Genomic DNA, 144,179 nt, shown 5'->3' on the forward strand with positions numbered 1-144,179 from the left:
TGTAGTGTAGTGTTAGGTGTTAGTGTAACTTAGGTTAGGTTTTATTTTACAGGTACTTTTGTATTTATTTTAGCTAGGTAGTTATTAAATAGTTAATAACTATTTAATAACTATTCTACCTAGTTAAAATAAATATAAACTAATGGCTAGATTTAGAGTTTGGCGTTAGCTGTCAAAACCAGCGTTAGAGGCTCCTAACGCTGGTTTTGGGCTACCGCTGGTATTTAGAGTCAGTCAGGAAAGGGTCTAACGCTCACTTTCCAGCCACGACTTTTCCATACCGCAGATCCCCCTACTCCATTTGCGTATCCTATCTTTTCAATGGGATCTTTCTAACGCCGGTATTTAGAGTCTTGGCTGAAGTGAGCATTAGAAATCTACCGACAAAACTCCAGCCACAGAAAAAAGTCTGGAGTTAAGAGCTTTCTGGGCTAACGCCGGTTCATAAAGCTCTTAACTACTGTGCTCTAAAGTACACTAACACCCATAAACTTCCATCAGCCAATCAGAATTTTCCTACCTTAATTCCGATTGGCTGATAGAATCCTATCAGCCAATCGGAATTCGAGGGACGCCATCTTGGATGACGTCCCTTAAAGGAGCCTTCATTCGTCGGTAGTCCGTCGGGGAAGAAGGATGTTCCGCGTCGGCGGAATGAAGATGGATCCTGAAGAAGAAGATTGAAGACCCCGCTTGGAAGATGACATCGCCCGGATGGAAGACTTCTTCTGCGCCGACTGGAGGATCACTTCATCGGATGGAAGACTTCTTCAGCGCCCCTTGGAGGATCACTTCTGCCGCTCCGGATGTCCTCTTCGGTTCCATCGGTGGCTCGGCTGAGTGAAGACAACTCAAGGTAGGATGATCTTCAGGGGGGTAGTGTTAGGTTTTTTAAGGGGGGTTTGGGTTAGATTAGGGGTATGTGGGTGGTGGGTTTTAATGTTGTGGGGGGTTGTATTTTTCTTTTACAGGCAAAAGAGCAGTTTTCTTTGGGGCATGCCCCACAAAAGGCCCTTTTAAGGGATGGTAAGGTAAAAGAGCTTTGAACTTTTTTAATTTAGAATAGGGTAGGGCATTTTTTTATTTTGGGGGGCTTTGTTATTTTATTAGGGGGCTTAGATTAGGTGTAGTGTTAGGTTTAATTGTAACTTAGGTTAGGATTTATTTTACAGGTAATTTTGTATTTCTTTTAGCTAGGTAGTTATTAAATAGTTAATAACTATTTAATAACTATTCTAACTAGCTAAAATAAATACAAAGTTACCTGTAAAATATAAATCCTAAAATAGCTACAATGTAATTATTAATTACATTGTAGCTATCTTAGGGTTTATTTTATAGGTAAGTATTTAGTTTTAAATAGGAATAATCTAGTTAAGTATAGTGTAGTGTTAGGTGTAATTGTAACTTAGGTTAGTTTTTATTTTACAGGTAAATTTCTCTTTATTTTAGCTAGGTAGCTATTAAATAGTTAATAACTATTTAATAGCTATTGTACCTAGTTAAAATAAATTGAAAGTTGCCTGTAAAATAAAAATAAATCCTAAGATAGCTACAACATAATTATTATTTATATTGTGGCTATATTAGGGTTTATTTTACAGGTAAGTATTTAGCTTTAAATTGGAATAATTTATTTAATAAGAGTTAATTTATTTTGTTAGATTTAAATTATATTTAACTTAGGGGGTGTTAGGGTTAGACTTAGCTTTAGGGGGTTAATAAATTTAATAGAGTAGCGGTGAGGTCCGGTCGGCAGATTAGGGGTTAATACTTGAAGTTAGGTGTCAGTGATGTTAGGGAGGGCAGATTAGGGGTTAATACTATATATTATAGGGTTAGTGAGGCGGATTAGGGGTTAATAACTTTATTATAGTAGCGGTGAGGTCCGGTCGACAGACTAGGGGTTAATAAGTGTAGGTAGTTGGCGGCGACGTTAGAGGTTAAAAAAAATATGCAGGGGTCAGCGATAGCGGGGGCAGCAGATTAGGGGTTAATAAGTGTAAGGTTAGGGGTGTTTAGATTCGGGGTACATGTTAGGGTGTTAGGTGCAGACTTAGGGAGTGTTTCCCCATAGGAAACAATGGGGCTGCGTTAGGAGCTGAACGCTGCTTTTTTGCAGGTGTTAGGTTTTTTTTTCAGCTCAAAATGCCCCATTGTTTTCTATGGGGGAATCGTGCATGAGCACGTTTTTTAAGATGGCTGCGTCCGTAAGCACCGCTGGTTTTGAGAGTTGCAGTGACGGTAAATATGCTGTACGCTCCCTTTTTGGAGCCTAACGCAGCCCTTCTGTGAACTCTAAATACCAGCGGTATTTAAAAGGTGCGGGGGAAAAAAAGCCAGCGTTAGCTAAGCGGGTCGTTACCGACAAAACTCTAAATCTAGCCGTAAGCTTTTAAACAAAAATAACCCCTAAGCTAGATACAATGTAACTATTAGTTATATTGTAGCTAGCTTAGGGTTTATTTTTTAGGTAAGTATTTAGTTTTAAATAGGAATTATTTAGGTAATAATATTAATTTTTATTTATATTTATTGTTATAATATTTAAGTTAGGGGGTGTTAGGGTTAGACTTAGGTTTAGGGGTTAATACATTTAGTATAGTGGCGGCGACGTTGGTGGCGGCAGATTAGGGGTTAACAAATGTAGGTAGGTGGCGGAGATGTTAGGGACGGCAGATTAGGGGTTAATAATATTTAACTAATGTTTGCAAGGCGGGAGTGTGGCGGTTTAGGGGTAAATATGTTTATTATAGTGGCGGCGATGTCCGGAGCAGTAGATTAGGGGTTAAAAAAATATAATGTAGGTGGCAACGATATCGGGGGTGGCAGATTAGGGGTTAATAAGTGTAAGATTAGGGGTGTTTAGACTCGGGGTTCATGTTAGGGTGTTAGGTTTAAACATAACTTTTATTTCCCCATAGGAATCAATGGGGCTGCATTACTGAGTTTTACTCTGCTTTTTTGCAGGCTCTCCCCGTTGATTTGCTATGGGGAAATCGTGCACAAGCACGTACGACCAGCTCACCGCTGACTTAAGCAGCACTGGTATTGAAGTGCAGTAAGGAGCACAATTTTGCTCAACGCTCACTTCTTGCCTTTTAACGCTGGGTTTGTAAAAACCCATAATAACAGCGCTGTAGGCAAGTGAGCGGTGAGAATATACTGCTCGTTAGCACTGCACAGCTCCTAACGCAAAACTCGTAATCTGGCCGATGGTTTTTAATAAATACAGTATATGGAAGGGAGTTATTTAAAATAGCATTACATTGTGAAGTTGCACAACCCTGACATCACATAACTTACATTTTATGTTATTTAAAGGGAAAATAAACCCAATTTTTTTCTTTCATGATTGAGATAGAGCATGTGATTTTAAACAAATATCTAATTTACTTCTATTATAATTTTTTTTTGTAGTTCTCTTGGTATCTTTGTTGAAAATCAAGGACATAAGCTTAGGAGCCGGTGTTCTAAAATTTGTCTTGACGCATAAGAGTGCAGGTGATGCGGCATCAGCTGTTAGAGGTGTGTGGCACTTACTGCGCATGTGCAAGTGGCCCGACCTCTCAAAATCAGCTGTTTCAGAAGCAGCAAAGGGTCGATGAGTTATTTAGACATTAGCCTTTATTGCGCATGCGCTCACGACACACTCTGCGCATGCGCATGGCATCAGAGGGTCCAGGATTTATATAGGCGAGTTGCCTTCAGTGTGCATGTGCGCGGTGACCTACAATGGGGGGGGGAGACATACAATTTGAAATAATATTAAAAAATATGTGAATCCCAAATTATCAACATTTAAAGTATAGGGCGAATTCCATTAAAAAACATCATGTACAGTGTCATGTGTCCCCACAAAATCTAATGGTTGTCTAGTGTCTACAAAAAGTGATCAGGCCTAAGGTTTATGGAATGAACCATTTACAGATTTAAATAAATGTATGTATTTGCAAAATGATTTAACTAAACAGAAACCTAGGGGAGCTATGTACAATGCCATTTCTAGATATTAAAGGGACAGTCTCCTGCACAATTGTTAATGTTTAAAAAGATAAATAATCCCTTTATTACTCATTCCCCAGTTTTGGTTATATAATTATACTTTTTACCTCTGTGATTACCTTGAAGCTAAGCCTCTGTAGACTGCCCCCTTGTTAGAAATGGGGTCTCCAGTTGGCAGTCGGTTTGCACCCTAGCCAAGTAGGGACCCTCACTCTAGTTAGGATAAGGGAGATACCCGCTCAGATAACCCCTGCTCACCCCCTTGGTAGCTTGGCACGAGCAGCAGGCTTATCTCAGAAGCAATGTGTAAAGCATTTGCACATAACACACAGTAACACAGTGAAAACACTACAAAAGGGCACCACACCAGTTTTAGAAAAAGATAGCCAATATTTAAGTATTTAAAACAAGACCAAATACGATAAAAATCCAGCATACAGTAATAAAAATATGAATGCTGCAAGATGTATTCAAAAACACAGTTCCTTGTAGTCGATAGCTCCACCTGGGGCTATCATGGCATCATGATACACAAAACCAATAGTTCAGGCCGGCTGCAGTGTCGTGGGCCAGCTACGGTGTCGGGAAGACCCGCAAACAGTACCTTTGATTTGCAGGGCGTTGTGATCCTTGTGGTGAGCTCTGGAGAGTGGCGTCGCTTCCGGAGTCGGTGCAGGAGTCGTCGGGTCCTTGGTGTTCACACGCGTTACGGATCGAACTCCGGGCTGATGACGTCAGCCTATATATATCTAATCACAGGGCTACATGACACACACAGATTACAGCACAATATACAGTACCACAACCTATATATATATATATCTAATCACAGGACTACATGACACACACACACACACACAGATTACATCACATTATACAGTACCACAGCCTATATATATCTAATCACAGGACTACATGACACACACAGATTACAGCACATTATACAGTACCACAGCCTATATATATCTAATCACAGGGCTACATGACACACACAGATTACAGCACATTATACAGTACCACAGCCTATATATATCTAATCACAGGACTACATGACACACAAACACACACAGATTACAGCATATTATACCGTACCACAGCCTATATATATCTAATCACAGGGCTACATGACACACACACAGATTACAGCACATTATACAGTACCACAACCTATATATATCTAATCACATGGCTACATGACACACACAGATTACAGCACATTATACAGTACCACAGCCTATATATATCTAATCACAGGACTACATGACACACACAGATTACAGCACATTATACAGTACCACAGCCTATATATATCTAATCACAGGGCTACATGACACACAGAGATTACAGCACATTATACAGTACCACAGCCTATATATATATATCTAATCACAGGACTACATGACACACACACACAGATTACAGCACATTATACAGTACCACAGCCTATATATATATCTAATCACAGGACTACATGACACACACACACATATTACAGCACATTATACAGTACCACAGCCTATATATATATATATATCTAATCACAGGGCTACATGACACACACACAGATTACAGCACATTATACAGTACCACAGCCTATATATATCTAATCACAGGGCTACATGACACACACTGATTACAGCACATTATACAGTACCACAGCCTATATATATCTAATCACAGGACTACATGACACACACTGATTACAGCACATTATACAGTACCACAGCCTATATATATGTAATCACAGGGCTACATGACACACACTGATTACAGCACATTATACAGTACCACAGCCTATATATATATAATCACAGGGCTACATGACACACACACAGATTATAGCACATTATACAGTACCACAGCCTATATATATCTAATCACAGGGCTACATGACACACACACAGATTACAGCACATTATACAGTACCACAGCCTATATATATCTAATCACAGGACTACATGACACACACACATTATAGCACATTATACAGTACCACAGCCTATATATATCTAATCACAGGGCTACATGACACACACACAGATTACAGCACATTATACAGTACCACAGCCTATATATATCTAATCACAGGGCTACATGACACACACACATTACAGCACATTATACAGTACCACAGCCTATATATATCTAATCACAGGGCTACATGACACACACAGATTACAGCACAATATACAGTACCACAACCTATATATATATCTAATCACAGGACTACATGACACACACACACACACACAGATTACAGCACATTATACAGTACCACAGCCTATATATATCTAATCACAGGACTACATGACACACACAGATTACAGCACATTATACAGTACCACAGCCTATATATATCTAATCACAGGACTACATGACACTCACACAGATTACAGCACATTATACAGTACCACAGCCTATATATATCTAATCACAGGACTACATGACACACACAGATTACAGCACATTATACAGTAACACAGCCTATATATATCTAATCACAGGGCTACATGACACACACAGATTACAGCACATTATACAGTACCACAGCCTATATATATATCTAATCACAGGGTTACATGACACACACACACACAGATTACAGCACATTATACAGTACCACAGCCTATATATATCTAATCACAGGACTACATGACACACACAGATTACAGCACATTATACAGTACCACAGCCTATATATATCTAATCACAGGACTACATGACACTCACACAGATTACAGCACATTATACAGTACCACAGCCTATATATATCTAATCACAGGACTACATGACACACACAGATTACAGCACATTATACAGTAACACAGCCTATATATATCTAATCACAGGGCTACATGACACACACAGATTACAGCACATTATACAGTACCACAGCCTATATATATCTAATCACAGGGCTACATGACACACACAGATTACAGCACATAATACAGTACCACAGCCTATATATATCTAATCACAGGGCTACATGACACACACACAGATTACAGCACATTATACAGTACCACAGCCTATATATATCTAATCACAGGGCTACATGGCACACACAGATTACAGCACATTATACAGTAACACAGCCTATATATATCTAATCACAGGACTACATGACACACACACGGATTACAGCACATTATACAGTACCACAGCCTATATATATCTAATCACAGGGCTACATGACACACACAGATTACAGCACATTATACAGTAACACAGCCTATATATATATCTAATCACAGGACTACATGACACACACAGATTACAGCTCATTATACAGCACCACAGCCTATATATATCTACTCACAGGACTACATGACACACACACAGATTACAGCACATTATACAGTACCACAGCCTATATATATCTAATCACAGGACTACATGACACACACACAGATTACAGCACATTATACAGTACCACAGCCTATATATATCTAATCACAGGACTACATGATACACACACAGATTACAGCACATTATACAGTACCACAGCCTATATATATCTAATCACAGGGCTACATGACACACACACAGATTACAGCACATTATACAGTACCACAGCCTATATATATCTAATCACATGGCTACATGACACAAAAATACAGATTACAGCACATTATACAGTAACACAGCCTATATATATCAAATCACAGGGCTACATGACACACACACAGATTACAGCACATAATACAGTACCACAGCCTATATATATCTAATCACAGGGCTACATGACACACACAGATTACAGCACATTATACAGTACCACAGCCTATATATATCTAATCACAGGACTACATGACACACACACAGATTACAGCAGATTATACAGTACCACAGCCTATATATATCTAATCACAGGGCTACATGACACACAGAGATTACAGCACATTATACAGTATCACAGCCTATATATATCTAATCGCAGGGCTATATGACACACACACAGATTACAACACATTATACAGTACCACAGCCTATATATATCTAATCACAGGGCTACATGATATACACACACAGATTACAACACATTATACAGTACCACAGCCTATATATATCTAATCACAGGGCTACATGATATACACACACAGATTACAACACATTATACAGTACCACAGCCTATATATATCTAATCACAGGGCTACATGACACACACACACAGATTACAGCACATTATACAATACCACAGACTATATATATCTAATCACAGGGCTACATGACACACACAGATTACAGCACATTATACAGTACCACAGCCTATATATATCTAATCACAGGGTTACATGACACACACAGATTACAGCACATTATACAGTACCACATCCTATATATATCTAGTCACAGGGCTACATGACACACACACAGATTACAGTACATTATACAGTACCACAGCCTATATATATCTAGTCACAGGGCTACATGACACACACACAGATTACAGCACATTATACAGTACCACAGCCTATATATATCTAATCACAGGGTTACATGACACACAGAGATTACAGCACATTATACAGTACCACAGTCTATATATATCTAATCACAGGGCTACATGACACACACACAGATTACAGCACATTATACAGTACCACAGCCTATATATATCTAATCACAGGACTACATGACACACACACAGAGATTACAGCACATTATACAGTACCACAGCCTATATATATCTAATCACAGGGCTACATGACACACACACAGATTACAGTACATTATACAGTACCACAGCCTATATATATCTAGTCACAGGGCTACATGACACACACACAGATTACAGCACATTATACAGTACCACAGCCCATATATATCTAATCACAGGGTTACATGACACACAGAGATTACAGCACATTATACAGTACCACAGTCTATATATATCTAATCACAGGGCTACATGACACACACAGATTACAGCACATTATACAGTACCACAACCTATATATATCTAATCACAGGACTACATGACACACACACACACACACACAGATTACAGCACATTATACAGTACCACAGCCTATATATATCTAATCACAGGACTACATGACACACACAGATTACAGCACATTATACAGTACCACAGCCTATGTATATCTAATCACAGGGCTACATGACACACACAGATTACAGCACATTATACAGTACCACAGCCTATATATATCTAATCACAGGGCTACATGACACACACACACAGATTACAGCACATTATACAGTACCACAGCCTATATATATCTAATCACAGGGCTACATGACACACACACAGATTACAGCACATTATACAGTATCACAGCCTATATATATCTAATCACAGGGCTACATGACACACACAGATTACAGCACATTATACAGTACCACAGCCTATATATATATCTAATCACAGGGTTACATGACACACACACACACAGATTACAGCACATTATACAGTACCACAGCCTATATATATATCTAATCACAGGGCTACATGACACACACACAGATTACAGCACATTATACAGTACCACAGCCTATATATATCTAATCACAGGACTACATGACACACACAGATTACAGCACATTATACAGTACCACAGCCTATATATATCTAATCACAGGACTACATGACACTCACACAGATTACAGCACATTATACAGTACCACAGCCTATATATATCTAATCACAGGACTACATGACACACACAGATTACAGCACATTATACAGTAACACAGCCTATATATATCTAATCACAGGGCTACATGACACACACAGATTACAGCACATTATACAGTACCACAGCCTATATATATCTAATCACAGGGCTACATGACACACACAGATTACAGCACATAATACAGTACCACAGCCTATATATATCTAATCACAGGGCTACATGACACACACACAGATTACAGCACATTATACAGTACCACAGCCTATATATATCTAATCACAGGGCTACATGACACACACAGATTACAGCACATTATACAGTAACACAGCCTATATATATCTAATCACAGGACTACATGACACACACACGGATTACAGCACATTATACAGTACCACAGCCTATATATATCTAATCACAGGGCTACATGACACACACAGATTACAGCACATTATACAGTAACACAGCCTATATATATCTAATCACAGGACTACATGACACACACAGATTACAGCTCATTATACAGCACCACAGCCTATATATATCTACTCACAGGACTACATGACACACACACAGATTACAGCACATTATACAATACCACAGCCTATATATATCTAATCACAGGACTACATGATACACACACAGATTACAGCACATTATACAGTACCACAGCCTATATATATCTAATCACAGGGCTACATGACACACACACAGATTACAGCACATTATACAGTACCACAGCCTATATATATCTAATCACATGGCTACATGACACAAAAATACAGATTACAGCACATTATACAGTAACACAGCCTATATATATCTAATCACAGGGCTACATGACACACACACAGATTACAGCACATAATACAGTACCACAGCCTATATATATCTAATCACAGGGCTACATGACACACACAGATTACAGCACATTATACAGTACCACTGCCTATATATATCTAATCACAGGACTACATGACACACACACAGATTACAGCAGATTATACAGTACCACAGCCTATATATATCTAATCACAGGGCTACATGACACACAGAGATTACAGCACATTATACAGTACCACAGCCTATACATATCTAATCGCAGGGCTATATGACACACACACAGATTACAACACATTATACAGTACCACAGCCTATATATATCTAATCACAGGGCTACATGATATACACACACAGATTACAACACATTATACAGTACCACAGCCTATATATATCTAATCACAGGGCTACATGATATACACACACAGATTACAACACATTATACAGTACCACAGCCTATATATATATCTAATCACAGGGCTACATGACACACACACACAGATTACAGCACATTATACAATACCACAGACTATATATATCTAATCACAGGGCTACATGACACACACAGATTACAGCACATTATACAGTACCACAGCCTATATATATCTAATCACAGGGTTACATGACACACACAGATTACAGCACATTATACAGTACCACAGCCTATATATCTAATCACAGGGTTACATGACACACACAGATTACAGCACATTATACAGTACCACATCCTATATATATCTAGTCACAGGGCTACATGACACACACACAGATTACAGTACATTATACAGTACCACAGCCTATATATATCTAGTCACAGGGCTACATGACACACACACAGATTACAGCACATTATACAGTACCACAGCCTATATATATCTAATCACAGGGTTACATGACACACAGAGATTACAGCACATTATACAGTACCACAGTCTATATATATCTAATCACAGGGCTACATGACACACAAACAGATTACAGCACATTATACAGTACCACAGCCTATATATATCTAATCACAGGACTACATGACACACACACAGAGATTACAGCACATTATACAGTACTACAGCCTATATATATCTAATCACAGGGCTACATGACACACACACACATTACAGTACATTATACAGTACCACAGCCTATATATATCTAGTCACAGGGCTACATGACACACACACAGATTACAGCACATTATACAGTACCACAGCCTATATATATCTAATCACAGGGTTACATGACACACAGAGATTACAGCACATTATACAGTACCACAGTCTATATATATCTAATCACAGGGCTACATGACACACACAGATTACAGCACATTATACAGTACCACAACCTATATATATCTAATCACAGGACTACATGACACACACACACACACACACACAGATTACAGCACATTATACAGTACCACAGCCTATATATATCTAATCACAGGACTACATGACACACACAGATTACAGCACATTATACAGTACCACAGCCTATATATATCTAATCACAGGGCTACATGACACACACAGATTACAGCACATTATACAGTACCACAGCCTATATATATCTAATCACAGGGCTACATGACACACACACACAGATTACAGCACATTATACAGTACCACAGCCTATATATATCTAATCACAGGGCTACATGACACACACACAGATTACAGCACATTATACAGTATCACAGCCTATATATCTAATCACAGGGTTACATGACACACACAGATTACAGCACATTATACAGTACCACAGCCTATATATCTAATCACAGGACTACATGACACACACACAGATTACAGCACATTATACAGTACCACAGCCTATATATATCTAATCACAGGGCTACATGACACACACAGATTACAGCACATTATACTGTACCACAGCCTATATATATCTAGTCACAGGGCTACATGACACACACAGAGATTACAGCACATTATATAGATTTATTAAATACACTCACCGTGCTACTGCAGCCTGCACAGGAAATTACTTTTCTTTTTCACTGAAACAACAGCAGGACTACAATTCCCAGAATACATGCAGTGACAGTCATGTGTCAGGAAGCAGCTAATCAGAGAAAAGAGGTTGTATTGTCCTATTTCAATTATCTTTATTTATAGTTTTTCCCTCATATTTATACTACAGACTGAACATGTTATAGTTGACCGGGTAAAACAGAGCAGATTTACGGCTAGATTACGAGTTTTGCGTTAGGCTGAAAAAGCAGCGTTAACAGGTCCTAACGCTGCTTTCTTACTACCGCTTAGGGTTGCCACCTGTCCCTTAAAATACAGAACACTTATAAGTTACACATGCTGCAGGGTGTGCAGGGAGGAATATAAATAGTGCTGTCCAGAAACACAATACATGTTACACCCTGCACACCCTGCAGCATGTGTAACTCATAAGTGTCCAGGAAAACATGGCTGAGGTGGCAACCCTACTACCGCTGCTATTACGAGTCTTGCAGGTTTAGGGGTACCACACACTTCTTTGGCCTTACCGCAAAACGACTTACATAAACCTTGTAAAGTCTTTTTTCTATGGGACTTCCATAGCGCTGATATTACGAGCCTGTCCTGGGAGACCAAAAAGTGAGCGGTTCATGACCCTCTACCTCCAAGATCCCTAACACATTTTAAAGTCAGTAGTTAAGAGTTTTATGCTACAAAGCTGTAGCATAAAACTCATAACTAAAGTGCTAAAAAAGTACACTAACACCCATAAACTACCTATTAACCCCTAAAATAAAATTTTTAACCCCTAATCTGCCACTCTGGACATCGCCTCCACTATAATAAACATATTAACCCCTAATCTGCCGCCCCTAACATTGCCGCCACCTACATTATACATATTAACAACCAAATCTGCCGCCCCGGACATCGCCGCCACCTAAATTATACTTATTAACCCCTAATCTGCTGCCCCCAACATTGCCGACACCTACATTATTTTTATTAACCCCTAATCTGCAGCCCCCAATGTCGCCGCAACTATTCTAAATTTATTAACCCCTAAACCTAAGCCTAGCCCTAACCCTAACACCCCCTAACTTAAATATAATTTAAATAAATCTAAATAAAATTACTATCATTAACTAAATTATTCCTATTTAAAACAAATACCTACCTATAAAATAAACCATAAGCTAGCTACATTATAACTAATAGTTACATTGTATCTATCTTAGGGTTTATTTTTATTTTACAGGCAAGTTTGTATTTATTTTAACTAGGTAGAATAGTTATTAAATAGTTATTAACTATTTAATAACTACCTAGCTAAAATAAATACAAAAGTACCTGTAAAATAAAACCTAACCTAAGTTACACTAACACCTAACACTACACTACAATTAAATAAATTAACTAAATTAAATACAATTAACTAAACTAAATTACAGAAAATAAAAAACAAATTACAGATCTTAAAACTAATTACACCTAATTTATTAGTGCCCCAAAATAAAAAAAAAAACCCTAGCCTAAACTATCAATAGCCCTTAAAAGGGCTTTTTGCGGGGTATCACCCCAAAGTAATCAGCTCTTTTACCTGTAAAAAAAAAATACAAACACCCCCAACAGTAGAACCCACCACCCACACAACAAACCCCCCAAATAAAAAGCTAACTAAAAAAACCTAAGCTCCCCATTGTCCCTTAGATTCCAATTGGCTGATAGAATTCTATCAGCTATTCGGAAATTAAGGTAGAATAAATCCTATTGGCTGATGCAATCATCCAATAGGATTGAGCTCGCATTCTATTGGCTGATTGGAACAGCCAACAGAATGCAAGCTCAATCCTATTGGCTTATTGGATCAGCCAATAGGATTGAACTTCAATCCTATTGGCTGATTGCATCAGCCAATAGGATTTTTTCTACCTTAATTACGATTGGCTGATAGAATTCTATCAGCCAATCGGAATCTAAGGGACACCATCTTGGATGACGTCATTTAAAGGAACCGTCATTCAGTAAGAAGACTCCGGATGAAGAGGATGTCTTGAAGATGGAGCCGCTCCGCGTCGGATGGATGAAGATAGAAGATGCCGTCTGGATGAAGACTTCTGCACGTCTGGAGGACCACTTCGCCCGGCTTGGATGAAGACTTCTCCCGGTTTCTTTGAGGACTTCGGCCCGGTTGGATGAAGATTTCTGCCGATTCCTTGAGGATGGATGTCCGATCTTCAGAACAGTAAGTCGATCTTCAGTGGGTTAGTGTTAGGTTTTTTTAAGGGTGTATTGGTGGGTTTTATTTTTAGGTTAGGGCTTTGGGCCGTAAAAGAGCTAACTGCCCTTTTAAGGGAAATGCCCTTTTCAGGGCAATGGGGAGCTTAGGTTTGTTTAGTTAGTATTTTATTTGGGGGATTTGTTGTGTGGGTGGTGGGTTTTACTATTGGGGAGTGTTTGTATTTTCTTTTACAGGTAAAAGAGCTTATTACTTTGGGGCAAAGGCTTTTTTTTATTTTGATAGGGCTATTAGATTAGGTGCAATTAGTTTAAAGATCTGTAATTTGTTTATTATTTTCGTAATTTAGTGTTGTTTTTTTGTGATTTAGCTCATTTAATTTAATTTAATTTATTTAATTGTATTTAATTTAGTTAATTTATTTATTGTAGTGTAGTGTTAGGTGTTAGTGTAACTTAGGTTAGGTTTTATTTTACAGGTACTTTTGTATTTATTTTAGCTAGGTAGTTATTAAATAGTTAATAACTATTTAATAACTATTCTACCTAGTTAAAATAAATATAAACTAATGGCTAGATTTAGAGTTTGGCGTTAGCTGTCAAAACCAGCGTTAGAGGCTCCTAACGCTGGTTTTGGGCTACCGCTGGTATTTAGAGTCAGTCAGGAAAGGGTCTAACGCTCACTTTCCAGCCACGACTTTTCCATACCGCAGATCCCCCTACTCCATTTGCGTATCCTATCTTTTCAATGGGATCTTTCTAACGCCGGTATTTAGAGTCTTGGCTGAAGTGAGCATTAGAAATCTACCGACAAAACTCCAGCCACAGAAAAAAGTCTGGAGTTAAGAGCTTTCTGGGCTAACGCCGGTTCATAAAGCTCTTAACTACTGTGCTCTAAAGTACACTAACACCCATAAACTTCCATCAGCCAATCAGAATTTTCCTACCTTAATTCCGATTGGCTGATAGAATCCTATCAGCCAATCGGAATTCGAGGGACGCCATCTTGGATGACGTCCCTTAAAGGAGCCTTCATTCGTCGGTAGTCCGTCGGGGAAGAAGGATGTTCCGCGTCGGCGGAATGAAGATGGATCCTGAAGAAGAAGATTGAAGACCCCGCTTGGAAGATGACATCGCCCGGATGGAAGACTTCTTCTGCGCCGACTGGAGGATCACTTCATCGGATGGAAGACTTCTTCAGCGCCCCTTGGAGGATCACTTCTGCCGCTCCGGATGTCCTCTTCGGTTCCATCGGTGGCTCGGCTGAGTGAAGACAACTCAAGGTAGGATGATCTTCAGGGGGGTAGTGTTAGGTTTTTTAAGGGGGGTTTGGGTTAGATTAGGGGTATGTGGGTGGTGGGTTTTAATGTTGTGGGGGGTTGTATTTTTCTTTTACAGGCAAAAGAGCAGTTTTCTTTGGGGCATGCCCCACAAAAGGCCCTTTTAAGGGATGGTAAGGTAAAAGAGCTTTGAACTTTTTTAATTTAGAATAGGGTAGGGCATTTTTTTATTTTGGGGGGCTTTGTTATTTTATTAGGGGGCTTAGATTAGGTGTAGTGTTAGGTTTAATTGTAACTTAGGTTAGGATTTATTTTACAGGTAATTTTGTATTTCTTTTAGCTAGGTAGTTATTAAATAGTTAATAACTATTTAATAACTATTCTAACTAGCTAAAATAAATACAAAGTTACCTGTAAAATATAAATCCTAAAATAGCTACAATGTAATTATTAATTACATTGTAGCTATCTTAGGGTTTATTTTATAGGTAAGTATTTAGTTTTAAATAGGAATAATCTAGTTAAGTATAGTGTAGTGTTAGGTGTAATTGTAACTTAGGTTAGTTTTTATTTTACAGGTAAATTTCTCTTTATTTTAGCTAGGTAGCTATTAAATAGTTAATAACTATTTAATAGCTATTGTACCTAGTTAAAATAAATTGAAAGTTGCCTGTAAAATAAAAATAAATCCTAAGATAGCTACAACATAATTATTATTTATATTGTGGCTATATTAGGGTTTATTTTACAGGTAAGTATTTAGCTTTAAATTGGAATAATTTATTTAATAAGAGTTAATTTATTTTGTTAGATTTAAATTATATTTAACTTAGGGGGTGTTAGGGTTAGACTTAGCTTTAGGGGGTTAATAAATTTAATAGAGTAGCGGTGAGGTCCGGTCGGCAGATTAGGGGTTAATACTTGAAGTTAGGTGTCAGTGATGTTAGGGAGGGCAGATTAGGGGTTAATACTATATATTATAGGGTTAGTGAGGCGGATTAGGGGTTAATAACTTTATTATAGTAGCGGTGAGGTCCGGTCGACAGACTAGGGGTTAATAAGTGTAGGTAGTTGGCGGCGACGTTAGAGGTTAAAAAAAATATGCAGGGGTCAGCGATAGCGGGGGCAGCAGATTAGGGGTTAATAAGTGTAAGGTTAGGGGTGTTTAGATTCGGGGTACATGTTAGGGTGTTAGGTGCAGACTTAGGGAGTGTTTCCCCATAGGAAACAATGGGGCTGCGTTAGGAGCTGAACGCTGCTTTTTTGCAGGTGTTAGGTTTTTTTTTCAGCTCAAAATGCCCCATTGTTTTCTATGGGGGAATCGTGCATGAGCACGTTTTTTAAGATGGCTGCGTCCGTAAGCACCGCTGGTTTTGAGAGTTGCAGTGACGGTAAATATGCTGTACGCTCCCTTTTTGGAGCCTAACGCAGCCCTTCTGTGAACTCTAAATACCAGCGGTATTTAAAAGGTGCGGGGGAAAAAAAGCCAGCGTTAGCTAAGCGGGTCGTTACCGACAAAACTCTAAATCTAGCCGTAAGCTTTTAAACAAAAATAACCCCTAAGCTAGATACAATGTAACTATTAGTTATATTGTAGCTAGCTTAGGGTTTATTTTTTAGGTAAGTATTTAGTTTTAAATAGGAATTATTTAGGTAATAATATTAATTTTTATTTATATTTATTGTTATAATATTTAAGTTAGGGGGTGTTAGGGTTAGACTTAGGTTTAGGGGTTAATACATTTAGTATAGTGGCGGCGACGTTGGTGGCGGCAGATTAGGGGTTAACAAATGTAGGTAGGTGGCGGAGATGTTAGGGACGGCAGATTAGGGGTTAATAATATTTAACTAATGTTTGCAAGGCGGGAGTGTGGCGGTTTAGGGGTAAATATGTTTATTATAGTGGCGGCGATGTCCGGAGCAGTAGATTAGGGGTTAAAAAAATATAATGTAGGTGGCAACGATATCGGGGGTGGCAGATTAGGGGTTAATAAGTGTAAGATTAGGGGTGTTTAGACTCGGGGTTCATGTTAGGGTGTTAGGTTTAAACATAACTTTTATTTCCCCATAGGAATCAATGGGGCTGCATTACTGAGTTTTACTCTGCTTTTTTGCAGGCTCTCCCCGTTGATTTGCTATGGGGAAATCGTGCACAAGCACGTACGACCAGCTCACCGCTGACTTAAGCAGCACTGGTATTGAAGTGCAGTAAGGAGCACAATTTTGCTCAACGCTCACTTCTTGCCTTTTAACGCTGGGTTTGTAAAAACCCATAATAACAGCGCTGTAGGCAAGTGAGCGGTGAGAATATACTGCTCGTTAGCACTGCACAGCTCCTAACGCAAAACTCGTAATCTGGCCGATGGTTTTTAATAAATACAGTATATGGAAGGGAGTTATTTAAAATAGCATTACATTGTGAAGTTGCACAACCCTGACATCACATAACTTACATTTTATGTTATTTAAAGGGAAAATAAACCCAATTTTTTTCTTTCATGATTGAGATAGAGCATGTGATTTTAAACAAATATCTAATTTACTTCTATTATAATTTTTTTTTGTAGTTCTCTTGGTATCTTTGTTGAAAATCAAGGACATAAGCTTAGGAGCCGGTGTTCTAAAATTTGTCTTGACGCATAAGAGTGCAGGTGATGCGGCATCAGCTGTTAGAGGTGTGTGGCACTTACTGCGCATGTGCAAGTGGCCCGACCTCTCAAAATCAGCTGTTTCAGAAGCAGCAAAGGGTCGATGAGTTATTTAGACATTAGCCTTTATTGCGCATGCGCTCACGACACACTCTGCGCATGCGCATGGCATCAGAGGGTCCAGGATTTATATAGGCGAGTTGCCTTCAGTGTGCATGTGCGCGGTGACCTACAATGGGGGGGGGAGACATACAATTTGAAATAATATTAAAAAATATGTGAATCCCAAATTATCAACATTTAAAGTATAGGGCGAATTCCATTAAAAAACATCATGTACAGTGTCATGTGTCCCCACAAAATCTAATGGTTGTCTAGTGTCTACAAAAAGTGATCAGGCCTAAGGTTTATGGAATGAACCATTTACAGATTTAAATAAATGTATGTATTTGCAAAATGATTTAACTAAACAGAAACCTAGGGGAGCTATGTACAATGCCATTTCTAGATATTAAAGGGACAGTCTCCTGCACAATTGTTAATGTTTAAAAAGATAAATAATCCCTTTATTACTCATTCCCCAGTTTTGGTTATATAATTATACTTTTTACCTCTGTGATTACCTTGAAGCTAAGCCTCTGTAGACTGCCCCCTTGTTAGAAATGGGGTCTCCAGTTGGCAGTCGGTTTGCACCCTAGCCAAGTAGGGACCCTCACTCTAGTTAGGATAAGGGAGATACCCGCTCAGATAACCCCTGCTCACCCCCTTGGTAGCTTGGCACGAGCAGCAGGCTTATCTCAGAAGCAATGTGTAAAGCATTTGCACATAACACACAGTAACACAGTGAAAACACTACAAAAGGGCACCACACCAGTTTTAGAAAAAGATAGCCAATATTTAAGTATTTAAAACAAGACCAAATACGATAAAAATCCAGCATACAGTAATAAAAATATGAATGCTGCAAGATGTATTCAAAAACACAGTTCCTTGTAGTCGATAGCTCCACCTGGGGCTATCATGGCATCATGATACACAAAACCAATAGTTCAGGCCGGCTGCAGTGTCGTGGGCCAGCTACGGTGTCGGGAAGACCCGCAAACAGTACCTTTGATTTGCAGGGCGTTGTGATCCTTGTGGTGAGCTCTGGAGAGTGGCGTCGCTTCCGGAGTCGGTGCAGGAGTCGTCGGGTCCTTGGTGTTCACACGCGTTACGGATCGAACTCCGGGCTGATGACGTCAGGTGCGCCGGTGTCGGGGCTGTGGTGCGAAGCGGGATGATGCGACGTACGGTGCCCAAAGGTTGCGGTGCAGGCAGTGCCTCGGTGACGTCGTTCCAGAGGCGTCGGTGAGACCAAGGCTGCGGTGTGAAGCGGGGCGGTGCGACGTGCGGTGTCCACAGGTCACGGTGCAGACTGGGAACCCTGGTGACGACACTGGAGTCGATGGTGCTGGCGTCGGGGGGCCGGGGCTTCGGTGTGGGACGGTGCTTCGTGTACCTCACGAGCAGTGTCGACAGGCCACAGTGCAGGCAGCGGTGCCGGTGTCAGCAGGAGCGGCGTCGTCGGGGATGCCCAGGCTGCGTTGTAAGCAGGCAATGCCGGAGTGCGGGGGCCACAGGTCGCTGTGCGAGCAGCGGCTCTGTGAAGTCATCCGATGACGGCGTCAGTGAGACCAGGGTCGTGGTGCGAAGCGGGGCAGTGCGACTCGGTGCAGCGTTGACAAGTCACAGTGCAGGCCAGCGGCGTTGTAGTGATTTCTCCTCTTGAACAGCACAAAACACAGTTCCCAGTGCTGCAGGTTGAGGAAACTGAAGTCTTTGGTGTCCCTGAGACTTCCAACAGGAGGCAAGCTCTACTCCAAGCCCTTGGAGAACTTTCTCAAGCAGGACACACGACAAGTCATGGTGCAGGCCAGCGGTGTCGTAGTGATTTCTCCTCTTGAACAGCACAAAACACAGTTCCCAGTGCTGCAGGTTGAGGAAACTGAAGTCTTTGGTGTCCCTGAGACTTCCAACAGGAGGCAAGCTCTACTCCAAGCCCCTGGAGAACTTTCTCAAGCAGGACACACAGCAAAGTTTACCCTTTGCACTCTTTTCAGGCAGAAGCAGCAACTGCAGGCCAGTCCAGCAAAGCAACACAGCAAAGGGACAGTACTCCTCCTCCAGCTCTTCAGCTCTTCTCCTTGCAGAGGTTCCTCGTGAGTCCAGCAAGATCCTAGAAAGATTCCAGAAAGATTCTAGAATCTGTAGTTTTGAGTGCTCTTCAAGGCCTCAGACACACACCAGGGGGTTGGAGTCTGCATTGTGTGAGGGCAGGCACAGTCCTTTCAGGTGTGAATGACCACTCCTCCCCTCCCTCCTAGCAGAGATGGCTCATCAGGAAATGCGGGCTACACCCCAGCTCCCTGTGTGTCCCTGTCTAGTGAGAGGTGCAAACAGCCCAACTGTCAAACTGACCCAGACAGGGAATTCACAAACAAGGCAGAGTCACAGAATGGTTTAAGCAAGAAAATGCTCACTTTCTAAAAGTGGCATTTTCGAACACACACTCTTAAAACCAACTTTACTAAAAGATGTATTTTTAAATTGTGAGCTCAGGGACCCCAAACTCCACCTGTCCATCTGCTCTCAAAGGGAATCTACGCTTTAATCATTTATAAAGGTAGCCCCATGTTAACCTATGAGAGAGATAGGTCTTGCAACCGTGAAAACCGAATTTGGCAGTATTTCACTGTTAGGACATATAAACCATATTACTATATGTCCTACCTTAACCATACACTGCACCCTGCCCATGGGGCTACCTAGGGGTATCTTGCATGTAAGAAAGGGGAAGGTTTAGGCCTGGCAAGTGGGTACACTTGCCAAGTCGAATTGGCAGTTGAAAACTGCACACACAGACACCGTGGTGGCAGGTCTGAGACATGATTACAGGGCTACTTATGTGGGTGGCACAACCAGTGCTGCAGGCCCACTAGTAGCATTTGATTTACAGGCCCTGGGCACCTCTAGTGCACTTTACTAGGGACTTACCAGTAAATCAAATATGCCAATCATGGATAAACCAATCAACAATACAATTTACCTAGGGGGTACTTGCACTTTAGCACTGATTAGCAGTGGTAAAGTGCATAGAGACAATAAACCAGCAAAAACAGAGTCTAAAACCAAGAGGTCAGAAGGCAAAAAGAGACACGCCAAAAAGCTGCCAGGTCTAACACCCCTTATCTTAGTTCTTTGGACAGACTTGCATTTTAAAATTCAGTGCTTACTCATAAATAACTCCACAGGAGTGAGCACATTGTTATCTATATACCACACATGAACTAGCAGTGTCTAACTGAAAAACTGTCAAAATGCACTGAGATAAGAGGCACCTTTAAAGGCTTAGAAATTAGCATATGAGCATATCTAGGTTTGGCTTTAAACAAAGAATACCAAGAAAACAAAGCAAATTTGATGATAAAAGTAAATTAGTAAGTTGTTTAAAATGTTCTGCCCTATCTGAATCACAAGAGTATTAAATCCAACACTATAGGAGAATGTTTTCCTATCAGAGATTTTCTTACTTGTAGCTCCTCATTTGTGATATACATCTTGACTTGCAAATGTGGGTTACAATATTTAGGTCATATCACCTGTAAAGTGCACACTAGGTTGAGTGAGCACTTACAGAATATTAAAAACAACTCGCTTAAACACAGCGTATCCAGACACTGTGCTTATGAATACAATGGAGACACCTGTAGTTTCCAAATTACCCCACTAGAAAGTATTCCAGCCTCACACAAATATAATAGATTTATCAAACTTAGACAGAGGGAGACTTATTCCCCCCCCCCCCGGTCTTAATGAGGTCATTTTCTTTCATGTAATTGGCAAGAGTCCATGAGCTAGTGACGTATGGGATATACATTCCTACCAGGAGGGGCAAAGTTTCCCAAACCTCAAAATGCCTATAAATACACCCCCCACCACACCCACCAATTCAGTTGGTGAAGTAAGTTTGTGCTAGATTTCTACGTTGATATGCGCTTCGCAGCATGCTGAAGCCCGGTTTTCCTCTCAGAGTGCAGTGAATGACAGAGGGATGTGAGGGAGTATTGCCTATTGAATGCTATGGTCATCCTATCGGGGATCTATTTCATAGGTTCTCTGTTCTCGGTCGTAGAGATTCTTCTCCTACCTCCCTTTTCAGATCGACGATATACTCTAATATACCATTACCTCTACTGATTCTCGTTTCAGTACTGGTTTGGCTATCTACTATATGTATATGAGTGTCTTATTTTATTTATGACACTCTCAGCTATGGTTTGGCACTTTATATGTAAAGTTCAAAATATATGTTTTATACTTTGCCATGATTCAGGTTAATCAATATATTTCCTTCTTACAGACTGTCAGTTTCATTTTTGGGAAATGCATATGAATACATTTTTTTCTTATCTGAAAATTTTTCAAAATTGACTTTTCTTTCTAAATTTCGGGCTGTTAGGCTCACGGGTGCAAAAAATGCTAGAATTTATTGCGTCATTTTTGGCGCAAGACTTTTTTGGCAAGAGAATTACGTTTGTTGACGTTAATGAGGTCATTTCCAGCATCGTAGTTGACGCCGAGAGTTTTCACGTAGTTGCGTCATCTATGACGCTCGTGTTTGTTGCAGACGTTTTTGGCGCCAAAAAATTTGTCAATTGTGGGCGTCATACTTGGCGCCAGTTTTTTTTTACATTATTTAAGTCTTTGTTTCTTTTGGCTTATGGTTTCCAGAGGCTTATTCTGTTTGCATTTTTTCCCATTCCTGAAACTGTCATTTAAGGAATTTGATAATTTTGCTTTATATGTTGTTTTTTCTATTACATATTGCAAGATGTCGCAATCTGACCCTGTATCAGAATCTACTTCTGGAATGCTGCTACCTGATGTCGGTTCTACCAAAGCTAAGTGCATTTGTTGTAAACTTGTGGTAACTGTTCCTCCGGCTGTAGTTTGTGTTAGTTGTCATGATAAACTTTCAAAAGCAGACAATATTTCAATTAGTAGTAGTCCATTACCTGTTGTTGTTCCTTCAACATCTAATGTTCAGGATATTCCTGTTAATGTAAGAGAATGTGTTTCTAATTCTATTCAGAAGGCCCTGTCTGTTATACCACCTTCTAATAAACGTAAAAGGTCTTTTAAAACTTCTCATAAATTAGATGAATTTTTAAATGACCGCCAACATTCTGATTTATCTATCTCTGATGAGGATCTATCTGGTTCAGAAGATTCTGCCTCAGATATTGACACTGACAAATCTTCATATTTATTTAAGATGGAGTTTATTAGTTATTTACTAAAAGAGGTGTTGATTGCATTAGATATGGAGGAGTCTAGTCCTCTTGATATTAAAACCAGTAAACATTTAAATTTGGTTTTTAAACCTCATGTAGTTATTCCAGAGGTTTTTCCAGTTCCTGATGCTATTTCAGATGTAATTTCTAGGGAATGGAATAGTTTGAGTTCTTCATTTACTCCTTCTTTAAGGTTTAAGAGACTGTACCCTTTGCCGGATGATAGATTGGAGTTTTTGGAAAAAATCTCAGATGTTGATGGGGCTATCTCTACTCTTGCTAAACGTACTACTATTCCTACAGCAGATAGTACTTCTTTTAAAGATCCTTTAGATAGGAAGCTTGAATCTTTTCTAAGGAAGGCTTATTTATGTTCAGGTAATCTTCTTAGGCCTGCTATTTCTTTGGCTGATGTTGCTGCAGCTTCAGCTTTTTGGTTAGAGGCTTTAGCGCAACAAGTACTAGATCATAATGTGTATAGCATTGTTAAGCTTCTTCAACATGCTAATAATTTAATTTGTGATGCCATTTTTTATATCATTAGAATTGATGTCAGGTATATGTCTTTAGCTATTTTAGCTAGAAGAGCTTTATGGCTTAAATCTTGGAATGCAGATATGACTATCTCTTTCTTTCCAAGGTAATAAATTATTTGGTTCTCAGTTGGATTCTATAATTTCAACTGTCACTGGGGGGAAGGGAGCTTTTTTGCCTCAGGATAAAAAATCTAAGGGTAAATTTAGGGCTGCTAACCGTTTTCATTCCTTTCGTCAGAATAAGGAACCTAAAGGAACGGTTTCCAATTGGAAGCCTTCTCCAGTCTGGAATAAATCCAAGCCTTTTAGAAAATCAAAACCAGCCCCCAAGTCCGCATGAAGGTGCGGTCCTCATTCCAGCACAGCTGGTAGGGGGCAGATTACGATTTTTCAAAGATGTTTGGATCAATTCAATTCAAAATCATTGGATTCAGAACATTGTTTCTCAAGGGTACAGAATAGGTTTCAAGGTAAGACCGCCTGTGAGAAGGTTCTTTCTCTCACGCATTCCAGTGAACCCAGTAAAGGCTCAGGCTTTCCTGAAATGTGTTTCAGACCTGGAGTCATCTGGGGTAATTGTGCCAGTTCCATATCTGGAACGGGGTCTGGGGTTTTATTCAAATCTGTTCATTGTCCCAAAGAAAGAGAATTCTTTCAGACCAGTTCTGGATCTAAAAATTTTTAATCCTTATGTAAGAATACCAACTTTCAAAATGGTGACTATAAGGACTATTTTGCCTATTGTTCTGCAAGGGCATTATATGTCCACAATAGACTTACAGGATACTTATCTTCATATTCCAATTCATCCAGATCACTATCAGTTCCTGAGATTCTCTTTTCTAGACAAGCATTACCAATTTGTTGCTCTTCCTTTTGGCCTAGCAACAGCTCCAAGGATCTTCTCAAAGGTTCTCGGTGCCCTTCTCTCTGTAATCAGAGAGCGGGGTATTGCGGTGTTTCCTTATTTGGACAATATCTTGGTACTTGCTCAGTCTTTACATTCTGCAGAATCTCACACGAATCAACTTGTGTTGTTTCTTCAAAAACATGGTTGGAGGATAAATTTACCAAAAAAGTTCCTTGATTCCTTAGACAAGGGTAACCTTTTTGGATTCCAAATAGATTCAGTATCCATGACTTTGTCTCTAACAGACAAAAGACGTCTGAAATTGGTTTCAGCTTGTCGGAACCTTCAGTCTCAATCATTCCCTTCAGTAGCTATGTGCATGGAAGTTTTAGGTCTCATGACTGCAGCATCGGACGCGATCCCCTTTGCTCGTTTTCACATGAGACCTCTTCAGCTTTGTATTCTGAACCTTTGGTGCAGGGATTATACAAAGATATCACAATTGATATCCTTAAATCCCAATACTCGACTATCTCTGACTTGGTGGTTAAATCACCACCGTTTAGTTCAAGGGGCCTCTTTTCTTCGTCCAACCTGGACTGTGATTCCAACAGATGCGAGTCTTTCAGGTTGGGGAGCTGTCTGGGGATCTCTGACAGTGCAGGGGGTTTGGAAATCTCAAGAGGCGAGATTACCAATCAATATTTTGGAACTCCGTGCGATTTTCAGAGCTCTTCAGTTCTGGCCTCTTCTGAGGAGAGAATCGTTTATTTGTTTTCAGACAGACAATGTCACAACCGTGGCGTATGTCAATCATCAAGGTGGGACTCACAGTCCTCAGGCTATGAAAGAAGTATCTCGGATACTTGCATGGGCGGAATCCAGCTCCTGTCTAATCTCTGCGGTTCATATCCAAGGTATAGACAATTGGGAAGCGGATTATCTCAGTCGCCAGACTTTACATCCGGGAGAATGGTCTCTTCACCCAGATGTGTTTCTTCAGATTGTTCAGATATGGGGGCTTCCAGAAATAGATCTGATAGCTTCTCATCTAAACAGGAAACTTCCCAGGTATCTGTCCAGATCCAGGGATCCTCAGGCGGAAGCAGTGGATGCGTTGTCAACCTGCTTATATCTTTCCGCCTCTAGTTCTTCTTCCAATAGTGATTTCCAAAATCATAATGGAACATTTGTTTGTACTGCTGGTGGCTCCAGCATGGCCACAAAGGTTTTGGTATGCAGATCTTGTTTGGATGTCCAGTTGCCAACCTTGGCCACTTCCGTTAAGGTCAGACCTTCTATCTCAAGCTCCGTTTTTCCATCAGGATCTCAAATCATTAAATTTGAAGGTATGGAGATTGAACGCTTAGTGCTTAGTCATAGAGGCTTCTCTGACTCAGTGATCAATACTATGCTGCAGGCTCGTAAATCTGTGTCTAGAAAGATTTATTACCGGGTTTGGAAGACTTACTTTTCATGGTGTTCCTCTCATATGTTCTCTTGGCATTCTTTTAGAATACCAGGTCCTGCGTGGCCACGCAGGCGCTATCAGAATCACCGATGCTCTCTCCTGTTTGATTTTGGCAATCAGTCGAGGGAGCAGAGGAAACGGTGGAAACACATAAGCCAGGTCGAAGAACCAAGGCGCTGCTAGAGCATCTATCAGCGTCGCTTCTGGGTCCCTGGACCTGGATCCGTAACAAGGAAGCTTGGCGTTCTGTCGAGACGCCATGAGATCCAACTCTGGTTTGCCCCAATGATGAATCAATTGAGTAAACACCTCCGGATGGAGTTCCCACTCCCCCGGATGAAAAGTCTGACGACTTAGAAAATCCGCCTCCCAGTTCTCCACGCCTGGGATATGGATTGCTGACAGATGGCAAGAGTGAGTTTCTGCCCAGCGAATTATTTTTGAGACTTCTAACATCGCTAGGGAACTCCTGGTTCCCCCTTAATGGTTGATGTAAGCCACAGTCGTGATGTTGTCCGACTGAAATCTGATGAACCTCAGTGTTGCTAACTGAGGCCAAGCCAGAAGAGCATTGAATATTGCTCTTAACTCCAGAATATTTATCGGAAGGAGTTTCTCCTCCTGAGTCCACGATCCCTGTGCCTTCAGGGAGTTCCAGACTGCACCCCAACCTAGAAGGCTGGCATCTGTTGTTACTATTGTCCAATCTGGCCTGCAAAAGGTCATACCCTTGGACAGATGGACCCGAGACAACCACCAGAGAAGAGAATCTCTGGTCTCTTGATCCAGATTTAGCAGAGGGGACAAATCTGTGTAATCCCCATTCCACTGACTTAGCATGCATAATTGCAGCGGTCTGAGATGCAGGCGCGCAAATGGCACTATGTCCATTGCCGCTACCATTAAGCCGATTACTTCCATACACTGAGCCACCGAAGGGCGCGGAATGGAATGAAGAACACGGCAAGCTTTTAGAAGCTTTGATAACCTGGACTCCGTCAGGTAAATTTTCATCTTTACAGAATCTATAAGAGTCCCTAAGAAGGAGACTCTTGTGAGTGGGGATAGAGAACTCTTTTCCTCGTTCACTTTCCACCCGTGCGACCTCAGAAATGCCAGAACTATCTCTGTATGAGACTTGGCAATTTGAAAGCTTGACGCCTGTATCAGGATGTCGTCTAGATACGGAGCCACCGCTATGCCTCGCGGTCTTAGAACCGCCAGAAGTGAGCCCAGAACCTTTGTAAAGATTCTCGGGGCTGTAGCCAACCCGAAGGGAAGAGCTACAAATTGGTAATGCCTGTCTAGAAAGGCAAACCTTAGGAACCGATGATGATCTTTGTGAATCGGTATGTGAAGGTAGGCATCCTTTAAGTCCACTGTGGTCATGTACTGACCCTCTTTGATCATGGGTAGCATGGTCCGAATAGTTTCCATTTTGAAAGATGGAACTCTGAGGAATTTGTTTAAGATCTTTAGATCCAAAATTGGTCTGAAGGTTCCCTCTTTTTTGGGAACCACAAACAGATTTGAATAAAAACCCTGTCCTTGTTCCGTCCGCGGAACAGGATGGATCACTCCCAGTACTAGGAGGTCTTGCACACAGCGTAGGAATGCCTCTTTCTTTATCTGATTTGCAGATAACCTTGAAAGGTGAAATCTCCCTTGTGGAGGGGAAGCTTTGAAATCCAGCAGATATCCCTGAGATATGATCTCCAACGCCCAGGGATCCTGAACATCTCTTGCCCACGCCTGGCGAAGAGAGAAAGTCTGCCCCATACTAGATCCGTTGCCGGATAGGGGGCCGTTCCTTCATGCTGTCTTAGAGGCAGCAGCAGGCTTTCTGGCCTGCTTGCCTTTGTTCCAGGACTGGTTAGGTTTCCAGGCCTGCTTAGATTGAGCAAAAGTTCCTTCTTGTTTTGAAGCAGAGGAAGTTGATGCTGCACCTGCCTTGAAATTTCAAAAGGCACGAAAATTAGACTGTTTGGCCCTTGATTTGGCCATGTCCTGAGGAAGGGTATGACCCTTTCCTCTAGTAATATCAGCAATAATCTCTTTCAAACCAGGCCCGAATAAGGTCTGCCCCTTGAAAGGAATGTTAAGTAATTTAGACTTTGAAGTCACGTCAGCTGACCAGGATTTAAGCCATAGCGCCCTACGCGACTGGATGGCGAATCCAGAATTCTTAGCCGTTAGTTTAGTCAAATGAACAATGGCATCAGAAACAAATGAGTTAGCTAGCTTAAGTGTTCTAAGCTTGTCAATGATTTCAGTCAATGGAGCTGTATGAATGGCCTCTTCCAGGGCCTCAAACCAGAACGCCGCCGCAGCAGTGACAGGCGCAATGCATGCAAGGGGCTGTAAAATAAAACCTTGTTGAATAAACATTTTCTTAAGGTAACAATCCAATTTTTTATCCATTGGATCTGAAAAAGCACAACTGTCCTCAACCGGGATAGTGGTACGCTTTGCTAAAGTAGAAACTGCTCCCTCCACCTTAGGGACCGTCTGCCATAAGTCCCGTGTAGTGGCGTCTATTGGAAACATTTTTCTAAATATAGGAGGGGGGAAAACGGCACAACGGGTCTATCCCACTCCTTATTAATAATTTCTGTAAACCTTTTAGGTATTGGAAAAACATCAGTACACACCGGCACTGCATAGTATTTATCCAGTCTACACAATTTCTCTGGCACTACAATTGTGTCACAGTTATTCAGAGCAGCTAACACCTCCCTAAGTAACACATGGAGGTTCTCAAGCTTAAATTTAAAATTAGAAAAGATCTGAATCAGGTTTCCCCGAGTCAGAGATGTCACCCACAGACTGAAGCTCTCCGTCCTCAGCTTCTGCATATTGTGACGCAGTATCAGGCATGGGCCTTACAGCATCTACGCGCTCTGTATTTCGTCTAACCCCAGAGCTATCGCGCTTGCCCCTAAATTCAGGCAATCTAGCTAATACCGCTGACAGGGTATTATCCATGATCGCGGCCATGTCCTGCAAAGTAATCGCTATGGGCCTCCTTGATGTACTTGGCGCCATATTAGCGTAAGTCCCTTGAGCGGGAGGCAAAGGGTCCGACACGTGGGGAGAGTTAGTCGGCATAACTTCCCCCTCGTCAGAATCCTCTGGTGACAATTCTTTTATAGATAAAGACTGATCTTTACTGTTTAAGGTGAAATCAATACAATTAGTACACATTCTCCTATGGGGCTCCACCATGGCTTTTAAACATAATGAACAAGTAGTTTCCTCTATGTCAGACATGTTTGTACAGACTAGCAATGAGACTAGCAAGCTTGGAAAACACTTTAAATCAAGTTAACAAGCAATATAAAAAACGTTACTGTGCCTTTAAGAAAAACAAATTTTGTCAAAATTTGAAATAACTGAAAAAATGCAGTTAAACTAACGAAATTTTTACAGTGTATGAAACAAGTTAGCAGAGCATTGCACCCACTTGCAAATGGATGATTAACCCCTTAACACCAAAAACGGATTAACATATGAAAAAAACTTTTTTTTTTGTTTTGTTCCCCCTCTGAAGTTACCTAACTCCTCAGACATATGTGAAAACGGCAGTGGATCTTAGTTTCTTCTGCTAAGATCATAGCATGCTGCCTGAGATAAAATAGTACAACTCCGGTACCATTTAAAAACAATAAACTTTTGATTGAAGTAAAAATTAACTATCTATCACCACTTTCCTCTTACTACCTCCATCTTTGTTGAGGGTTGCAAGAGAATGACTGGGTATGGCAGTTAGGGGAGGAGCTATGTAGCAGCTCTGCTGTGGCTGATCCTCTTGCAACTTCCTGTTTTGAAGGAGAATATCCCACAAGTAATGGATGATCCGTGGACTGGATACACTTAACAAGAGAAAACATAATTTATGCTTACCTGATACATTTATTTCTCTTGTAGTGTATCCAGTCCACGGATCATCCATTACTTATGGGATATTCTCCTTCCTAACAGGAAGTTGCAAGAGGATCACCCACAGCAGAGCTGCTATATAGCTCCTCCCCTCACTGCCATATCCAGTCATTCGACGGAAACAAGACGAGAAAGGAGAAACCATAGGGTGCAGTGGTGACTGTAGTTTAATTAAAATTTAGACCTGCCTTAAAAGGACAGAGCGGGCAGTGGACTGGATACACTACAAGAGAAATAAATTTATCAGGTAAGCATAAATTATGTTTTCTCTTGTTAAGTGTATCCAGTCCACGGATCATACATTACTTATGGGATACCAATACCAAAGCTAAAGTACACGGATGATGGGAGGGACAAGGCAGGATTAAACGGAAGGAACCACGCCTGAAGAACCTTTCTCCCAAAAACAGCCTCCGAAGAAGCAAAAGTATCAAATTTGTAAAATTTTGAAAAGGTGTGAAGCGAAGACCAAGTCGCAGCCTTGCAAATCTGTTCAACAGAGGCCTCATTTTTAAAGGCCCAGGTGGAAGCCACAGCTCTAGTAGAATGAGCTGTAATCCTTTCAGAGGGCTGCTGTCCAGCAGCCTCATAGGCTAAGCGAATTATGCTCCGAAGCCAAAAGGAAAGAGAGGTTGCCGAAGCTTTTTGACCTCTCCTCTGTCCAGAGTAAACAACAAACAGGGAAGATGTTTGGCGAAAATCTTTAGTAGCTTGTAAGTAAAACTTCAAGGCACGGACTACGTCCAGATTATGTAAAAGACGTTCCTTCTTTGAAGAAGGATTAGGACACAATGATGGAACAACAATCTCTTGATTGATATTCTTGTTAGAAACCACCTTAGGTAAAAACCCAGGTTTGGTACGCAGAGCTACCTTATCTGCATGAAAAATCAGATAAGGAGAATCACATTGTAAGGCAGATAGCTCAGAGACTCTTCGAGCCGAGTAAATAGCCATCAAAAACAGAACTTTCCAAGATAAAAGTTTAATATCAATGGAATGAAGGGGTTCAAACGGAACTCCTTGAAGAACTTTAAGAACCAAGTTTAAGCTCCACGGGGGAGCAACAGTTTTAAACACAGGCTTAATTCTAACCAAAGCCTGACAAAATGCCTGGACGTCTGGAACCTCTGCCAGATGCTTGTGCAAAAGAATAGACAGAGCAGAAATCTGTCCTTTTAAAGAACTAGCTGATAATCCTTTGTCCAAACCCTCTTGGAGAAAGGACAATATCCTAGGAATCCTAACCTTACTCCATGAGTAATTCTTGGATTCACACCAATAAAGATATTTACGCCATATCTTATGGTAGATTTTCCTGGTGACAGGCTTTCGTGCCTGTATTAAGGTATCAATGACTGACTCGGAGAAGCCACGCCTTGATAGAATCAAGCGTTCAATCTCCATGCAGTCAGTCTCAGAGAAATTAGATTTGGATGATTGAAAGGACCTTGTATTAGAAGGTCCTGCCTCAGAGGCAGAGTCCATGGTGGAAAAGATGACATGTCCACTAGGTCTGCATACCAGGTCCTGCGTGGCCACGCAGGCGCTATCAGAATCACCGATGCTCTCTCCTGCTTGATTTTGGCAATCAGTCGAGGGAGCAGAGGAAACGGTGGAAACACATAAGCCAGGTTGAAGAACCAAGGAGCTGCTAGAGCATCTATCAGCGTCGCTCCCGGGTCCCTGGACCTGGATCCGTAACAAGGAAGCTTGGCGTTCTGGCGAGACGCCATGAGATCCAGTTCTGGTTTGCCCCAACGATGGATCAGTTGAGCAAACACCTCCGGATGGAGTTCCCACTCCCCCGGATGAAAAGTCTGACGACTTAGAAAATCCGCCTCCCAGTTCTCTACGCCTGGGATGTGGATTGCTGACAGGTGGCAAGAGTGAGATTCTGCCCAGCGAATTATCTTTGAGACTTCTAACATCGCTAGGGAACTCCTGGTTCCCCCTTGATGGTTGATGTAAGCCACAGTCGTGATGTTGTCCGACTGAAATCTGATGAACCTCAGGGTTGCTAACTGAGGCCAAGCTAGAAGAGCATTGAATATTGCTCTTAACTCCAGAATATTTATTGGGAGGAGTTTCTCCTCCTGAGTCCATGATCCCTGAGCCTTCAGGGAGTTCCAGACTGTGCCCCAACCTAGAAGGTTGGCATCTGTTGTTACAATCGTCCAATCTGGCCTGCGAAAGGTCATACCCTTAGACTATGTCCATTGCCGCTACCATTAAGCCGATTACTTCCATGCACTGAGCCACTGACGGACGTGGAATGGAATGAAGGACACGGCAAGCATTTAGAAGTTTTGATAACCTGGACTCCGTCAGGTAAATTTTCATCTCTACAGAATCTATGAGTCCCTAGGAAGGTGACTCTTGTGAGTGGGGATAGAGAACTCTTTTCCACGTTCACTTTCCACCCATGCGACCTCAGAAATGCCAGAACTATCTCTGTATGAGACTTGGCAATTTGAAAGCTTGACGCCTGTATCAGGATGTCGTCTAGATACGGAGCCACCGCTATGCCTCACGGTCTTAGAACCGCCAGAAGTGAGCCCAGAACCTTTGTAAAAATTCTCGGGGCTGTGGCCAACCCAAAGGGAAGAGCTACAAATTGGTAATGCCTGTCTAGAAAGGCAAACCTTAGGAACCGATGATGATCTTTGTGAATCGGTATGTGAAGGTAGGCATCCTTTAAGTCCACTGTGGCCATGTACTGACCCTCTTGGATCATGGGTAGGATGGTCCGAATAGTTTCCATTTTGAATGATGGAACTCTGAGGAATTTGTTTAAGATCTTTAGATCCAAGATTGGTATGAAGGTTCCCTCTTTCTTGGGAACCACAAACAGATTTGAATAAAACCCCTGTCCCTGTTCCGTCCGCGGAACAGGATGGATCACTCCCATTACTAGGAGGTCTTGCACACAGCTTAGGAATGCCTCTTTCTTTATCTGGTTTGCTGATAACCCTGAAAGATGAAATCTCCCTTGTGGAGAAGCTTTGAAGTCCAGAAGATATCCCTGAGATATGATCTCCAACGCCCAGGGATCCTGAACATCTCTTGCCCACGCCTGGGCGAAGAGAGAAAGTCTGCCCCCCACTAGATCCGTTTCCGGATAGGGGGCCGTTCCTTCATGCTGTCTTGGGGGCAGCAGCAGGTTTTCTGGCCTGCTTGCCCTTGTTCCAGGCCTGGTTAGGTTTCCAGGCCTGTCTGGAATGAGCAACAGTTCCCTCCTGTTTTGAAGCAGAGGAAGTTGATGCTGCTCCTGCCTTGAAATTTCGAAAGGCACAAAAATTAGACTGTTTGGCCTTTGATTTGGCCCTGTCCTGAGGAAGGGTATGACCCTTGCCTCCAGTAATGTCAGCAATAATTTCCTTCAAGCCAGGCCCGAATAAGGTCTGCCCCTTGAAAGGAATGTTGAGTAACTTAGACTTTGAAGTCACGTCAGCTGACCATGATTTAAGCCATAGCGCCCTACGCGCCTGGATGGCGAATCCGGAATTCTTAGCCGTTAGTTTAGTCAAATGAACAATGGCATCAGAAACAAATGAGTTAGCTAGCTTAAGCGTTCTAAGCTTGTCAATAATTTCCTCCAATGGAGCTGTATGGATGGCCTCTTCCAGGGCCTCAAACCAGAATGCCGCCACAGCAGTGACAGGCGCAATGCATGCAAGGGGCTGCCAAATAAAACCTTGTTGAATAAACATTTTATTAAGGTAACCCTCCAATTTTTTATCCATTGGATCTGAAAAAGCACAACTGTCCTCAACCGGGATAGTGGTATGCTTTGCTAAAGTAGAAACTGCTCCCTCCACCTTAGGGACCGTCTGCCATAAGTCCCGTGTAGTGGCGTCTATTGGAAACATTTTTCTAAATATAGGAGGTGGGGAAAAGGGCACACCGGGTCTATCCCAATCCTTGCTAATAATTTCTGTAAGCCTTTTAGGTATAGGAAAAACGTCAGTACACACCGGCACCGCATAGTATCTATCCAGCCTACACAATTTCTCTGGAATTGCAACTGTCTTACAGTCATTCAGAGCAGCTAATACCTCCCCAAGCAATACACAGAGGTTCTCAAGCTTAAATTTAAAATTAGAAATCTCTGAATCAGGTTTCCCCGAGTCAGAGATGTCACCCACAGAATGAAGCTCTCCGTCCTCATGTTCTGCATACTGTGACGCAGTATCAGACATGGCTCTTACAGCATTTGCACGCTCTGTATCTCTCCTAACCCCAGAGCTATCGCGCTTGCCTCTTAATTCAGGCAATCTAGATAATACCTCTGACAGGGTATTATTCATGATTGCAGCCATGTCCTGCAAGGTAATCGCTATGGGCGTCCCTGATGTAATTGGCGCCATATTAGCGTTCGTCCCCTGAGCGGGAGGCGAAGGGTCTGACATGTGGGGAGAGTTAGTCGGCATAACTTCCCCCTCGACAGAACCCTCTGGTGATAATTATTTTATAGATAAAGACTGATCTTTACTGTTTAAGGTGAAATCAATACATTTAGTACACATTCTCCTATGGGGCTCCACCATGGCTTTCAAACATAATGAACAAGTAGGTTCCTCTGTATCAGACATGTTTAAACAGACTAGCAATGAGACTAGCAAGCTTGGAAAACACTTAAAAAAAGTTTACAAGCAATATAAAAAACGTTACTGTGCCTTTAAGAAACACAAATTTTGTCCAAATTTGAAATAACAGTGAAAAAAGGCAGTTACACTAATGACATTTTTACAGTGTATGTAACAAGCTAGCAGAGCATTGCACCCACTTGCAAATGGATGATTAACCCCTTAATACCAAAAACGGAATAACAAATGACAAAAACGTTTTTTAAACAGTCACAACAACTGCCACAGCTCTACTGTGGCTTTTTACCTCTCTCAATACGACTTTTGAAGCCTTTTGAGCCCTTCAGAGAAGTCCTGGAACATGCAGGAAGAAGCTGGATGTCTGTGTCTATAATTTTTGCTGCGCAAAAAAGCGCTAAAATAGGCCCCTCCCACTCATATTACAACAGTGGAAAGCCTCAATGAACTGTTTCTAGGCAAAATTCAAGCCAGCCATGTGGAAAAAACTAGGCCCCAATAAGTTTTATCACCAAACATATATAAAAAACGATTAAACATGCCAGCAAACGTTTTAAAATACACTTTTATAAGAGTATGTATCTCTATTAATAAGCCTGATACCAGTCGCTATCACTGCATTTAAGGCTTTACTTACATTACTTCAGTATCAGCAGCATTTTCTAGCAAATTCCATCCCTAGAAAAATATTTTAACTGCACATACCTTATTGCAGGAAAACCTGCACGCTATTCCCCCTCTGAAGTTACCTCACTCCTCAGAATATGTGAGAACAGCAAAGGATCTTAGTTACTTCTGCTAAGATCATAGAAAACGCAGGCAGATTCTTCTTCCAAATACTGCCTGAGATAAACAGTACACTCCGGTACCATATAAAAATAACAAACTTTTGATTGAAGAAATAAACAAAGTATAAAGCACCACAGTCCTCTTACGACGTCCATCTTAGTTGAGAGTTGCAAGAGAATGACTGGATATGGCAGTGAGGGGAGGAGCTATATAGCAGCTCTGCTGTGGGTGATCCTCTTGCAACTTCCTGTTGGGAAGGAGAATATCCCATAAGTAATGGATGATCCGTGGACTGGATACACTTAACAAGAGAAAAGTATGTTAATTTCCTTCAAGCCAAATTGATCCTTCTCCTTTCCTTTTTATCACCTGCCCATTGTATAGTCTACTGTATTTATTATTAATTGTTGTTGGTTTATTCAAGTCAGATTAAAATTATAATTAAATAGATATTTTACACTAGATTTTTCTTTGCATAAATGTTTTGTAGATGATACATTTATATAGACCATCTGGGTGTGTTTTTATAACAATGTATAGTTTTGCTTATTTTTTAATAACATTGTGCTGATTTTCAGACTCCAAACCAAGACTCACAGTGTCAGATGTATACATGCGTTTACAGACTCCTGCTGGCTCCAGTTTATGTTATCTGTCTTTTCATATCAGGAGGAGGGTTTGCTCTTCTTGTTTTCCCAGCCTCTTTCACTGGGTGTCCCATTCTAACCTAATCAACAGTGCTAAACTGGTAACTTCTAAGTACATTTTTAAAAGGTTTTATACTTGATTTCTACATCAGCATCTGTACATATTCTTTTTTTATAGTAGTGTCTATTACATGATGTTATATGGAAATTGGTGTATACTGTCCATTTAACAGAAACAAATAATCTGTTATGACATGTTTATTTATGAAATTATACAATGACAAATATTTAATCTTTTTTAGATGCTTAGGTTAAAAAACATTTGTCACATTTCATATTTACTGTTTTATATTTACATTGTACCTCTTTTGCAGCTTTCGATAAAGTTTATTTAGAAAAATAACATTCCTGTTGTTTACTATTGCAAGTGATTAACTTACCCACAACAATTGCTTCCATGCTAAAGCATGTTAAATGATTTGGATGTAATTCTGTACGTGTCTATTTCTCTATAAAAGATATACATAGAGCCTAGTGCTACAGGTGTATACAATTCATATAGTTATAGACAGTATCACAAGAAAATAAGTGACCCATTATTTGAAACAAAAAAATCCACTCTTTCTAGTTTATATATCTGTAGTAAAACAGGAATATAAGGTCCCAATCCAATTCATAAAAACCTGGGGCCTAATGTTGAAGATTATGTTTATTTTTATGGTGAATATTTGCATTTTATAGAATAAGATCCCCTATTTAAAGGGGCGTAAAGGTTAAAATTAAAATGTGCACATCTAAATTTCAGTTTAGTAGAAACACTTTTGATATGCACTTGGATTATAAAAAATGCTTTGAGTAAAACGTATTGCTGTTTCAAGGGCATATGTATATATGATGTTCATGCCTGATTTTACCTCAGTATGTATGCAAAGATAGATTATGAGAAACATTTCTGTGTAAAATATTTCTTACATTAAAGGTTTTACCCCTATGTAAACCTATTGTTGAGTTTAACAGAAATGCTTTTGTAAAACATTTTTTTTAAAAACCTTTTTTTACATAAATATTTTGACATCTGAGTATTGGAATGTTTTAAATGACCTTCCTTTTGTGCAAACCTCACATTCTATTTATGCAAAAGTTGTCTCCCCTGTATGACTTTTTTGATGTTTAATGAGATATGCCTTGTGTTTAAAACTTTTATTACATTCGTTACAAGCAAATGGTTTCTCTCCTGTGTGGATTCGTTCATGCGCTGTGAGATTATTCTTTTGTGTAAAACATTTTCCACACTCTGTACACACAAAAGGTTTCTCCCCTGTATGAATCAGTTGATGTTTTATGAGAACGGATTTGTATGTAAAACATTTTCCACACTCTGCACAAGTAAATGGTTTTACCCCTGTATGGATTCTTTCATGAGATATGAGTTGACTCTTTAGTGTGAAACACTTTGAACACTCTGTACATTTGTATAGTTTCTCCCCTGTATGAATCATTTGATGTTTTTGGAGGCCTGACTTTTGTGTAAAACATTTCTCACACTCTGTACATGTGTATGGCTTCTTCCTCGTGTGAACTCTTTCATGAGTTGTAAGACTGCTCTCCTGTGTAAAACATTTACCACACCAAGTACATATAAAAGGTTTTTCCCCTGTATGAATCCTTTGGTGTTTTATAAGGTTTGACTTGCATGCAAAGCTTTTTTCACACTCTGTGCAAGTGAATGGTTTTATGCCTGTGTGACTTTTTTCGTGTTTTATTACATATGATTTATGTGCAAAACTTTTTCCACAATCTCTACATTTAAAAGGTTTCTCTCCTGTATGAACTTTTTGGTGTCTGATGAGATCAGACTTCTGAGAAAATCTTTTCCTACATTCCATACAAGCAAATAGTTTTTCCCCGGTATGAATCCTATGGTGCTTTAGGAGATCAGATTTGCAAGTAAAGCTTTTCCCGCACTGTGTACATGTGAATGGTTTCTCTCCTGTGTGAAATTTTTGGTGTTTCAGAAGAACAGACTTAAATGTAAAGCATTTTCCGCATTGTGTGCATGTAAATGGTTTCTCCCCTGTGTGGATTCTTTGGTGTCTCAGAAAACCAGATTTGTATGTAAAACATTTTCCACATTCTATACATATAAATGGTTTTGTGTGAATAGTTTGTTGTAACTGACTAATTTTCTTTTGTTTCAACCATTTTGAATGCTCAGAAAATGAAAAAGATATATCCTCCATATGAGTCCTTTGATGAGATACATTTTGATATCTTCCTTTTTGTTTTAGTGCTTTTTTATGCTCTTTGCATATTGTGTGTTGTCCAAGATCTGTTATTTCACTGTTATCTTCAAATGTCCATTGAAACATATCCAATATTTGAGAATTAGTCCTTGGTACATTTGGGCTGTGTGGTGGCATTCTGATGCTTGCAGTTGGTTCTTGTTGATATGCATGATTAAAGTTACTCTCTAAAAAAAAAAAAACGAACATAAAAGTGTTTCAATATGTGAATAGGTATACAATATTCCAAAAACTCTAGTAAACGCAGATGAATTAATTTTACTTGTGTGTGTGTGTGTGTGTGTGTATATATATATATATACACACACACACACGTCTAAATATGTGCAAAGATACAACATAATTTATAACATGTTTTAAATAGAAATACTTAAAATTAGGGTTGCACCAATACCGATACTAGTATCGGTATTGGTGCCGATACCAAGTATTTGCATTAATACTTGTACTCGTGCAAATGCACCGATACTTAAACCGATAACTCCAATTCCTACCCATACGCCATCTTGTGGTGCTTTTCAAACTGCATATTCCCATTTCATTTTAAGCTGGAGTGGAGACTTAAAGGGGCATAATAATCATATGCTATATCACTTGAAACTGATGCAGTATAACTGTAAAAAGCTGACAGGAAAATATCACCTCTATGTAAAAAAGGAAGATATTTTACCTCACAATCTCCTCAGCTCAGCAGAGTAAGTTCTGTGTAAAAAGTTATACTTCAGCTACTGCTCAGCTGTAGGTAAAAAAAAATGAAGAAATGAACAGCAGCCAATCAGCATCAGCAGTGCTGAGGTCATGAACTCTTTTACTGTGATCTCATGAGATTTGACTTAACCCTCATGAGATTTCATTATAAACTTCCTTACACTGAATAGGGAAATAACATGAGAGTGCACGAGGCTCATCCCTTCGGCTGTCCCGGGACAGACATACTGATATGCTGCTTAGAAATCCTTTACAATGGGATGTGGCTACTGAGGAACTTTTGAGGTAAAATATCTCTCTTTTTTACATAGAGCTGTTCAGGTGATATTTTCTAGTCAGCTTTTTTACAGCTATGCTGCATCACTTTCAAGTGTTTAAACATTTGGGTATTATGGCCCTTTAACTAAAAATTGTTCACTTCTGTTCTGCCAATACAAATTGCTGTTATTTGTATTATTGTACGTCAGAGCAGTACTCCAAAAGCTGCTACTTTACAGCTGGAAGCCTACCTGGGAGAGGGCACTGTACCTCATTCAGACAAACCCCTGAAGTACTGGGCAGTTAATAAACTGAGATTTAGCGCTGCGGAATCTGTTGGCGCTCTACAAATACCTGATAATAATAATAATAATGGCCCAAAAATATCTTTCTGTCCCATGCAGTAGTGTGAAAAGTGAAAGACTGTTCAGCTTAGCATCAAAGTCCTTACTGATAGCAGAAACAGACTTATAGCTGAACATAGAGAGATGCTTCTGTTCCATAATATGAACTTGCCACTAACTTTTGAAAATGTATTCTAATTGCTAGATTCCCTGTTATGCTGCTAGCTCTCATCTTGCACAATTATGCTCAAAACATACTGTACTCTGAGGAACATCCTTAACCAGGGCTGGACTGGGAATAAAAAGCAGCCCTGGAAAAATATGAAGACCAGCCCTATTTTCTGTTGAGTCAGTAGAATGCAAATGCCCTATTTTTCTCAAAGGGGATTACTGGGATACTCCTTCCCCAATATTATTTTCAGAATTAAATTATATTACTTTGTATTAAGTACAAATGTCAGATTGATGAGTTATATAGGCACCCTACAACCCAATTGCATCCAGTTATTACCCCTTTAAACTGTAGTTTTCCAGCCCCTGCTGCTGAAGCTATTTATTGTTATTATTAATATATGTTATTGTAATATTTGTATTTATAAACATGTTCTGTGAACTTTGTGACAACAAGCACATAAAACTGTTTTATTATTTCAAAATGTCTTTTGAGATACAATTCATAATTATAAAGAAACGATCTTAACTCATTAGTCTGTATTGTGCTTAGTAAACTATTATGACATTAAAAAAGTATCGGTAATTGGTATCGGTGAGTATTTGAAAAAAAGCATCAGTAATTGTACTCTGTCTTTTATTTAATGGTAGTTAGGATTTTTTTTAAAAAATTTTAGTGGTATATTAATTTTGGTTAAGTTATGGGGTGTTAGGTTAGGGGGTTTAGAAGATAGTTTATTACTTTTCGTTGTGGGGGGATGGCGGTTTAGGGGTTAATAGTTTATTTAGATACTTTGCGATGTGGGAGTAGCAGTTTAGGGTTTATTAGGCTAGGGCTTATAGTAGGGTGTTAGGGTGTTTTCACTTTTTTTCTCCATTGATTTCTATGGGGAATGCGAAAATGCAATGTAGTTTGCGCGAGAAGGGCGTTTTGTTTTATTTTTTTTGTCTCCATTGATTTCTATAGGGGAATACATGCACGCGAAAACACAAGTTCGGATTTTTGGAACCTGTACAGTGGGGCAAAAAAGTATTTAGTCAGCCACCAATTGTGCAAGTTCTCCCACTTAAGAAGATGAGAGAGGCCTGTAATTTTCATCATAGGTATACCTCAACTATGAGAGACAAAATGTGGAAACAAATACAGACAATCACATTGTCTGATTTGGAAAGAATTTATTTGCAAATTATGGTGGAAAATAAGTATTTGGTCAATATCAAAAGTTCATCTCAATACTTTGTTATATATTCTTTGTTGGCAATGACAGAGGTCAAACGTTTTCTGTAAGTCTTCACAAGGTTGTCACACACTGTTGCTGGTATGTTGGCCCATTCCTGCATGCAGATCTCCTCTAGAGCAGTGATATTTTGGGGCTGTCGCTGGGCAACACAGACTTTCAACTCCCTCCAAAGGTTTTCTATGGGGTTGAGATCTGGAGACTGGCTAGGCCAGTCCAGGACCTTGAAATGCTTCTTACGAAGCCACTCCTTCGTTGCCCAGGCAGTGTGTTTGGGATCATTATCATGCTGAAAGACCCAGCCACATTTCATCTTCAATGCCCTTGGTGATGGAAGGAGGTTTACACTCAAAATCTCACGATACATGGCCCCATTCATTCTTTCATGTACACGGATCAGTTGTCCTGTTCCCTTTGCAGAGAAACAGCCCCAAAGCATGATGTTGCCCCCCCATGCTTCACAGTAGGTATGGTGTTCTTTGGTTGCAACTCAGCATTCTCTCTCCTCCAAACACGACGAGTTGTGTTTCTACCAAACAGTTCTACTTTGGTTTCATCTGACCATATGACATTCTCCCAATCCACTTCTGGATAATCCAAATGCTCTCTAGCATACTTCAGACGGGCCCGGACATGTACTGGCTTAAGCAGGGGGACACGTCTTGCACTGCAGGATCTGAGTCCCTGGCAGCGTAGTGTGTTACTGATGGTAGCATTTGTTACGTTGGTCCCAGCTCTCTACAGGTCATTCACTAGGTCCCCCGTGTGGTTCTGGGATGTTTGCTCACCGTTCTTGTGATCATTTTGACCCCACGGGGTGAGATCTTGTGTGGAGCCCCAGATTGAGGGAGATTATCAGTGGTCTTGTATGTCTTCCATTTTCTAATTATTGCTCCCACAGTTGATTTCTTCACACCAAGCTGCTTGCCTATTGCAGATTCAGTCTTCCCAGCCTGGTGCAGGTCTACAATTTTGTTTCTGGTGTCCTTCGACAACTCTTTGGTCTTCACCATAGTGGAGTTTGGAGTGTGACTGTTTGAGGTTGTGGATAGGTGTCTTTTATACTGATAACAAGTTCAAACAGGTGCTATTAATACAGGTAATGAGTGGAGGACAGAGGAGCCTCTTAAAGAAGAAGATACAGGTCTGTGAGAGCCAGAAATCTTGCTTGTTTGTAGGTGACCAAATACTTATTTTCCACCATAATATGCAAATAAATTATTTCCAAATCAGACAATGTGATTGTCTGGATTTGTTTCCACATTTTGTCTCTCATAGTTGAGGTATACCTATGATGAAAATTTCAGGCCTCTCTCATCTTCTTAAGTGGGAGAACTTGCACAATTGGTGGCTGACTTAATACTTTTTTGCCCCACTGTAATAGGAGCGCAACCCGACAAGCGCAAAAAGCTTAACGCTAGCAGCGATTTCTCATTCGCGAAAAAAAGTTTTACTGTGCCACTTGTAATCTAGCTATATATATATATATATATATATATATATATATATATTATAAACTTAAAATACAAATAAAGAATTACTGCACCAATGGGATATAGACCAGGGTAACAGAGCAACAGAGGAAACTTCCAAGACCACCCAAGCTATTCCTGCTACAAAAACTATGAGTCCCAACCGGGGCTTGTATGAAGTCCAAACTCTATTGCTTATACCCCGCCTCCTTTAGTGACCCTCTGTTACCGATAGTCTCTCCTTCTCCGATGTACGTTTCACCAAACTGCTGTTGATCTTCTCAAGAATCCTCTTTAGCTCTGAGAGGGAGGAGGCATGTTCCATTGGAATATAGCAGCTGAAAAACTAACACTGCATATACTAGAAGTAGTATGCACTAATGCACATTAGTTATCCAGCTTCTATCTTCCAACGAACATGCCTCCTCCCCCTCTCTCTCTCCCTCCCCGTAGTTTGCAATGAGAAATAACAATCGTTCACAGAGGTGTGCATTCCTGGAGCTGTGCACTCAATAGTGCAGATGTATTTATAATGCAGAAAAGGTGTGAGTGCTTTTATTAGAATGCCTTCACAAACTGAATGTTTTTTTTATATGAGGCACATAAGATAAATGTAATACTATATACATCTAATGCAGCACTCGCTCAGCTCCACAGTGAGCGAGCGTTCTGATAATCCTCCAACTTGATTAATAAAAGTATATGCCATGTGCATCACGTGACTGCTGTGCCCATATAGCAATATGGCGACATATATAGCTTTACCAAGTGCTGGATAAGCAGTCTGATTGAAGACATTCTTCTTGAACTGTTTGGGGTAAACTGACCCTCAAGAATAGAGATTCATGCGTAGTTTGTTATTATTAGTCAGTATAAGTTAGTTTAAAGGATTTTTTGAAGGTGTTATAGGTCCCTTTAATATTCTGCAATTTTTTTAAAAGACTGTTACAGTGTTGCATGTGTGTGTTTGTATAGGCTGTTTTTGTGCATATATGTGTGTTTGTAGAGGTCGCTTCTGTGCGTATATATGTGTTAATTTATAGGCCATTTCTGTGCATATATACAGTATATATATATATATATATACAGTATATATATATATATATATATATATATATATATATATATACTGTATATGTGTGAGTTTATAGGCTGTTTCTGTGTTTATATGTATGTATGTGTATAAGCCATTTATCTCCATATATGGATGTGTGTGTTTAAGCATGTGCATATATGTATGTGTGCATATTCTGCTTTTGTGCATATATGTGTATCTGCATATAATTGTGGTTGTATGTAGTATAGAGGCGCAGGTGTTTTCTTATTCGATGTTCCAGAATTGCCTGAGAATGAAAGGGCTTTATTTCTATTTGTGTAGATAAACACCACATAATTGATGCAGTATACTTACTCTGAAAAAGTTCAGAGTCCGGCTTCCTCTTATGAGATAATCTGTGTGATATGTTGAGATTAAGGATTTCCCAAATCCAATGTGGCTGTGAATATAGAATAACGTACTCAAAATACGGTGTGATACTGATATAAATTGTGCAGTATACTTACTCCAATAAAATCGGAATCCGGCTCCTTGTGCAGCGCTCCCGCTGATATGATAGAAAAAATCCAAAGGTCAGCAAACAAAATTCGTATAATATACAAATTTATTTTAAAACATGTCACTATGGACAGATAGATAAAAGCTCATAGTAAAAAGCTCTACGCGTTTCAACGATATTACGTCTTTCTCAAGAGCAGTAAAATAATAATCATTATTTTACTGCTCTTGAGAAAGACGTAATATCGTTGAAACGCGTAGAGCTTTTTACTATGAGCTTTTATCTATCTGTCCATAGTGACATGTTTTAAAATAAATTTGTATTTTATACAAATTTTGTTTGCTGACCTTTGGATTTTTTCTATCATATCAGCGGGAGCGCTGCACAAGGAGCCGGATTCCGATTTTATCGGAGTAAGTATGCTGCATATTTTATATCAGTATCACACCGTATTTTGAGTACGTTATTCTATACTAGTCCTAAAGCCCGTGTACACGGGCCAATTTTTTAGGTACCGAGGTTCCAACCCTTGCTCCCTCTCTCTCCCCCCTCTCTTTTGCGCTCTCTCTCTCTCCCCCCCTTTCTTTTGAGTTCTCTCTCTCCCCCCTCTTTTGCTCTCTCTCTCTCCCCTTTTTTGCTCTCTCTCTCCCATCTTGTGCTCTCTCTCCCACCTCTTTTGCTCTCTCTCCCCTCTTTTGCTCGCTCTCTCTCTCCCCCCCCTCATCTGCTCTCTCTCGCCTTCTTTTGCTCTCTCTCTCCCCTATTTTGCTCTCTCTCCCCCTCTTTTTTGCGCTCTCTCCCCCTCTCTTTTGTGCTTTCTCCCCCTTGTGCTCTCTCCCCCTCTTTTTTGCGCTCTCTCCCCCTCTCTTTTGCGCTCTCTCCCCCTCTCTTTTGTGCTCTCTCCCCCTCTCTTTTGTGCTCTCTCTATCCCTCTTTTGCTCTCTCTCTCCGTCTTTTGCACTCTGTCTCCCCCTTCTCTTTTGTGCTCTCTCCTCCCTCTTTTGCGCTCTCTTTTAAACTCTCTCCCCTCTCTTTTGCGCACTCTCTCCCCCCTCTCTTTTGAGCTCTCTCTCTCCCCCTCTCTTGCGCTCTTTCCCCCTCTCTTTTGCGCTCTCTCTCTCTCCCTCTTTTGCGCTCTCTCTCCCACCTCTCTTTTAAGCTCTCTCTCCCCCCTCTCTTTTGAGCTCTCTCTCTCCCCCCTCTCTTTTGAGCTCTCTTTCCCCCCTCTCTCTCCCCCTCTTTCTCTCCCACTCTCTTGCGCTCTCTCTCCCTCTTTTGCTCTTCCCCCCTCTTCTGCTCGCTTTCTTTCTTTCCTTCCGCCGGCCACGCCCCCATCACGGCACGCCCGACGCCGGTCACGCCCCCACCAGGCAGCTTCCGCAGTGCGCACTACTCTGCAGCTGAAGGCCAGGTGTGTTTGTCCGCGCGCAATCTCTACTGCGCATGACGGCGTCAGACAAACACACTTGGCCTTTTATAATATAGGATTCACAGCCACATTGGATTTGGGAAATCCTTAATCTCAACATATCACACAGATTATCTCATAAGAGGAAGCCGGACTCTGAACTTTTTCAGAGTAAGTATACTGCATCAATTATGTGGTGTTGATCTACACACATAGAAATAAAGCCCTTTCATTCTCAGGCAATTCTGGAACATCGAATAAGTAAACACCTGCGCCTCTATACTACATACAACCACAATTTTAAGCAGTCTCATTTTGGGAGAGACTGATAGAAGGCAGCGGTACACACAGAGGGGAGTTTATTTTACCATTTGTACATAGATATTGTTTGGTAACATCTAGCATATTATGTATAATTGTTTTTGTATTAAAATTGTATCTGCATATAAGCCATTTCTGTGTGTATATGTGTATAGGCCGCTTCTGTGCATATATGCTTGTGTGTATAGGAAGCTTCTGTACATATGTGTGTGTGTATAGGCTGCTTCTGTGCATATGTGTGTGTATAGGCAGCTTCTGTGCATATATGTGTATGTGCATATAAACTATTTCGGTGTGTATATGTGTGTGTGTGTATAGGCCGTTTTTGTGCATTTGTGTATGTGTATAGACCGCTTATGTGCATATATGTTTGTGTGTATAGGAATCTTCTGTGCATATATGTGTATGTATAGGCCGCTTCTGTGCGTATATGTGTATGTATAGGTAGCTTCTGTGCATATATGTTTGTGTGTGTAGGAATCTTCTGTGCATATATGTGTATGTATAGGTAGCTTCTGTGCATATATGTTTGTGTGTGTAGGAATCTTCTGTGCATATATGTGTATGTATAGGTAGCTTCTGTGCATATATGTTTGTGTGTGTAGGAATCTTCTGTGCATATATGTGTATGTATAGGTAGCTTCTGTGCATATATGTTTGTGTGTGTAGGAATCTTCTGTGCATATATGTGTATGTATAGGCCACTTCTGTGCGTATATGTGTTTAGGCAGCTTCTCTGCATATGTGTGTGTGTGTGTGTATAGGAATCTTCTGTGCATATATGTGTATGTATAGGTAGCTTCTGTGCATATATGTTTGTGTGTATAGGAATCTTCTGTGCATATATGTGTATGTATAGGTAGCTTCTGTGCGTATATGTGTATGTATAGGTAGCTTCTGTGCATATATGTTTGTGTGTGTAGGAATCTTCTGTGCATATATGTGTATGTATAGGTAGCTTCTGTGCATATATGTTTGTGTGTGTAGGAATCTTCTGTGCATATATGTGTATGTATAGGTAGCTTCTGTGCATATATGTTTGTGTGTGTAGGAATCTTCTGTGCATATATGTGTATGTATAGGCCACTTCTGTGCGTATATGTGTTTAGGCAGCTTCTCTGCATATGTGTGTGTGTGTGTGTGTATAGGAATCTTCTGTGCATATATGTGTATGTATAGGTAGCTTCTGTGCATATATGTTTGTGTGTGTAGGAATCTTCTGTGCATATATGTGTATGTATAGGCCACTTCTGTGCGTATATGTGTTTAGGCAGCTTCTATGCATATGTGTGTGTGTGTATAGGCCGCTTCTGTGCATATATATTTGTGTGTGTAGGAATCTTCTGTGCATATATGTGTATGTATAGGCCACTTCTGTGCGTATATGTGTTTAGGCAGCTTCTCTGCATATGTGTGTGTGTGTGTGTGTGTATAGGCCGCTTCTGTGCATATATGTGTATGTATAGGTAGCTTCTGTGCATATATGTTTGTGTGTGTAGGAATCTTCTGTGCATATATGTGTATGTATAGGTAGCTTCTGTGCATATATGTTTGTGTGTGTAGGAATCTTCTGTGCATATATGTGTATGTATAGGCCACTTCTGTGCGTATATGTGTTTAGGCAGCTTCTCTGCATATGTGTGTGTGTGTGTGTATAGGAATCTTCTGTGCATATATTTGTATGTATAGGTAGCTTCTGTGCATATATGTTTGTGTGTGTAGGAATCTTCTGTGCATATATGTGTATGTATAGGCCACTTCTGTGCGTATATGTGTTTAGGCAGCTTCTCTGCATATGTGTGTGTGTGTGTATAGGCCGCTTCTGTGCATATATGTTTGTGTGTGTAGGAATCTTCTGTGCATATATGTGTATGTATAGGCCACTTCTGTGCGTATATGTGTTTAGGCAGCTTCTCTGCATATGTGTGTGTGTGTGTGTGTATAGGAATCTTCTGTGCATATATGTGTATGTATAGGTAGCTTCTGTACATATATGTCTGTGTGTGTAGGAATCTTCTGTGCATATATGTGTATGTATAGGCCACTTCTGTGCGTATATGTGTTTAGGCAGCTTCTCTGCATATGTGTGTGTGTATAGGCCGCTTCTGTGCATATATGTGTATGTATAGGTAGCTTCTGTGCATATATGTTTGTGTGTGTAGGAATCTTCTGTGCATATATGTGTATGCATAGGCCACTTCTGTGCATATATGTTTGTGTGTGTAGGAATCTTCTGTGCATATATGTGTATGTATAGGTAGCTTCTGTGCATATATGTTTGTGTGTGTAGGAATCTTCTGTGCATATATGTGTATGTATAGGCCACTTCTGTGCGTATATGTGTTTAGGCAGCTTCTCTGCATATGTGTGTGTGTGTGTGTATAGGAATCTTATGTGCATATATGTGTATGTATAGGTAGCTTCTGTGCATATATGTTTGTGTGTGTAGGAATCTCCTGTGCATATATGTGTATGTATAGGCCACTTCTGTGCGTATATGTGTTTAGGCAGCTTCTCTGCATATGTGTGTGTGTGTGTATAGGCCGCTTCTGTGCATATATGTGTGTGTATAGGCCGCTTCTGTGCATATATGTGTATGTATAGGTAGCTTCTGTGCATATATGTTTGTGTGTGTAGGAATCTTCTGTGCATATATGTGTATGTATAGGCCACTTCTGTGCATATATGTTTGTGTGTGTAGGAATCTTCTGTGCATATATGTGTATGTATAGGTAGCTTCTGTGCATATATGTTTGTGTGTGTAGGAATCTTCTGTGCATATATGTGTATGTATAGGTAGCTTCTGTGCATATATGTTTGTGTGTGTAGGAATCTTCTGTGCATATATGTGTATGTATAGGCCACTTCTGTGCATATATGTTTGTGTGTGTAGGAATCTTCTGTGCATATATGTGTATGTATAGGTAGCTTCTGTGCATATATGTTTGTGTGTGTAGGAATCTTCTGTGCATATATGTGTATGTATAGGTAGCTTCTGTGCATATATGTGTATGTATAGGTAGCTTCTGTGCATATATGTTTGTGTGTGTAGGAATCTTCTGTGCATATATGTGTATGTATAGGTAGCTTCTGTGCATATATGTTTGTGTGTGTAGGAATCTTCTGTGCATATATGTGTATGTATAGGTAGCTTCTGTGCATATATGTTTGTGTGTGTAGGAATCTTCTGTGCATATATGTGTATGTATAGGCCACTTCTGTGCGTATATGTGTTTAGGCAGCTTCTCTGCATATGTGTGTGTGTGTGTGTATAGGAATCGTATGTGCATATATGTGTATGTATAGGTAGCTTCTGTGCATATATGTTTGTGTGTGTAGGAATCTTCTGTGCATATATGTGTATGTATAGGCCACTTCTGTGCGTATATGTGTTTAGGCAGCTTCTCTGCATATGTGTGTGTGTATAGGCCGCTTCTGTGCATATATGTGTATGTATAGGTAGCTTCTGTGCATATATGTTTGTGTGTGTAGGAATCTTCTGTGCATATATGTGTATGTATAGGCCACTTCTGTGCATATATGTTTGTGTGTGTAGGAATCTTCTGTGCATATATGTGTATGTATAGGTAGCTTCTGTGCATATATGTTTGTGTGTGTAGGAATCTTCTGTGCATATATGTGTATGTATAGGTAGCTTCTGTGCATATATGTTTGTGTGTGTAGGAATCTTCTGTGCATATATGTGTATGTATAGGTAGCTTCTGTGCATATATGTTTGTGTGTGTAGGAATCTTCTGTGCATATATGTGTATGTATAGGCCACTTCTGTGCATATATGTTTGTGTGTGTAGAAATCTTCTGTACATATATGTGTATGTATAGGTAGCTTCTGTGCATATATGTTTGTGTGTGTGTAGGAATCTTCTGTGCATATATGTGTATGTATAGGCCGCTTCTGTGCATATGTTTGTGTGTGTAGGAATCTTCTGTGCATATATGTGTATGTATAGGTAGCTTCTGTGCATATATGTTTGTGTGTGTAGGAATCTTCTGTGCATATATGTGTATGTATAGGTAGCTTCTGTGCATATATGTTTGTGTGTGTAGGAATCTTCTGTGCATATATGTGCATGTATAGGTAGCTTCTGTGCATATATGTTTGTGTGTGTAGGAATCTTCTGTGCATATATGTGTATGTATAGGTAGCTTCTGTGCATATATGTTTGTGTGTGTAGGAATCTTCTGTGCATATATGTGTATGTATGGGCCGCTTCTGTGCATATATGTGTATGTATAGGTAGCTTCTGTGCATATATGTTTGTGTGTGTAGGAATCTTCTGTATATATATGTGTATGTATAGGTAGCTTCTGTGCATATATGTTTGTGTGTGTAGGAATCTTCTGTACATATATGTGTATGTATAGGTAGCTTCTGTGCATATATGTTTGTGTGTGTAGGAATCTTCTGTACATATATGTGTATGTATAGGTAGCTTCTGTGCATATATGTTTGTGTGTGTAGGAATCTTCTGTGCATATATGTGTATGTATAGGCCACTTCTGTGCATATATGTTTGTGTGTGTAGGAATCTTCTGTGCATATATGTGTATGTATAGGTAGCTTCTGTGCATATATGTTTGTGTGTGTAGGAATCTTCTGTGCATATATGTGTATGTATAGGCCACTTCTGTGCGTATATGTTTGTGTGTATAGGTAGCTTCTGTGCATATGTGTGTGTGTATAGGCAGCTTCTGTGCATATATGTGTATGTATAGGTAGCTTCTGTGCATATATGTTTGTGTGTGTAGGAATTTTCCGTGCATATATGTGTATGTATAGGTAGCTTCTGTGCATATGTGTGTGTGTATAGGCAGCTTCTGTGCATATATGTGTATGTATAGGTAGCTTCTGTGCATATATGTTTGTGTGTATAGGCAGCTTCTGTGCATATGTGTGTATGTATAGGTAGCTTCTGTGCATATATGTTTGTGTGTATAGGCAGCTTCTGTGCATGTAGGTGTATATGTATGTGATAGACCGCTTCTGGGTGCATATGTGAGTGTGTAGGCCATTTCTATGCATGTGTGTGTGTGTGCACGTATAGGCCGCTTCTGTGCGTATATGTATATGTGTATAGGCAGCTTCTGAGTGTATGTATATAGTTCACTTCTGTATATACAGGGAGTGCAGAATTATTAGGCAAGTTGTATTTTTGAGGATTAATTTTATTATTGAACAACAACCATGTTCTCAATGAACCCAAAAAACTCATTAATATCAAAGCTGAATAGTTTTGGAAGTAGTTTTTAGTTTGTTTTTAGTTATAGCTATTTTAGGGGGATATCTGTGTGTGCAGGTGACTATTACTGTGCATAATTATTAGGCAACTTAACAAAAAACAAATATATACCCATTTCAATTATTTATTTTTACCAGTGAAACCAATATAACATCTCAACATTCACAAATATACATTTCTGACATTCAAAAACAAAACAAAAACAAATCAGTGACCAATATAGCCACCTTTCTTTGCAAGGACACTCAAAAGCCTGCCATCCATGGATTCTGTCAGTGTTTTGATCTGTTCACCATCAACATTGCGTGCAGCAGCAACCACAGCCTCCCAGACACTGTTCAGAGAGGTGTACTGTTTTCCCTCCTTGTAAATCTCACATTTGATGATGGACCACAGGTTCTCAATGGGGTTCAGATCAGGTGAACAAGAAGGCCATGTCATTAGATTTTCTTCTTTTATACCCTTTCTTGCCAGCCACGCTGTGGAGTACTTGGACACGTGTGATGGAGCATTGTCCTGCATGAAAATCATGTTTTTCTTGAAGGATGCAGACTTCTTCCTGTACCACTGCTTGAAGAAGGTGTCTTCCAGAAACTGGCAGTAGGACTGGGAGTTGAGCTTGACTCCATCCTCAACCCAAAAAGGCCCCACAAGCTCATCTTTGATGATACCAGCCGAAACCAGTACTCCACCTCCACCTTGCTGGCGTCTGAGTCGGACTGGAGCTCTCTGCCCTTTACCAATCCAGCCACGGGCCCATCCATCTGGCCCATCAAGACTCACTCTCATTTCATCAGTCCATAAAACCTTAGAAAAATCAGTCTTGAGATATTTCTTGGCCCAGTCTTGACGTTTCAGCTTGTGTGTCTTGTTCAGTGGTGGTCGTCTTTCAGCCTTTCTTACCTTGGCCATCTCTCTGAGTATTGCACACCTTGTGCTTTTGGGCACTCCAGTTATGTTGCAGATCTGAAATATGGCCAAACTGGTGGCAAGTGGCATCTTGGCAGCTGCACGCTTGACTTTTCTCAGTTCATGGGCAGTTATTTTGCGCCTTGGTTTTTCCACACGCTTCTTGCGACCCTGTTGACTATTTTGAATGAAACGCTTGATTGTTCGATGATCACGCTTCAGAAGCTTTGCAATTTTAAGAGTGCTGCATCCCTCTGCAAGATATCTCACTATTTTTTACTTTTCTGAGCCTGTCAAGTCCTTCTTTTGACCCATTTTGCCAAAGGAAAGGAAGTTGCCTAATAATTATGCACACCTGATATAGGGTGTTGATGTCATTAGACCACACCCCTTCTCATTACAGAGATGCACATCACCTAATATGCTTAATTGGTAGTAGGCTTTCGAGCCTATACAGCTTGGAGTAAGACAACATGCATAAAGAGGATGATGTGGTCAAAATACTCATTTGCCTAATAATTCTGCACCCCCTGTATGTGTCTGTATAGGCAGCTTCTGAGTGTATGTATATAGTTCACTTCTGTACATATGTGTCTGTATAGGCAGCTTCTGAGTGTATGTATATAGTTCACTTCTGTACATATGTGTGTGTGTATAGGCAGCTTCTGAGTGTATGTATATAGTTCACTTCTGTACATATGTGTCTGTATAGGCAGCTTCTGAGTGTATGTATATAGTTCACTTCTGTACATATGTGTGTGTGTATAGGCAGCTTCTGAGTGTATGTATATAGTTCACTTCTGTACATATGTGTGTGTGTATAGGCAGCTTCTGAGTGTATGTATATAGTTCACTTCTGTACATATGTGTGTGTGTATAGGCAGCTTTGGGGCATATGTGTGTATAGGCCGATTCTCTGCATATATTTATGTAGGCCGCTTCTGTACATATCTATGTGTATAGGCCGCTTCTGTGCATATCTGTGTGTATAGGCTGCTTCAGTGCATATAGGCTGCTTTTGTATATATATATGTGTATATAGGCTGCTTCTGTATATATATAGGTGTGTATATAGGCTGCTTCTGTATATATATAGGTGTGTATATAGGCTGCTTCTGTATATATATATATATATATATATATATATATATATATATGTGTGTGTGTGTGTGTGTGTGTGTGTGTGTGTATATAGGCTGCTTCTGTATATATATATATATATATATATATATATGTGTGTGTGTGTGTGTGTGTGTGTGTATAGGCAGCTTCAGTGCATATAGGCTGCTTCTGTGCATATCCCGTATGTTTATGTAAAAACTGCTTCTTGGTATTTATGCGTGTGCATGTCAGAGTGTGCATTTATTATTTTATTTCAAAATTTAATATAATTTTTTTAGACTCATGTTCCAGTCTTGAATAAGTCAGTGTTTTCTTGTCACACTTGCAGAGGTGTAAACAGAGTAAAACAGAAAAATAGCAGGTTGAACTTTTGCACCTTTTGGATGATGGGTTGGAACAAGGAATTCTAGATAAGGATACTTTTGACTATCTAGATGTGAAACATCCGGTTATACCGGTCTTCCACCATCTCCCAAAGATGCACAAGACACTGGTAAATGTCACAGGCCTCCCCATCGTAAGTGGAATTGGTTCTCTCTTTGAGCATACATCGCAGTGGTTGGATGCAGTTTTGCATCCATTGATAGAGGTTTTACCCAGTTATTTAAAGGATACTAAGCAGATGTTAAACTTGATGGATAATATATCCTGAGATTCCTCATATGCTTGGATGACTGTAGACGTTACTGCTTTGTATTCGTCTGAAAAAGTACTCATCTTTGACACAAGAATTCCAGAAATTTTTGATAAGGGTTACCGATTTCTTATTGAGCCATAACTATTTTGAATTTTGGGGGGGCTAAGTTTGCCCCCTCCTATGATAACCTATACTGTATATAGGTTGGTGGGACCTGTCCTACATCTTTGGAGATACAAACCCCTATAGAAAACATATAATGTTTTTTAGGCACTTTACTAATGATCTTATTTTTGTTTGGCAGGGAAAGTATTGATTCCCTTTTTGCCTACATTAGCAACAACTACTTGGGTTTAAAGTTTACACATGAGACATACAATACTAATATCAACTTTTTGGATATAACACTTACTGGCAATTCTGATAGGCAAGTTGAAACCAATATATATAGAAAACCCATTTCGGGCAATTCTATCTTGCATGCGAATAGTTGCCATCCAAGGCATGTACTGTATGCCATAGCGAAAGGGCAATTGATAAGAGTAAAAATAAACTGTTCTAATGTAGGTACATATATGAGACAAAAACAGGATATCAAACATTTAAAAGAAAAGGGATATCAAAGAAACGTATCCAATGGATAGGATATCTCTTCTTTCAGACAAACATAGGGTGAAGTCTAAGGAATTTAGCGAAGGAGGGGTAACTTTTGTCACAGATTTCAGCTCTGATTACAACCAAATATGTAATATTGTGAAATTACTGGTTGCTGATGATAGACTAATGGGCTGTGTGGAAAAAGGATTGAGATGCTCCTACCAGAGAAATAAATCTTTGGTTAACTATTTTTCCCCCACAGTCCTTAATAAGCCCCTGGATACATCAAGTTCTTGTCTTACAAGTAAGGGAATGTATAGGTGTGGTAGTACTAGGTGTAGGGCGTGTGACTATATAGTCATTTCTGACTCCTTTTAATCAACTGTCACGTGTCAGAGTTTTAGTATTAACTATTGCTTAAATTGTACCTCTAGCTATGTTATATACTTGATAACTTGAGAACAGTGCAAGGTTCAATATGTGGGCCTTATGATACGTGACATTAGATTGAGAATAAGGGAGCACCTTTCAACCATAAATGTTGGCAAGTCCTCCACTCCCTTGGTGCAGCATTTTGTACAGAAACATAATCAAGACCTGAAAAGTTTTAGATGGCAGGCTATTAACAAGGTTCTGCACCCTAAACGTGGAAAAGGATAGACAAAAACTCTTACAGAAAATGGAGCTACTGTGGATCTTGAAACTATCCACTAGGGTGCTGTCACGAATACCTCAGGATTTAGCTGCTAAGGGGTTAATTCTCTTTAGCCTGTGAGCTAAAAAAGATTTGTTTTTTCAAGAAGAACTGTGTGTTTGTGTTTTCTTTGATGTGCCAGAACCCCTCATAAATAGTTTCTAAGACCCCTTTCCCCAAATGTTATTGTGTGTGCATTGAGTCATAAAGCCAGTCAATCTGTCAGCTCCAGAGATACAACACAGTGCCTCAGTCCCAGAAACTGATAAGGTCAATAAAAGGACATTGGTACAATGTAGAGATGTGTTTAAGACATATGATGGCATTAAATGAAGGGAAGTATGACAACCCTGTCATATCTGGTATCAAACCGTTTCTCACAATGTAAGGAAGAGATTGCCTGTCAGTCTATATGAAAATTGATGTATCTAGCAGAAATTATATTGTGTTCTCTAAAGTCAGCCAAAGGTACTTAAAGTTTATTGACTGTTGTAAAATATAGGGGGTTTCCCGGGCCAGCCCCTGCTGAGTGAGTGAGGTCAGGCAACCTGATCTATGGAAAAAAGGTATAAGGGTCTTGTGTTTTAACACTGAAATTGTTCATTCTATATGGGAGGCTGCTACAGCGTGAGTGACCATCTTCTCTTGCCCATCTCCCTGGTGCAGCCTTATAAGCTAGGAAAGTATTAGGTCTGTTATTTTCTTCATTTTATTTTAACCTGTTTGCTGTGTGTAATTTTATTTGTAACAACTTTTTTTATTAATAATGCAGTGTGCATAATATTTTTGGCATAATAAATAATTCATTTATTAAGCTTTGGACTTTGTCTAATAATTGAACCATGTTACTGAAAGAGACTGGAATATTAGAACTGTATATTTTAGGTTATTTTCTGCTAAATTGTATTCTAAGAGGTAATGTGTAAATCTGTGGTTTCCTTAAGATTTCCCATATCATATAATCTTAAGTGGTGGCAGCTAGATATTATAGTTAGTTTAGTGTGTGGGTTTCATTAAAGGGCAGTTTGGGGCATTTCTTTCATGTCTAGTACAGACTGGAGAGTGTTGTTAACCCTTGCACCCACTGAACTAAATCACAAGCTTGCCTGGTGTGGCTAGATTGTGACATATTAGTGAGAGTAGAAGGGGTCTGATAACCCTTTCTGTGCAAAATAAGTGACTGGCGCAGGGTTGGATAACCCTGGTCGTCACAAATTGGTGGGCAGCGATGTAGATAATTTTTGTTATTAGATTTTAGTGCTTGTGGATTTGCTAGTGTGAAAATCCCAGTACTAAAAAGAAATTGTAACTCACAATTTCCAAAGGCTAAAACTCAGTGCATTATATAGTCACTCATTGCAAACAGTCCCCTTCCCTATTCTCTGCTTTTCTTTTCTATTTTATTTTTACTATGGAGTTATATCAGCAACAAATGAAGGAAATGTTGGCACTGTTATGCCAGGAGCGAGATATCCCATTCCGTGGAAAGAACAAAGATGGACTAATACAACTTCTTATCGAATATGATAATAGCCAGGCAACACCAGTTGAAGTCTCAGGAGAGGTGTCTGCAGCTGGGTGCAGCGATTCATCAGGATCTCAGGATTCATTGGACTGTTATTTGCGAACGGCTCTGAAACATATGGGCTCAGTGGATACAAGTTTGCGCATGGAGGTGATTGCCAAATTTTATGAGAGACAGGCTGCTGAAAGACAGACTGAGAGAGAGTATCAGCTACAGCTTGTACGGTTGGAGAGAGGGATGGTCTCACCTGTTGTTAGTGAACCTAGAGACCCACCTGTTCCCAGAGTGCGTGCAGAGAATTTTCCCACTCTGGAGAAAGATGGCGATGTGGATGTATTCCTGTGTAGCTTTGAGAAAGTTTGCAGACAGTTCCAGCTGCCAAGGGAGCAGTGGTCCAAGTACCTTACCCCTGGCCTGAAAGGTCCTGCACTGGAGGCTTTTGATCAGGACTATGATTCCATCAAAGCTGCACTGCAGAGGAGGTATAATCTTACTCCTGAGGTGTACAGGAAGAAATTCCGTTCTCTGTAGAAAGGTTCATCAGAAAGCTATACTGCAGCTGTTGGAAACCTGATGACAGCCTTTAAACAGTGGGTCAGAGGGCTAAAGGTTGCCACTATAGAGGAGCTGGAAGATCTGATAGTGAAGGAGCAATTTATGCAGCTGTGCCCAGCAGAAGTTCAAGAATGGGTTTTGGATCGTAAACCCATAACAGCATTGGAAGCTGGTGAGCTGGCTGATTTTTACACAGATCTTAAATACCTTTGAATTCCTTAAATTGTAAAAGGAACAAGTATAGAAACAACTATAACTTATAAATACCCATAGTAACAAAGTAGATAATTATGTACACAAGCTAAGATATATACATCACCTCATGAGCCCATGACAAGAGATCAATGGTTAGACTATCCAAAAAGTTAGCTCCAAAAAAGGAGGGTTTCTATAGAGGCTATATATACCTAGGGTAGTTTGCTTTCACAAACGGCCATATGAATGGGTATATAGTTACCTAAATGAATAGGCCTGTGGATATATAGATGAAATGAATAAATGAAAAAATAAATACACAAATAAACGTTTCCCCATTCATAAGCCTATGGTCAAAGCATTACTTCCCAAAAAGATATTAATTCCTATAAATGAGCCTGTGACAAGAGGATTAAATCCCAAAAATTATTTTACCTTTAGGAATGAGCCTATGACAAGTGGACAGGGTCCCGGGTATTGAAATCCTTTTAGATTCTTACAGCTACAGGGGGCAAACTTCCGTTAAATAGTCCTATGCCAAAGATTAGGTTTCAAGATTGTGTTAGTTAATATAAGAGAGCCTATGACTAGAGGAAAGAATCTCAGGTTCTATGAACATATCTTGAAACTTCCAGGAGGCTGGAAGGGGGATCTACATACACTAAGACCAATAATTAATGAAATCGTACTCCGAATTCAGGCCCCAAGGTCTTTTTGTTTGGAGCCTTATTTAGGTAACTATATACCCATTCATATGGCCGTTTGTGAAAGCAAACTACCCTAGGTATATATAGCCTCTATAGAAACCCTCCTTTTTTGGAGCTAAATTTTTGGATAGTCTAACCATTGATCTCTTGTCATGGGCTCATGAGGTGATAGACTTTTTGGGCCCATTCTTAACGATGTATATATCTTAGCTTGTGTACATAATTATCCACTTTGTTACCATGGGTATTTATAAGTCATAGTTGTTTCTATACTTGTTCCTTTTACAATTTAAGGAATTCAAAGGTATTTAAGATCTGCACAGTTAGAACTATCTTGTAACACTGGAAGTATATATATAGTAATAATTTTCTCTTAAACATGAGTAATTTTCCTTTTCTGGTTTTGAAGCTTAAGTAATAAGGAAAGACTATGAACTTACTATATTCTTATAGTTTGAATTCACATTGTATATCTGAGGTTAATACAAGTATAACATTGTCAGTATATGTATCTTTAAATTTCAATTAAGGAACCGACCAATCGCAACAGAGCACTGGGTATTTCAAGCAGTGTGTAAGTTGATGTTTTATGGACTATGAGTATGGCTCTCCTAGCCGAAACGCGTTAGTCTTGTTTTGGGGGTCACCCCACACTCTTTTTTGTACACATTTTAATGTTTATTAATAATAAAGTTTAGTTTTTTATATATTCAATTTTTTGGTGCTTGGCGTTTTTTCAGATTTTTTTTTTTGCAGCAAGCCAGCACCTACCTGCATAGCCCACCGGAGTTACCCTAAATGGGAGACAGTCCAGAGGAGCAGTAATTGTGTTTTTTTTTTCCCATTGGGATTGCCTACACACTATACCTGATCGGGCTGATAGAAGCCTTTCTACGCTAAGGGGATATTACTTTAAAACTTTGCAGATCGTTTGGAGTTGTATCCAGTGGAGCCGCATATTCTCCATTTCAAAGTTTTGCTGTTGCGGTCTATGGGTTTTTTCTACTCGATACCCGTAAGCACAGAGCAGGAGTGACACGCAGGATACGTCACTTTCACCCTAACCAATTGGAAACAAGGCAGGAGTGACACGCAGGATACGTCACTTTACCTGAACCTATCGGAATGAAGGTTGATACAGGACACGTGGTTTCCTGCACTTGAGGGACGCTCGGCTGGCAAGAAGCTCGATCCGCAAACGGTGGACAGGCTGGAGCCTGGGAGAGCATAACACTTGGAGCCGGTGAGATTTTATAACGTCATATTAGAATCTCAAGTTGCAGTATTATCTTTAGACGTTTGTGAATACGAAAAAGTGCCCTTACGTAAACCTTCATGTACTAAGCTGAGTTTTAAACTTTGGGACTGTCAATATCCTGCAACTGTGTGGGTATACTTGAGGAAAAGGACGCAACTTTACAAATACGTTTATATTTTTATGCATATCCCTGTATAGATTATACCTTATAAGGTTTCAAATTACCAAAGGACAAGCTCATCAGGTATTATTACTACCAAGTGTGTAAGGCTGAATGGAAGCATACATAATATTTTGGGCTGCATTGTGAAATGGACATTTAAGTACAGTCAGTATCTTTTAATGATTCAATATTCTCCTGAGGGTAGTATTAAGTTTATTTATACGGTTAACCCATAGTGGGGCAACAGTCTGTGGTCCAGTTGGGACTCTTTTCCTTTTATTCTTGATTTTTACACAGCCAACAGGTCACCAGGGAATGGGAGAAAATCCTTTGCTAAGGGGGGGTCCACCTGGAAAGGAGCTGCTGCATGACCCCCCTTTACAAAACCTGCTGTGCCTTTGTCTAGTGTGTCTGCTCCCTCTGGGAAAGGAGGGGCGGGTGCTGCACCTGGGCATGGAGATACCTGCAAGAGTTTTGCTTGTCAAAAAATGGGTCACATCAGCACTAACTGCACTGCACTAAACCTTCAGCATCAGCAGGAGGAGGCCGCTCCTCAGGATTATCATCTTCTGTTTGTAACCCGGCCAGAGGAAAGTACCAATGAGAACTTACAACCTGTGACTGTTGGTGATAAGGTAACATTGGGGCTTCAGGACACGGGTGCAGAAGTGACTATTGTGTGTCCAGAGCTAGTGAGCTCGGAGGACATTATCCCTGGAAAGACTCTAGCAGTAAAAGGGATTGGGGGAGTACAGCCTGCAGTGCCTATCTACATTGGGGAGCAGGAAGAGGGTTAAGAGATGTGGGAGTGTCAAATAATATTCCTACAAATGTATTGCTTGGTACTGATTTGGGTAGATTATTGTCACAGTATATACCTGATCATGATACTTGTGACCTAGGTAAACAAGATAGAGGTCCTAATGTACAAGAGACCATGTGTAACTATGCCCAGATATGTACTGAAGGGTAGGGGGGCAGGGTGTGTGTGTGATGCAGCCTTTACCTGAACCAGACATGTCTCTAGTGCCCTGTGAAAATGTGGGAGTATGCACTGACAGAGAGAGAGAGAGAGAGAGAGAGAGAGAGAGAGAGAGAGAGAGAGAGAGAGAGAGCTGAATGAGAATGACAGTCTGTTGGTGTGTGAACCAATCATCCCTCAGTACCAGAAGTGTGTGGAAGTAGTGCCAGAAGGGGAGTGCCCCTCTGAATCAGTGGTGACCCGACAGCAGTCTGCCCAGATTAGGGAGCAGGGGGTGCTTCAGCCCGAGGACCCAGGGGAGAACACTGATAAGGAAGGTGGGGGGCCTCAAACCGCACAGCAACTAATCATTGGTCAGAGTCAAGATTTTCAGCAGGCCCAGGGGACCGATCCCACACTAGAGGAGATCAGGGACCTAGCTAGGCAGCTGCCTGCTGACTCTGATAAAGAGAGAGTGAACTGGGATAAAGGGAGGTTGTACCGGGAGTCCATTACAGTGGAGGGACAGGATCCCTGGCTAGCTGAGAGACAGTTAGTGGTACCTAAACAGTTTAGAGCGCAACTGTTGAGAGTGGCCCATGAAATTCCTATGGCAGGACATCTAGGGGTACAGAGAACCAAAGCCCGGTTATCCCATCACTTTTATTGGCCGGGGATGGGTACTGATGTTGCTAATTATTGTCGCTCCTGTCCTGCATGTCAGAAAGTGGGGAAACCTGGAGAGGTGGGTCGTGCCCCTTTAATTCCCCTTCCCATAGTGACTAAGCCATTTGAGAGGGTGGCTGTGGATATAGTAGGGCCCCTAGCTATCCCAAGCAGTTCAGGGAAAATATTCATTCTGACAGTAGTGGATTATGCGACTCGCTACCCAGAGGCGGTGGCCCTGTCCTCTTTCAGGGCTGATAAAGTGGCTGATGCTTTATTGGGTATCTTTTCAAGGGTAGGTTTCACTACGGAAATGCTAACTGATCAGGGCACCCAATTTATGTCTAGCCTTATGCAGAGTCTATGTAAAAAAGTGCAGGTAGAACACCTAGTGACTAGTCCATACCACCCCCAGACCAATGGCTTGTGTGAAACGTTTAATGGGACCCTGAAGCAGATGCTCAAAACCTTTGTGGAGTCACAGGGAAAGGACTGGGAGCATTACCTGCCGCACCTCCTTTATGCTTATAGAGAGGTGCCCCAGGAATCCACTTGTTTCTCCCCCTTTGAACTCCTATATGGATGCAGAGTGCGTGGCCCCCTTGATCTGATCAGGGAGAAGTGGGAAGGAAAATTGGGTGCTCAAGAGACTTCGGTCGTAGACTATGTAATAAGGTTCAGGGACAGAATGCATAGCCTAGTGGGAGAGGTACAGGAAAACCTAAAGGCTGCCCAGTCTAAGCAGATGCAGTGGTATGACTGGAATGCCAGAGAGAGAGTGTATGATGTGGGACAGAAAGTGCTTGTTTTAATACTCACGAGACAGAACAAACTACAGGCTGCCTGGGAGGGTCCGTTCACTATCCTAAAGAGAATGAATTATGTGAACTAAGTGGTGTCTCTGGATGAGGAAGGTAAAAGGCAAATAATCTATCATGTAAATATGATAAAAGCCTATTATGACAGAAAACCCACCGTGTTAACTGTGTAGTTTGCCTGGAGAAGAGCATGAGACTGATCCCCTTGTTGATTTACTGGCCCCCACCAGAAAAAACAACACCCTAGAAGCCGCCCAGATTAGTGCCCACTTAACTGGGGATAAGCGGCATCAGCTGTCTGAGGTGCTTAGGCCTTACTACAGCGTGTTCACAGGGAAGCCTGGTAGGACACACTTAGTCACACATCATGTAGATACTGGGAATCACCATCCCCTCAGACAAACAGCGTACAAAGTATCCTTGCAGGTCAGTGCTGACATAAAAATGGAGATAGAGGAGTTGCTGGAGCTGGGAGTGATTTGAAGGTACCACAGGCCTTGGGCCTCCCCAGTAGTACTAGTCCCCAATGGACAAAACCACTAGGTTCTGTGTAGATTACCGAAAGCTAAATTTAGTGACTGAATTTGATGCCTATCCTATGCCTCGCATAGATGAGCTACTGGACAGGCTAGCAGGGGCCAAGTTTCTTAGTATCATGGCTTGAACGGAGGGGTGGCTTGGAGAGAAAGTGCAATTTTGGTCTTGTTCCTGACTCCTCTGTGGAGGTTTGCTGTGCCGAGTTTCCATCCACCCCATTGGCTCCTCTGCTGGGTCGACTCTGACGCTGTCTGCCGAGTGACGTCTGCTGTAGCGTATCGAGCTTGCGCTTGTCTGACGGGCAACTTTTGGTTCCGTCCTGCTTGTCTGGGTACACGGTTGTACCGCCGCTCTTGTGAGTAACACTCTGTGGGGGGGGGGTCCGCTGCTACTGCTCTCCTATGTTGTCTAAGACGATACTTTTCCCATGAGGCGCCTCTTCTATCTGTCTTCCACAGGATCCCGACTTTAAGCAGGGGATACTGGCAGATCCCTATGACTCCAGAAGCACAAGAGAGGTCTGCCTTTATCACTCCTTTTGGGTCATATGAATTCCAAGTGAAGCCCTTTGGGATGAAAAATGCCCCTGCCACCTTCCAATGGCTAGTTAACCACTTGTTGGAGGGGCTAGAGGGGCAAGCTGTTGCATACCTGGATGATATTGCAGTGTTCAGCGATACCTGGGAGGAACACCTCACACATTTAGCCAGCGTACTGTACCGAATAACCACTGTGTCAGAGTATTTCAGTTATGCTGCTTTTCCTTTAAGGTGTACTAACCAATCACAGGTACACACTCCCTTTATCACATCCCCAAGCTTTGCTTAGTAATTTGTAAAACTCCCTGAGAGACATACTTGTTCCTGAGCTAACTACCAATTTAACTTTGCTTTAAACACATCATGTAGATACTGGGAATCACCATCCCCTCAGACAAACAGCGTACAAAGTATCCTTGCAGGTCAGTGCTGACATAAAAATGGAGATAGAGGAGTTGCTGGAGCTGGGAGTGATTTGAAGGTACCACAGGCCTTGGGCCTCCCCAGTAGTACTAGTCCCCAATGGACAAAACCACTAGGTTCTGTGTAGATTACCGAAAGCTAAATTTAGTGACTGAATTTGATGCCTATCCTATGCCTCGCATAGATGAGCTACTGGACAGGCTAGCAGGGGCCAAGTTTCTTAGTATCATGGCTTGAACGGAGGGGTGGCTTGGAGAGAAAGTGCAATTTTGGTCTTGTTCCTGACTCCTCTGTGGAGGTTTGCTGTGCCGAGTTTCCATCCACCCCATTGGCTCCTCTGCTGGGTCGACTCTGACGCTGTCTGCCGAGTGACGTCTGCTGTAGCGTATCGAGCTTGCGCTTGTCTGACGGGCAACTTTTGGTTCCGTCCTGCTTGTCTGGGTACACGGTTGTACCGCCGCTCTTGTGAGTAACACTCTGTGGGGGGGGGGGTCCGCTGCTACTGCTCTCCTATGTTGTCTAAGACGATACTTTTCCCATGAGGCGCCTCTTCTATCTGTCTTCCACAGGATCCCGACTTTAAGCAGGGGATACTGGCAGATCCCTATGACTCCAGAAGCACAAGAGAGGTCTGCCTTTATCACTCCTTTTGGGTCATATGAATTCCAAGTGAAGCCCTTTGGGATGAAAAATGCCCCTGCCACCTTCCAATGGCTAGTTAACCACTTGTTGGAGGGGCTAGAGGGGCAAGCTGTTGCATACCTGGATGATATTGCAGTGTTCAGCGATACCTGGGAGGAACACCTCACACATTTAGCCAGCGTACTGTACCGAATAACCACTGTGTCAGAGTATTTCAGTTATGCTGCTTTTCCTTTAAGGTGTACTAACCAATCACAGGTACACACTCCCTTTATCACATCCCCAAGCTTTGCTTAGTAATTTGTAAAACTCCCTGAGAGACATACTTGTTCCTGAGCTAACTACCAATTTAACTTTGCTTTAAACAACCTAAGGATTTCAAAGTACTATTCAACTATTTCTATCTGTGTGAGCAAACCTAATCTAATCCTTTCAGAGTGTTTAATTTTATTTCAGACTGATTCAGCCTTTCTGTCTCATCTCTCCCTGAACCGGATGCCTGCAGTTTTCACAGACTTCAAGCTGCACTCAGCTAATCAGACTGCAGCCTGTTCCACATTTTCACAGACTGATTTACCTAACTAAGGAGTGTAATATCCAATCTCATCAAAGGTAACTTTCAAACCTTGTTCCATAATTGTTTCAGCTTTAATATTGTCAGAAATCCTTCTGAGCTCCGGATAAGTGATTGTGGTGACATCACACGCCAAACACCGCGCCTCTCTCCCTCAACACAGGATCTCATCTCTGCATGTCAGCTGCAACTTCAACTGAAGGGAGACAAGCATATCTGATCCGGTTAGTTAACTAAAGTATAAGATTTCTATGTCTAAAGACTGTATGACTACTACTTGCATTTATTCCTAAACTGCAAAGTACCTTGCAAACTTACTAATTTCCTGTGCTGTTTGTATCTGACTGTTAGCTAAACAGTTCAGAATCCTACCAATATTAAAAGGCTTAATTTACACCAAATCAACCTGATGTCACTTCACATAGTGTTCACTTTCTGATTTGGTGTTACAAAACACAATTTTATTGTCTTTAAATTTAACAGTTACTCAAGTTAATACTGTTAATGTTACATATTACTAAGCCTGAAAAAGAAAAGTAAGCTGGTTACAGTTATGGATCCAGCTGAATTACCCCAGGTTGTTTATAATTTGAGTCAGAAAATCGACCAGATGGGGCAAGCTATTAGAGACTTACAAGTGGAGAATAAAGTGTTAAAGGATATGTTCAAGGACAATAGAGAACAAAGATTTCCTACACCTGAACCACAAGTGAGTTTGCCGGAAGAATTTTCTGGTGACAGAAGGAATTACAGACAGTTTAAAAATGCATGTTATCTATTGTACAACCTAAAGCCTCTCACTTATCCCACTGATAGAGTGAAGGTTCTTACCACTGTATCATATTTAAGAGCAGAGCCTAGGAAATGGGCTGATCAATTATTTGAAACCAATTCACCTATCTTAAATTCATTAACAGATTTTTTAATGTATTGGATGAATTGTATACAGATACAGATGTACAACTAACAGCTGAACATAAAATGAGACAACTAAAGCAAGGGAAGAAGCCTATTGAAGATTACACTGCAGAATTCAAGTTGCATGCTTCTGATTCCTCTTGGAGTATGATTTCTCTCAGAAATCAGTACAGGTTAGGGTTATCCGAAAGTATAAAGGATGAACTCTCTCGTATAGAAATGCCCAATACTTTAGAAGCTATGATTAAGGTAGCCACACAGATAGACAGAAGACTGAGAGAAAGAAAGGCAGAAAGAATGCAGACAGAAACAACACCATAATCTCATGCATCTTCTTATTCTCCAACTACTACTATCAGTTCAGAAACCAGTACTCCTATGGAAATTGGAGTGATTAAAGGGCCGCTTACCCCAGAGGAGAGGATGAGAAGAAGATCTAATGTACTGTGCCAGCTCTAACCATACCGTTTCTGAATGCCCAGTTCTTCGCAAGAACAAGAAGAGTAAGTTAATCATGTTACATCATTCACACTATAGTAACAGTTCAACAGCTTACTGTAACCTCTCTCTCTTACTACAGTGGGACCTTAGAAGATTGGAGACAACTGCCATCATTGATTCGGGCGCCTTTGGCAATTTCATTGATGCTACTATAGTAACAAAAAATAAAATTCCAACTGTTTTGAAAAAGATACCGGTGTCCCTCAAAGTTATTGATGGTTCTACACTAACAGAAGGTCCAGTCACACACCACACTGTCCCACTACTTGTACTTACACCCGAAGGACATACAGAATACATCACCTTTGATGTCATACCTTCTCCTCATTTTCCAGTTATTTTAGGGGCTCATTGGTTACAACTTCATAATCCCACAATAGATTGGTCTACATTTAAGTTATCTTTACACTCTGCATATTGTAAGAATACTTGTTATCCTCAACAATCTATCATGCTAACTTCTACTGAAGAATTTGACATCCCAAAAGTTTATAATGAGTTTGCAGATGTCTTTAGCAAAACGGAAGCTGAATCCTTACCTCCCCATAGGGTATACGATTGCCCTATAGAACTAATACCAGGTTCTACCCTACCAGTTGGCCATTTATACCCTTTAAGTCAAGCCAAACTCGATTATTTAAAACAATACCTACAAGATAACCTTAAAAAAGGTTTCATTCGACCATCTTCATCCCCAACAGCAGCAGGTATGTTCTTTGTGACAAATAAGGATTCTAGTTTGAGACCAATAATTGATTACAGAGAGCTAAATAAACGAACCGTTAAAAACCGATATCCGTTACCATTAATTCCGGAACTAATTGAAAGACTTACCAATGCCAAGATTTTCACAAAGCTTGACCTGCGCGGCGCTTACAATTTAATTCGCATTAGAGAAGGTGATGAATGGCTCACTGCTTTCCGAACCAGGTATGGTCTGTATGAATATTTAGTGATGCCATTCGGCCTTTGTAATGCGCCCGCAGCCTTCCAACATTTCATTAACGACATTTTTCGTGACTTACTGGATATATGCATAGTCGTTTACCTAGACGACATTCTCATTTACTCCAACAATATGACAGATCACATCAAACATGTACGTTGGGTGCTTGCCAGATTAAAAGTACATAAATTATATGCTAAATTGGAAAAATGTTCATTCCACAAATCAACAATTTCATTTTTAGGTTATACAATTTCCTCCTCAGGAATTCAGATGCAAACCGAAAAGGTAGATTCCGTTAGAGACTGGCCAGTACCAACCAATAAAAAAGAACTACAGAGATTCTTAGGCTTCACTAATTACTATCGCAAATTTATTAGAGATTTTTCTGGGATAGTAAAACCACTCATGCAACTCACCGGCTCCACAGTACCATTCCATTGGACCCAGAAACATACTGAAATATTTCAACAATTAAAAAATCGATTCATCTCAGCACCAATCTTAAGATTTCCAAACGTAAATTTACAATATGTTTTGGAGGTAGACTCATCAGACTACGCAATCGGTGCCATTCTATCACAACGTACTTCAGAAAGCTCCCCACTTCATCCTGTATCCTTTTTCTCCAAGATTATGTCTCCTGCTGAAAAGAACTATACCATCGGTGATAAAGAACTACTAGCTATTAGGAGGGCACTAGAATTTTGGAGACATCTCTTGGAGGGAGCCCAGCATCCCATATTAATTTATACGGATCACAAGAACTTACAATACCTCCAAAATAACAAAACACTGTCCTCACGTCAGGTGCGATGGAGTTTATACTTTTCTAGATTTGACTTTCACATCATTTACAGACCTGCTAACAAAAATGGAAAGGCTGATGCCCTCTCAAGACAACTTCTAAAGATCGAAGACTCTCCAACTCCAACTGCTATTATACCAGCAGAAAAATTCATTAGTTTCACTTCAGATCTCTTAACAGAAATAAGAAATTCCTCAGCTCCAGTTGAACAAGTTCATAACAAAAACATCAAGCAAAAAGATGGTGTTTACTACTATAATGATCGAATATTCTTACCAACTGACTTACGTTTAAAGATTCTAAATGAACATCATGACACTCCTTTAGCAGGACATCCAGGGGTAAATAGGACTCTGGAACTAATTTCCAGGAATTACTGGTGGCCTCAGATGAAGGATACAATCAAGGAATACATTAAAAGTTGTGTAATATGTCAGATCTCAAAAAATGACCGGTCAACACCTTATGGACTGCTTATGTCCCTCCCAGTTTCGAATTCTCCATGGCAGCAGATTGGTATAGATTTTATTGTAGAGTTACCACCTTCCAATAACCAGAATACCATCATGGTTGTTATCGATACATTCACCAAAATGGCACATTTTTTACCATATCACAAAATTCCATCATCATCTGAAACTGCTACTCTCTTCTTGAATCATATCCTAAAATTACATGGGGTACCTTCCGTAATTATTTCTGATAGAGGGTCTAGGTTTACGTCCCGTTTCTGGAAAGAGCTATGCAAAGCCTTAAATATTCAACACCATTATACAACATCATATCACCCTCAAGCGAATGGACAGACTGAGAGAGTGAATCAGTGGCTCGATGAATACCTCCGCTGTTTCTGTTCATGTCAACAACAAGATTGGACGAAATACTTACCATATGCAGAATTTGCATATAACAACTTAACAAGCACCTCTACAAAAATGATCCCGTTCTATGCAAATTATGGGTACCATCCCAGCTTCACTTCTTTATCTTCAACACCAGCAGACTCACCTATGGTGGATGAACTAAAGAACACCCTATTAGAAAACTTCCGTATCATCAAAGAAAATATTGGAAAGGCGCAAAACTCCCAGACATTTTACTATGACTTGAGACATAGGAAACCACCAGAATATAAAATAGGTGATCAAGTATGGTTGTCGACAAAGAATCTGAAGTTTCATCTGCCAAGTAAAAAGTTCACTCAGAAATATTGTGGTCCTTTCCTTATCACTAAAGTGGTAAATGTCAATGCTGTCACGTTACAGCTTCCGACAACCATGAAGATCCACCTCACTTTCCATGTTTCTTTGTTGAAACCCTACCATCCCACAAGGTCTTCTGTTCCCCCATTACCCACGACGTTGGTACCGTCTGAAAGTGATGTCTTTGAAGTTGAAAGGATCTTGGATTCCCGAATGTCTAGTGGGGTTCTCCAATATCTAATTAGATGGAAAAACTTCACAGAGGAGGAGGATAGTTGGGAACCATCTAGCAATCTTTCTGCACCTAGATTGGTATCCCTTTTCCACCGTCGCAACCCAGACCGTCCTCAACCTCAAGCTGAGGATCAGCTTGCTTGAGGAGGGGGTCCTGTCAGAGTATTTCAGTTATGCTGCTTTTCCTTTAAGGTGTACTAACCAATCAGAGGTACACACTCCCTTTATCACACCTGCTCACACCCCCAAGCTTTGCTTAGTAATTTGTAAAACTCCCTGAGAGACATACTTGTTCCTGAGCTAACTACCAATTTAACTTTGCTTTAAACAACCTAAGGATTTCAAAGTACTATTCAACTATTTCTATCTGTGTGAGCCAACCTAATCTAATCCTTTCAGAGTGTTTAATTTTATTTCAGACTGATTCAGCCTTTCTGTCTCATCTCTCCCTGAACCGGATGCCTGCAGTTTTCACAGACTTCCAGCTGCACTCAGCTAATCAGACTGCAGCCTGTTCCACATTTTCACAGACTGATTTACCTAACTAAGGAGTGTAATATCCAATCTCATCAAAGGTAACTTTCAAACCTTGTTCCATAATTGTTTCAGCTTTAATATTGTCAGAAATCCTTCTGAGCTCCGGATAAGTGATTGTGGTGACATCACACGCCAAACACCGCGCCTCTCTCCCTCAACACAGGATCTCATCTCTGCATGTCAGCTGCAGCTTCAACTGAAGGGAGACAAGCATATCTGATCCGGTTAGTTAACTAAAGTATAAGATTTCTATGTCTAAAGACTGTATGACTACTACTTGCATTTATTCCTAAACTGCAAAGTACCTTGCAAACTTACTAATTTCCTGTGCTGTTTGTATCTGACTGTTAGCTAAACAGTTCAGAATCCTACCAATATTAAAAGGCTTAATTTACACCAAATCAACCTGGTGTCACTTCACATAGTGTTCACTTTCTGATTTGGTGTCACAAAACACAATTTTATTCTCTTTAAAATTAACAGTTACTCAAGTTAATACTGTTAATGTTACACACTGCTGGGCTAACTATAAAACCAGATAAGTGCCAGCTGGGCATGGGGGAGGTCCAGTACTTGGGTCACCTGGTGGGAGGAGGGGTACTGTGCCCCGAGCCAAGTAAAACTGAAGCCATAATGGCCTGGCCCATCCCTAAGACAAAGAAACAGGTTATGTCCTTCCTGAGTACCACAGGGTACTATAGAAAGTTTGTACCACACTACAGTACCATAGCCAAACCCCTAACAGACCTTACAAAAAAAAGCCTACCTCAAACAGTCAAATGGACCTCTGAGTGTGACAGAGCTTTTAATTCATTGAAAATTGCCCTTACGGACTCCCCTGTACTACAGGCCCCTGATTTCCACAGGAGATTCATAGTGCAAACGGATGCTTATAACTATGGGCTAGGGGCTGTGCTGAGTCAGGTGGATAAGAAAGGTGAGGAGCACCCCATTGTGTACCTCAGCAGGAAACTACTTCCAAGAGAAGTGGCATATGCCACTGTGGAAAAAGAGTGCCTTGCTATAGTTTGGACCTTACAAAAGCTACAGCCTTATCTGTATGGACGCCAGTTTACAGTGATAACTGACCACAACCCCCTTACACTGGTTACATAGGGTAGCTGGCTCAAATGGTAAACTCCTCCGGTGGAGCCTAGCTCTACAACAACATGAGTTTACCATACAACATAAAAAGGGCAGTATGCATGGTAACGCTGATGGTCTTTCACGCCAGAAGGAGTGTCCTCTTTGATGCACAGCTGGAGTGGCTTGTGGCCACCCCCTTTTGCATCTCTTATTGATGGAGGTGTCAGGAATACCTCAGGATTTAGCTGCTAAGGTGTTAATTCTCTTTAGCCTGTGAGCTAAAAAAGATTTGTTTTTCAAGAACTGTGTGTTTGTGTTTTCTTTGATGTGCCAGAACCCCTCATAAATAGTTTCTAAGACCCCTTTCCCCAAATGTTATTGTGTATGCATTGAGTCATAAAGCCAGTCAATCTGTCAGCTCCAGAGATACAACACAGTGCCTCAATCCCAGAAACTGATAAGGTCAATAAAAGGACATTGGTACAATGTAGAGATGTGTTTAAGACATATTATGGCATTAAATGAAGGGAAGTATGACAACCCTGTCATATCTGGTATCAAACCGTTTCTCACAATGTAAGGAAGAGATTGCCTGTCAGTCTATATGTAAATGGATGTATTTAGCAGAAATTATATTGTGTTCTCTAATGTCAGCCAAAGGTACTTAAAGTTTATTGACTGTTGTAAAATATAGGGGGTTTCCCGGGCCAGCCCCTGCTGAGTGAGTGAGGACAGGCAACCTGATCTATGAAAAAAAGGTATAAAGGTCTTGTGTTTTAACACTGAAATTGTTCATTCTACATGGGAGGCTGCTACAGCGTGAGTGACCATCTTCTCTTGCCCATCTCCCTGGTGCAGCCTTATAAGCTTGGAAAGTATTAGGTCTGTTATTTTCTTCATTTTATTTTAACCTGTTTGCAGTGTGTAATTTTACTTGTAACAACTTTTTTTTATTAATAATGCATTGTGCATAATATTTTTGGCAAAATAAATAATTCATTTATTAAGCTTTGGCCTTTATCTAATAATTGAACCACGTTACTGAAAGAGACTGGAATATTAGAACTGTATATTTTAGGTTATTTTCTACTAAACTGTATTCTAAGAGTTAATATGTTTCCTTAAGATTTCCCAATATCATATAATCTTAAGTGGTGACAGCTAGATATTATAGTTAATTTAGTGTGGGTGGCATTAAAGGGGAGTTTTGGGCATTTCTTTTACGTCTAGTACAGACTGGAGAGTGTTGTTAACCCTTGCACCCACTGAACTAAATCACAAGCTTGCCTGGTGTGGCTAGATTGTGACATATTAGTGAGAGTAGAAGGGGTCTGATAACCCTTTCTGTGCCAAATAAGTGACTGGCGCAGGGTTGGATAACCCTGGTCGTCACAGGTGCCATCAGGCTTGAACTCTGAGTATGACCTGATTAATTATTGGGAGTAAACAAAGAGGGTACCTGACACCTGTTTTTACAAAATATATGTTTCTTTCCTATGATATGGAGAGTCCACAACGTAATTCCAATTACTAGTGGGATATTCAATTCATGGCCAGCAGGAGGAGGCAAAGAGAACCCCAGCAAAGCTGTTAAGTGTAACTGCCTTACCCATAACCCCCAGTCATTCTCTTTGCCTCTTTGTCAATTTGAGGTTGTGCGAAGTTAGTGTCTGAATCTTGTTGCCATTTCTTCTGCTCGCAGAGTGTCTGAGCTTTCAGCTCTGCAGTATGATTCTCCCTACCTTATTTTTCATGCTGATAAGGCGGTCCTTCATACTAAATTGGGGTTTCTCCCCAAGGTGGTCTCTGCATACTTTATCCAAATTCTACAAATGTGATACTTTTGCCTCTGCAAAGGCTTCATTTGGGAGAAAGGTTCTTCAAGTGGTGGTGCCTTCTGTTTAGGTCCTCCTGCCTTTTTTTCCCTCCCTGTTCATTTCGTGTCCTCTAGCTTGGGTATTGGTTCCCACTAGTAACTGGAATGACGTTGTGGACTCTCCATGTCATAGGAAAGGGAACAAAATGTATGTTTATCTGATAAATTTCTTTCTTTCCGGACATGGAGAGTCCACGACCCCACCCTATTTTAATTATATTCTGCAGTTTCTTTGTGTAAACTTAAGGCCCCTTTTTACCCTTGTGTTTCTGTCTTTTCCATTTCCTTCGGCTGAATGACTGGGGGTTATCGGTAAGGCAGCTACACTTAACAGCTTTGCTGGGGTGCTCTTTGCCTCCTCCTGCTGGTCAGGAGTTGAATATCCCACTAGTAATTGGAATGACTTTGTGGACTCTCCATGTTCGGAAAGAAATAAATTTATCAGGTAAGCATAAATTTTGTTTTTTTCATAGGTTTTTCATGTAAAATTCTTCAGCTTCTGCAACAGTTCTAGCAACTGGATGGCCCAGGATGATAGATATTGTATTGATGAGTATATCTACAAACTACTCCTTACTATTGATTCATAATATGAACAGATTAGGTGTGATTAAGGTCTTATTCACATGTCCTTATATGGATGAATGTCATAGTACCACTACTGAGCTTTGGTGGTACTATTAATCTATATTATTGTTGATCTAATTAGTCCATACTAAATTGTATCTAAGGGTTAATAAGTATTTGATTATGCATTTGTATAGTCCCTGTTTGTAGAATCACCCATAGAGCAAAATTCTTGAACGGATGTACGATCAGAATTTTCACTGTTATGATTTGTCATCTCAATACCAGAAATATTATTGATAAGTGTAAGGGAGCTTTGTGCTACTATAGAATCTTTTGCCAAAGTAAAGGCAATAATGTTAACAAAACTTTTCCAACATAAAGGGTTAATTCCTAATGGAGTAGTGTCCTCTTTTAACCTATGGGTGCTTAGTACACCCTTTTTTAACTGACATGGGCAATACGTTTTATACAGTTATGAATACGGCGCTGAGTCGAAATGCGTATACTGTGCTTTTCGTTGGTCTGTGCATCTGACCATGAACTTGTCAATAGATTTTAAACAGTTTGCGGATTAAAAGTTATGTTTTACTCACCGCTGTTTCCAGTACCTTTTTGAGTTTGATATGTAAAAACTGCTTCTTGGTATATATGCATGTGCATGTCAGAGTGTGCATTTATTTTATTTCAAAATGTAATATAATGTGTTTTAGACTCATGCTCCAGTCTTGTATAAATAAGTGTTTTCTTGTCCCACTAGCAGAGGTTTAGACAGAGTAAAGCAGAGGCAGATGTCCTGATCAGCCAGTAAGGATCAGCGGGACGTACAAAATCAATACTGCATGCATGATACAAAACTCGTGTGTGCGACTTCCTGTTAAAATGTTTAGACTTTTCCTATTTGCTCTACAGCAGGACAGCATAAGTGTTTTGTAATTACAAATATTTTTAAATTAACTGTTTCCTGTACATATACCAATAGAAAAAAAACAGCAATATGTTACCTTAACAGTGGTAAAATTGACCTGAGCCTACAATATTCTACACAGTGATTGGTTAACTCACAGCACAAGTTCATTCATAACTCTCCCTAATTGACCACAAAAATCAGGACCATGAACATAGTTTCCATTAGGCTTTTATCTCTGAACTGCTCTTGATTTGAAAAACATTGTAAAACGTACCAACAAAATGACAGTGTTATTTCTTTTGCAAGGCAATGGCTGCGTATTTGCTGACATGTGCTATAAGTGTAATGTCCCTTCAGAGGTCACAAAACAAAGCTAAACAATACTCACCATCATCAGTAAATGTATCTATTTTAGTCTTTATGATGGTCACATGATCCTCTGTGTCCAGATCTTCTTTCTCTTTCTTCACCTCTGATGACTCTGGAAAACGCTCTGTAGAATGATAAGCAATAGGAAATATATTATATACAGAGGGCAACAGACCCCTATAGTATAAGTGCAGTAGCCAGGAGGGTGTTTAATTCCAATCTTTATAACAATGACCCTACAGTACTGCTTACTGAACTAGATCCTTCAAGGGAAACCTGAGGATATTGAGACATTGACTGTGGGAAACAATTTGAGCTGGAGAGTAAATTCAAAACTAAACTTTCATGCTTAAGAGCAATAATTTTCAATTTGCATCTATTATCTAATGTGCTTTGTTCTATTGGTATCCTTTGTAGAAAAACATACCTAGGTAGACTTAAGAGCAAATTGGAATTGTTAAAAAAGAAAATTTATGCTTACCTGATAAATGTATTTCTTTTTTGACACAATGAGTCCACGGATCATCTTAATTACTAATGGGATTTTCACCTCCTGGTCAGCTGGTAACCCTCTCGGGAGGCTGCTGTCCAGCAGTCTCATATGCAAAACGTATGATACTCTTCAGCCAAAAAGAAAGAGAAGTATCCGTAGCTTTCTGTCCCTTACGTTTTCCTGAGAAAATCACAAACAAAGAAGAAGACTGACGAAAGTCCTTGGTCGCCTGCAGATAAAACTTTAAAGCACGGACCACGTCCAAATTGTGCAGAAGTCGTTCTTTCTGAGAAGAAGGATTAGGACACAAAGAAGGAACAACAATCTCCTGATTAATGTTCCAATCAGAAACAACCTTAGGAAGAAATCCTAACAGAGATCCCAGAACCTTTGTGAAAATTCTGGGAGCTGTTGCAAGACTGAAAGGAAGAGCTACAAACTGGAAGTGTTTGTCCAGAAAGGCAAACCTTAGGAACTTGTGATGATCCCTGTGGATGGGAACATGTAGGTATGCATCCTTTAAATCCACTGTTGTCATACATTGACCCTCTTGGATCAAGGGAAGAATGGAACGAATAGTTTCGATCTTGAAGGATGGTACCCTGAGAAATTGGTTTACTCTTGAGGTCTAAAATTGGTCTGAAGGTTTCCTCCTTTTTGGGAATCACGAACAGATTGGAATAAAATCCCAAACACTGTTCCTGTACTGGAACGGGAACAATCACTCCCAGGGCGGAGAGGTCTCCTACACAGTGTAAGAACGCCTCTCTCTTTGTCTGGTCTGCAGATAATCTTGAAAGAAGAAACCTGCCTCTGGGAGGAAAACTTTTGAACTCCAGTTTGTATCCCTGAGACACTATTTCTATTGCCCAGGGATCCTGAACATCCCAAACCCAAGCTTGAACGAAGAAGGAAAGTCTGCCCCCTACCAGATCCGGTCCCGGATTGGGGGCATGTCCTTCATGCTGTCTTGGATTCACTAGCAGGCTTCTTGGATTGCTTTCCTTTTTTTCAGAAAAAATCTTTTACCTAAAATTCAAAGTCCTCTCAATACATGAGGGACAGAAAGGGATTGGTGGTTCCACATTAGCTTCAAAACATAAGGAGCAAGTGACATCTTGCAAGTCCCATTGGTCCATACTAGGTCACAATTGAGAAATTATCAAATAAAACCTCAAATTAGTAGTAAAAATTTGTAAGTGATAAAAAAGTTACTGTCACTTTAAATTTAAACGTTTAACTTTTTTACTGTGCAAGCAAAAAACGTACTTTCTAGCATATAGGACCGAATAAAATGACACCCTACACCTCAGCTGAGGTGCCTACCTGACTGCAAGAACCAGAGGACTTCCCTTTTACTATCTGGCACAAAGAAGAACTTGTTCCGACTTAAAACATGCCCTTCTAGGGAGAGACTGGAACCTTCTGCCTATGTTGTCCCCTGTTTGATCGTAATACAGGAGCGCAATGTAAAAGGCACGAAAACGGAAGGCCCCGCACATCGTGGGCGTTGAAAATAAACAACCATGTCTCCCAGCCGTTAATGTGTGAAACCACCATAGCCAACTGCCACCCAGTGCCTGCTTAACATCTTTATGTTCAATGCTGCCCAAAAAGTTAAATGCTGCCCAAAACATAATAAAGAGTACTATCTTTGTGTCACCCATATTATGAATAAACAATAGTGAAGTGCTCCCACCCTTTTCTGAGCGTCCATTTCAGTGTTAGCCCCAGAAAAAGAAAAAGAAGCACTTACCTTTAAGTCTGCCTGACAGCAAGGCAGAACCCCAGGCCTGAGAGGTCCTCTACCCCACATGGGCCTGAGAAAGAAAGAAATTCCTGAATAAATATCTCTCAGGTATTCTGAATTAGGACAGCAACCTATATATGGGAGGCGCAGTGAGAATTATGTCCCACAAGTTCCAATTGCTCTAAAGCCACTAATGCTCTACTGAAGAGACTGATATGGACTACGGCTACACCCTAGAACAAAGCAGTACAATCTTGCACTACTTTAAAAATAATAAACTCTTGAATGAAGAATCTATACTAACACATCACTTTACCACTTCCTATCACTAACGTAGGCAAAGAGAATGACTGGGGTGGGAGGGAAGGGAGGAGCTATTTAACAGCTCTGCTGTGGTGCTCTTTGCGCCTCCTGCTGACAAGGAGGTGAATATCCCATTAGTAATTAAGATGATTCGTGGACTCATCTTGTCATAAAAAAGAAATGCTCTGCTCTGTCTGACATGGACACATTTGGGATTGCATGTCCCTTTTAACTTTAATTTACCTGATGCTCTGAGATTTCGGATAGAAGAGGACCTTAAGAAAAACTCAACTCGCCCTCAAGAAAAAAGTGCAACAGTAAAGAATCAGGGACAAAACACACAGAACAAAACAGCATCAGAGTCAATTAGATCAATCAGTTCTCACCATCGGCTGCTGATGTAACGTTTTCAGTCATTAAGGGGTCTGAACAATCCTCATCTGATTCTTCTATCTTCACCTCAAAAATCTCTATAGAAACCAATGGAAACCAGTCAATAAGGAATGAGTTTAATGTGCAGATACATACTAATGATACACAATGCAGAAATCCCATTAGAGCATTGTCCGCCATTTTCTTCAATGCAGATTAATATTAAAGGGATCGTAAACTCCATATTAATAGATTATAGGAATAATCTTGTTCGATTACATTAAATTTACACACCAAATTTAATTTAATACAATATATGACGAATAACTTACAAATCTTGTAATTATAAGTCAGTCTTATGTGTTCTATCTCCAGCCCCCTGTGACGTCATATCCATTGTTTATATATTTCGATCAATCAGCAAGCCTGTCACGAGATAGGTTTACTTCTATGCAATCCGCTTTGCGCATGCACAGTATCGCATTCTACCAATACGCCCATCCAATCAGGAGCGTTTTAATCCGGTGACAATTTTGCGCGTGCATGTTGTGTGGAACGCATGCATTAATTGTCACTTTCCACACAGCACGCAAAAGTAAACAGTGATATCTAATAAATAAATATGCAATTTGTATTTACTAATAAATTAAATAGTTATAAACTTACTGATATTTCAGAATTGTCAACGAATGCTCATTTTATAAGGGACCTAAATCTCCTATTTCTCACTCACATGAAATTTTTCATTCACACTGAACCAATTAAACATTGAATCTCGTGACTCAATGGTTACTTGGTATGCGTCATTCTCACCAATGCGCATGTGTTAAAAATATCAGTGTCGGGAGCGAGCAAATTCTCTGACGTGCAGAGAGGGTGGAAACAAGATAAGCGTCCAGTTTATTCAGGGAAACAAATAAGAGGGGTGGAGCGATGTGGCGCTACAACGGTTTGTGAATATGTATACATTTTAATAAAAGTGCATATAAAACACTTTAAATGTTAATGCGGTTTAATAGATATTGTATTATGTCAGGGTATCTGTGAGTAACATTAAATAAACTACAGATGTATCATAGATATCTAATATTTCATTTTGTAGCTAAAAATCCAATTTGATATGAGATGGTATTGGCTGGGTGAAACAACCCCCATTCTTCTTGCTCTGAAACATTAGGTCATTAGGTCAGGCAATATACTTCAAAGAGATGGTCATCTATATGGCTGTGTATTGCAAATCTTAGATCAAACATAAGATACCTTTTTCCTGATTACAATACATCAGCAAAAAACAAAAGGTTTAGCTTTTGAAGCTCACAGCCCTGTAGGGGGTAACAAACAGAAATTCTGAGAATACAGTAATTAGCACAGACTCAAAGAAGCATTCATTTTTGGAGAGAAAATACATAGGCTTTGGGCCCAGTATACTCTTTGCCATCTTGGGGACACTTTCTTGAACAAAGAGATTAAAAAATTGGGATCTGTTACTTTTGCACATTGTGAGTGCACCCTCCATAGATGACCCACAAGAAAATTTGGAAGCTGAAATATTGATCTGATTATTTGTATAAAGAAATACATTCATTGTTGCCATAGTCAGATTGAAGCTGATAAATTTAAAAGGGCACTTTGTATTTTAGCTTGCATTCATAATCCTGTGTAGTTTAAAACTAGTCTTTTGTTTGCCAAGTAATTTATAATTGCAGCCATATAAATATATTTTAGAATTTGTCTTAATTGTAGATAATTAAGAATTTATTTCAGCTGAGATAAATTGGCATAGAGTTATTTGCACAAATAATATATATGATTTCCAATGTTTTAAATTAGAGTTATATAGGATAAATTGTAGGCTAAGTAGTTTAGTTGTACTGGTCTGAAAGTTAGTGGCCCATACTTTGGTATTTCATTGTGGTGATGTAATGCAATTCAATTGTGAATAAGGTTAATTCTAAAGGTACATTTGGTTTGCTTTGTAAAGAATATTGTAACAGTTTAAGCTTGTATAGTTTGATTCATATCTGGTTTTCTATAAATATAATTCAATGTGTTTATAAATGTAACTAATATAAAGAATTTAGGAATTTATATTAATTGTAATTGTTTCGTATATGCATTTTATTGGGTGTTTGTTTTAAAGAATAATTATTAAATATATTGTATTATAACCCGGTCATATACTGACAATTAAATAATCAAAATCTGTCAGTTACCAATAACAGAGTTTACCATCACTTTAAAATGATGCTGTAGTACAGGATTAGATATTTTAATTCCTTAGAGCAGGGGTGCCCAATAGCAAGATCAGGATCTACCAGTAGATCCCAAAGGCACTGCTGGTAGATCGTGGCCTATGTGATCAAAAAAATGTGGTCAAGTTACGTGATCTTAACACTGGGGCGTGAGTAGAGTATGGTTGGTAGGGATACCACTTTATCTACCGCAGTGTGTGAAGGGGCAGGTCATTAAACAGTCTGATGGTCGGACACAAAAAGTGCTACAGGATTGGATCTTGAGGGACATCGATTTCAACCAATCAATGTAGATGATTTTTGAACGACAACACAATTGGCCTATCAAAAGCATGGTTGAGTGAGTATAGTATAGTGAGTATTTTAGGGTTAGGAGGGTAAGTGTCAATATATAGAAAAAGGGGGGGTGGTGGAGCCAACCACCATACTGGCCGGTCGCACCTAGCTAGAGCTCTGAGTTCTAGTTAGCCAAAAAGCAAAATATATTAGACAAATTCCCTTAGCATTAAGTTATTTTTCCTTATTTGTGATCCCATATCCTCAGCAGGGACACAGAAACACCGATTGGAAGGCTCTGTACGACGCCGGAGGGAGTCACAGAGTTACTAGCACCGCTTCTGCTGCCGGAAGATTTAACCTGTCCCTGGCCGCCTTTCGTAAGACCTATGCCCGCAATCCTAACAGCATAGTAGCCAGCAACCCACTGTGCAGCATAGCCGCGATAGCAGGAGCTCCAGACCCAGCGGCACTGGAAGTTTGAAAGACCCTCCATATCTGACTTTGGAAGAGCTGTGCTGCAGCGGAACTCCCCGCACCTATTCACACTTCACGGCAGCGGAACCGGACTGGAGCACTAAATCAGGGAAGCCTACTGCCTGCTCCGGAGCCTGCTCTCCCTCAACACTTTGGGAAACCGCCAGAGATACTGCACAACTCGCGAACCCATAGCGGAGCAGCTCCCACGTGGAGCCCAGCAGATCATCTCCCCGTAAGTAATTGCAGCCTGGTCTGCAGGGGATTACACTGCTTAGCCAAAATTATACTACCCGCAAACACTCCAGCTTAAGGGCACCCGGAGACTGACAGAGACTTACCTAAACGGCATTAATTTACTGGCTGGGCGCCATTTAATGCCGATACTCTTTCCCCATATAGTGGCGCGAAAACGCCATCTTTAATTTCTAGCCACATCAGCACAGCTGCCTGTCAGTGCGGCCTTCCTCACAGTTACATACAGAGCGCCAGAAGAAGTCGCAGCACAGGCATTTTTAAGGGCTATATTCAGTGTGGGTACTTTTCTGCTAAAACAGGAACAACTGTAATCAGCTTGCCAGCCACTTATTAACCTGTCGCTAGCCACGTGAAACTTAAACTCTACACAGGGGCCTGCAAACTTACTGCGCAGCAATCACTTTCTGCTTCTCCACCACCAACAGCTCCCTTTGAGAGGACAGTGACTTTATAGGGAGATAAGCAGTTAACCCCCAATAACTCAAAGGCCCCTAGACCTACACCGCAATCATACCCTTAGGCTCTAGGTGGAAACAATCTGCATACCTAACAATCACAGCACTTGTTCTGTCACAAAGTAGGACTGTGTTACACCATCTGCAGCAGTTTAGGAGCCGCAATATATCTTGCCCTTATGTCATAGCTGGAGTGCACTCTCCTGTCCCCTTTCCTGCTGCATTTTGATGCAGTAGGTCATATCCCTCACCCCTTTTCCGGCCTGGCCCAGAGGTGGCAATTTCCCTAGGGAGAGTGCCCTAAATCTACTCCAAACACATCCAGACTCTCCCACGCCAGTGACATTTTCATCTTTTCTAGGATACACATCTGCTTAAAATGGCATAAGCACGTCTAGGCCATTCAAGCCTGTCTACCACACAGTGACCCTTCTTTGTCTTTGAGCGGGGCCGCCCTGCCATACCTGACCTCTAACCTCTCAAGGTCCCCTTCTGCAAAGGACCCAGCTTATTTCCCTCCCACCATGTCACAATCAGCCAGGGGGAAAAAAAAACAAACAACCTTTCTTACCTAAAAAAACTGTGATGGATCACTTTGGGCCCCCTGGAGGGCTTTCACAAGGTGATATAGAACCCCCAGACTCCCCTGGGTCTGACACCTCGGATCTCACACTGGCGGCTATCCAGAACATCCAACAAGCCTCATCCGAGGCAGTTACTCCCTCATTCATCATGGATTCACTTAAGTCCCTACTGGACAAGCATCATGCTTCATTCACTGCCCAAATGGCGGCCTCTACCGCTGAGCTCAAGAAAGAGATCTCTTCAACAAATGAAAGAATTGACACTTTGGAAAGAAAGCAGGAGGATGCCGCTGTGGAGCATTCTAACCTGCTTTCTTACACACAACGCCTTGCAGACTACCTAGATGTTGTCGATGATAAGATAGCGGACTTGGAAGATAGATCTCGGAGGAACAACCTCAGGATCCAAGGTATCCCCGAGTCTGTCTCTGCTGGCGATTTACAGCCGTACCTAAAAGAACTGTTTCTTGTGCTAGCACCCCCCGCCACGGAGGCTGAAGCCCTGATGGACCGTGCACACCGGTCTCTTAAGCCCAAAGGTCTCCCAGATGACCAACCCAGAGACACAATTGTCCGGCTACACTACTTCACTTACAAAGAGAGAATCCAAAGAGCCCATTTTCAGAAACCCTCCCTCCCAGATAAATTTAAAAAGCTACAAATTTTTCCAGACCTTTCTGCAAGGACTTTACAGAAGAGAAAAACTTTCACAGAAGTTACATCCATTCTAAGGAAAAACGAGATCAGGTATAGGTGGGGCTACCCCATAAAGCTACTCATCTTCCGGAACAATCAGATGTTTACCATACAGACCCCTAACAGAGGGTACGAACTACTCAAGCTGTGGAATCTATACCCATCACAAAAGGATAAACCACATACTAGCCAAACCCAGTTGAGAGTCACAGCTGCAGAATGGGGGGGGCCCCTCCGCCCCTGAGGACCAACGGAACAAAACAGATGTCTCCAGGGTGGGAGACTGGACTACCCCTACAACACGAAGGTTTGGCCTTCAGAAGCACCGTGAGGGCCAGGAATGGCCGATCCTCACGCAGAGACATAGATCTGGATCACCAGTTTCCTAGGGAGTGCATCACAAACTCTAAGATGTAGTTTACTCTTTCTGGACACTGGTTATGTGAAATTACTTTCTTTTTTCCTCTTTTAGCATATACTGACAACAGGTGGTCCCGCACCATTTGGACTCTTGTAGCTGGCATGCTGATCTTGATGACCTTTGGACGATAAGTATCTTTTACTTGTTCTGCTCTTTTACAATATACAGTACTCATATCATGGTGAACATTGTTTATATTTCTGTGCAGAGATTTTATCGTTTGCTAAACAGTCATCATTGTTTTGTCTCTGGGATATTTAGGTTTCATCCCTACCACAATTTACAGTCAAGCATCCATAGACCTCACACACAACACTTACTGCCTCCAACCAGGGTTACACTAATCTATAGGCACCATGTGCTCAGCGAGGGCCCGGCTGCAGCACACTCCCTGCACACATCCTCACCGTGACTTAGACAGATACATTAGAAAAGTAACCCCTACGCATACAACACTTGAAGAATCCCTACAGCACACCCGCTCATATAGAGTTCCGATCACTTAATTGTTAACAGAACACTTCACCCCATACATCAGAGTACTCTACCACAGCTCTACAATCTCAGCTGCCCATTACAAACTCACAGTAGCAAGACTAGCGGACCACACACCTAGAATAGATCATTAGTTGAACTCACTGCCTACACCAAGACACCATAGTCTCGACTCCTCAACTTATTCTGTAAGGTCTACACCGAGATGCATACCCGACTATCTGTTATAGTATTGTAGTTATAAATTGTTTGTTGTTCTGGTTGCTGTTTTATGTATTGAATTGCTGTTTTCTTGTAAGTAAATTGAAAGTTCTCTATTGTCACTGTCATATAACTCCAATTGACACGCCACCTCTCCATTGGACAGGCTATTAGGCCGTTATCCTATCTTTTCCCCTCCCACCACTCTTTAACAATCCACTGATAAACTGTGGCGCGGCTGGCAACCCCCACTACCTGACCAGCTGTTAACAGTACACTATTTCATAGTTTTCAACAACCTCCCCCCCCACAAACCCAAGCCCCCTTCATCCCTCCACTTAAATGTGCTTCCCCTATTAGGGAAGACGATTAACGCGGTTTCTCTTGACCATACCGCAATATCTATTTGCCAATTTATCTGTACTAATATATATTTGACTGAACGTAATATCTTTTTGTACTCTATCAGAAGTTTAAGAACAACCAATCTTCCCTGTCTTTTTACTTTTTACACTTCTCTTTCACTTCCTTCTCCTACTAGCCTCTTAGCGCTTCCTCCTTTTTTCCCTGTCCTTTCTTTTTTTTTTTTTTTTTTTTCTTCTCCTTCTCTCTTCCCCCTCTTCTTCTGCTTTCTCACTCCCCACCTCTCCTTAACATTACTTCAACATGTCCCTTATTTGTACCTCACTTAACACTAGAGGGCTCAATACCCCTAACAAGAGAAGTAGACTAGTTAGTTATTTAACTCGCGCCAAAACCAAAATAGCCTTTCTCCAGGAGACCCATTGGGCAGATGGAACCCCTATACCCTTTCGATGTAAACAATACCCGATAGTGGAGACAGCCTCATACCTGGGGAAATCGAGAGGTGTAGCTATTCTGATACATAAATCCGTTCTCTTTGAGAAAGTAGAAACCTTCAAGGACCCAAAGGGTAGATTCCTGATACTGACCTGCAGGATAGATGATACTCCATACACTCTTGCCAATTACTATGGCCCAAATTCTGGACAAATTAGAGCCTTTAGGAAGTTTTTAAGATTGCTGGCCTCTCATAAAACTCAAAATTTACTACTAGCTGGTGATTTCAACATGCTGCTAGATACAACATTAGATAGACGCTCTCCTAAGCTTAAACCCTGTGACAAACAAGCCTCTAGGACTGCAAAACATTTCAACAATCTCTTGGCCCAACATAATCTGTTCGACATCTGGCGTTCCCACCATCCTTCCTCAAGAGACTACTCCTTTTATTCTAAAGTACACAATACCTACACCAGGATCGATTACTTTTTCTGTGAACCGAGACTTTTAGACTCGGTCCAATCGGTACTTATGCCTGAGTGTACATGGTCTGACCACTCCTCGGTCCAGCTTACTCTAAAAAATCCCAATAGCACATCCTTTAGATCCTCCTGGACGCTTCCGGAACACCTCCTTTCTAGTCCAGATCAGGTTGCACTGATCCGGAAAGAGATTTCCGAGTTTCTAAGTATAAACGATAATGGCGCAGTTAACGACTTCTGTCTGTGGGGCACCCTCAAGGCCTTTCTTAGAGGGGTATTCATTAAATTGAATGCAGAGCATAAGAAACGGTTGGGTAGTTCGCTCGCCCAACTCCATGTCTCCCTGAGAAACCTGAACACATTACATGTAGCATCTTTAGACCCGCAAATTCTCACCCAAATTGAAACCATTAAGACAAAAATTGCAGCCCTAGAATTAAAAAGGCAACAGACTCAGGTTCAGAAATTCAAACAAACATTTTATGCCAAAGGAAACAAAGCAGACAGGCTATTGGCCAACAAACTTAAGCAAAAGACTGCAGAAGCCCGCATCCCATATATCAAAACACCCCAGGGCAATGTTCGGCTCCCAGCAGACATAGGGAAAGCCTTTGCTTCTTATTACTCTGCATTATATAACCTGGCGAGCTCCCCTACCCAACGTGTCCCGACTTCACAGCATATTCAGGACTTCCTAGACACCATCTCTTTGCCGACCTTGACGGCAGATCAGAGAGATCTGCTTGATGCTTCATTCAGTATCAAAGAAGTCCTACATGCCATCAACTCCCTAAAATCCCACAAAGCCCCAGGTCTTGATGGTTTTGGAGCTCTGTTCTATAAAATGTTCAGACTCCAGCTATCTCCACTTCTTACTAGAATCTGCTCCCTGGCCAGACAGTCCGGCACCCTACCAACTGAGCTTTTAGAGGCGACCATAGTGACCATCACGAAACCGGGTAAAACCCCTAACGTATGCGAACACTTCCGCCCCATTTCACTGATCAATGTTGACGTGAAGTTGATGGCGAAACTTTTGTCCTTTAGATTAAATAAAGTTCTCTCATCACTGTTGGACGGTGATCAAGTAGGCTTTACCCCAGGTCGGGAAGGACCAGACAACACTCGCCGGATCCTCAATATATACTTCGAAGCCAAGCAGCGTAATCTTTCCTGCACGACCCTAGCCTTAGATGCCGAAAAGGCTTTTGATAGGGTCAACTGGACATACCTATTTGAGGTCCTCGATCAGTTTGGCTTCCCTCCGGGATTTTGCTCTAGTGTTAGAGCTTTGTACTCAGCCCCCTCGGCCTCGGTTAGAGGCCTGGGATTTCGTTCCCCGACCTTCCCGATCACCAATGGGACGCGCCAAGGCTGTCCCCTCTCTCCGCTACTCTTCGCTCTAGTCATGGAGCCGCTAGCTGAGGCGATCAGAGGTAGTCCTGATATCCGGGGAGTGGAACTAGAGAGTACCCTGCAAAAAACCGCCTTATTCGCGGATGACCTAACCATATTTCTTAGCGATCCTCTCCATTCCCTCCCTGCCCTTTTCAAGTTGCTGGATAGGTTTGGACAGATTAGCTACTACAAGCTTAACATCAACAAGACGGAGGCATATTCCATTAACGTGTCAGATACTGATCTTACAGAACTCCAACAACGGTACCCATTTAATTGGTCCCAGCAGAGGATCAAGCATCTTGGAGTCTATCTCTCCTGGAACATCTCCACTATAATAGAGTCTAATTTCAATCCTCTCCTCCAGCAGTTCCAATCTTGTACTGACAGGTGGAGTGTCCCATGTATCTCCTGGCTGGGACGTATTGCTGCATTCAAGATGCTCCTGCTTCCCAAGCTCACATACCTGTTCCGTTCACTCCCTATCCCTGTTCCTAAATGTTTGATTGGCAAATTTCAACAAATTTGCAATAAGTATATATGGAAAAATAAGCACCCTAGGGTCGCTACTAGAATAGTGAAAAAGGGTGTGTGTACAAGCGCTAAGGTAATCCCCAAGCTGTATCCAAACAGAGATCCTAACCAACCTCCAAAAAATATGCACAAGTAGTAAGAAGTGAATACAGCGCCAACAAGAGGCCAAGGGATAAATATACTCACAGAGAGATAAAAGAAGATTATTTAATGAACCATGTTAAAAAGCATCAGTAATAAAAGACTATATATAAAAAATGTAAAAAGCACATATAAATAAAATTACAAATACAGGAATATCTTACAGAAGCGGCTCAAAGGGCCAAAGCTGATAATTACAATAAAAACAGAGGTAATAACAGGTGATCAGTGTGAGTGGTACACCAGAATAAGAGTGTATACTGATAAAACAGAATTAGCCTAAGTACAACTGTAGCAAGTGCATCAAGCAAAAAACTAATAAACAATAATACAAACAATAGTGTTCAAAATTAGTGTTACAAAAATAGTGTTCCAAAAAATAGAAAAATGCACTGCAGTGCAAAAAAAGGGGGGTAGCAAAATAATTGTATAGATACAATCAAATAGTGAGTGAGTGCAAATGGATATAAAAATGCTAGCTACTTAATCCAGTGAGGTTAAGATATAATTAAATAAAATACACAATATGCAATAACATAAAAAATAAAATACACAATATGCAATAACATAAAAAATAAAAAATAAAATATAAAATATAATCCAAAAAAGTGTTCAAAAAGTTGATCAACAAATGTTAGTGAAGAACAAAAATAAGTCAATCAAAACTAAAAAATGGAAAAAATGGGTGATGAAAAGCAAGGTGAAAGTGAGGAAATTGATTCCTTCCAATGTTAGTTACTTTAACAGATCCAAATTCCTGAGTGTGGTTGCTGAAGTAGCTGAATGGATCCTAGCACCTGTCAGCTGCTCCTATGGTATCCTAAAAAGTGTCCCTGTAAAAAAAAGAAATTCACAACATAGTGTATCCAATATGAGAATGAAGTAAAGATTAAAGTAATGCTTACCAATATGTCAACGCGTTTCTGCCCTCAAAAAAGGGCCTTTCTCAAGACTTAGTCTTTTATTACTGATGCTTTTTAACATGGTTCATTAAATAATCTTCTTTTATCTCTCTGTGAGTATATTTATCCCATGGCCTCTTGTTGGCGCTGTATTCACTTCTTACTACTTGTCGCTACTAGAATACTCCAGCAACCACTCTTGTGCGGGAGCGCGGGCGCCCCTAACATAACGTATTACCATGAAGCTTCAAGGCTTTCTCAAGTCCTAGCATGGAAGATCACAGACAGCAAAAACAAATGGCAAATACTAGAACAAGCAATGCTCCCTAGTCCTCTTACCCTACAAGACCTCATTTGGTTACCCAAGCATGTCAGGTCGCTTTACAAAATCCAGAATACAATAATCTCACATGCCCTCCGAATATGGGATAGATTACGCTCGCTTCCTCAGATAGCCCCACATCCTTCTCCTGTACACTCCCTAACGGGCCTACTAGCGGCCCTTAGAGACTCCCACCCCCATCTGTGGCAGGAGCATGGAATCCACTGCATAGCAGATCTGTTTTTCAACGGCCAATTCATCACGACCACACAATTTACCAATAATTATAATCCACCCCAACTTCTTCTATTTGAGTTCTGGAGGCTTAGAAGCCTATTAAAATCCTGGGGATTTTTAAATCAACCTCCCAGAGCACCCACTATGTGGGAAAAAAGATGGATCAGCAGCGTGAGGATTCCTAGGTCGCTATCGGTTTCCTACAAAGATCTGATGAACTCCCCCCTTTTCTACAGGTCAGCTTACACATTGGCCTGGGAAAAGGCTTTTCACTTCCGAATGGAACAGGACGAATGGGCCCGAGCGGTGGCCCTAACCAAACAAGCACTTCACTGTGTTACACTACTAGAGTTATATCTTAAAATCTGTACACAGTGGCATCTCACCCCGCTTAGGTTATACAAAATTTCTCAGACTAACTCTCCACTATGCTGGAGGCAGTGTGGGATGGTGGGTTCGCCGGCCCATATTTGGTGGGAATGTCCGAAATTGACTACCTTCTGGCAAGCTATCTCACACAAATGTAGAAACCTAATTCCCCACTTACACAACTTCCCGCAAACAGCCTTATTGCACTTAAACTTAGACACAGCCACACCCCCAGAAGCCTTACTCTCCGTTTATATACTTATCTCAGCCAAACTAGCTATAGCGAGATTATGGAGACAGCAAACACCACCTACATGGGGAGAAGTAGTCAAAACCATGTCCTATCTGGAGATAATGGAGGGTCCAATCTTTACTCAACGTAATAAAGTCTTTTTGCATTCGGAAATCTGGGCAAAGTGGAAGCTCCTGAACTGACTCTACTGCAGGGCAGCTAATGGGAACAGTAGCTGTAGGCCCCATACATCAACTAACTCCTCCTCCTTCCCCCCTCCCCTACCCACCCATTTCCTCATCACCCTCCCTCCCTCCTTTTTTTTTTTTTTTTTTTTTCTTCCTCTTTCCTTTTCTCTCCCTTTTCTAACTACTTTCTGGTTGGTCTTACTGGATACGTTCAACTATATAAGTGTATATTTCAAATGCTTTTGGCTCAGTGGGTCCTCAGGTGACTAACTGGCCACCAAATGTGTGTACAGTTCAAAAAAAAAAAAAAAAAAAAAAGGTAAAGAAAAAGAAGTATAGATTATTCAGTCTTATGATGGATGTTAATATTTGCATTATTTTCAACAATTTAGACTGTTCTTTTGTCCACTTTCATATGTCAGTATTTTTACACTTTATTCTGTTCTAAAATTGAAAAAGAGAGGTTAAGTTTATTTCTTATTTGATTGGATTACCCTGTGATGAAACAGAATAGACTTTATGTGTTTTATATGTGCATATCGTGTTGTATTCATGCATATCTCGATGTATCACAGTTGTATTGTAATGTGAAGTTAACCTCAATAAAAATTATTTAAAAAAAAAAAAATTTATAGAAAAAGTAAATGCGGAGGCTGCTGTGCTATGCTAAAGGAACAAGTCTGATTGACATCTGGCAAATTAACGTGTTGATCCGGTAAGAAATGGTCTGCATGGCGCACTATTGAAATTTATTTGTGTAAGCCTCACTGGGTCATATCAGGCCAAGTATGCTGTGCAAAGTAAAGGGGTCACTGGCAGTAATTTGAATGCAGGGTTTTGTAACATGGCACAAGGAGTTGCTCCTGTAAACCCAAATTAAAGTCAGTGCTACTTTTATCTTCAGTATTAATCTGTTGTATCTTTATGCTAAATCTTGCAACCTTAAAGGGATATGAAACACACATTTTATTTTTTTATGATTTAGATATAGAACATGCAATTTTATACAACTTTATAATTTACTCCTATTATTAATTTTTCTTCATTCTGTTGGTATCTTTATTTAAAAAAGCAGGAATGTAAGCTTAGGAGCTGGCCCATTTTTAGTGGGTAGATCTTATTGAGCTGGACATTTGAAAAGTAGATCCCAACACAAAAAAGTGTGGGCACCCCTGCCTTAGAGAATGTAAATTTAGCACTTTGTGCAAGAATATGTAACACTAAATAAATTGAGTGCCGCCATGTTGAAATCTATCTTTCACTACACATGTGCAGTAACTCTCCTCCAGATACCAGCAGTGTAACCCTAATTTCCATAATGACAGCACACATGATTAGAGGGAGGTGCATGAATTAAGTATTTTGTCAAAACTAAACTTTTATGATTAAGATAGGGTATGTCATTTTAAACAACTTTCCATTTTACTTTTATCATCAAATTTGCTTTGTTCTTTTGGTATTCTTTGTTGAAAGTCATACCTAGGTAGGCTCATGAACTGATTTCTTTTTTTTTTTTTTTTTTTTTTTTTTTTTTTTTTTTTTTTTTTTTTTAAATTTATCTTTATTGACCAATTCGGTATGTACTTCATATAACAGGGCAAACACAGAGAATCAGATTACAAGAAAAACACAAAAAAAAAACAATCCAGCGGATGTGACATTCTTATATAAACAATACTATGCAACAGATAGAGACAATTTCACCACATCCCTATACAGTCAGCACTTTATACATATCTTATTGCCATTTGAGATCCGTACAATGAACTGATTTCTAAGCCGTTGAATGTCGCCTCTTCTCATTTTGACAGTTTTTCACAGCTATACAGTGCTAGTTCAGGTGTGCCAAATAGATAACATTTTGCTCACTCCCGTGGAGTTCCTTATGAGTCAGCACTGACTGGCTAAAATACAAGTCTGTCAAAAGAACTGAAATAAGGGGCAGGCTGCAGAGGCTTAGATACAAAATAATCACAGAGGTAAAAACAGTTGGATCCAAACAGACACAGCCGCTGTGACAATCAGCAGCGGCAGATGAACAGCTGGAAACTTTAATTATGTTTTAAATCCTTTGTGGGGGTTAAACACAAAGACTTAATGTATTGATGATGATAAGATCACATACTCACATTGTCAGATATTGCACTAACCGTAAGATTCTATTTATTGTTTCTTTCACTGAAATCTTATTTTAATCTAAAAAAAACCCCACAAATTTGTGCAATATATTATATATTTTTTTCTCCCAGTTTATCCACAGGAGAATTTGAAAACTTGTAATAATAACAAAACAACCTCAAAATGTAATAATAATATTACAATCTTCTCACCATCATTAGTAAATGTTTCGTATTCCCGCTTTATTGTGGTCACATGACCATCAGTGTGCGGATTGTCCTTCTCAGTCTTCACCTCTAAACTCTCCTGTTCGACCACTGGAGAACCTGTAAACAAAGAATGGGAAAGTCATCATGTACAGCCGGTAGTGGTGCTGTATAACCCTATAATATTTGTGTAATAAATACAGATATAATGACTGGAGAAACTGTAAACAAGGAATGGTAAAGTCATCATGTACAGCTGGTAGTGGTGCTGTATCACCAAATAATATCAGTGTAATAAATAAAGATCTGATGACTGGAGAACCTGTAAACAAGGAATGGGAGAGTCTTCATGTACAGCTGGTAGTGGTGCTGTATCACCCTATATTAGTGTAATAAATACAGATCTGATGACTGGAGAACCTGTAAACAAGGAATGGGAAAGTCATCGTGTACAGCTGGTAGTGGTGCTGTATCACCTATAATATCAGTGTAATAAATACAGATCTGATGACTGGAGAACCTGTAAACAAGGAATGGGAAAGTCATCGTGTACAGCTGGTAGTGGCGCTGTATAACCCTATAATATTAGTGTAATAAATACAGATCTAATGACTGGAGAACCTGTAAACAAGGAATGGGAAAGTCATCATGTACAGTCGGTAGTGGTGCTGTATCACCTATAATATTAGTGTAATAAATACAGATCTGATGACTGGAGAACCTGTAAACAAGGAATGGGAAAGTCATCATGTACAGCCGGTAGTGGTGCTGTATAACCTATAATATTAGTGTAATAAATACAGATCTGATGACTGGAGAACCTGTAATTAAGGAATGGGAAAGTCATCATGTACAGCTGGTAGTGGTGCTGTATCACCCTATAATATTAGTGTAATAAATACAGATCTAATGACTGGAGAACCTGTAAACAAGGAATGGGAAAGTCATCATGTACAGCCGGTAGTGGTGCTGTATCACCCTATAATATTAGTGTAATAAATACAGATCTAATGACTGGAGAACCTGTAAACAAGGAATGGGAAAGTCTTCATGTACAGCTGGTAGTGGTGCTGCATCACCTATAATATTAGTGTAATAAATACAGATCTGATGACTGTAGAACCTGTAAACAAGGAATGGGAAAGTCTTCATGTACAGCCGGAAGTGGTGCTGTATCACCAAATAATATTAGTGTAATAAATACAGATCTGATGACTGGAGAACCTGTAAACAAGGAATGGGAAAGTCATCATGTACAGCCGGAAGTGGTGCTGTATCACCAAATAATATTAGTGTAATAAATACAGATCTGATGACTGGAGAACCTGTAAACAAGGAATAGGAAAGTCATCACGTACAGCTAGTAGTAAGGCTGTATCACCTATAATATTAGTGTAATAAATACAGATCTGATGACTGGAGAACCTGTAATTAAGGAATGGGAAAGTCATCATGTACAGCCGGTAGTGGTGCTGTATCACCCTATAATATTAGTGTAATAAATACAGATCTGATGATTGGAGAATCTGTAAACAAGGAATGGGAAAGTCATCATGTACAGCTGGTAGTGGGGCTGTATCACCTTTCAATACTAGTGCAATAAATACAAGATCTGATGATAGCTGCAAAAGGGTTAAACTAGTGAGTGGAAAATTCTGTGAAAGGGGAGATGGAAGTCAACATTTTACATTTCCCCTAAAAACTAAGATCCTTTAGAGTCTCTGGAACATAGTTGCTGTCTTTAGTTGGTGTATATAACACAGTTAAGTGTTAAGAATAACAGGGCTTGGCATACATTTAACCCTTTGTATGGCATACAGGATTCAGCCAATCAGATTGAGCTTGCATTCTATTGGCTGATCGGAACAGCCAATAGAATGCGAGCTCAATCTGATTGGATCAGCCAATCGGATTGAACTTGAATCTGATTGGCTGATTCAATCAGCCAATCAGATGTTTCCTACATTAATTCCGATTGGCTGATAGAATCCTATCAGCCAATCGGAATTCGAGGGACGCCATCTTGGATGATGTCACTTAAAGGAACCTTCATTCGTCGGGAGTCGCCGGAAGAAGAGGATGGATCCGCGTCGGCTGCTTCAAAATGGTCCCGCTCCGCGCCGGATGGATGAAGATAGAAGACGCCGCCTGGATGAACATGTCTACCGGTCCAGATGTCCTCTTCTTGCCGGATAGGATGAAGACTTCGGACCCTCTTCTGGACGGATCGGTGATACCCGGCGTGGTGAAGATAAGGTAGGGAGATCTTCAGGGGCTTAGTGTTAGGTTTTCTAAGGGGGGTTTGGGTTAGATTAGGGGTATGTGGGTGGTGGGTTGTAATGTTGGGGGGGTATTGTATGTTTTTTTTTAAATGCAAAAGAGCTGATGACTTTGGGGCATGCCCCGCAAAAGGCCCTTTTAAGGGCTGGTAAGGTAAAAGAGCTGTTAACTTTTAATTTTAGAATAGGGTAGGGCATTTTTTTATTTTGGGGGGCTTTGTTATTTTTTTTAGGGGGCTTAGGGTAGGTGTAATTAGTTTAAAATTCTTGTAATCTTTTTTTATTTTTTGTAATTTAGTTTAGTTGATTTAATTGTAGATAATTGTAGGTAGTTTAGTTAATTAATTTATTTATAGTGTAGTGTTAGGTTTAATTGTAACTTAGGTTAGGATTTATTTTACAGGTAATTTTGTAATTATTTTAACTAGGTAGCTATTAAATAGTAAATAACTATTTAATAGCTATTGTACCTAGTTAAAATAAATACAAAGTTGCCTGTAAATCCTAAAATAGCTACAATATAATTATTTGTTATATTGAAGCTATATTAGGGTTTATTTTACAGGTAAGTATTTAGCTTTAAATAGGATTAATTTATTTAATAAGATTTATATTATTTTGTTAGATTTAAATTATATTTACCTTAGTGGGGTGTTAGGGTTAGGGTTAGACTTAGCTTTAGTGGTTAATACATTTATTAGAGTAGCGGCGAGGTCCGGTCGGCAGATTAGGGTTTAATAAGTGTGGGTAGGTAGCGGCGACGTGGGGGGGGGGGGGCAGATTAGGGGTTAATAAATATTATATAGGTGTCGGCGATGTTAGGGGCAGCAGATTAGGGGTACATAGGGATAATGTAGGTTGCGGCGGTGTGCGGTCGGCAGATTAGGGGTTAAAAAATTTAATTATAGTGGTGGCGATGTGGAGGGACCTCGGTTAAGGGGTGCATAGGTAGTTTATGGGTGTTAGTGTACTTTAGAGCACAGTAGTTAAGAGCTTTATGAACCGGCGTTAGCCCATAAAGCTCTTAATTCCTGATTTTTTTTCTGCGGCTGGAGTCTTGTCGTTAGAGTTCTAACGCTCACTTCAGCCAAGACTCTAAATACCAGCGTTAGAAAGATCCCATTGAAAAGATAGGATACGCAATTGACATAAGGGGATCTGCAGTATGGAAAAGTCGCCGCTGGAAAGTGAGCGTTAGACCCTTTCCTGACTGACTCTAAATACCAGCGGGCGGCCAAAACCAGTGTTAGGATCCCTTAACGCTGGTTTGGACGGCTAACGCAAAATTCTAAATCTAGGTGTATGTGTATTGAACACACAAATACTATATTTCTTAAAATGTCCAGAGGCAAAGGTCTTGATTTAGAAAAGGCTGCAGGATACACTCTAAATACAGTTTTCCCCTCCAAAGAGCTAATTTAAGTTGTAAATTATATCATTTAGAATGTTAACAAACTCCACCAATTATCAGGCAACAAAAATGGTAACAGTTATGTTAGTTTAATGTAATATATGGAAATATGTGCTAAAGATTCCATAGTAATTGTTGTATTTTAACACATAATACACTCTGGGCTAGATTACAAGTGGAGCGCTAAATTATTGTGCTCCCCCAAATGGGCAAATTTGCCCATTTGCGATAGTGCAATAATTAACCAGCCATTACAAGTTGCTGGTTATTGCTACCAATTAGCGCTTATAAAATTAACCAGAGATTGGATCTCTGGTTAATTTTATAAATCTGACTCAAATGCCCCTAAAATACAGTCTAGCGTATCTTATTAAAAAATAAAGATGGCAGCATATTTTTTTTTTAATAAAATTACTGCACTAGGCAGTATTTTGGGGTTAAAGTTGGGGGGGGGGGGAATGCCATTGCATTGCGGTCTATGGGAACTGTGTGTTCCCAGTAAATATATAAGTATACGCTTATATTTATGTGTTTATAAGTGTATATAAACATATTAAGAAATAAATACATATGTATATCAGCATATACATATATATTTGATTGCTGCCATTGCTGTGCGACTTACCCCCTTCGCTGGTGCTGAAGTAATGATGCCGTTTGTGATGGTATCAGAACGAGGCTCCCATAGGAGCCTATGGAAGCGCGCTCTCATTAGCACAATGCTTCCTAGCAGTGCGAACGCAAGGTCTTGTTCGCATTGCGACTAACTAGTTATATCAGCGCACATTATCATGCGCTGGAATTACAAAGTGGAGCACTAATACCGCTTTCATGAAAGCAATATATAGCGCTCCACTTGTAATCTATCCCTCTGTGGGTACACTACTGAAATAGGAACAGTTAATAGCCATAATATCATCCAATAGATTGTTGTATTATCTTTTGCTATTTCAGTAGCATACAAAAAAGTGCATTATCTTATTATTGACCTTCATGCAAAAAAAATCACTATTACAGGTGGGAGGTCCAAAAGTGCCTCCCTCTGGATGGATATAATACATATTTTCTAGGATTTAAGAAGCTGAGATTAAGGGGTTTACAAAATGGTCTAGTAGCAGGGCAATTCCAGGTGTCCAGGGCCTGGTGATTCCATCTCGCATCCCCCAGGATGCCAATTTGTAGTTTACATTAAAAACATTGTGTAGAAGACGCCCATGCAGAATCATGCACAGTAAAGGTGTTAGACACTAAGCAAACTCTTATAATCTGTACATAATCTCTTGATTTTTTTTCTCTAGTTGGCAAATGTTAGAATTGTAGGTGTGAGTGTCATATATTCCCGCTACGCTCTGTGAAATCCTGACCACTGTTAATTATACTCACACAAGTACGGATCCATTTCAGTTGGGCCAGAACCTCCGGTTCTGCTGGAATAAGATGATCCACACTAACTTTCTTGATTGCAATAAAGAATGGAAGGACTTGACAGTCTGGAGAAAAATAAAGTTTTTGATTTTAATAAAAAGATACTAAAAATAACCACAAGCAAAAAAAAAAAAAAAGAGAAACTATACATCATTTAAGGGAAATGAGTCTCAAAAATGTTCTTGTATTTGAACGCGAACAGCAGCAACTTGCCATTTTTCAGGAATATTTTTAACTTGTTTAAAGAAACATTCTAGTACGAAAATTACGTTTTTATTTGTTATAGCATGTCATTTAGCAATACTGATCCTGTGTTTAACCCTTTAAAGGGTCAGGAAACCCCAACATTTTCTTTCATGATTTTGATAGGACATACAATTTTAAAGTGCCATAAAACATGTTGAGATCTGTGCATATCCTACCTAAAATGGCTAATTAATTTAAAATAGTTTGCATAAAAACAATGTTTAAAAATTGCTGGCAAGTACTTTAAAATAGTTTTCAAAAGTAAGCAAAATTAATTACATAGCTAAGCTGCCTGGAGCAGCCAACTCCACCCCTCTTATCAGCGTTTAGACACAGGCATTGTATTTCAACAAGTTCACAGCTTCTACGCAAGCTTCAGCAGATAATCCCTATTCACTTTTGCATTTTACCAAAAGAACAATAAACATAGATACAGCCATAAAAGGAATTGTGTGGGGGGAGTTAGAGTTTTACAATTCAGAAACTAAAAAGAAAGGGTTAATGGCGAGGCACTGCAGTATAAATTTGCAGATAAAGTAATTAAAGTACATATATTATTTTGTCTCTATCCCAACTTGTTTAAACAACTTTCCTATTTATTTCTATTATCAAATGTGCTTCATTATCTTGTTATCATTTGCTGAAGGAACATCAATGCTACTAGCCAATCACAAGGGACAAATATGTGCAAGTACCAATGAGCACCTAGCTTCGACTAGTGTAGGATATGTGCATATTCTTTTTCAACAAGGGATACCAAGAGAACAAAGCACATTTGAAAATAGAAGTGAATTTAAAAGTGTCTTAAAATTGCATGCTCTATCTGAATCATGCAAGTTTCATTTTGACTTTAGTGTTCCTTTAAAGTGAAACAGGAAATATGTTCTAACTCAACAGCTCTCTGGTGAACAGGGACAATTCAAACAGGTTTATTCACACCAGGAACATGTGTCATACATCCGCCTAGATTGCGAGTTTTGCGTTAGAAGCTGTGCGGTGCTAACGAGGAGTTTATGCTCACCGCTCACTTACAGACAGCGCTAGTATTACGTGTTTTTACAAACCCTTCGTTAACCGCAAAAAAGTGAGCGAAGAGCAAAATTTTGCTCCACATCTCACCTCAATACCAGCGCTGCTTGCGTTAGCGGTGAGCTGGCTGGCTATTAGTTATATTGTAGCTAGCTTAGGGTTTATTTTATAGGTAAGTATTTAGTTTTAAATAGGAATAATTTAGTTAATTGTAGTAATTTTATTTAGATTTATTGTAATTATATTTAAGTTAGGGGGGGTTAGGGTTAGACTTAGGTTTAGGGGGTTAATACATTTAATATAGTGGCGTCGACGTTGGGGACGGCAGATTAGGGGTTAATAAATGTAGGTAGGTGGCGGTGATGTTAGGGATGGCAGATTAGGGGTTAATATTATTTAACTAGTGTTTGTGATGCGGGAGTGCGGCGGTTTAGGGGTTAATATATTTATTATAGTGGTGGCGATGTCCGGTTCGGCAGATTAGGGGTTAAAATATTTATTTTAGTGTTTGCGATGGGGGGGGGGCCTCGGTTTAGGGGTTAATAGGTAGTTTATGGGTGTTAGTGTACTTTTTAGCACTTTAGTTACGAGTTTTATGCTACGGCATTGTAGTGTAAAACTCTTAACTACTGACTTTTAAATGCGGTACTAGGCTTGACAGGAGAGGGTCTACCGCTCACTTTTGGTTAGACTCGTAATACCAGCGCTATGCAAGTCCCATTGAAAATATAGGATACGCAATTGACGTAAGTGGATTTGCAGTATTTCCGAGTCTGGCCAAAAAAAGTGAGCGGTACACCTGTACCTGCAAGACTCGTAATACCAGCGGGCGTTAAAAAGCAGCGTTGGGACCGGCCAACGCTGCTTTTTAACCCTAACGCACAACTCATAATCTAGGCCATAGATTGTTAAAATAAAAGTAGCGTTTCCAATTCGTATAATCAGATCTGGAATGGAAACAATATTTTAGATGGACATTAAAGGGACAGTCAAGTCCTAAAAAAAACTTTCATGATTCTAAGAGGGCATGTAATTTTAAACAACTTTCCAATTTACTTTTATCACCAATTTTGCTTTGTTCTTTTGGTATCCTTAGTTGAAAGCTAAACCAAGGATGTTCATATGCTAATTTATTAGACCTTGAAGGCCACCTCTAAGCTGAATGCATTTTGACCACTAGAGGGTGTTAGTTCATGTGTTTCATATAGATAACATTGAGCTCATGCACGTGAATTTACCGAGGAGTGAGAACTGATTGGCTAAAATGCAAGTCTGTCAAAAGAACTGAAATAAGGGGGCTGTTAGAAGATGTTTAGATACAAGATAATTACAGAGGTAAAACGCGTATTAATATAACTGTGTTGGTTATACAAAACTGGGGAATGGGTAATTAAGGGATTTTCTATCTTTTAAAACAACACAAATTCTGGTGTTGACTGTCCCTTTAATTAATTAGTTATAAGATACGCAATAACTTAATATAGCAATAAAATTCTTATACCCCGCATTCCAGCCTGCCACTTTAAAGGGACAGTCTAGTCAAAAATAAACTTTCATGATTTAGATAGGTCATGCTATATAGATGAATTTCAAAAATTCCACTACTCTGAATTTACTGCATGCTATATAGATAACATTGTGCTCACTCCTGTGAAGTTATTTATGAGTCAGCACTGATATGCTAAAATGCAAGTCTGTCAAAAGAACTGCAGAGGCTTAGATACAAGGTAATCACAGAGGTAAAAAGTGCATTAATATAACAGTGTTGTTTTGTGCAAAACTGGTGAATGGGTAAAAAAGGGATTATCTATTTTTTTAAAAATAAAAATGTTGTAGTTGACTGTACTTTTAAAAGTTTTTTAGTTTTGTTAGCTGATGGTTTTTACTGTTCTCCAATCAGGGCTCTAGCTATGAGCGATAACTGGAGGAGAACAGTTCATACTGTTAGCTCACAAAAAAAAACAAAAAACTTTTAAGCTGGGTGGCCAGAACGTGGGATTTATAGCGTATTTTGATTACAATAGATTAATTAAAGTCCATCTATAATATTGTTTACATTCAGGATCTGATTATACGAATTGGAATACATTTGAACCCCCCTATAAGAAAACAGACAAAAAAAATGTAATAAGATCTACACATTTCTTATATACACATTCTGTTAAAAAGGCAGCTTTTATATTGTTTTATGAACAGGAGCTGCCATTTTACATACTGCCTATGTTCAGGTACTAGAGTGTGTGACGCCATTAAAACACCTCTTGCTTTTGTTTAAAATGTGTGCTTTGTCTCACGCTATCTGACATGGCCAATAAGCACATTCTGAAGCGCAAGGTTCTCTACTAAATGTTGCAAATCAGATATCTGGTTTAGGCAATTTGCAGCGTTTTGAAAAACTAGGTTACAAATTTTACTTTTTTGTCTCTCCAGGAAGTTTGGGACAAACCACAGTTTTTACACAAAAGTAATCAGCATTTATAAAGCCCTATTAATTGCTATAAACACACACATAAGAGTGCCACTAATAAAAAATAATAACATAGATGCAAATGAAAAAACATAATTTATGCTTACCTGATAAATTCCTTTCTCCTGTAGTGTAGTCAGTCCACGGGTCATCATTACTTCTGGGATATTAACTCCTCCCCAACAGGAAGTGCAAGAGGATCACCCAAGCAGAGCTGCTATATAGCTCCTCCCCTCTACGTCACACCCAGTCATTCGACCGAGAACCAAACGAGAAAGGAGAAACTATAGGGTGCAGTGGTGACTGGAGTATAATTTAAAAATTTAGATCTGCCATAAAAAACAGGGCGGGCCGTGGACTGACTACACTACAGGAGAAAGGAATTTATCAGGTAAGCATAAATTATGTTTTCTCCTGTTAAGTGTAGTCAGTCCACGGGTCATCATTACTTCTGGGATACCAATACCAAAGCTAAAGTACACGGATGACGGGAGGGACAGGCAGGATCTTTATACAGAAGGAACCACTGCCTGAAGAACCTTTCTCCCAAAAACAGCCTCCGAAGAAGCAAAAGTGTCAAATTTGTAAAATTTGGAAAAAGTATGAAGAGAAGACCAAGTTGCAGCCTTGCAAATCTGTTCAACAGAGGCCTCATTCTTAAAGGCCCAAGTGGAAGCCACAGCTCTAGTAGAATGAGCTGTAATTCTTTCAGGAGGCTGCTGTCCAGCAGTCTCATAGGCTAAACGTATTATGCTACGAAGCCAAAAGGAGAGAGAGGTAGCAGAAGCTTTTTGACCTCTCCTCTGTCCAGAATAAACGACAAACAGGGAAGAAGTTTGGCGAAAATCTTTAGTTGCCTGTAAATAAAATTTCAGGGCACGGACTACATCCAGATTGTGTAGAAGTCGTTCCTTCTTTGAAGAAGGGTGAGGACACAATGATGGAACAACAATCTCTTGATTGATATTCCTATTAGTGACTACCTTAGGTAAGAACCCAGGTTTAGTACGCAGAACTACCTTGTCTGAATGAAAAATCAGATAAGGAGAATCACAATGTAAGGCCGATAACTCAGAGACTCTTCGAGCCGAGGAAATAGCCATTAAAAACAGAACTTTCCAAGATAACAATTTGATATCAATGGAATGAAGGGGTTCAAACGGAACACCCTGTAAAACGTTAAGAACTACATTTAAGCTCCATGGTGGAGCAACAGATTTAAACACAGGCTTAATTCTGGCCAAAGCCTGACAAAAAGCCTGAACGTCTGGAACTTCTGACAGACGTTTGTGTAAAAGAATGGACAGAGCTGAGATGTAAAAGAATGGACAGAGCTGAGATCTGTCCCTTTAAGGAACTAGCAGATAAACCCTTTTCTAAACCTTCTTGTAGAAAAGACAATATCCTAGGAATCCTAACCTTACTCCATGAGTAACTCTTGGATTCGCACCAATGTAAGTATTTACGCCATATTTTATGGTAAATCTTTCTGGTAACAGGTTTCCTAGCCTGTATTAAGGTATCAATTACTGACTCCGAAAATCCACGCTTTGATAAAATCAAGCGTTCAATTTCCAAGCAGTCAGCTTCAGAGAAATTAGATTTTGATGTTTGAAAGGACCCTGAATCAGAAGGTCCTGTCTCAGAGGCAGAGACCAAGGTGGACAGGATGACATGTCCACTAGATCTGCATACCAGGTCCTGCGTGGCCACGCAGGCGCTATTAGAATCACTGATGCTCTCTCCTGTTTGATCCTGGCAATCAATCGAGGAAGCATCGGGAAGGGTGGAAACACATAAGCCATCCCGAAGGTCCAAGGTGCTGTCAAAGCATCTACCAGGACCGCTCCCGGGTCCCTGGACCTGGACCCGTAACAAGGAAGCTTGGCGTTCTGGCGAGACGCCATGAGATCTATCTCTGGTTTGCCCCATCGTCGAAGTATTTGGGCAAAGACCTCCGGATGAAGTTCCCACTCCCCCGGATGAAAAGTCTGACGACTTAGGAAATCCGCCTCCCAGTTCTCCACTCCCGGAATGTGGATCGCTGACAGGTGGCAAGAGTGAGACTCTGCCCAGCGAATTATCTTTGATACTTCCATCATCGCTAGGGAGCTTCTTGTCCCTCCTTGTCAGGTTTCATAAGTTGTGTATATACCTTTAAATTCCGGCTGACCTATCATGCTTTCACACCCCCTTTATAACACCTGCAAACCTGTCATTCCTTGCTTAGTAATTTGTTAGAACTGCCACGGTAGTACAACTTCTCCTAAGCTCCTGGATTACTTATACTAACTAATATCAACTGGATTCAAGATCCTGAAACTCTTCAGAACTATTATCGTTAAAAATTATCACTACTAATTTCTCTGCTTGCTACTAAATTCTAACAGTGCTTGTGCAAGTCTCTATTCAGTTTTTCTGCTAACATTTACATTGGATAACAGTTTGTCTTCGTGGATTTGCTATCAAAATTCTCTCATCTACCTTGACCAAGGATTCTACATACAGAGTGGTAAAGATACTTTTTACTTTGAACATTTAATCATTCGTTTACAGTTTACAGATTAAGTTTCTTACTTTCGGCTTTCTGCCGCAACTCGTGCTCTGACGTCAGACGCCATTCTCAAAGCAGACCGGAACACAGAAACACTTTACATCGCAACTAATTTCAGCAGCCGCAAGTCTCCGGTAAGAATGCGAAACTGATTCTAAGGTACAGCTTCATCTACCTGGGTGTTTAAAGTCTTATAACCTGATCAAAACAATCTTTCTCTAAGTTGTCCGCTTTTACCCTAGCTTGCTACTTATGAATGACTGTTTGCTCCTATTCGCCTAATTAATGCAATACCTTAGCTGAAGATTATACTAAGTTTAACTTGAACGCAAGTCCTCATACTATACAAGGAGACTTTTCAAAACCGACTTCATGTGATGCTTTATTTGATAAGATTTGAAACTTAATTGAATACTATTAACTTTTCTCAGTATTTCTTTATACCCTTGTCTTATGAAGTAAATAAGATAAGTTCTCATACTGATAAAAATCATTTCCATTAACTTCAGTATACTTTTGTATCTTCTGGTACATTATCATAATAACCACACCTGAAACATCTGTTAATACTTCCACATAGTGTTAATAATTATTCAGGTGTAACACTTATTACATTTTTTGTACTAAATAAGAGAAATCCTGTTGTACCGGTTACATATTACTAAGCCATAAAAATTATATCAATGGAACAACCAGACCTCTCACAGGTTGTTTACGAAATGTCCCAAAAGATGGACCAGATGGGAAAAGCTATCATAGATTTACAAACTGAGAACAAAGTTTTGAGGGGGCTTATAAAAGATTCTAAGGAACACTATTCCAGCTCTCTGGAACCTCAAGTTTGTCTACCAGAAATATTCTCAGGAGATAGGAGGTCATATAGACAGTTCAAAAATGCATGTGCTCTCTTATATAACTTAAAACCTAGAACATACCCGACTGACAGGGTGAAAGTCTTAACCACCATATCATATCTACGGGCTGAACCTAGGATTTGGGCAGACCAATTGTGTGAAGCTAACTCTCCCCTTCTGAATTCTGTAACAGACTTTTTTCAGGCCATGGATGAACTTTATTCTGACACCGACATTCAGCTTTCTGCAGAGTTAAAAATGAGACAATTGAAACAAGGTAAAAGGCCCGTTGAGGACTATATTACGGAATTTAAGTTATATGCTACAGACTCATCTTGGAGTCTAATTTCTCTGAGAAATCAATTCAGGCTTGGTCTCTCGGAGACGTTGAAGGATGAGCTTGCACGCACTGAAATACCTGAGTCACTTGAAGCCTTAATGAGATTGGCTACTCAAATTGATCGCCGAATTAGAGAGCGTAAAGCAGAGCGCTATCATACTGATTCCCAGTATAAGGTTCAAGCCACAGCTCATCCAAAAGTACCCACAACTTCAACAGAAAAGACCACCCCCATGGAGATTGGCATGTTGCGGGGACCCCTAACTACAGACGAAAAATTACGTCGCAGGGCACAGCGCCTATGTATGTATTGTGCCGACCCTACCCACACAGTCGCTGACTGTCCTACTCTACGCAAGAACAAGAAGAGTAAGTTTATATTTATGCATAAGACTGATTCTCATAACAGTTCCCAAACTTATTGTGACTTATCTCTTTTAATACAGTGGGACAATAAGAGGTTGAACGCCAAAGCAATAATAGACTCCGGAGCGTCAGGCAACTTTATGGATATCAATTTTGTTCACCTCAATAAAATACCTGTTGTTGAAAAGAAATCACCTGTATTCCTCAGAGTTATTGATGGGTCCACTCTCACAACAGGACCTATCACTCAACACACTATACCTCTTTTAACTTCTACTGATTCAGGGCATATTGAATTTATTGTTTTCGATATCATTCCATCACCTCATTTTCCTCTTGTTCTAGGATTAACCTGGCTACAGTTACACAATCCTCTTATTAACTGGCAACATCTACAAGTAACCTTTACTTCACCATATTGCAAAAGTACATGTTACCCACAACAAGACATATTACTCACAGACGTTAATACTCCACCATTACCATCATTCTACACAGATTTTTCTGATGTATTTAGTAAGGTAGAAGCGGAGACTCTACCTCCCCATCGGATTTATGATTGTCCGATAGAATTAATTCCTGGTTCTACTCTCCCTGTAGGTCATCTATATCCATTAAGCCAACCTGAACTCAACCATTTAAAGGAGTACCTCTCTGAAAATTTACGCAAGGGTTTCATAAGACCTTCTACATCCCCTACAGCAGCCGGAATGTTTTTTGTCACAAATAAAGACAAAACTTTAAGACCAATAATTGATTACCGGGAATTAAACAAATGTACAGTAAAGAACCGCTACCCGTTACCTTTAATTCCCGAGTTAATTGAAAGATTAACTGATGCAACTGTTTTTTCTAAGCTTGATCTGAGAGGTGCGTATAATCTCATTCGTATACGCCAAGGGGACGAATGGCTCACTGCGTTCAGAACCAGATATGGTCTTTTTGAGTACTTAGTGATGCCATTCGGTCTCTGTAACGCTCCTGCCACGTTCCAGCATTTCATTAACGACATCTTTAGAGATTTGCTGGACGTGTGTATGGTGGTGTACCTCGATGATATTTTAATATACTCAAGAAATGAAGACGAACATATCAAACACGTTCGTTGGGTGTTGGCTAGACTCAGAATTCATAAACTTTATGCCAAACCCGAGAAATGTTCCTTCCATGATACCACCATATTGTTTTTGGGTTACACCATCTCTCCCTCTGGTATACAAATGCAGACTGAAAAAGTAGAAGCCGTAAAAGATTGGCCCACACCTATGAATAAAAAGGAGTTACAGAGATTCCTCGGTTTCTCGAATTATTACCGAAAATTTATTAAGGGTTTCTCAGAGATCGTCAAACCACTCACACAATTAACTGGAACAAGTTTACCTTTTAAATGGACTCCAAACCATACTAAAGTCTTTGAACAACTGAAGACATCCTTCACAACTGCTCCTATTTTGAGGTTCCCTGATGTTAACTTACCTTATATTCTTGAGGTCGACTCCTCTGATCATTCTATTGGTGCAGTACTGTCTCAACAAAAAACTGATACTGAACCATTACACCCTGTTTCATTTTTCTCTAAAGCAATGAATCCAGCTGAGAGGAATTATGCAATAGGTGATAAAGAGTTACTGGCCATCCGTAAATCACTGGAGTTTTGGAGACATCTCTTAGAAGGGGCTTTACATCCTATCATAATTTATACTGATCACAAGAATCTACAATATTTACAAAATAATAAAACCCTTTCATCTAGACAAGTACGTTGGTCTCTTTACTTCTCTAGATTCGATTTCCATATAATCTACCGTCCTGCCTCTAAGAATGGTAAAGCCGATGCTCTTTCAAGGAAAGAATCAGATCTACCTGTGATAACAAACCCAACAAGTATCATTCCTACAGACCGATTCCTAGGCTTTACTACAACCTTTCTTAAAGAGGTTAAAAGGTTTTCTACTCAACCACCATCAATTAAGAATCCTCTCATATCCCAGAAGGATGGTATTTATTATTTCAAAGAAAAAATGTATATTCCTACCGAATTGAGGCATCAAATTTTACAACAACATCATGATTCTCCTTTAGCCGGACATCCTGGTGTTTCACGCACTATGGACTTACTATCCAGAAAATATTGGTGGCCTAACATGCTTTCATCAGTCCTTGCTTTTGTTAAATCATGCGTTGTTTGTCAAGTTTCAAAAGCAGAAAGAAAATCTCCTTATGGTCTATTAATGCCTATTTCCATCGCAGAAGCTCCATGGCAACAAATTAGTATGGACTTTATTGTTGAATTACCACCATCAAATAATTATACGACTATACTAGTTGTCATTGACACCTTCACTAAAATGGCACACTTCTTGCCATTTCACAAATTACCATCATCATCTGAAACAGCTACATTGTTCATCGATAACATCATCAAATTACATGGTATCCCAAAAACAATTATATCTGACAGAGGTTCTCAATTTACCTCACGGTTTTGGAGGAACTTGTGTCTATCCCTAAAAATAGATCACCATTACACTACTTCTTTCCATCCTCAAGCTAATGGACAAGCAGAAAGGTTAAATCAGTGGTTGGACGAATATTTAAGGTGTTTCTGTTCATATCAACAAAATGATTGGTATAAGTTTTTAGCACTCGCTGAATTTGCATACAACAACTTAACCAATTCCTCAACAAAACTTACACCATTCTATGCCAACTATGCTTATCATCCGAATTTTGATTCACTTTCACCTACTCCATCCGTATCTCCAACTGTAGATGAGTTGAATCATACCATTCTTGATAATTTCAGATTCCTCAAGGACAATATTGCCAAAGCACAAGCAACACAAAAGCACTTTTATGACTTACGTCATAGGAAACCTCCTGTCTATAAAATTGGTGATATGGTTTGGTTATCCACAAAAAACCTTCGCATTCAGGTCCCTAGTAGAAAACTAACCCAAAAGTTTTGTGGTCCTTTCCCTATTTCACGAATTGTTAATGAGAATGCAGTCACGCTAACCCTGCCTGATACTTTGAAAGTTCACCCAACTTTTCATGTATCATTGCTTAAACCGTATCTTCCCACTAGATCAACTCTTCCACTACTCCCTTCCAACTTGAATTCGGAGGATTCAGGGATTTATGAAGTTCAATCACTTCTCGATTCCAGATTCTATAAAGGAGTGTTACAATATTTAGTTCGTTGGAAAAATTTTACCGAAGAAGAAGACAGCTGGGAACCATCCTCTAATCTTCAAGCTCCTCGCTTGGTGGCTCAGTTTCACCAACGTTTTCCTGATCGTCCCCGGCCTTAAGCTGTGGAACAGCTTGCCTGAGGAGGGGGTCCTGTCAGGTTTCATAAGTTGTGTATATACCTTTAAATTCCGGCTGACCTATCATGCTTTCACACCCCCTTTATAACACCTGCAAACCTGTCATTCCTTGCTTAGTAATTTGTTAGAACTGCCACGGTAGTACAACTTCTCCTAAGCTCCTGGATTACTTATACTAACTAATATCAACTGGATTCAAGATCCTGAAACTCTTCAGAACTATTATCGTTAAAAATTATCACTACTAATTTCTCTGCTTGCTACTAAATTCTAACAGTGCTTGTGCAAGTCTCTATTCAGTTTTTCTGCTAACATTTACATTGGATAACAGTTTGTCTTCGTGGATTTGCTATCAAAATTCTCTCATCTACCTTGACCAAGGATTCTACATACAGAGTGGTAAAGATACTTTTTACTTTGAACATTTAATCATTCGTTTACAGTTTACAGATTAAGTTTCTTACTTTCGGCTTTCTGCCGCAACTCGTGCTCTGACGTCAGACGCCATTCTCAAAGCAGACCGGAACACAGAAACACTTTACATCGCAACTAATTTCAGCAGCCGCAAGTCTCCGGTAAGAATGCGAAACTGATTCTAAGGTACAGCTTCATCTACCTGGGTGTTTAAAGTCTTATAACCTGATCAAAACAATCTTTCTCTAAGTTGTCCGCTTTTACCCTAGCTTGCTACTTATGAATGACTGTTTGCTCCTATTCGCCTAATTAATGCAATACCTTAGCTGAAGATTATACTAAGTTTAACTTGAACGCAAGTCCTCATACTATACAAGGAGACTTTTCAAAACCGACTTCATGTGATGCTTTATTTGATAAGATTTGAAACTTAATTGAATACTATTAACTTTTCTCAGTATTTCTTTATACCCTTGTCTTATGAAGTAAATAAGATAAGTTCTCATACTGATAAAAATCATTTCCATTAACTTCAGTATACTTTTGTATCTTCTGGTACATTATCATAATAACCACACCTGAAACATCTGTTAATACTTCCACATAGTGTTAATAATTATTCAGGTGTAACACTTATTACATTTTTTGTACTAAATAAGAGAAATCCTGTTGTACCGGTTACACTCCTTGATGGTTGATGTAAGCTACAGTCGTGATGTTGTCCGACTGAAACCTGATGAACCTGCGAGATGTTAACTGAGGCCAAGCCAGAAGGGCATTGAGAACTGCTCTCAATTCCAGAACGTTTATTGGAAGGAGACTCTCCTCCTGAGTCCATGATCCCTGAGCCTTCAGGGAATTCCAGACAGCGCCCCAACCTAGTAGGCTGGCGTCTGTTGTTACAATTGTCCAATCTGGCCTGCTGAAGGGCATCCCCCTGGACAGATGTGGCCGAGAAAGCCACCATAGAAGAGAATTTCTGGTCTCTTGATCCAGATTCAGAGTAGGGGACAAATCTGAGTAATCCCCATTCCACTGACTTAGCATGCACAATTGCAGCGGTCTGAGATGTAGGCGTGCAAAGGGTACTATGTCCATTGCCGCTACCATTAAGCCGATTACCTCCATGCATTGAGCCACTGACGGGTGTTGAATGGAATGAAGGACACGGCAAGCATTTTGAAGCTTTGTTAACCTGTCTTCTGTCAGGTAAATCTTCATTTCTACAGAATCTATAAGAGTCCCCAAGAAGGGAACTCTTGTGAGTGGAAAGAGAGAACTCTTCTCTTCGTTCACCTTCCACCCATGCGACCTTAGAAATGCCAGTACTAACTCTGTATGAGACTTGGCAGTTTGAAAGCTTGACGCTTGTATCAGAATGTCGTCTAGGTACGGAGCCACCGAAATTCCTCGCGGTCTTAGAACCGCCAGAAGAGATCCCAGAACCTTTGTGAAGATTCTTGGAGCCGTAGCCAATCCGAATGGAAGAGCTACAAACTGGTAATGCCTGTCTAGGAAGGCAAACCTTAGATACCGGTAATGATCTTTGTGAATCGGTATGTGAAGGTAAGCATCCTTTAAATCCACTGTGGTCATATACTGACCCTTTTGGATCATGGGTAAGATTGTCCGAATAGTTTCCATTTTGAACGATGGAACTCTTAGGAATTTGTTTAGGATCTTTAAATCCAAGATTGGTCTGAAGGTTCCTTCTTTCTTGGGAACCACAAACAGATTTGAGTAAAACCCTTGTCCGTGTTCCGACCGCGGAACCGGGTGGATCACTCCCATTAGTAAAAGATCTTGTACACAGCGTAGAAACGCCTCTTTCTTTATTTGGTTTGTTGACAACCTTGAAAGATGAAATCTCCCTTTTGGGGGAGAGGTTTTGAAGTCCCGAAGATATCCCTGAGATATGATCTCTAACGCCCAGGGATCCTGGACATCTGTTGCCCAAGCCTGGGCGAAGAGAGAAAGTCTGCCCCCCACTAGATCCGTTCCCGGATCGGGGGCCCTCAATTCATGCTGTCTTAGGGGCAGCAGCAGGTTTTCTGGCCTGCTTGCCCTTGTTCCAGGACTGGTTAGGTTTCCAGCCTTGTCTGTAGCGAGCAACAGCTCCTTCCTGTTTTGGTGCAGAGGAAGTTGATGCTGCTCCTGCCTTGAAGTTACGAAAGGCACGAAAATTAGACTGTCTAGCCCTAGGTTTGGCTCTGTCTTGAGGAAGGGCATGGCCTTTACCTCCTGTAATGTCAGCGATAATTTCTTTCAAACCGGGCCCGAATAAGGTCTGCCCCTTGAAAGGTATGTTAAGTAATTTAGATTTAGAAGTAACATCAGCTGACCAGGATTTTAGCCACAGTGCTCTACGTGCTTGAATGGCGAATCCGGAATTCTTAGCCGTAAGTTTAGTTAAATGTACTACGGCATCTGAAATAAATGAATTAGCTAGCTTAAGGGTTTTAAGCTTGTTTGAAATCTCATCTATAGTTGCTGAGTCAAGAGTCTCTTCCAGAGACTCGGACCAAAATGCGGCCGCAGCCGTGACAGACGCAATACATGCAAGGGGTTGCAATATAAAACCTTGTTGAACAAACATTTTCTTAAGGTAACCCTCTAACTTTTTATCCATTGGATCTGAAAAGGCACAGCTATCCTCCACCGGGATAGTGGTACGCTTAGTCAGAGTAGAAACTGCTCCCTCCACCTTAGGGACCGTCTGCCATAAGTCCCGTGTGGTGGCGTCTATTGGAAACATTTTTCTAAATACAGGAGGGGGGGGAAAAGGGTACACCGGGCCTATCCCACTCCTTAGTAATTATCTCTGTAAGCCTCTTAGGTATAGGAAATACGTCAGTACTCGCTGGTACCGCATAGTATCTATCCAGCCTACATAATTTCTCTGGGATTGCAACGGTGTTACAATCATTCAGAGCCGCTAATACCTCCCCTAGCAGTACACGGAGGTTTTCTAGTTTAAACTTAAAATTTGAAATGTCTGAATCCACTCTATTTGGATCAGATCCGTCACCTGCAGATTGAAGCTCTCCGTCCTCATGTTCTGCAAATTGTGACGCAGTATCTGACATGGCCCTATTATTATCAGCGCACTCTGTTCTCACCCCAGAGTGATCTCGCTTACCTCTAAGTTCTGGTAATTTAGACAAAACTTCAGTCATAACATTAGCCATGTCCTGTAGGGTGATTTGTAATGGCCGCCCTGAAGTACTCGGCGTTACAATATCACGCACCTCCCGAGCGGGAGATGCAGGTACTGACACGTGAGGCAAGTTAGTCGGCATAACTTCCCCCTCGTTGTTTGGTGAATGTTGTTCAACTTGTACAGATTGACTTTTATTTAAAGTAGCATCAATGCAATTAGTACATAAATTTCTATTGGGCTCCACCTTGGCTTTTGCACATATAGCACAGAGATATTCCTCTGAGTCAGACATGTTTAACAAACTAGCAATTAGACTAGCAAGCTTGGAAATACTTTTCAACTCAATTTACAAGTAATATGTAAAACGTACTGTGCCTTTAAGAAGCACAGAAAAGAACTATGACAGTTGAATAACAATGAACCGGAGAAGTTATTAAAACCAAATTTTTCCCGGTAAAGGCATAAATTTAGCAAAGGATTGCCCCCATTAGCAATGGATAACTAACCCTTAATAGCAGAAAAAAATGTACAAAATATAAACGTTTTTTAGTCAAAGCACAATCTCACAGGTCTGCTGTGAGTAATTACCTCCCTCAAAATAAGTTTTGAAGACCCCTGAGCTCTGTAGAGACGTTCCGGATCATGCAGGGAGAGGAACAGACTTGTGACTGAATTTCTAATGCGTAGCAAAAGCGCCAAAATAGGCCCCTCCCCTTCACACACAACAGTGAGGGAAGTTCAGTGAAACTGTTTTAAATTTAAAATAAACGACAGCCATGTGGAAAATAGTGCCCAAAACAATTTTTCACCAAGTACCTCAGATAATTAAACGATTTAACATGCCAGCAAACGTTTAAAATCTAATAATATGAAATGTCATTAAAAAGCCTGCTGCTAGTCGTTCCCACTGCAAGTTAGGCTAAAAGTTATATGCATACAGTATTGTCCCAGTGAAGTGCCATTCCCCAGAATACTGAAGTGTAAACATATATATACATAACAGCCTGATACCAGTTGCTACTACTGCATTTAAGGCTGAACTTACATTATATCGGTATTGGCAGTATTTTCTCAGTCAATTCCATTCCTCAGAAAATAATATACTGCAACATACCTCTTTGCAGGTGAACCTGCCCGCTGTCCCCTGATCTGAAGTTTACCTCACTCCTCAGAATGGCCGAGAACAGCAAAATGAATCTTAGTTACGCCGACTAAGATCATACAAAAACTCAGGTAGATTCTTCTTCAAATTCTACCTGAGAAGGAACAACACACTCCGGTGCTGTTTAAAATAACAAACTTTTGATTGAAGGTATAAAAACTAAGTATAATCACCACAGTCCTCTCACACATCCTATCTATTAGTTGGGTGCAAGAGAATGACTGGGTGTGACGTAGAGGGGAGGAGCTATATAGCAGCTCTGCTTGGGTGATCCTCTTGCACTTCCTGTTGGGGAGGAGTTAATATCCCAGAAGTAATGATGACCCGTGGACTGACTACACTTAACAGGAGAAAAATATATAATGACTAGTATTCAATAAATAGGAAATAGATATAACAAGTACATAAAACATACATCCAATACTTACAAACCAATAGAACACTGTGCAATGCTTAAAAGTTAATTACTGAATCTTCAAAGACTTAAACATCCAGGTGGAATTGCAGTTCTAAGTCAATCAGGTGCTGGAACACCTCTTGGCAAAACATGTAAAACAAAGAAAAACAGACAGAGCGCAAACCACTCTAAGTGTAAATCAGATTACAACAAATTTATTACAGCACAAATAATACACAGCACACTCACATGGTATACCCTCAAACAAGTATGAGGTATGTTAAAAGCGTAGGTCGCATATAGCGATGGTCAAGAGTAGAATGTCACTACGATCACCAGTGCTGGTCATGCAGACTGAAGCAGTATTTCTCCGGAAGGCAGGCTCTGTCTGTTTTTCTTTGTTTTACACTATTAATTGCTATGTTTGAACCCTGCACATGCTTGACTGACAGACCAATATGTGTATAGTAACTATGCTCAGATAACTGTTGTGCCTATCAACAAGCTACTATACTGCCAGTACTAAAAGTTGTATCTCTGTATATGTATGTATAACAAGCTGCTATACAGTTATATCCCTGTATATGCTGCTATTAACAAGCTGCTATACTGTCAGTACTGTTATATCCCTGTATATGCTGCTATTAACAAGCTGCTGTACTGTCAGTATTGTTATATCCCTGTATATGCTGCTATTAACAAGCTGCTGTACTGTCAGTATTGTTATATCCCTGTATATGCTGCTATCAACAAGCTGCTATACTGTCAGTACTGTTATATCCCTGTATATGCTGCTATTAACAAGCTGCTGTACTGTTGGCAGCTTTTACAGGGATATAATAGTACTGACAGTACAGCAGCTTGTTAATATCAGCATATACAATGATATAACAGTACTATTAACAAGCTGCTGTACTGTCAGTAATGTTATATCCCTGTCTATGCTGCTATTAACAAACTGTTGTTCTGTCAGCACTGTTATATCCATGTTATCTCTGTATATGCTGCGATTAACAAGCTGCTGTACTGTTATCACTGTTATGTACCTGTATACGCTGCTATTAACAAGCTGATGTACTATCAGTACTGTTATATACCTGTATATGCTGCTATCAACAAGCTGCTGCATTGTCACTACTGTTATATCCCTGTATATGCTGCTGTTAACAAGCTAATATACTGTCAGTAGTGTTATATCCCTGTATATGTTGCTGCTGTACTATCAGTTCTGTTATGTACTTGTATATGCTGATATTAATAAGCTACTGTACTGTTAGTATTGTTATGTACCTGTATATGCTGCTATTAACAAGTACTGTTATGTCCCTGCATATGCTGTTATTAACAAGCTGATGTACTGTCAGTACTGTTATGTAACTAGTGGTGTTCCTCAGGGGTCAGTTCTGGGGCCTGTTTTGTTTAACATATTTATATATGATATCAGCAAAGGGCTACAGGGGAAAGTATGTCTGTTTGCAGATTATACAAAAATTAGTAACAGAGTGGATGTTCCAGGGGGGTAGATAAAATGAGAAGTGATATACAACAATTGGAGGATTGGACAAACGACTGGGATCTAAAGTTTAACACAGCAACGTGTAAAATAATGCATTTAGGGAAGAAAAATCCAAATGTTAATTACAGACTCAATGACACTTTACTGACTGTTACAGATGAGGAACAGGACTTGTGAATTATTATTTCAGATGATTTAAAACTTAGTAAACAATGTAGTAATACAGCAAGTAAGGCTAGCAGAATGCTTGGATGTATTGGTAGAGGTATTTGCAGCAGAAATAGTAAGGTTCTTAGGCCACTTTATAGATCATTAGTTAGGCCTCATCTTGAGTATTGTGTGCAGTTCTGGAGGCCATATCTTCAGAAGAATATTAACAAACTTGAATCTGTACAACGGAGGGCTACCAAAATGGTACATGGTCTAAAACATAAAAACTTACCAGGATAGACTCAATGACCTAAATATGTATAACTTAGAGGAGAGAAGGGAAAGAGGTGATGTGATAGCAACTTTCAAGTACGTTAAAGGGCTTAGTAAAACTGAGGCTGTGGGTATTTTACATAAAATGGAAAATTCAAGAACATGGGGTCATGATCTCAAGCTGAAGGGTAGTAGATTCAGGAGTAATTTGAGGAAGCACTTCTTTACAGAAAGAGTGATTGATTAATGGAATAAACTTCCTCAAGAGGTAGTAATAACAAACACTGTCGGGGACTTTAAAAATGCCTGGGACAAGCATATGGCTATCCTACGAACTAGATACGTTTATACTGTTAGGTAATATCTATGTTTCTATGTTACCTGTATATGTTGCTATTAACAAGCTGCTGTACTGTTATATCCCTGTATATGCTGCTATTAACAAGCTGCTGTACTGTCAGTACTGGTATATCCCTGCATCTACTGCTATTAACAAGCTGCTGTACTGTCAGTACTGTTATGTACCTGTATATGCTGCTATTAATAAGCTGCTGTACTATCAGTACTGTTATATCCCTGTATATATTGCTATTAACAAGCTGCTGTACTGTCAGTACTATTATATCCCTGTATATATTGCTATTAACAAGCTGCTGTACTGTTAGTATTGTTATATCCCTGTATATGCTGCTATTAACAAACTGCTATACTGTTAGTACTGTTATATACCTGTATATGCTGCTATTAACAAGCTGCTGTACTGTCAGTACTGTTATATCCCTTTATATGCTGCTATCAACAAGCTGCTGTACTGTCATTACTGTTATGTACTTGTATATAATAAATTATAAAAGAAAGAACAACCAGTATATATGCGGTTGTTAAAAGAATGACAAGGCAGCATATCCCTTAAAGAAAAATTGGTTTTATTCAACTCTCTCCACACGTGTCCACGACACCATAATAATCAATTGCAAAACAAATTTAAAAATCTCTAAACATATATGTAACCAGAATTACCAGGCCTGGGTGATTATAAACCAAAATACATGTAGTTAGGTGAGCAATTAAGTGTCGGACACGCTCACACAACCAAAATACATATACATAAAAGGTTATTAACAAAAATTGTGCAATATAGCAAACACACAACATGTGGAATGTAAACCGTCCGTTAGGAGCACTTAGTGTGTAACACACGCTCCAACTTCAGGGATAGTAGAAGTTCACTTCAAATATACCTTTCACATGTAGAAAAAGTGAACAAGTTAAATTCAAGAAGCCTCACCACATCTAGCGGTATAGTTCCTGTTTCCTTGAAAAGCGGATCCTCTATTGAATGCAAACAACACAGCCACTGAAATTAGCTGCAAACACGCAGCATAGAGAGCAGCCGATATCCATTAGGTTGTAACAGAATCCAGTGTCGTGATTCCTCCTTTGCATATAGACACAGGAACAAACAAAACTTCTTTGAGCTTGTCACTCTCACTTGCTGGCTTGAATCTCCTTTTGGGTATTGCGGCAAAATCCACCACTGGCATCAAAGTAACACTTGGTACAATACTTTCAAAAGTTGCCGGTACATAGAACGTCAGATATGACGCGTTTTGCCCCTCCCCTTTGTGGGCTAACCTTAGGGCTTCGTCAGATGCAGTAAGATGTTAGATCCAGCAATTTATAGCACATTTTAATTGACAATTTTATCTGTTCTTCCCTTTGAAATTAAAGGGACATTCAGCAACATATTCATTTGAATTCATGAATAGTATCTCTTACACAATCACACTTAAAAATAGACTAGTGATGTGTACATTTGAATTTTGCATGTTATTGTTACAAAAAGATTATTTTTTGGAAAGTGGCAACATTTACCGAGTATTTGTTTTAACACATAGTAACAGATCCAGCTTAACACAATAAATAAAGAGGTGTATTCAACTGTGGAACGGCATCCAACTATAAAGAAGAGGTATACCTCAGTATTATATATATTATAAAAATACATGAAAAATCGATCTTTTCATTAAGGCCATAGGGTGCCAATGTATTTAAACGATACATCCATTGTGACTCACTTTGCAAAAGAAGTTTATCAACATCACCACCACGGCGATGTTCTTTTATGTGTTGTATTCCAGTTACCTTCATTATTGTAAAGTCTGAATTGTGATACATTTCAAAGTGTCTGGCCACCGGGCTATCTTGTACTTTTCCCTTTATGTCATCCCTATGTTCCCTCACTCGGTCCTTCAGGTCACGTTTAGTTTTTCCTATATAATACATGGGACATGAACAGTGCAGAAGGTAAATGACACATGTTGTGTTACAGATAATCCATTGTTTAATATCATATTATTTTCCTGTCAATGTTTCAAATTTGCTGTTTTGTTTTTTTTATAAATCTGCAATACACACAATGTCCACACGGACTACATCCATTCCATTTACCTTGAGAACCAAGCCATGTCAAAGAAGGAGACTTTCTTTTATACTCGCTCTGCACTAGTTTATCTTTAAAAATAGTTGCCCTTCTTGCTGTTAAAAGGGGATAATCTCCCACATACTCCTTCAATTCAGCATCTATTATCAACATATGCTAGTATGTCTTCATTATGTTCCTCAAATTCTCCCAGTGTGAATTATATTTTGTAATTAACAGTATTTTGCCAGTATTTTTTTTTAACCTCATTCTTTCTATAAAGCAGATCACTTCTTGTGCTTTTCCTAGCTCTTACCCAAGCTCTTTTTATTTGTCTTTTAGAGTACCCTCTGTCTAAAAACCTACGAGACATATATTTTGCCTGTTCCTCAAAATCTCCTATACTGGTACAATTCCTCCTCAAACGTAGGAACTGTCCAACGGGAATCCCTGTCTTAAAGCTACCAGGATGGTGACTACTGGCATGCAAAAGGCTATTTGTACACTTTAGTGCTCACCTAACTACATGCATTTTGGTTTATAATCACCCAGGCCTGGTAATTCTGGTTACATATATGTTTAGAGATGTTTTAATTTGTTTTGCAATTGATTATTATGGTGTCGTGGACACCTGTGGAGAGAGTTGAATAAAACCAATTTTTCTTTAAGGGATATGAGTGCTGCCTTGTCATTCTTTTAACAACCACATATATACTGGTTGTTCTTTCTTTTATAATTTATTATATGCATTTTATGACTGAAAGCACCTGTTATTATCCCCCTAACAAGTAGAGTGCACACACTTAGTTCTTATATGTACTTGTAAATGCTGATATTAACAAGCTAGTGTACTGTCAGTATTGCTATGTACCATGTACCTGTATATGCTGCTACTGTACTGTCAGTATTGTTATGTACCTGTATATGCTGCTATTAACAAGCTACTGTACTGTCAGTATACATAGGTTAGTGAGAGTTTAAGGATACTCAGCGGTAAGGTCTGTATTGGAGCATACAGGGAATACTGCGTCGGCGCCTCTCCCGGCACAAACCCAGACCTGCAGACCAGGCTGCCCGTTCCAGGTATACAATAAACAAAGAAGAATTTCCCCTGTGAAATGCTCCCAGACCAAAAATGTCCACTATTTAAAGCACAACACTGGCACATGAGTCGAAGTAAAGTGAATCAATCATACCTTTATTATGGCATGTCGGACAAACACTCGGCAAACAATATCGGTGTGACTACCAGGAGACACAGGTGTGTGGAGTGTGACGTCATCTGACGCGTTTCACGCCCTTCTGGCGCTTTGTCAAAGATGTGGAGGTGTGTGTGATTAGCATACTTTTAAATGGTTATCTAAAAAACTCCTCCCTTGATGTGATGTCACAGTAACAGACTGTGTTTTCAAAATTGTCGATACATATGTGTGATAAAGTGTGTTGAGAAAATGTTAATGAATATATATTTTTAATCGTGCAAATTACGTGTATTAATTTAAAGTGAATTATTGTTTAAAATTTAAAATCAATAACCTATGACACTGTGCGGCTCTTAAATGTTTAAAGCCTATGGCAAGGAACTGAAAAACTCTTATAGCTACATTGTAATGCATTACTTCTGCTGGAATTCCACTGCATTGATACTTTTTAGTTACTATTTTTATTTGTAATACATTAGTATGTATGGTTGTTCTTTCATTTTTGGAGATTCTGTCACTTTTGCTATATAGGCTTTCAGACCATTTGGATTCTTCATTTGTCTGAAATCTTATCAGTCTTAAGACACATTATACAGTACTACAACCTATATATATCTAATCACAGGGCTACATGATACACACACAGATTACAGCACATTATACAGTATCACAGCCTATATATATCTAATCACAGGGCTACATGACACACACACACAGATTACAGCACATTATACAGTACCACAGCCTATATATATCTAATCACAGGGCTACATGACACACACACACACACACAGATTACAGCACATTATACAGTATCACAGCCTATATATATCTAATCACAGGGCTACATGACACACACACAGATTACAGCACATTATACAGTACCACAGCCTATATATATATATATATATATCTAATCACAGGGCTACATGACACACACACAGATTACAGCACATTATACAGTACCACAACCAATATATATCTAATCACAGGACTACATGACACACACACACAGATTACAGCACATTATACAGTACCACAGCCTATATATATCAAAACACAGGGCTACATGACACACACAAAAATTACAGCACATTATACAGTACTACAACCTATATATATCTAATCACAGGGCTACATGATACACACACAGATTACAGCACATTATACAGTATCACAGCCTATATATATCTAATCACAGGACGACATGACACACACACACACAGATTACAGCACATTATACAGTACCACAACCTATATATATATATATATATATAATCACAGGACTACATGACACACACACACAGATTACAGCACATTATACAGTAACACAGCCTATATATATCTAATCACAGGGCTACATGACACACACACACACAGATTACAGCACATTATACAGTACCACAGCCTATATATATCTAATCACAGGACTACATGACACACACACATTACAGCACATTATACAGTACCACAGCCTATATATATCTAATCACAGGGCTACATGACACACACACACAGATTACAGCCCATTATACAGTACCACAGCCTATATATATCTAATCACAGGGCTACAAGACACACACACACAGATTACAGCACATTATACAGTACCACAGCCTATATATATCTAATCACAGGGCTACATGACACACACACACAGATTACAGCACATTATACAGGACCACAGCCTATATATATATATCTAATCACAGGGCTACATGACACACACAGAGAGATTACAGCACATCATACAGTACCACAGCCTATATATATCTAATCACAGGACTACATGACACACATATAGATTACATCACATTATACAGTACCACAGCCTATATATATCTAATCACAGGACTACATGACACACACACAAATTACAGCACATTATACAGTACCACAGCCTATATATATCTAATCACAGGACTACATGACACACACACACAGATTACAGCACATTATACAGTACCACAGCCTATATATATCTAAACACAGGGCTACATGACACACACAATTTACAGCAAATTATACAGTACCACAGTATATATATATATATATATATATAAAATCACAGGACTACATGACACACACACACACACAGATTACAGTACATTATACAGTACCACAGTGTATATATATATATATATATATATATATATATATATATATATATATATATATATATATAAAATCACAGGGCTACATGACACACACACAGATTACAGCACATTATACAATACCACAGTCTATATATATCTAATCACAGGGCTACATGATACACACACAGATTACAGCTCATTATACAGTACCACAGTCTATATATATCTAATCACAGGGCTACATGACACACACAGATTACAGCACATTATACAGTACCACAGCCTATATATATCTAATCACAGGGCTACATGACACACAGACACAGATTACAACACATTATACAGTATCACAGCCTATATATATCTAATCACAGGGCTACATGACACACAGACAGATTACAACACATTATACAGTATCACAGCCTATATATATCTAATCACAGGGCTACATGACACACACAGATTACAGCACATTATACAGTACCACAGCCTATATATATCTAATCACATGGCTACATGACACACACACAGATTACAACACATTATACAGTACCACAGCCTATATATATCTAATCACAGGGTTACATGACACACACACACAGATTACAGCACATTATACAGTACCACAGTCTATATATATCTAATCACAGGGCTACATGACACACACACAGAGATTACAGCACATTATACAGTACCACAGCCTATATCTATCTAATCACAGGGTTACATGACACACACAGATTACAACACATTATACAGTACCACAGCCTATTATAGCTAATTACAGTGCTACATGACACACACACACAGATTACAGCACATTATACAGTACCACAGTCTATATATATCTAATCACATGGCTACATGACACACACACAGATTACAGCACATTATACAGTACCACAGTCTATATATATATCTAATCACAGGGCTACATGACACACACACAGATTACAGCACATTATACAGTACCACAGTCTATATATATATATATCTAATCACAGGGCTACATGACACACACACAGATTACAGCACATTATACAGTACCACAGTCTATATATATCTAATCACATGGCTACATGACACACACACAGATTACAGCACATTATACAGTACCACAGCCTATATATATCTAATCACATGGCTACATGACACACACACAGATTACAGCACATTATACAGTACCACAGCCTATATATATCTAATCACAGGGCTACATGACACACACAGTTACAGCACATTATACAGTACCACAGCCTATATATATCTAATCACAGGACTACATGACACACACAGATTACAGCACATTATACAGTACCACAGCCTATATATATCTAATCACAGGACTACATGACACACACACACAGATTACAGCACATTATACAGTACCACAGCCTATTATAGCTAATTACAGGACTACATGACACACACACAGATTACTATCAAAAAATAGGAAAAGGAAATGGGAGAGTATAGAGGGGATATTAAGCACTCTTACACCTATCGCTTGTAATAAGATGTAAAATTACAGCATGAAATAGCTGCTAGCGAATAAATAAATGTATATACTAGTATTAAAACCTATAATCTTTATTAAGGAATTTATTTAAAAATTAATGACTAAGGTGATAAACATCTCCTATCATTACCCACACAGATATATTACCTAAAGGTACACCACAATTACTGCACTGCTGCTATCATGTCACCCCCCTGTATTCATGACACACACAGATTACAGCACATTATACAGTACCACAGCCTATATATATCTAATCACAGGACTACATGACACACACACAGATTACAGGACATTATACAGTACCACAGCCTATATATATCTAATTACAGGGCTACATGATACACACACAGATTACAGCACATTATACAGTACCACAGCCTATATATATCTAATCACAGGACTACATGACACACACAGATTACATCACATTATACAGTATCACAGCCTATATATATCTAATCACAGGACTACATGACACACACAGATTACAGTACATTATACAGTACCACAGCCTATATATATCTAATCACAGGGGTACATGACACACAGAGTTAACAGCACATTATACAGTACCACAGCCTATATATATCTAATCACAGGACTACATGACACACACACATATTACAGCACATAATACAGTACCACAGCCTATATATATATAATCACAGGGCTACATGATACACACACAGATTACAGCACATTATACAGTACCACAGCCTATATATATCTAATCACAGGGCTACATGATACACACACAGATTACAGCACATTATACAGTACCACAGCCTATATATATCTAATCACAGGGCTACATGATACACACACAGATTACAGCACATTATACAGTACCACAGCCTATATATATCTAATCACAGTGCTACATGACACACACACACAGATTACAGCACATTATACAGTACCACAGCCTATATATATATCTAATCACAGGACTACATGACACACACACACAGATTACAGCACATTATACAGTACCACAGTCTATAAATATATAATCACTGAGCTACATGACACACACACAGATTACAGCACATTATACAGTACCACAGCCTATATATATCTAATCACAGGACTACATGACACACACACACACATATTACAGCACATTATACAGTACCACAGCCTATATATATCTAATCACAGGACTACATGACACACACACACACACAGATTACAGCACATTATACAGTACCACAGCCTATATATATCTAATCACAGGGCTACATGATACACACACAGATTACAGCACATTATACAGTACCACAGCCTATATATATCTAATCACAGGGCTACATGATACACACACAGATTACAGCACATTATACAATACCACAGCCTATATATATCTAATCACAGTGCTACATGACACACACACACAGATTACAGCACATTATACAGTACCACAGCCTATATATATCTAATCACAGGACTACATGACACACACACACAGATTACAGCACATTATACAGTACCACAGTCTATAAATATATAATCACCGAGCTACATGACACACACACAGATTACAGCACATTATACAGTACCACAGCCTATATATATCTAATCACAGGACTACATGACACACACACACACATATTACAGCACATTATACAGTACCACAGCCTATATATATCTAATCACAGGACTACATGACACACACACACACACAGATTACAGCACATTATACAGTACCACAGCCTATATATATCTAATCACAGGACTACATGACACACACACACACATATTACAGCACATTATACAGTACCACAGCCTATATATATCTAATCACAGGACTACATGACACACACACACACACAGATTACAGCACATTATACAGTACCACAGCCTATATATATCTAATCACAGGGCTACATGACACACACACAGATTACAGCACATTATACAGTACCACAGCCTATATATATCTAATCACAGGACTACATGACACACACACAGATTACAGTACATTATACAGTACCACAGCCTATATATATCTAATCACAGGACTACATGACACACACAGATTACAGCACATTATACAGTAACACAGCCTATATCTTCTAATCACAGGGCTACATGACACACACAGATTACAGCACATTATACAGCACCACAGCCTATATATATCTAATTACAGGGCTACATGACACACACACAGAATATAGCACATTATACAGTACCACAGCCTATATATATCTAATCACAGGGCTACATGACACACACACAGATTACAGCACATCATACAGTACCAAAGTCTATATATATCTAATCACAGGACTACATGACACACACACAGATTACAGCACATTATACAGTACCACAGCCTATATATATCTAATCACAGGGCTACATGACACACACACACAGATTACAGCACATTATACAGTACCACAGCCTATATATATATAATCACAGGGCTACATGACACACACACACACAGATTACAGTACATTATACAGTACCACAGTCTATATATATCTAAATCACAGGGCTACATGACACACACACAGATTACAGCACATTATACAGTACCACAGCCTATATATATCTAATCACAGGGTTACATGACACACACAGATTATAGCACATTATACAGTACCACAGCCTATATATATCTAAACACAGGGCTACATGACACACACAATTTACAGCACATTATACAGTACCACAACCTATATATATCTAATCACAGGGCTACATGACACACACACATATTACAGCACATTATACAGTACCACAGCCTATATATTTCTAATCACAGGGCTACATGACATACACACAGATTACAGCACATTATACAGTACCACAGCCTATATATTTCTAATCACAGGGCTACATGACACACAGATTACAGCACATTATACAGTACCACAGCCTATATATATCTAATCACAGTACTACATGACACACACACAGATTACAGCACATTGTACAGTACCACTGTCTATATATATCTAATTACAGGGCTACATGACACACACACAGATTACAGCACATTGTACAGTACCACAGCCTATATATATATCTAATCACAGGGCTACATGACACACACACAGATTACAGCACATTATACAGTACCACAGTCTATATACAGTATATCTAATCACAGGACTACATGACACACACACAGATTACAGTACATTATACAGTACCACAGTGTATATATATATATAATATACAAAATTTATTAGGGAGATGGTATCAAAAATCTACTTTTATTAATTGTTAATTATTATTTGGGTGCAGACCCTGTAAAACACATAATTTTTCTGCAATTTCAAGAGAGAAAAGTTTGAAGAGAACACAGTAGTGTAATCTCCGAAATAGACAGGGATTTCAGCACTCCATTTATTTAGATCAATACACACATTCAAAAGAATTCATTTAGAACAGGTGTTCAAAGGCCTTCACGCAGCCAAACAGATTACAGCACATTATACAGTAGCACAGCCTATATATATCTAATAACAGGGCTACATGACACACACACACAGATTACAGCACATTATACAGTATCACAGCCTATATATATCTAATCACAGGGCTACATGACACACACACAGATTACAGCACATTATACAGTAACACAGTGTATATATATCTAATAACAGGGCTACATGACACACACACAGATTACAGCACATTATACAGTACCACAGCCTATATATATCTAATCACAGGGCTAGATGACACACACACACACAGATTACAGCATATTATACAGTACAACAGCCTATATATATCTAATCACATGACTACATGACACACACACAGATTACAGCACATTATACAGTACCACAGCCTATATATATCTAATCACAGGGCTACATGACACACACACAGATTACAGCACATTATACAGTACCACAGCCTATATATATCTAATCACAGGGCTACATGACACACACACACAGATTACAGCACATCATACAGTACCACAGTCTATATATATCAAATCACAGGGTTACATGACACACACAGATTACAGCACATTATACAGTACCACAGCCTATATATATCTAATCACAGGACTACATGACACACACACAGATTACAGCACATTAGACAGTACCACAGCCTATAATCACAGGGCTACATGAAACACACACAGATTACAGTACCGTATACAGTACCACAGACTATATATATATATATATATATATATATATATATATATATATATATATATAATCACAGGGCTACATGACACACACACAGATTACAGCACATTATACAGTACCACAGCCTATATATATCTAATCACAGGGCTACATGACACACACACAGATTACAGTACATTATACAGTACCACAGCCTATATATATCTAATCATGGGGCTACATGACACACACACACAGATTACAGCACATTATACAGTATCACAGCCTATATATATCTAATCACAGGACTACGACACACACAGAATACAGCACATTATACAGTACCACAGCCTATATATATCTAATCACAGGGCTACATGACACACACACAGATTACAGCACATTATACAGTACCACAGCCTATATATATCTAATCACAGGGCTACATGACACACACACAGATTACATCACATTATACAGTACCACAGCCTATATATATCTAATCACAGGAGTACATGACACACACACAGATTACAGCACATTATACAGTACCACAGCCTATATATATCTAAACACAGGGCTACATGACACACACACACAGATTACAACACATTATACAGTACCACAGCCTATATATATCTAATTACAGGGCTACATGATACACACACAGATTACAGCACATTATACAGTACCACAGCCTATATATATCTAATCACAGGGCTACATAACACACACACAGATTACAGCACATTATACAGTACCACAGCCTATATATATCTAATCACAGGGCTACATGACACACACACAGATTACAGCACATTATACAGTACCACAGCCTATATATATATATATATATATATATATAATCACAGGGCTACATGACACACACACAGATTACAGCACATTATACAGTACCACAGCCTATATATATATCTAATTACAGTGCTACATGACACACAGATTACAACACATTATACAGTATCACAGCCTATATATATATATATATATATATATATATATATATATATATATATATATATATAATCACAGGGCTACATGACACACACACACAGATTACAGCACATTATACAGTACCACAGCCTATATATATATATCTAATCACAGGGCTACATGACACACACACACACACAGATTACAGCACATTATACAGTACCACAGCCTATTATAGCTAATTACAGTGCTACATGACACACACACACAGATTACAGCACATTATACAGTACCACAGCCTATATATATCTAATCACAGGACTACATGACACACACACAAATTACAGCACATTATGCAGTACCACAGCCTATATATATATAGTCACAGGGCTTCATGACACACACACAGAGATTACAGCACATTATACAGTACCACAGCCTATATATATCTAATCACAGGACTACATGAGACACACACAGATTACAGCACATTATACAGTACCACAGCCTATATATATCTAATCACAGGACTACATGACACACACACAGAGATTACAGCACATTATACAGTACCACAGCCTATATATATCTAATCACAGGGCTACATGACACACAGTTTACAGCACATTATACAGTACCACAGCCTATATATATCTAATCACAGGGCTACATGACACACACAGATTACAGTACATTATACAGTACCACAGCCTATATTTATCTAATCACAGGACTACATGACACACACACAGATTACAGTACATTATACAGTACCACAGCCTATATATATATATCTAATCACAGGACTACATGACACACACACAGAGATTACAGCACATTATACAGTACCACAGCCTATATATATCTAATCACAGGGCTACATGACACACACAGTTTACAGCACATTATACAGTACCACAGCCTATATATATCTAATCACAGGGCTACATGACACACACACAGATTACAGCACATTATACAGTACCACAGCCTATATATATCTAATCACAGGACTACATGACACACACACACACAGATTACAGCACAATATACTATACCACAGCCTATATATATCTAATCACAGGGCTACATGACACACACACAGATTACAGCACATTATACAGTACCACAGTCTATTATAGCTAATTACAGTGCTACATGACACACACAGATTACAGCACATTATACAGTACCACAGCCTATACATATCTAATTACAGTGCTACATGACACACAGATTACAGCACATTATACAGTACCACTGCCTATTATAGCTAATTACAGTGCTACATTATACAGACAGTTACTGCATCCTGCACTCACCTAGCTGCAGACTGAACAGGCAGGAAAATAGTAGAAGAGCAGGACTACAATTCCCAGAATACATGTAAGGTCATGTGACAGGATGCATCCGATCAGGGGGAAAAAGAGGTGTTCTGTTTTAATCAGCTTTATTTACAGATTTCGTTACACTGCCCCTACTGACAAAAATGAAGGTAATAAAATCTACTGTGGATGTGTAGCCTAAGAATAATAAAAGTCTTTTTTCAGCATAAAGGTGTTATAAAAATCTGCTCTGATTTATTGTAACTCTGAAATGATCACTATTTACACTGATGCAGAGCTGTGAGCATATGCTGATGCAACAAATACAAGCAGTTTCTGAATGATAAAATTGCATATGCTCCATTCAACAGCTCTAAGACTGGAACTACAGTATATGAAAATGTGTGTCCCTTTTAGATATAAACCCAGTTGTTTAAAACAGATTTATTCCATGAACTGCATAAAATATATTCTGAGGACTAATATAAATGAAAGGACAGGAAGCTAAAAATGTTATAATGAATATGGAAGAGCATTAGTTAAATGTTATAAATATATATATATATATAAACTGTATGTGTGTATATATATATATATATTTAGATTTGAACGTTGACATGAAGTTGTTTAACCTCTGCAAATTTGTTAAATACAGAAAAAAAAGTCAGCTCCAGAGCAGCAGTGCACTACTGGGAGCTAGCTGAACACATCGGGTGAGCCAATGAAAAGAGGCATATGTGGGTAACCACCAATCAGGAACTAGCTCCCAGCTAGCACACTGAACATCTCTGTTCTGTGCATTTACTTCTCTTAGTTCCCTTGACGGGGGTTAAATAGATATGCAGTGTCAATAGTGACAAAATTACATCCTTACAAAAAAGATGTTTTCACTACAATTGCCCTTTAATACACTGTGCAGCTCTCTGCTAGTGAATGGTTAATACACACTCTGCTGCTCTCTGTGCTAGTGAAGGGTTTGATACACACTGCAGCTCTCTGTGCTAGTGAAGGGTTAATAGACACTGCACCTCTCTGCTAGTAAAGGATTAATACACATTGTGCACTTTGTGCTAGTGAAGAGGCTGATACACACTCTTCTACTCTCTGTGCTAGTGAAGGGTTAATACACACTGTAGCTCTCTGTGCTAGTGAAGGGTTAATGCACACTGTGCTGCTCTCTGTGCTAGTGAAGGGTTAATACACACTGTGCAGCTCTATGTGCTAGTGAAGGGTTAATACACACTGTACAGCTCTCTGCTAGTGAAGGGTTCATACACACTGTGCTACTCTCTGTGCTAGTGAAGGGTTAATACACTGTGCAGCTCTCTTCTAGTGAAGGGTTAATACACTGTGCTGCTCTCTGTGCAAGTGAAGGGTTAATACACACTGTAGCTCTCTGTGCTAGTGAAGGGTTAATGCACACTGCACCTATCTGTGCTATTGAAGGGTTAATACACATTGTGCTGCTCTCTGTGCTAGTGAAGGGTTAATACATACTGCAGCTCTCTGTACTAGTGAAGGGTTAATTCACACTGTGCAGCTCTATGTGCTATTGAAGGGGTTAATACACACTGTGCAGCTCTCTGGGCTAGTGAAGGGTTAATACACACTGTGCTGCTCTCTGTGCTAGTGAAGGTTTAATACCCACTGTGCAGGTCTCTGTGCTAGTGAAGGGTTAATACATAATGTGCTGCTCTCTGTGCTAGTGATGAGGTTAATACATACTCTGTTGCTCTCTGTGCTAGTGAAGAGTTAATACACACTGTGCAGTTCTATGTGCTATTGAAGGGGTTAATACACACTGTGCAGCTCTCTGGGCTAGTGAAGGGTTAATACACACTGTGCTGCTCTCTGTGCTAGTGAAGAGTTAATACACACTGTGCAGTTCTATGTGCTATTGAAGGGGTTAATACACACTGTGCAGCTCTCTGGGCTAGTGAAGGGTTAATACACACTGTTCGGCTCTCTTTGCTAATGAAGGGTTAATACACACTGTGCAGGGGGCGGAGCCAACTGTCTAACCAGCCGGACGCATGTTGCTAGAGCTCCGGCTCTACAGCCTGATTTTGGGGGCAAAACTACAATTTAATATATGAACTTATAATATCCTTGAAGATCTCATCCTACAGCCTATGGCCATCCCAAAATTGGACATCTGCACACTTTAATTAAGCCCGATATAGGCCATCCATTGCAGCTATAAGGACGCAGCAGAGGGGGGATTGGAGCTGGCTGGGGTAGGAATCAGACCCACATTACTTACACAGCGACTCACTGTATTTCCCCAACCCACTGAGCTAAACTACCGGAGCAGCCTCAATACCTATACCAGCTGCACTATTGATCCCCGGGAATAACAAGATGGCGGCCGCAGTAGACTGGGAGCTCACAGCACGAGGCCTCATTGAGTCAGCCGTCCGGCTTCTGGAACTACAACTGCCTAAGCTCTATCCCACTGATGGCTACAGCTTATCTACCCAGCCGATACAGAATCGGACACAGCGCAAGGCAGGAGACAGAGTTTTATTTTCTCCTGTTAAAGAAGAAGATACTGGGACGGAGGCCCCGACACATCCTGCGTCTCTATGTCCACAGCATTGCATCTATGCCGGTGTGAGAACGGACCAACACAATTCCTACCTCCCTATCGCCTCTGAAAATTCCTGCCTGCCTTTCCCTAGTGCTTACTTGGTAGCCTGCTTTCTAGCTGAACAGCCGGGACTGACATCACTTGGGGCTCCAATTTATAAAGGTATAGTGGCGGGCCGGTGCCGGGCAGTTTCCCCTGCGTGTGACGGAGGACTCGCTACACAGGTAACATGTTCAGCCATGCGGTTCTGCAGCGGTATATGGAATCTACATGTGGCGTTTCTCATGGAGGCATTGTTGCCCTGGGAGCTACAGAAAGAGATGTGCCTGGGACGCTACGAATGCTACCGCACCGGGGTTGGCTGACCAAAATACAGGTTTATTGATTTTGACTCTCTGGATCTTCGTATGTGTGTGGAGGATCTCAGAGACAATGACTTTCCATTATTATTGCTATTCCTTTCAGTCCCTCTGGCACAGAGCACATGAGGCTGCATATTGTTCTATGTGCAATAGCTATGAGTTAACGGATGCACCTAATCAATATTTAAATAGTACAGTTTCTGTTATTCTACAAATATAAACATCCAGTTAAGAGTTTCACAGCAGTGTGTTCATAGTTTGTATTGGTTGGGTTAACCAGATTATGCTCTGTTACAACCTAATCTTGCTTATACAATATATTATATATAGATATAGACAATTTCTTTATTTGCTAATATACAATGTTATTCTTGGTGAGTCAGCTCTGTGGCAATACCTTAACTATATTGTAATCAGATACCTGTTGGTCAGACTAATATGCCCAGGGGAGTCTTACTAATTAGTTGATACTGGCCTTCACTGAACAGTTCTATCTGAGGTTTTCAGTTTTCTCTATGGCTTCCATACCCTATGCAGTCTTGCTGTCTGTATATCTCACACACTCTCAAATTTGCCAGGCCTAGTTAAAGGTACACTCTGCATTACTACTTTACTCTCTATATTTGAAACTCTACCATTATTCGCCAGCAACCTATAATTGTCAAGTCTTAGTTTCTTGCTTATTGGGCATAGTGGCTAGCAATCTATAGTGAGAGTTTTTGCTCATAAACATAGCTGGCTTTTTTCAGTATCCCCACTGCCACTACTGAATCTACAGTTACCAACATATGAAACAAACTCAAAATGTTATTCAAGGAGCTCAGGGAGGGTAAGTTGACAACTACTTAGAGTCATATGCCTACATATTCAATTGTCTTTACCTGCTGTTTGGACATAGGGCCCGTGTCCGGATAGCAGAGTATAAAAATTGCAAGCTTATAACACAACTATATTCCCTATTTTTCACTATAATGCCTAACTAATGGTTATACTCATGTCACACTGTTAGATTATTTACTGCATTCTTTAGCTTTACTGTGCTAAGATGGTCGCTCAGATATATAGATCTAATTGTGTTAAGGTAGGAACTTACTACTCACTATGTTGGTCACCTACACGTCAGCACTGACTTATCTTATGATATATAGTACACACCTATCTTTTGCGCTCAATACCAAGGTACTGACGTTATCTATCCTATTTAGATCAGCTGGACTGATCAATAATACTAGCTAGCTGTGTTCATAAGTGCTATGCATACCCTGTCTTTCTTACAGTTTTACTTGCTCTCCTCCTCGATATAGTAACATTATATAACTGGCGCCTTACACCTTAACAGTCTCCTTTGGCATACTCTCCATTCACTGTATTTATCTTACCACCTCCTCCCCCCTCCCCCCCCCCCTACTATTACATAATATGTCTCCTAGTCTTAGGAGAATTAAAAAAGCGGTTTCTCTTGCTTATACCGCACCTTCCATCACCCCTTTAGTATCTCTTTCCATTACATATTGCACCATATTACGGAACTTATCTAACTTAACCAGACTAATAAGCTTGCTTGACTTATACCTGCTAAGTTTTTCTTCCTTCAACATATTCCAGGGACCTTTTTGAGACCAGACATATAGAAGTCAATACCTTGATGTGTGGGTCGGTATGCCCTACTAAAGTTCCTGCCTGTTATTATTAAGGGGGTTCTGGTTTTGGTCTTGTTTTTGTTACAGCATATTTAATATATTACATCTTCCATTTTAAATGTTATAAAATCGAGGTATAATGAGGAGATCCAAAGATGGTCTTTTTGGCCTATATTTGCCTTCCTTTATCTAAATGCTTTTAAAAGGTCTCTTAATGTTGGGCATCTTCTATATTCAATATTAACATGGTATGTAAACTGATGTTATTCTAATTTCTTATATGTTTATTTCGCTACTTCAGGAACATTGAAGCCTTTATTGTATGTAACATGTAGCGCAAAATGTATTTGCATAATTGTTGTATGCCTCTCATTGTACCTCAATAAAAATATAAAAAAAAAAAAAATACACACTGTGCAGCTCTCTGTGCTAGTGAAGGGGTAATACACACTGTTCTAATCTCTGTGCTAGTGAAGGGTTAATACACATTGCAGCACTCTTTGTTAGTGAACGGTTAATACACACTGCGCTACTCTCTGTGCTAGTGAAGGGTTAATACACACTGTGCTAGTGAAGGGTTAATACACACTGTGCTGCTCTCTGTGCTAGTAAAGGGTTAATACACACTGTGCTGCTCTCTGTGCTAGTGAAGGGTTAATATACACTGTGTTGCTCTCTGTGCTAGTGAAGGGTTAATACACACTGTGCAGCTCTCTGTGCTAGTGAAGGGGTAATACACACTGTTCTAATCTCTGTGCTAGTGAAGGGTTAATACACATTGCAGCACTCTTTGTTAGTGAACGGTTAATACACACTGTGCTGCTCTCTTTGCTAGTGAAGGGTTAATACACACTGTGCAGGTCTCTGTGCTAGTGAAGGGTTAATACACACTGCTGGTCTCTCTGCTAGTGAAGGGTTAATACCCACTGTGCTGCTCTCTGTGCTAGTGAAGGGTTAATACACACTGTGCGGCTCTCTGTGCTAGTGAATGGTTAATACACATTATGCAGCTCTCTGTGTTAGTGAAGGGTTAATACACACTGTGCGGCTCTCTTTGCTAATGAAGGGTTAATACACACTGTGCTACTCTGTGTTAGTGAAAGGTTAATGCACACTGTTGGTCTCTCTGCTAGTGAAGGGTTAATACACATGGTGCTGATCTTTGTGCTAGTGAAGGGTTAATACAAACTGAGCTGCTCTTTGTGCTGGTGAAGGGTTAATACACACTGTACTGCTCTTTGTGCTGGTGAAGGGTTAATACACACTGTGCTGCTCTCTGTGCTATTGAAGGGTTAATACACACTGTGCTGCTCCCTTTGCTAGTGAAGGGTTAATACCCACGGTGCTGCTCTCTGTGCTAATGAAGGGTTAATACACACTGTGCAACTCTCTGCTAGTGAAGGGTTAATACACACTGTGCGGCTCTCTTTGTTAATGAAGGGTTAATACACACTGTGCAGCTCTCTATGCTAGTGAAGGGTTAATACACACTATGCTACTCTCTGTGTTAGTGAAGGGTTAATACACACTGTGCTGATCTTTTTGCTAGTGAAGGGTTAATACAAACTGGGATGCTCGTTGTGCTAGTGAAGGGTTAATACACACTCTGTTGCTCTCTGTGCTAGTGAAGAGTTAATACACACTGTGAAGCTCTATGTGCTAGTGAAGGGTTAATGCACACTGTGAGGCTCAGTTTGCTAATGAAGGGTTAATACACACTATTGCTCTCTGTGCTAGTGAAGGGTTAATGCACACTGTGAGGCTCAGTTTGCTAATGAAGGGTTAATATACACTGTGCAGCTCTCTGTGCTAGTGAAGGGGTAATGCACACTGTGCAGCTCTATGTGCTAGTGAAGGGTTAATACAAACTGTGCTACTCTTTGTGCTAGTAAAGGGGTTAATACACACTGTGCTGCTCTCTGTGTTAGTGAAGGGTTAATACACACTGTGCTGCGCTCTTTGCTAGTGAAGGGTTAATACACACTGTGCTACTCTGTGCTAGTGAAGGGTTAATACAAACTGCTGGTCTCTTTGCTAGTTAAGGGTTAATACACATTGTGCTGATATTTGTGCTAGTGACGACAGTGTAGGGCAGCATAGCCCGGAACCAACATAATAATTAAGGCCCTTAGGAGTGTGCTGCTGTGAAGTTGCAACAATGTTGCGTTAGTGAGGGTGGGGTTTAACTTACCTTTAAGTAGTCAGGTTACAGGCCCCAAACCCTCTTTTCCAGCTCCTCTTCACAGCTTCAGGTCCTTGATACCGTGCCTTCTGTTGAGAATCAGTCAGGGTTCCTGTGGAAAATAATGGAGGAATTGGATGAGCTGCAAATTGGGGACTTCGACTCCGAGGAGGATGTAGTGCCACCTTCTCCCCCTCATCCGGTGAGTCGTGCCCCTAGGTCTCTGTATCCCGCTGTCCGGGTAGTTCCCCCCTCTAATCCTGGCCCCCCTTCAGCCCCCTCTCCCTTGTCGGGTAATGATGGGGTCCCAGTGGTGTCCGGAGCTAGCCCCCAATCCTTCAATGTGTTTCCTCCTAACCTTCCGTTGGCGGGGCCTAGTGGGAGCGTGGTTGCCGGGGAGGCCTTACCTGTATCGGTTAGTCTTACCGGTGAGGCGGTATCTACGGCTGTAGCGCTGCTCCAATCCCTCGCATCAGTCCTCTCCGGTGGGGGGTCAGCATCCCCAGGCGTCGGGTACTCTTCTCCGGTGCGTCCGTCGTGTCCGTCGTCCACGCGGGTATCCAGGCCGGTGCCGGGTGACGTCACTTCTGGTTTGGCCGTTTCCGGTGAAGTCACTTCCGGTGACGTCACTTCCGGGAAACGCCATTCCGGATCCAAGGAACAAACGGGCAGCATCGTCGTCGCCTCCGGGGTACGCAGGTAAGAGAGGAGTACCTCGGGGGGGTCGAACGAAGCCCGTGGGGGGGTCGCAGCGTGCCACAGGTTCAGAGCGCTCACGTGGGGGCACTGTTTTGGCGTCCGGTGGGTGCAGTAGGCAGCAGCATGAGGGCCCACATGAGCAGGCCGCGGGCCTGACTGGGGGTACGTTGTTAGCGGCTACTACACAGACAGGAGGCAGTTGTGTCGCAGATAGGCAGGAGGCATGGGCGACATCAGTTGGTAGGGGGCAGAGAGATAAGGGTGATTCTGGCATATATGAGCAGGCCACAGGCCTGACAGGGGACACGCCAGTAGTTCCTCGGGAAGCAGGGCCTCAAGGCCCGATTAGACAGGTGGGGGGCAAACGGCAACCCGCGAGTACCTCGCGGTCTAGCAGACACCGTGTTGCTGCTGCGCGCAGCACCCATAGCACGGCGCAGTGTGCGCGCGTGTCGCCCGTGGGTGTGGCCCTCAGCGGGGTCCCCATGGGAGTTGTTACTAGGGCTTCGGCCAAGAAAGCCTCAGTATCCACGCCCAGCTTATGTCAAGGGGCATCAGTTATTCCAGAACAGGGCCTAGGCAGACAGGTTCAGTTCGCTGACGCTGTTTTGGATGCGCACGTGGGAAGTGTGTCTGGCAGTGTGAGGCATGAGTGTGGCATAAAGCGTAGGAGTCCTAGCCCAAGGGGGATTGATGTTGTTGATTGTGGGCCTTCATCTTCCCCCCGTGGTACTCCTCTCTCGCAGTTTTCTTTTCAGAATATCATGGAGCCCAAAAATGCATTGGTACCACTGCAGTCCCCTCCTGGTGTCGGTGAGAGGGAGGAGCAGAGCCGGGAACAACCATCCACCTCCTCAGATCCTTTGCCGGTGCAGCGTCTCATGGGAGCTGGTAAGCACACTGTGATATATGACCATAGGGGTTTTAGCTCATCCTCTGATAATTTGGGGTCCGAGAGTGATAGATCACTGGGGTTGGAAGCTAAGGGGCAGAAGAGGATGTATAGGATGGTTAAGTGGCTGGTGGCAGAAAGGAAGGCCATGGGTTTACCCCTCCCCCCTGGTTCATCCCGCATGGAACCCCGCGTTCCTTTGCCGACGCCTCCTGCGCAAACGGGACTAGTTAGTCCGTTGGCGACCAATAGGCGTAGAGCGGCGATGCATGGGGACACGGATACGTGGCCCGCATTCAGTCTGCACGAGCACCTTAAATCTAAGATGGTGCAGCGGATTCAGGACGGCAAATATGTGCATATGTTTGAGCTGTCAGCAGAAGCCTACCGCCAGAAAGAAATGGTGGATGACGGCACGGGCCCTAAAAAATTCAAAAGGCCCGATTCGTATGATGAGTGTTTCCGGGTTTATGCGTCGTGTTACATAACCAGATTCCCTGACCAGGCCTTGAATATCCTGAAGTATCAGGAGTCTATCGAGACTGTTTTTGAGAAATACAAAGAAGGGGCGTGGCGGGATTACGACGCGGCGTTCCGTAGGAAGATGGTTGGTAACCCTCTTCTTACATTCGGTGATGTTGATTCGCGATTGTGGGCGCAATTGGGGCCTGAAAAGCAGGTGGCACCTGGACAGTCTCCTGGTGGTTTACCGGGCGCCAATGCCTCACAGCGCTCTCAAAGGCGGCCTACAGGTGTGTGTTGGCGTTTCCAAGACAAGCTCTGTACCAGGGGTACGGCTTGCGCCTGTAAACACTGCGGGGGCGGCCACTCGGGTTCCGAGTGTACCAGGCCCCAGGACGCAAGTCGTTCCCAGGAGAGACCAGGCACTGGTCCCAAGACTTTCTCTTCGGGAAAGGGCGGCCACCCTGCTGAGGGTAGCTGTAATTGAGAAATGGCTGCTTCTTTACCCATTTAAGGAAGCTGCCGTTTTACTTAGGGACGGTCTTCGATGGGGGTTTATTATCCCCGTCGGATCCCATGTGGTAGGTTCCTCCACGCATAGGAACCTTAAGTCCGCATATCAGTTTCCCTGTGTTTTGAAGGAAAAACTGAACAAAGAGATAGCGTTGGGTCGCATGGCGGGCCCGTTTGGGGAGATCCCGATTCCGGGGTTGGTGGTTTCCCCGTTGGGGGTCGTCCCAAAGAAGGAGCCGGGTAAGTTCCGGCTCATTCAGCACCTGTCTTTTCCGAAGGGTCGTTCGGTTAATGATGCTATCCCCCCGAGCTTAGCTCGGTTTACTACCAGTCCTTCGATGACGCTTTAGCGTTGGTTCGTAGGGCCGGGTTTGGGGCTGATATGGCGAAACTGGATGTGGAATCCGCGTTTCGGCTCCTCCCGATTCACCCCTCTTCCTTTCGGCTCATGGGGTGTTGGTTTGATGGCAAGTATTATGTGGACAAGTGTTTGCCTATGGGGTGCTCAATTTCCTGCGCATACTTTGAAGCTTTCAGTAGTTTCCTACACTGGGCTATCGCGGCGGTTGCCGGCTTTGATGGCCTAGCACACTACTTGGACGACTTTTTGCTCGTCGGGCGCGCAGGATCGTCAGAATGCGCTTTCTTGATGAAAGCGACGAGGTTACTGCTGGGTAGGATGGGAGTTCCTTTGGCTGAGGACAAGACCCAGGGCCCTTGTACATGCCTGACTTTTCTGGGCATTGAAATTGATTCTGCGGCAAGGCAGTGTCATTTGCTGCAGGACAAAGTTGAGCGCATGCTGGAAGCCGTACGGGCGATGAGAGCGGAGCCCTATCGATCCGTGAAGGATCTTCAGACTTTGTTGGGTTTACTTAATTTTGCGGGCAGGATTATTCCTATAGGAAAGATTTTCCTGCGACGGCTTGAACGGCAGTTGTGCGGCGAGAGGTCGCAGTCACGCAAGTTTCGGGTATCCCCAGAAATGGTGGATGACCTTAAAGTATGGGAAGAATTTTTAACACACTTAAATGATATTTGCCTGTGGCGGGAGGTTGTTCCTTCCAATGCAGTGTTGCAACTGTTTACTGATGCGGCCGGGTCTCACGGGTACGTCGCTTTCCTGTCCGGGCAGTGGAGCGCTGGCCCGTGGCCTCGCTAATGGGTGGACAAAGGGCTGGTTCGGAACCTATGCCTTTTGGAGCTCTTCCCCATCATGGTTGCCCTTGAAATTTGGGGCAATCAGCTGCGAGACCGTGAGGTAATATTCTGGACTGATAACATGAGCGTTGTTTTTGCTATTAACAAGCTCACGTCTGGATTCCCTCCGGTGGTGCGATATTTGAGGCTTTTGGTGCTGAGGTGTCTGCACCTGAATATCGTGTTCCGTGCTCGGCATGTTCCGGGTGTTCAGAATAGGATTGCTGATGCGCTTTCCCGTTTTCAATGGGAAGCCTTCTATGCGTTAGTTCCTCTGGCGGATACTAATGGTTCGCCTTGTCCTGATTATTTATGGCAGGTGGCGCTGGATGGGGACCTTTGATTGCGATGATTCATTCTTCACTCTCGCCGTCCACCTGGACAACTTATGTAAAGCATTGGACAGAATGGATCGCCTTCTGTGACTCAAGGGGCCGTCCATCTTGCGACGGCAACCAATGGGGTCTTCTTGAATGGATTACCGAACTCAAAGGTAATGGGATTTCAAAGAGAGCGGTTGGGTCTCGGCTTACCGCCGTGTCCTTTTTCTGCAAACTATATGGCCTTACTGACTCCTCTAGGACCTTCCTGGTTAGGCAGGTACTGAGGGGTTGGGAGTGTATGGTGCCCAGAACAAGGGATGTTAGGGAACCGGTTACTATTGAGCGTTTGGTAGTGTTATGTCAGGCCTTGCCGGCGGTATATTCGTCCGCCTACGAGGCCACCCTGTTTTCAGCCGCCTTTGGGCTGGCTTTTCACGGGGCACTCAGGGTGGGGGAACTGGTTCCCCCTTCGAAGAGCAAGCCTGGAGGCCTTATGGCCTCCTGTGTCAAGAGCGACGAGTCGTCGATTCTTGTCTTCATTCCCAGATCAAAAACTGACCAGGAAGGGAAAGGAGCTTGGTTATCTTTGCTGGCCCACAAGGGATCTGTATGTTGCCCAGTCCGGCTCATCAAAGCCTACATGGACGTGCGTCCGCAAGGCTCCTCACAATTTCTCGTTCACGGGGACGGTTCCCACGCTGACGAGATTCCAGTTTTGGAGAGTATTGGGCTGGGCAGCGTCTCGAGTGGGCCTTGACCCGAGGGTCATAGCTCCTCATTCTTTCAGAGTTGGAGCGGCTACTACCGCTGCGGGTTTGGGTTGGTCTGCAGACCATATCAGAGCACTGGGGAGATGGAGGTCTAAAAGGTATTTGCTGTATGTTAGGCCGTTAACTGTGTAGATGATGCTTTGCTTTTGTAATGTTCCACGGTTAACCTTTATTTCTTTTTAGGGCCGAGGAGCGGTCCACTGAGAGTTTGGATTATGGGTCACTCTTACATCCACTGGGCGGAGCTCAGAGCGATCGCGAGACCTGATGGGCGTCAGCTGGGGTCCCCCTCATCCCGTGTCACCATTAGATGGTTAGGGCGTAGGGGTCTGACATGGCAGGGTCTGTCTGAGTTACTGCAGGGGGCATTGCGCAGGTGGGAGAAACCCAATGTTTTAATCATTCATGCCGGGGGGAATGATATGGGTCTCCTGCCGTGCAAACAGCTCAGTGCGGTTATTCAGTCAGATCTGCGCACGTTTCAGACTTGGGTCCCTCAAGTGAAGATTGGGTGGTCCAACATTATCCCCAGAATTGAGTGGCGACATATGCAGTCCCACCGCGCAGCTTTCCAGGTAAGAAGATCAACAGGGAGGTTAGAATCTTCTTAGGCCAGTCAGGAGGTTTTGTTGTAGAGCATGGGAACATTACAATGGCTGAGAGGAGCCTCTACAGAAGGGACGGGGTGCACCTCACTGAGAGGGGTATTGACCTGTTCCTCTGTAATTTGAGGCGTTCTATTTTACTACTCCTATGAGTGTGGTGGCAAGAGCTGTGCCTGTTGGGCTGTCTCTTGTGGCGGTTGGTCCGCGCCCCGGTTTGCCATCAGATGTAGAGTGAAGGCTGCCCAGGGGTGGGTGATCTCTGCAGGCGCGCGCCTGGGGTCCCTCCCAATCGAAAGATGCCAAGAACTCCCTAAGCTTTCAGCGTGTAGCTAAGCTCCGCTTGTGTAGGCATTCACGGGCGTGGCCCTTCTTCCTAGCAGGGGGTTGCTTACTCTCCTAGCTAGATTGCCGCCACATGTTTAGCTGGCCCTGTTGCTTACAGCCGGTTCTCATGTTCTTCAATAAATGTGACCCACGGGTCTTTACCCACACTTGTGTCTGTGTTATTTATTCAAAGTTATAAATAAGTTATGGTTATGTATAGTTAGTTGAGTCAGTTTTATGGCTCTTATATATATATGTTATGACAGCAAGCCAGGAGGATAGGGCATTTAATTAATTAAGACAGTGGAGGGCAGCATAGCCCGGAACCAACATAATAATTAAGGCCCTTAGGAGTGTGCTGCTGTGAAGTTGCAACAATGTTGCGTTAGTGAGGGTGGGGTTTAGCTTACCCTTTAAGTAGTCAGGTTACAGGCCCCAAACCCTCTTTTCCAGCTCCTCTTCACAGCTTCCCTCCCTCCCTCCCTTCAAGTTGATACTGCTGCAATCTTTAGGCTGGGCATCACTAGGGTGTTTTCAGCAGGGTGTCCGAGGCAGGATGAGGGCTATGCGGCTTGTTTCCTTAAGTCCAAGGACGGTAGTTTTTTGACTACCCAGGTAGTGGCATGGTTTCGCGCCTCGTCACACCTGGACCTACTGGTCTGGAGATCTTTGATTTACACCCTGGTTAGGCGGTTGGTCCGTGCCCCGGTTTGCCATCAGAGGTAGAGTGATGGCTGCCCAGGGGAGGGTGATCTCTGCAGGCGCGCGCCTGGGGTCCCTCCCAATCGAAAGATGCCGAGAACTCCCTAAGCTTTCTGCGTGTAGCTAAGCTCCGCTTGTGTAGGCATTCACAGACGCGGCCCTTCTTCCTGGCAGGGGGTTGCTTACTCTCCTAGCTAGATTGCCGCCACATGTTTAGCTGGCCCTGTTGCGTCCAGCCGGTTCTCATGTTCCACTCTTGTGTCTGTGTTATTTATTCAAAGTTATAAAAAAGTTATGGTTATGTATAGTTATGGTTGAGTCAATTTTATGGCTCTTATATATATATATATATATATATATATATATATATATATATATATATATATATATGTTATGACAGCAAGCCAGGAGGATAGGGCATTTAATTAATTAAGGGTTAATACAAACTGAGCTGCTCTTTGTGCTAGTGAAGGGTTAATACACACTGTGCTGCTCTCTGTGCTAGTGAAGGGTTAATACACACTGTGCGGCTCCCTGTGCTAGTGAAGGGTTAATACATACTGTGCTGCTCCCTGTGCTAGTGAAGGGTTAATACACACTGTGAAGCTCTCTGTGCTAGTGAAGAGGTCAATACACACTATGCTACTCTCTGTGCTAGTGAAAGCGTTAATACACACTGCAGCTCTATGTACCAGTGATGGCTTAATACACACTGTGCTGCTCTCTGTGCTAGTAAATGGTTAATACACACTGTGCTGCTCTCTTTGCTAGTGAAGGGTAAATACACACTGTGCAGGTCTCTGCTAGTGAAGGGTTAATACACACTGTGCTACTCTGTGCTAGTGAGGGTTAATACACACTGCTGGTCTCTGTGCTAGTGAAGAGTTAATACAAATTGTGCTGCTCTCTGTGCTAGTTGCTCTATGTGTTAGTGAAGAGTTAATACACACTGTGCTGCTCTCTGTGCTAGTGAAGGGTTAATACACACTCTCCAGCTCTCTGTGCTAGTGAAGGGTTAATACACACTATGCAGTTATCTGTGTTAGTGATGGGTTAATACACAGTGTGCAGCTTTCTATGTTAGTTAATGGGTTAATACACACTGTGCAGCTCTCTCCACTAGTGAAGGGTTAATACACACTTTGCTTCTCTCTGTGCTAGTGAAGGGTTAATACACACTGTGCAGCTCTCTGTGTTAATGAAGGGTTACTACACACTATGCAGCTCTCTGTGTTAGTTAATGGGTTAATACACACTTTGCAGCTCTCTCTGCTAGTGAAGGGTTAATACACACTTTGCTGCTCTCTGTGCTAGTGAAAGGGTTACTACACACTGTGCTGCTCTCTATGTTAGTGAAGGGTTAATACACACTGTTCTGCTCTCTGTGCTAGTGAAGGGTTAATACCCACTGTTCTGCTCTCTGTGCCATTAAAGGGTTAATACACAATGTGCAGCTGTTTGCGTTAGTTAATAGGTTAATACACACTGTGCAGCTCTCTGTGTTAGTGAAGGGGTAATACACACTATTCTGCGCTCTGTGCTAGTGAAGGGTTAATACCCACTGTTCTGCTCTATGTGCCAGTGAAGGGTTAATACCCATAGTGCA

General features: G+C 40.6%; 1 protein-coding gene across 1 annotated transcript; it reads right to left on the minus strand.

Moving 5' to 3' along the window:
- Positions 1–37,062: 37,062 nt before the first annotated feature.
- LOC128661380 (gastrula zinc finger protein XlCGF26.1-like) lies at positions 37,063–92,494 on the minus strand. Its single transcript, XM_053715642.1, has 4 exons — positions 92,308–92,494; positions 78,268–78,351; positions 75,355–75,459; positions 37,063–39,289 (listed from the first exon to the last, which is right to left on the minus strand). Exons 2-4 carry the CDS (start codon positions 78,296–78,298, stop codon positions 37,950–37,952), a joined length of 1,476 nt encoding a protein of 491 aa, XP_053571617.1. The 5' UTR covers positions 78,299–78,351; positions 92,308–92,494; the 3' UTR covers positions 37,063–37,949.
- Positions 92,495–144,179: the final 51,685 nt, after the last annotated feature.

The sequence above is a fragment of the Bombina bombina genome, chromosome 5, assembly GCF_027579735.1.
Source record: "Bombina bombina isolate aBomBom1 chromosome 5, aBomBom1.pri, whole genome shotgun sequence".
In the NCBI taxonomy this organism is placed as follows: domain Eukaryota; kingdom Metazoa; phylum Chordata; class Amphibia; order Anura; family Bombinatoridae; genus Bombina; species Bombina bombina.

Excerpts from the sequence above, each read along its gene's own strand:
- LOC128661380 (XM_053715642.1), bottom strand. The coding sequence starts at position 78,298 with ATGACTGAAAACGTTACATCAGCAGCCGATG. Across the intron at positions 75,460-78,267 it reads CGTTACATCAGCAGCCGATG|AGCGTTTTCCAGAGTCATCA; the intron begins GTGAGAACTGAT and ends ATCATTCTACAG. Across the intron at positions 39,290-75,354 it reads AGATACATTTACTGATGATG|AGAGTAACTTTAATCATGCA; the intron begins GTGAGTATTGTT and ends TTTTTTTTTTAG.